The 144,179-nt window shown below is 39.5% G+C and overlaps 4 protein-coding genes and 1 pseudogene across 5 annotated transcripts in view; 2 read left to right on the plus strand and 3 right to left on the minus strand.

Annotated features, from left to right (window-relative positions):
• Nucleotides 1-9,040: 9,040 nt before the first annotated feature.
• On the minus strand, nt 9,041-74,175 carry GAK (cyclin G associated kinase). Of its 2 annotated transcripts, none has more exons than XM_021550350.2 (28): nt 73,872-74,175; nt 67,298-67,359; nt 66,000-66,059; nt 64,050-64,164; nt 63,486-63,628; nt 61,131-61,256; nt 59,968-60,057; nt 53,915-54,050; nt 53,153-53,265; nt 52,482-52,593; nt 50,158-50,281; nt 43,757-43,806; nt 43,522-43,670; nt 39,663-39,785; nt 37,767-37,900; nt 36,595-36,789; nt 35,915-36,032; nt 34,006-34,085; nt 33,475-33,668; nt 31,474-31,632; nt 30,232-30,699; nt 28,080-28,250; nt 21,607-21,738; nt 21,159-21,278; nt 18,416-18,628; nt 16,895-17,043; nt 15,750-15,926; nt 9,041-14,489 (listed from the first exon to the last, which is right to left on the minus strand). In XM_021550350.2, exons 1-28 carry the CDS (start codon nt 74,011-74,013, stop codon nt 14,388-14,390), a joined length of 3,957 nt encoding a protein of 1,318 aa, XP_021406025.2. In that variant the 5' UTR covers nt 74,014-74,175; the 3' UTR covers nt 9,041-14,387. The 2 variants fall into 2 exon arrangements, with proteins under 2 accessions (XP_021406025.2, XP_021406024.2); XM_021550349.3 differs by having other exon boundaries at nt 30,232-30,702.
• A 12,113-nt stretch (nt 74,176-86,288) lies between these two features.
• LOC144248237 (S-adenosylmethionine synthase-like) lies at nt 86,289-94,554 on the minus strand (annotated as a pseudogene).
• Nucleotides 94,555-108,438: 13,884 nt separating this feature from the next.
• Nucleotides 108,439-119,830, plus strand: TMEM175 (transmembrane protein 175). The gene is made up of 10 exons (XM_021550348.3): nt 108,439-108,571; nt 108,777-108,815; nt 109,867-109,964; nt 110,735-110,786; nt 111,646-111,681; nt 113,044-113,127; nt 113,797-113,961; nt 115,236-115,314; nt 116,994-117,135; nt 117,692-119,830. Exons 1-10 carry the CDS (start codon nt 108,452-108,454, stop codon nt 118,353-118,355), a joined length of 1,479 nt encoding a protein of 492 aa, XP_021406023.1. The 5' UTR covers nt 108,439-108,451; the 3' UTR covers nt 118,356-119,830.
• Nucleotides 119,831-121,944: 2,114 nt separating this feature from the next.
• On the plus strand, nt 121,945-124,123 carry ATP5ME (ATP synthase membrane subunit e). Its single transcript, XM_021547976.3, has 4 exons — nt 121,945-122,082; nt 122,223-122,277; nt 122,439-122,537; nt 123,984-124,123. Exons 1-4 carry the CDS (start codon nt 122,047-122,049, stop codon nt 124,007-124,009), a joined length of 216 nt encoding a protein of 71 aa, XP_021403651.1. The 5' UTR covers nt 121,945-122,046; the 3' UTR covers nt 124,010-124,123.
• A 6,815-nt stretch (nt 124,124-130,938) lies between these two features.
• PDE6B (phosphodiesterase 6B) overlaps nt 130,939-144,179 on the minus strand; it is a 20,017-nt gene continuing 6,776 nt past the window's right edge. The window contains exons 8-22 of the mRNA XM_021547978.3: nt 144,006-144,053; nt 143,651-143,800; nt 142,523-142,666; nt 141,927-141,992; nt 141,233-141,379; nt 139,358-139,465; nt 138,434-138,543; nt 137,378-137,465; nt 136,725-136,825; nt 135,214-135,321; nt 134,455-134,518; nt 133,592-133,666; nt 132,632-132,715; nt 132,214-132,370; nt 130,939-131,134 (exon numbers count right to left, since the gene is read on the minus strand). Of these exons, the coding sequence (XP_021403653.1) occupies nt 131,076-131,134; nt 132,214-132,370; nt 132,632-132,715; nt 133,592-133,666; nt 134,455-134,518; nt 135,214-135,321; nt 136,725-136,825; nt 137,378-137,465; nt 138,434-138,543; nt 139,358-139,465; nt 141,233-141,379; nt 141,927-141,992; nt 142,523-142,666; nt 143,651-143,800; nt 144,006-144,053 (1,509 nt within the window). The 3' untranslated portion in view covers nt 130,939-131,075. The remainder of the gene's footprint in view (nt 131,135-132,213; nt 132,371-132,631; nt 132,716-133,591; nt 133,667-134,454; nt 134,519-135,213; nt 135,322-136,724; nt 136,826-137,377; nt 137,466-138,433; nt 138,544-139,357; nt 139,466-141,232; nt 141,380-141,926; nt 141,993-142,522; nt 142,667-143,650; nt 143,801-144,005; nt 144,054-144,179) is intronic.

Here is a 144,179-nt window from a genome sequence, read left to right on the forward strand (position 1 = left end):
AGTGCAGGGAACAAGGGAGTACTCAGGACAGACAGAATAAGCATCCTCAGACTCATTCCAAACCTAATATCTTCCTAATACCAATAAGTCTCTTGGTGTTTTAGTCTTAAATTTCCATTTTCTTGTGTGGGCACATCTGCATGAGTGCACACAGGCTTTACACCTCCTCACAAACACATAATCCCTTGGCAGCTTCAAATGCATCTGCAGGGAAGAAGGGAGGCCTTTACAGTGTGAGACACTCTTTAGAGATCTCTGGTTAGATTGATTATGTCAAATGTTGTAACCATATAAAACCATGTAACTTCAAAGTGAAACTCTAATAACAGATTCAGACAAAAACAGTCACTGTTACCAAACTCGTCAGGAAGGCTGAAGCACAGACAGGAGAGATTTGCTTGCATTAACCAGGAGCAGAAAGAGCAGATGACCAAAAGGAGACCTGTATTCAAAACCAGTTGATGAGAGAGTGATTATAAAGTCTTTCCTGGCTCAGAATACAAGATGAAGCATTAGCAGCAGCAAGCACCTCTTTAAATCAGTATGAAATGTTCCTATTTTCATACACAATTAGCCTCATTAGAGCAGTAAGAGCTGCCTCAAGTCTCCTTAATGTATTCATTGCTTGTGGAAAATTTCCTCTTGCATCTTTGTTACAGTTTCTCCCACAACATATCTCTCTGAATAGGTGATCGTTTCAGTCAGAGTGTGAGGAAACATCTGGGCCCATCTGGCTCAATTAAAGTGCCTTGTTCGAAAAGCATAACCCATCATTTTCTGCTCATCTTGTTGTATTTTCACTTTTGTCTGAAATTAGGACACACTTGGAAACGCTAATTATTTCATGAATCATCTAACATCAGACTTGATACATCTTTTTTTTGTTGTTGTTGCTGTTATGCAGAGCTCTTACTTTCAGCTCTTTTGTCCACCGATACCAACATTACGCTGTCTGGCTTATCTCATTTCTCAGGCTCTAAATAAAGCCTTCCTGGCTCTGAAACTGGCCGTGGATGTGGCAACGTGCTCTGCATCCCCAAGGTGTCTGCTGGCGGCAGGCTGAGCCTGTGCCCTCGGGAGGAGGCAGATTGCAGGAGGGGGATGCTGTCAGCCTCTTCCCACTGGCAGGGTGCATCCAGCCGGGGCTCGGCATCGTTTGCAGCCCAACAAGCCTTCCACCAGACACGCACCAGGACTTCAAAGGACACACGTAAAACCTGCTCCGGGGCCAGAGCACAGTCAGTGCTCACTGCTAGGCACAAACCCTGCCACCTCAAGCCCAGTGTCAGGGCAGCTCCTCAGCAGAGGGTGAGAAGTGTGAGAGGAAAAGGAAAAACCAGAGAGAGCAGCAGGGCCTCTTGTGCTGTTGTATTGCTGCTGTGACAGGAGGAGTGGGGACAGGCCTCTCCAGGACATTTAGGAAGGATTTCCTGTCCAGGACAGGACAGGCAGGTCCCTCTGGCCTCCTGGCCAAGCATAAGGTATATCAGGGGGAAACAGCAGGACAGCATACAGGGCTGGTTGAAGGTACCCAATTCCTTTTATTCAGGTCATTGTCCCATGGTACAAAAGGGTTGTAAGCATGACACCAGTCCCTGGAGAAGGGCAGATCCCCTCTTAGATGCTGAACTATTAGACCTGCATTTTCATGGTCGGCCGTCCTGCTTCAGGCTCACAATATCACAGACACTGTATGAAGCTTTCCAGAAAACCCAGGATATGATAGCCCTGGAGCCAAAATAATAACTGTTCAGAGACTGACTTCCAGGGGTCCAGACCACACGAGGGAGGGTGGATCTATTTCAGGGTCTCTGAGGAAGCAGTGTGCAGATTCCCAGCTCTCGTGTGCCTTGCTTCCAAAAGGTTTGCTCTGAAGTCAGAGGTCCAAGACCACAGCAGGCACCCAGAACCCCAGAGCTGCCCTTCTTCCTGCAGCAGCCTCTGTTAGCCCTAGAGCAAGCTCCTGCAAACAGTTCCAGTTCCCCTGCAACGAGGCAGAGCCAGCTCCCTTGTCAGCTCCCGGTGTTGAGTCTGCAGCAGCAGGAGCAGAACCAGTTCTGCCCAGTGAGGTATTTCTGCCAGATGTCAGTCTCTGCTCTGTGTAGCTGCACTCTGCTCATACAGAGCCTCAGGGTTCAACTGGCCAGCAGTGGCTCCCACTGCTCCTGGACTGGTGACTATGCAAACTATGATATTATAAGTAGAGGGGCAGGAAACAGCTTGTGGCATCTCGTCCTCCATGTCCCCAGGGCTGAAATGTCCATATTAAAAGCAAGAAAGATTCTAACTGCATGTGTTATTTGCTAGAGATCAATTACAGATCAGTGTAAACAGCTGATCTCCTACTGAATTCACTTCTTTATCGTACAATTTATTAGAGGATTATTCAGACAGCTCAGCTGGACCTTACCAGCACATCAATATTTATTCTGCCCTTTAGCAAGAAGCAGAAGCGGAAAGAATTTTCTTGCTAAACTCTCCTGTTGAGAAGGCTGCACCTTGCTAATGCCACAGAAATCCTCTCTGTCCTCAGTGAAGGCCCCGTGCAGACCCACTCCTGGGCCTGGCTCCAGGTGGCACAAACAACACGGTGTCCATGTGTCCCCAAAGAGACACCTCTGCCCAAACCAGGGAGCCCACAGCACTGGCTACTCACTGCTGACTGGAAACCTGAGTTGAAGCTAAAAGGATAAGTGGAGGCACGACTGCAGCAGTACTTAATGCCAGGGGAACACCTTCAGAATTCAAAAAATTCCATAGCAAGAAAAATAGAAAAATCACCAGTATTTCAGATGACTCTGACATTGGAGTTGCAGAGATAGATAAGCAGATAATTCTGCAAAAGCCACATACCTGAAAACAAGGCTCTGCCTCGGCACATATTTGCCCAGAGTGCCAGGCTGCTTTCTTGTTTATGCTCACTGCTCCAAAAATAAATTGCTTCAGCATCGATAACTGGGTGATAAAAACAAGGGCAAACATTACTTCAAACACAGTCAAATATCAGGAAATATGAAATACATAGGCCTATAATGAATGTACTAAAGGCACTAAAATCTAAAAACCTGAGATATTTTAGAAGCTGCCTAAATTGCCAGAAGTATTGACCTCCCATTGCAAAGTCCACAGTACCACAGGCTGTTTCAAGGACTTAACTCCTCATAACTCTTGGAAATTCCTTACAGAATAAAGTGTATGTTTGCTCTCCACAAACATATCACTGAAAACAGAATTTCTGACATTTCATGTCTTTCATATCAAAGAGGTCTTGGATTTGCCCTTTCTAACCTAGAAATTGTAACCTCGTAGCTCAGCCATATTAACAACAGATCTTGAGCTTCAAAACATTGCTTTACTAGACCTCAAGTTGTCAGGCCTTAAATCTATCTTTGCTTGATTTTGGCCAAAATGTATGTTAAGATGCATCACTTGCAATTTATCTTAGTTTGTCTGAGCTGCAACAGCAAAATTGTCTGATGGTCAGTGCTTGCTCTTGTCCTGTGGCTCAGAGCTTTTTTTTTTTTTTTTGAGATATTGCCTCAAATGTCTTTTAGTGTAAGTTTTGGTTAGCTTGTGCTAATTGTGTTGTTATTCCTTTCTGAGAAATTGTGCCTTATACAAAGGAACAGCAAACCTGAATAATCATGTATAATTAACCCTCTGCACCCACAGGAAACAAGAAAGTATAAACTACCACTATGAGCAAGGTTGATACATACAAAAATCTCTCTAAACATACCCAAGAACAAGAAGAAAAATAGTAACCATTTTCCACAAAGCATTTTCCAGGAAAAATGCTGTGAAATGCCAATGAACAATGTACAGGAAGGGATAAGGCGAGATATTGATGAAGTAACCAGTGTTACAAGCAAAGCATTGTACCTTTTAGGACAAACTCTTTGCTCTTTTTCTGATGTTGGAGAAGCCAGGTCAGGAATGATGCTGTGCCCAAGATGAAGCTAGGACATGTCCAGGCTCTTCAGCTCCAATAAAACTCCTGTCCCTTGCCCTGTCACGATTATTCCCTTTCCAAAAACCCCTCTCTCTCCTTTTTATAAGCCCCCTTTAGGTGCTGGAAGACCACAATGAGGTCACCTCAGAGACATCTCTTTCCATGCTGAACAATCCCAGTTCTTCAGAGGAGAGCTGCTTCAGTCCTCTGATCATCCCTGTGGCCTCCTTGGAGCTCCCACAGGTCCCTGCCCTTATGCTGAGGGCTGCAGAGATGGACTCAGTCCTACAGGTGGCATCTCATGAGAGCAACGCAGAGGGAAAACTCAAGCCATTTCTAAGAGAAAGGTAAGGAAAAAATACTTGGTTTTCTTTGCCTTGAACTCGAGTGACTTCCTGGAAGAAAATGCAGGGGTGGGTCTGGCAGGAGGACAGAGTTGGCACAGTAGGTAGGTGTGATATGTGGATGAAAAATTAGTTTTATAATTTTAATAAAGATTTGTAAGGAATGGTAATTTTTATTTTTCAGCGCTGGATTTTTTTTATTTTTCAGCATATTGGGATTTTTTCTGTAGTAGGGATTTTCTTTGAAAAGGCATGTGCACTCCTTGGGGATTTTTGATTTTTTTTATTATATTACACTAATTTACATAGACATAGAATTTTACAATAGGTTTATATATATTTATTTTGTTAATTTTGAGTTACAATTTATAGTTAGCCTTTTATACAGAAAACTCTAATTTCTTTGTCTTTTTTTGCTGAATTTTTGTTTTCTTAGTTTTAGAGTTTAAGGGGCCCCTCTTATCTTTTTACCTTAAAGATTACATTCTTTTCTTTTTAGTTGAGACAGTTCTACAAGCATAGCAGAGTTAGTAGACTAAACAGCATATTTTACTTACGTTAATAAGCTACTACATAGTACACTTCACCTAAATCTAAATAGATTTTTTACTCTATTAAATTCTACTTTGTTTCAGGTGTGTGTTTTCTCCTGTGCATTAAAACTGATTAAAAATTTTTCCTGTTGAGGGATACAGAGGTACACCACTGCTCTGCAGAACTGGAGCTTCATTTCACAATTCTGGATAAGAGCATCTCCTTCTTTGGATGCTTCTGCAAAAATTGCAAATACTGCCAGGAAAAATGTCTTTGGGAAATGTATTTGCATTTCTGCCTATCTATGGAAAAGGATATGAAGTATTAAATGCCACCATGAATCACAGCAACAGGAATTCCAGTCTATGCTAAAGATCTGCTGAAAAATTCAGCAGATTCTGTTCTTCCAGCATCTGGAGTAATCTTCTAATGCTATTTGCATAGCACTGAAATTAAAGAAGAGCCTTTATCATTTCTCATTTGAAGCAGACACATTACACTTCACAGCAATGAAATTAAAGTTGAAGCTCATCTGATTTTATTTACCTTACACAAGATGCTTGATCATATTAAAGATGCAGTTTCCAGCCATTCATCCAAGTAAAACTCAAACTTTGTTTTTGAGGTCTTGTTGGTATTAAATCCTTTTGATTAGCTGCCATTTGGGCTGAGTTTTATACTATCCTGCACAGGGATTAATAAATGCACATAAGTTTTCCTTTGAAGCTGTGAACATTTTTTTTTTTTTTGGACAGGAAACATTCCAGGAGAGAGCTTGGTTCAGAAGCCGAGTTTGAGTATTCAAGATGCTGACCAGATGAATTTTGTGGCACTCATGGTGGGGCCCAGGAACTCTGGTGATTGTTCTGTTCTTCCTCCTCCCACTGCAGCTGTCTGAGCACCTGCATTCCCAACACTGGGTCTCTGTGCTGAGGTCACACCTGCTCACCACGGGCTGAGCACACGCAGGGCACAGCCCTGGGACCCACCTGGATCTTCCTGCCCAGCCCCTTGCTCTCCTACACTGTTTCCAGTCTCTGTGTCCATCCCTACCTGAAGTTCCAAGACTCCTGTGATGCATGTCTCCTCTTCCTCATTCTCCAGCATCGGTTACTTGCTTCTGTCCACTTAGTGGAGCATCTGTTCTCGTGTGAGTTCTGCCCCCGGCCTTTGAATTTAGATATCCAAAAGCAGCCCTTTTTTGCAATATGCATATACAAACTACACAAACACATTCAGAATGCTTAGCATTTAAAAAAACCTATGTGGCATGAGTGTGAAATGGTGATGAACACATCATTCTGCCAGCAGATGGCAATCAAAATAAAGAAACATTATTACTGATGATAAATAATTCCACATAAAATCAGGTGCATTTTACTCAGGGGAGTAATGCAGTTGCCACCCACCACGAGGGGGTACCTGGCAGAGAATGTTGTCCCTTCTGCCTCTCCCCCTTGCATTAATTCCAATAAAGATTTTATAAGAAACCTACAATCCTTTTATACATCTGGAGATGGTAAAAAATTGCAGTTCAACCCTCCATAGGAGATGTGATTCTCATGATGTCCCACAAGGAAAAAGAAATTAAGAGGTCTGACAGAGGCTCATACCTTGCACATGTGGGGCAGCAGCTGCAGTGCATACACAGAAGCAGATGAGGAATTTCCAGGTCTAATAGGTGTTAGGCACATGGTGGTAGGAGCAGCAGAAAAGCCTAGTGAGGAGAAGTGAGTGAGGAATGAGAAAGGGAAGGCAGCTCCCATAGTGAAGATAGCTGAAAGAAAAAAACCCATGACTAATAAAATGAAAATTTTAAAACCCCCTGCATTCAATCTTGTTTTCATGATAGGTCAATAAAGGCATGAGAGGCAAATTTAGCCACAGTATATAAAAACATCTCAATGTGAAATGAAATAGAAAATAATCTGGGTTCAACAGTTTTAATTCAATCCATTGAAAAGAACATACCGGAGTCAGTTCTTGTGGTAAATACATCCCTAGAACAGAACCTGGCACCTTATTTGCCTCTACGGTGAGCCACGGCTAGGATGTGGACAGAGCAGGTGTACAGCAAGAAAGGAAGAGCTGAGAGCCATCACAGCAGCTAACTGTGGTAAGTCAAGAATTCCTGGTTCTGCTTTGCTGGAGGTCAGTTTCCACGTGAAATCCAGTGAAGTCTAGTCCATTGCTTTAGAAACTCCAGAAAACCAGAGAAAGATGAAATCTTGGAACTGATGACAAGAGGGAAGTCTTTGAGTCAAACACTCCTCCAACACCTTCTAGGAATGCTGTCAGCAGCATTTTTGTACTTCATAATGAGACTGACAGTATTAGGCTAGCAGGGATCAGGAGAGGAGCAGACCCAGCAGTTTGGAGTAGCAAACTCAACCATTATGGAACATACCTTCAATGGCAAACCAAGGCTTGTAATTTAAATCAGCTTCCTGGGCAAGCTGCATGAGCTGTTCCTTCACATTTCTTCTGGCAGGTTAGAAGTGTGCTGGATGCGCTGCATGTGCTCAGGGCTGCAGTCCACCAATGATCCTGTCTCCTGCAGAGGAGCTGTGGTGTCCTGCTCCTCGCCAGAGCCATGCACAAAGAAACAAGCATTGCAGATCACCAGTTAATAATGTCTGAGTCTGCCAACACCATTATACACCTGAAAACTTCACAGACATTAATTTGTGTGTGCCCAGAGCTTTGACTAGGAGATGAAGCCACGCCAGGAGAACAGCCAGCAGCTTTACAGATTAAAGAGATGAGGAATTCCTTGTACTAAAAGGGATCCTTCTAGGTCAAGTCTTCACCTACCTATGTGCTCCATTTCCCCTTCTTCAGTGCTTTTTCCCAAAAATCTACCAGAAGTTCTTCTCTTACCTCATAAGAGAGGCAGCACTGAGGCAGGGCAAATCATATCCAACATTACAGTTAGCAGGTCAGGTGTCTACAATTACAGACTTGGAAGGCTTTGATTGCTAAAGGCTGCTCTGCACACCACAGTACAGAGTGTTTCTGCTGCCTTTGTTTAATCCCCCATTCACTCTGTTTTGTGTGCTTTGCTTGATATTGAATTTATGGCCATGCTATCTCTTTGTAACGCATTCTGGTGTAATTACTGATGCTTGCTAGGTTGACTCTTCAGGATTTCTATTTGCTGTGTTCTCCCAACTCAAGTGTCTCAAAACTCATGTCAGAGTAGCCAGAAGCCTTTCATACAGCGAAGGAAGATGCACTTGGTAACATTATCCTCCTTTGCTGCAGTGGTGAAGGACCAGAAGTACATATCAATAAATTTTTCAGCATCTTTGCATGTTAGGAATAAACTGATTAGCAGCAAAAGTAGTAGCATGTTCTGTACACAATACAAGGAGAAAGGTCTTTTAGCATCTTGGCACTGAGTAATCAATCATAAATTCTTGTAAACCCATCAGATTATTCAAAGTAGTAAGCAGAATATGAAAAACATTAATGGCCTCTGCTTAAGAGGCCATTGCTACTGGATAATTTGATCATGCCTGTCCATTTGGTCATGACTGTCCATTCTCTTATTTCCTCCCAGTTTTTACCCTTCTCCTTGGGTAGCCCCAGTGGTAATCCTATACTTTTGTATAGGAATTTAACTTTTAAGGAAACTTTCTCAATGTCACCGAGTAGCTTGTTCCCACCTATGAAAGATCCTGCTTGCCCATTCTTGTTGCAGAGTATGGAGTCACGATGCTTCCAGGCACGTTGTCGGTACACTCCCAGCAGAAGCTCACCCTCTGCCATGCCACATTCCCTCAGATTCCTGCCATCTGCGCTCCTTCATCACTGGATGTGTCCCCCACTATCCCTGCAGGCTGCTCATATTCCTTTCTCCTGCCTCAGCCACATCCATGTGCTCCTGTTCTCTTCCCTTTGATCACTGCTACACACTTAAGCCAGAGCTTCCCTTGGAAAAGCTCTGCAGCAGATCCTGTGCAAGAACCCCCTCAGCCCAACACAGGCACTTGGAAAATGCAGCTGCCAAATCCCAGGGCACACTGCAGCGACCCTCTCCAACAGAGGAGACATTTCTCAACAGGTTCACTTCTTCCTAACAGGTTCAGTCAACCTGAGATAACGACAACCCCTTCTCTAACATTTGCAGACTGTTCTGGAAGACACAGTGGAAATACTTCAGGTGTTCAAGGCATTTCTGTCTTGGGAAAGAAGGAAATAGACAAAGTTATTTTGTTTGTTTTAATTGATCACTGATTAAATTGTAATACATTTCAAAGCAAAATATTCTGTTCAAGGACATTGTACCAAACATTAAATCTACTTTTAAACAAGGCTTAATTTGACTATTTAACCTTATATACATACAGGTATAAGTTCATTTTACTAGTAGCAAAATTACACAGTACATCACATTTCCTGAAAGATGGCAAAAACAGGAATTGAGTGTCTGTTCTGTCCTTCCACACACTCCAAATCAGAAAAAAACCACAGGTACTGAAAGTACAATCACAACTACAGGTAAATACAATAAGGACCTCAGAGCAAGCGAAGACCTTATGAGAGATGACAATCACTTCTAGAAATCTACATTGCAAATATACAGTACATTCCACTAGAGTTTTGGGAGTTCCCACAATGCCTCTTAATCCCCTTTTGGTAATAAAAGCTTCTATGACAACACGTATCCTTCATAAAAAGTACTGAAATAGTATTCTTGGAGCATAGGTTGCAAGCTTAATGCAGTCTAGGCTGCAGTCCACAATAAGCTCACCCAAAGAGAGAGTAAGCAAGCACTGCAAGATTCATCAAGTTCAGAACCAGAGCTCAGCTCCTCGTCATTGAGCTTCTGAGTGCAAGAGCTGCTCTGCACCAGGGACAGGCTCAAAGGGTGGGAAACGTTACATTCCTTTTACAGCTTTTGCAGGTCAATCACCTGCAAGTTCTTGACAGAGAATGTCAACTGAGTCGTATAAGATTAATTTGAATTTATTTAAAAAGCAGCCATTACATTGCAATTGTTAGACAATTAAGGACACAGCTAAGGAGCAACAAGGTTTCCACATTTTTGCTAGTCCTGAAAACACTTACACTTCTGTGAGCAGCAGTGAGTATGCAAAGACACTGCCACTGCTGGGGAAGCTGCAGTCTGGCCTCAGGAAGTGGAATGGTGCACAGAACACAGCAGCCCCAAAGGCCTGATGAGATTTCTGTTATGCTCAAACTCCGCTTTGGTTTGTGCAAAAAAATGACCTTGTGCACGTAGCTTTCACAAACTAACTATTGCTCTGTGCTTGGCAAGATAAAATGGGAGGAATTGTCTAGAATTACCAAGAACATGGAGGTAAACAAGGCATTTTTCTTGAGCACTAGTTACCCTCACAAATACAATACCAAGGACTCTGCCACTGTTCCAAGGAAATGTACTTCATCAGCACTTTTGGAGGTTTTCTGTTCTGTACTTGCTGAAGAAGCTACCACTGATTAGCAAAATAGCTGAACTTGACGCAATCAACAATGCCGAGGACCTTCTCCTCCCAGGCTTTATGTCTAACTAACCACTAGCACTCTTTGCTGCTCCTAAGGAACTCAGACAGCACTAGGAAACACCAAAAAGGCATGCCCGAGGTTGAAGAGACCAACTGATTTCCACTGGTTAAAATACATCGCTTGTTTCCATTAGGCAGACTCCAGCCACACTCTTAACACCAATTATTTTTCACAGATCTCTGCTTTGAATGTTATTTTGCTGGACTCTCCAGATCTAACAGCAATGTAACAAAGTAATTTGTAGTTAAAGAAAGAACTAGTGGAAACCTGCCCAAATATTTTTTAAACCTGCTTTATATAAACTTTGGGGAGAGGGAAAAAATAGGGACTTGGTACTCCCACTTGTTATAGTCAGTCAGCAGTGTTCTAAAAGGGATGGAAAGCAGGCTGCAAACCAGGTTCTGTCTACTAGTCTAAACCTGGTTTTAGCAGAGGTAGGTAGCAATAGATCAGTGGAGAGAGAATTAGAAAACAGCATTTCAGATGTACTTTAGAGCCCTGGTGTTTTTCTCTGCTCCTCATTTAATCTGTCTTGTGCTCTTTTCCTTTTTTCTTGCACTAAACATCTCATATTTGGACAGTGAGCCCTGGTAGGCTGCAAACAATTATATGACATTAGTCAGGTGCTGTTGCCAGACAGAGGAACAACCAAGGTGGGCCAGCAGGCACCACGACTTGCTGCCAGAGTCAAGGAGGGGCTTCATAAGAGAACCTCAAGTGCCTCAAGCAAATCCTTGGTGCACATGCATGCAGTGTCAGCCTGCAGGCAACACACGGTGACCTCACCTTCAAGCTTCACAGCCGGCAGAAGCAGAAGATACAAAGTTCAGCTTTCAGGTTGTGGCTTCAACACTTCAAAACTTAACTGTGTACTGAACAGCTAACATGAATGGAAAATAAACATTTTAAGCAAAGAGAATCCAGCCAAGCCTCTGATTTTTTTTTTTTTTTTTTTTTTTTTGAGGCCTGCTCTAAAAACTGTGAAATATGTGTGATACCATTTGAGTGCACTTCTACTTCATAACAGCAGACAGACAATTAACTACCAAGTGCAAAGCAAAAGGTTGAAAAGCCCTCATTCCTAGATTGTCTACCATTTTTTTTATTACTGTTGTAAGATGAATTCATAAAACTGCTGTACTTTTTTCTTCCAAATGATCATCTCCCATAAAAGCAACATTAAGACTCAGTATACATTTATATGAAATATACTTTAACTTCCCTCTTCCCAGGTTCTTGTACTTAATATATAAGCCTTGCACTAAGAAACAACTTTGGTGGTCCTCATGCTGCTTTGTGTTTCACAGAAAACAAAAATTCCATTTATTATGTTCATATTCACCACTTGAAATTTTTTTAATTTCCAAATTATAGTTTGCTTACAGAACCTTAATGAAATCCCCATTGTTTGCACATTCTTGTATGTAACACAGAGAAATGGCACAGTTACAAAATCAAAACACCCTACCCAAAATAGTTTCATTGTCAAGATTTATCAGTTTACCAAACCAAGCTTCTCCCAGATTCTTAGCAGCAAAATTCAATTATGTAGAAAGGAGAAGGACAGAGAAATCAGCCAGTTCCCCCACTGAGAACCAGAGCTGACTAAGCCATAAAATAAGCTGAGTGGCTCTGTCAACCTGACTGAAGTTTCAGTAATTATGTAATGGCTCCTGGAAGAATCCATAGCCAAACTTCTTGAATTTCCATGATTTTTAAAAGAGAGAGGTAATTTCAAGAGATCTTCAGTTCCAGGTAAAATACTTGCATTCATGTTTTCCCTGCTAACTTAAAATCACATTTAAGTTTCTTCTCTGATGTTTCAAGAAAATTTTGCAATCAAGAGTAGAGAAATTTAAAAAAGCTTAATGTAGACATCATCCAGAAAACACTACCAAATATACAAAGCAGAGGAAGATACTATCCTCCTGATTTCCATGTTTTAATTATTTAAACACATATTTCGAGAAAAGAGCAATCAAAAATGTGTGCCCCAAAATTAAGTTGCCTGTATGCACTGAATGAACATGGGATTTTAAAGCAGTCCTTCCTTATTCTATGCAGCCCCTTTAGAAATGCTTTATCTCTCAACTGTATATAGCACTACAGTCAAATTCATTATATATATCTATGTCTTTTTAAATCTATTACTAGATAGCATTTGCCCCAGAACTGTAAAAAGGTTTCCCACAAACCTATCCTACCAGAAGCCTTTAATTTCCATGGTTGCAGGTCACATACACAAAGAATTCATGAAGTGTCCAAAGAAAAAAATATTAGCTCTTACTTTAAATCAGACAGCAAGTTACACACATTTATAAAGAAATCTACTGAGATTTAAGAATGCTTCAAAGCAGTAGCTGAAATACAACAGCAGCTGTGAATAATAGATCACCTTCTTGATTCATAATTGATCCTAGCTTCACCTTAAAAAAAAAAAATCACAGCAGCTGAATATACACAAACAAAACTTTTGATCAGAGGTTAATAAGTAATTGTGTTATAATATCAGAGCTGGAGACTAGACATTGCAAGTGTTCTGCAGTCTCTAACACACCAGCTCTCAGGCTGGTGCAGCAGTGGAAAATCTCATCCAACACACCTTTCAGGTGGGATTAGAATCTCGTATTTCCTGTTCAGAAGTTGTTCAGCTGAACAGTTACCTCTGCTAATAATACAGCTTCCCTCTCAGTTAAGCATGCAAATTGTATAAAAAGGCAAGTGATCAAAATATCCCCTTGAATGCCCAACTGTCCGGTATCAAGAGACTGCTGCTGAAGATTTAATAGCTCAGCACTAATTTGCAACATTTTAAAACTTGATATGAAAATTGCATTTTGTTATTACACAGAGTATAACAGTCATTGGTCATTTGCATCATCCACACCAGCACTAGTGAAAAAGTGCCTTCTGAACAGGGATGAGAAAACATGGCAAGTTTTGTTACCAAGTTGTGTCTCTACTCATCTTGCACTAAGCAGTGCATGGAAATAGGTGAGCAGAAATTCAACAGTATACCAAGACACGCCATGTTTTCACATGCACTGATTCCATGCGTATCTCAAAAAAAGTTCAAACATGCAGCAAAATGTTTGTTAAAGCACTTTAAATGCTCACCAGATGATAATGAGTGATTTAATACTCAGACAAATCAAAGCACAGTAAAAGTTTTGTGCTTACACTTCAAGTTTCAGAGTAAAATTGTTTCTATCAGAGTATTTGAAGTGCAATGAAAGGAACATTCCACTGAATTCAGAAACAAAAGACACCATTTAACGAACTAGGAAAATAAGCACAGGTCAGAGTACTGCAATAAATAAACAAAACAGCAGGAACATGCAGACCTCAGAGTCAAAATTTCTTTTTAGACTCATGATATGTAAAAAAAAAGAAAACTTAAAAAAAAAAAAAATCAAGAACAACTCTGTCTGACTTTCCCACATGTGGTGTCTTTTTGGCTAAACAAACTGTTAGTCTACTGTAAAGAACACAGATATTACCAGAAAACATTATTTACAGAAAGATTATCAGATGGATTATATAAAATACAGATGAAAATATACACCCTTAGGTTTGAGATAAGCCAAGCAAATTCACTGCTGCTAACTAAAGCACTTTGAAAAAGGCGACAGGCACCAAATATCAAAGTTGAATCACAAAACTACTTGCAGTAACAGACAAATTTGGGACGGTAGAGGAACAGCAAAGATCAATTAAGTCGGAATGATTTATAACTAATACTAGCCTATCACTTATTACTTAGTTTCATTCAAATTCTATTTTTCTTATACAAAACTGAAGAGAAACCTTTACTCCCAGACTGTGATTTCTTCAGCAGCTTTTTTCTTAATGCATCTATGTAATGCTTTGAACTCTACATCTTACAAAATACATCCCCACATTTAAGTGCATGACTAGAAACTGTGCTGAAATCGTGGAAAAGCGCTTCACAGATCTCAGGTGCAATAAAGTCATAACAATGATCAGCTCCAGTTTCTGGAAGCAGTTCTGTGAAAGGTGAAGCTTCAGAAAAGGGACTTTGATCCCTGGTTTTCGAATTCTGACCATGCATCATTCAATTCCATGAAGATCATTTTGGCATATTGCTCATAGGGTTGTCCTGTGGCCTGGAAACAAAGAAAATGTACCATAAGCAAAAAAAATTAGAAATTAGGTCCTTAGAAAATATCCCATCCCTTTTACATTTGCTGTCTTACTCAACAGCTATAGACTGCTCTGTGAATACAATTTTACAGATAAGAGAACTCTCTCCAAAATTATCCAAAGCTTGCAATGAGTATTTTTTAAACAAATCCAAATCCTTCGTTTCCTTATGTTACTTTCAAGCTTTCAGTACAATTCATAAGTAATTTAAATTTAGTTAAAAACAATTTTCAAAGCTGTTCTTTTCATAAATAGTTGCAGTTACTATTACTTACTAATCAAACTAAGTCATTTTTTTAATTGCTTCCTAAAAGATCTTGCAGTGGTGTACAAGGATAAAATCTGAGTCCTCTTTAAGATAACTTTTTTTGAATGAAATTCTCTAGAGAAAAATGTGTTGCTGATTGTGACTGCTGCTAGGACTCAACATGACTGACATAGCACTTCCAGTGTGTTTGCTTCCATACTCAAAAATAGTACACTCCTGATCCCCTGCCTGTTTCACAGATGCCTGACCCGGGGGCAACACAATCTAACCCTTGTGGTTAATAAGCATCCAGTCCCAAAATATGGCTCTCTCCAATAGAAAAGGGAAGTCCCAGAGCCTCCTCTGGTATCCTTCCTCTTCTCCTGCTGCTTAGCTTTTGCCATCTGCAGTACTTTATCAACACATAACAGGTAAGTGGCAGAATAAAAGAACAAGGAAGACAAATATGCCTTAAACAGAGCTGTGTTCTGACTGATGAATTAAGGGCCTTTCAGAAAACACCTATAAAACTACCACAAAGGTGGAAGAAATCACATACCAAGAAGACTGAAGGAGAGGGGGATCTAAAAAACCAAAAAATATCATGTTTGTTATGGACACAAGACAGCATAGGATTTAGACTACTGCTCACTAAAGCACCAGTGAATGCAAACCTGAAAATCCAAACCAGTTATATCCAATGCTCCTCTTTCTATCTAATGCAAGAGCACAGAACAAGAAGCTGCCTCGATACTTTGGGATGCATTAAGTATTTTTATAAGACATCTGATAACTTGTTTATTCTAGTCTAGTTCTTCTAGATGTTCTTGCTTCTAGATGCCTTCTAGTTTTAGATGCCTTGCTTCTCAATCAGAAGGACAACTTCTGATTGAGAAGCAAGGCATTTGCCAGTAACCAGTATGTAAAAGCGTTTGTAATCCTCCTATAATAAAGAAGATCAGAGGAAAACACTCACCTTATCAGGATGAACCACAAGCACTGCTTTCCTGTAGTACTTCTTTACTTGTTCAGGAGTTACTAAATCTGCCATGCTGACTGGCTTCCACTTGTTTTCCCCTTCCCAAAGCACTGTATGTAGAGTGGATATTAATGCTCTGATATTTCTCTCCTTTCCTTCAATCCATTCAAGAATCTGGGAAAATCAGAACATACAGAACTGAATGCAGCACTGTAAGCATTCTCAGCCTCTACAGGCATAATCTTCACTCTCTGCAAAACTGTATGATCACAACTCACATACAGTTACATGTTACAAACATCTGTATAATTAATGGCAAGAAAAATGACAGGAGTAATTAAAAACATCTGTTACAATTTGATATTAGATTCATCTTGTCCCTGTCAGGGCACACATACAAATTATTACTTGATTTGTACAAAAGCATAAATATATTTTAAAACTTCTGTTGTACAAGCTTTGTACAAAAAATCATGTCTAGTAATAATTCATGTTTACTTAGGCAACCTGCAGAGGTGCACAGTCAGTTAATGTTGCTCAGACTTTAACAGCAATATTCAAGCCATAACATAGAGATACAATGTTTTTATCATACACTTATTATCACCAATGAGGATGATAACTAAATATCTGTACTAATTTCCATTTGTGGTGATTCGTGTTAAAAGGTAGGCATGCAAACTACCTACTCGCTCTTCAAGAAAGGACACCTTGTGAAAACAAATTTCAGCGTTCCTTTAAAGTTCATTTACAAACTTTTCTGAAGCACCATGAAGACTAAAAAACTGTAAGTGTATTAATATGTGAAGTCATCAATGACTAACTGGTCAAAAAAATCTGAACAGCAAGGAACACATCCCAAACTAGTTATATAGCCTGTCTCTAGAATTGCACCTTCTAGTAATTTCTTAGGACAGCAGCAGCACTTCTTAACCAGAAAATGAAAGTACATTATCACCCTAAAGACAGCTATTCTCACATCCTTCATTTTTAAAGTGTATTTTTGTGTTATCACCGAAATCCATCTTTTCTAAACCATGAGCCTTTAGTTTCTCTGTTGGTCATTGTATCCTGCGCTGTTACTAGCAGTTCTAACCATAAGATCAGATTTTTACTTGAATCAAAATCACTGTTAAACAAACCTTGAGTTTCAAGGGGTCCATATCTTTAGACATCTCTTGTTTTCTCATCTCAGCAATTGTCTTTGGTCCCTTTTTATCAGATTTCGCTGAAAATCCTTGATTAGATAAGAGATCCTCAAAGTCATTTTCTGAAACTTTTGGCTTTTGACCTATGAAAAGAGAAAAAACATTAAATGAAAAGTTTCACTGGAGAATACATTAACAGGAGCAATATATTGCCCTTAGATACACCTGGATGGCATTTATCACTGCCATGATAAATATCCTTCAGTGATGCCAAAAGCCACAAAATTGAGAAGGATAAAAATAAAAGGTATCGTTAACAAACTTTCAGTCCAGCAGAGCAGACAACCTAACTTGCTAACCTCTGACTAAATACTTGCATGTCCTCCTTTTGTTAAAAAATGGAGTAGATTTGAAGGAGCACACTTCTGTCCACTAATTTGGAAACTGCTCTGTTTTTCCACTCTAAGTTAGTTTCAAATGCTATGCAGCAGTTTCCCAAGTAACCACATACTCAATACTATAATTGAAAGCATGTAGTCAACACCTAAGTATGTTAAAACTTATCCAGAATATTGAACGGATAAAATACCAACAAGAATATTCATTACAGAACCGACAAATTTCAGAGAACTGTAGAATAACTGAACTCTGAAGAGTCTTCTGGATGTTGTCTAGTCCAATCCCCACTCAAAGCAGGGACAACCAGGTACATTTGTTAGGTCCTTGTCCACCTGAAGTCCAAGTTTTTAAGGAAGAGGAATTGCAACAACCTCTTTCAGCACTTCATCACACCAATTGATTTTTTTTGCCTTGTTCTACAGACTTTGCTGTGCTGCAACCTATGCTCACTGCCTCTGCATCCTGACACCTTTTTGCAGATATGGACAAAAAGAATAATTCCAACTTAAAGAAGTACCTGCTGTTCACTTATAGGTCAGTTTAATGGAAGCACAATCCTAATACCAACACAACAGAAAATGAAAATTTCCAAGAAAGTTCATACAGAAGAGGCCAAGCCTAACTCTACAACTCCAGGTTTGTCTACTCAGCTGTAACATGTTAAAGGACTGTATGATTCCACCTGGTCCTGTTCCCATGTCTCTTTCAAACACAAGAATTTTCAGTAATTTTAACCTCAATCTTTCTCAAGACAAGCTACTCTTCTTCAGCCAGGTTAACCAGTGTATCCCTTTACCTTTGTATCACACACTAACATGAAGCAACATTATCAACCATCTCTCTCCAGATGGATCAAATTTACCTTTCTGAACTCACTGATACAAAACCAGTTCCCATGTTGGTGAGTTATTATAGCCTTGAGACTTTATGCCCAAACTCACATATACCTGTGCTTTGGAAAGGCAGGATACCACCAGGTTTGCCAAATGTTGTTCTGTTTTGTAGTAGACACAAATGTAAATAAAAACATGAAGGTAGAAAAGCTTCTGCAGGTAACAGCACACCCAACTGATTTCACATGGGACATTATTAGTAATACACATTGAAAAAACTTACCAAAGCTTGGAGCTCTGACTCCTCTTTCTTCTCGTCCTCCAATTACACTGAAGTTTACAGTGTAGTTGGGCTTAGCTGCAGTGCTGGACTTAGTCTGGGACTGCCATGAAGTACTTTGTGGTTTGGAGGATTTCTGCCACTGATTTCCCAGCTTCTGAGATGGAGCAGTCTTCTGACTAAATCCACTACCCAAGAGTCCACCAGTGGATGAACCTAACAAAAAATACTAAGTTAGTTGTTCAGTTTAATGCCTGTCACCTGTTCAATACAAGTAAGACAGTTTGGTCTTGACATATAACCACATAGCTCACAGTAATATAACAGGAAAGTGTGGGTAATGAAGTTTAGGAGTCTCATTAAGAAGTAACTTGGATAGCAGGACCTGGAGGCTTTACTGAAAGTCTTCTCTTACAACTCAAGGTTTCAAATGTCAGTTTTAGCAAAGACATGCACCCTTATCTGAAGGGTCAGGCACATGTCAGGCTAGGAGATAATGTGGCTGTGGCAATAGTTCTGCCTTCCACTTCTGCTAATATGCAGTGCATAATAAATATATATATTACAAAAATTGGTAACAGACTGAGAAGATTTTCAAATTAATGCTTTCAAAGTCTCTAGTGATTCCTTGCGCTACTGTTTAAGGAAGATGAGAACATTATTCTGTAGCAGCAATCACAGGGAATATACTGTATGTGAGTAAGAAAAGCACTGCAGCCTGCAGGAGGTACTGTAATCACTCTCCTGTGACAAGGTCAAGCCTGTCTGGGTACACACAGCAATGCAAACTTGTTTCGCTCTTTCAAAAATGGCTTCAGCTCTCCTGATGCCTCCCTTTTGAAGTGGCTGCCCATACCTCTAATTTGCACAAGAGGATGTCTCCCCAGGGCCATGTACAAGATACCATACTGTATCTTGAAATATCATACCTGATAAAACACAGTATTGCAATACAACAACACCCAGTGAAATCTAGGAATGCACTACTTTTTCATTAAATCACTCAACTGCATCAACTCAGTTTTCAGTCATTGACAACTTGTGAAATTTACAGAAAAAAAATTTGCTACTTGTCAGTAAATAACACTGCATACCGAAAATTTCTCTCTTTCACCTATTCTTTCTACATTCACTATTGCAGTTTTCAAGCCAACAAATTCTTCCTGTAGGACATGTCAATGCCTCACTGTTCACACAAACTTTTCAACACCACACTCTTAATTTCTGGTGTAAGACCACTCCTAAAGAAGAGTGTGACAACACCAATCAACACAGAACACTATTGGTATCCTACCAGTATGCTAATACACCAGTATTAACTACTTTTAGCTGCTATTTCTTTTGGTTTTATATCGTATTCATATTTAAGCAGCTTGCACTCTCATAAATTTTCTTCCAGAACAGCGTCTTGTATATGGAAGCCAAAAAACTGCTATGAAAAATACAACAGAGTGTGGTATTCCAGTCGTATTCAAAAACTGGATTCCAGTTCTTGAGATGCCTTGAAAGTTCATTTCAAGCCTGAGAATATTCACTAGGACAGTGAAATCTGGCTACTTCTTAATGCAGTCATTTTTCCTATTGAAAGCTAACTGAAAAAGTAATGAATTGACCTAGGTTCTGCTAAAATTAGTTTGATTTCTTTAATCTGATTCAGTGTGGGCTATACCTACATCTTCAAGTCAAGAATAAATTTACTTTTTTTACTGTCACACTATCTCTGCATTTAACAACCTGTGTTAACCTGAATTATTAAACTAGATTTTTTTTTTTTTTTTTACTGCAAAACAGCCTTATTGGTACTGCTTCAACACCAGAATTTTGCAGTGCTTATGCCCAAGCAACATCAAGAAGTCAAACACTGCATGCTGCCTAGTGTTTTTACAAGAATTCCACCCAATTCAACACACAGTGCTAACTGCCAAGGCAACAGGGTAAAACCTCCATCAGCTCCAAGCTAAGGGAAAAGCAGGTTTTCTTGATTCATCAACACTAGGCTGTTCTGAATCATTCTGTGTACTCTGGGCAGCTGGTCACTTTTGTTATGGCACTGTGGGTTCTGAAATGCAAGGACTTCAGCTCTTTTGTGAGTGCTACAGGACTAAGTTCCTGAGTTTCACGCTATAAAACACCCTGGAACAAGAGTTACTCCACAATGTCTTTTATCTTCCAGAACTCCTTGTACCCTTCACTGCAAACTGACAGATATTCATAATGCTTTTGGTACTGGTGTGCAGTGCTGTGAAAGTCTACTGAATTCAAAAGAAAGTAGTGAATTAACTGTTACTTTGGAACTAAAATTTTAACTATAGTATTAATCAATGCTAGGTAAGAACCTCATGCTCAGTTACTGAGTCAGCAAAGTCCTGGTTTCTCTTACCATCTCAACTCAATTCACAAGCATTAATTATTTTTACTGTTCTTATAACACAGCTGTAGTTATCTTCTGAAATATTATTCTGGATGTTTAAAAAAATATCTGGAAGATTCAATCTTTTATTGTTACTCATCAGCTCTCAGCAAATATCTCAAGCTGGACATTGGCAATTAAAAGGAAACACTTTCATTTATAGGCTGGGAAACTATATAATGGCAAATTATTTAGTGGGGAAACTATGGGCACTACATAGTGCCTTTAAGGCACTTCCCTTATAGCCTATATAGGCTGTCAGTAACATTTATTGGTACACAAAACAAATCAAACAGCAGAGGCACTAAATATAGTGTATCAAAAGTAACATATTACCTGGAAGACCAGATCCCAGATTGGCAAGATCAGCAAAAGGATCAAAGTTCTGAGCTTTTGCCTGGCTAAGAGACGAACCTGAAGACACACTGGACTGGCTTCCAGTGGTAAAAGCTTGGCCTGTATAAAAAGAAGACACATCACATACCTAGTCTGTTTGAAATCAAGAGAAAGAATAAAAATAGTATCTACACAACACCTCATGCAAACCTCTCGAATATTCTACTTCACAGCATCTTTTCCCATTACAAGAATCACCATTACTATAGAGAATTGAAACAATTTAAGTCCTGTGTCTTGAACTTTAATCTGAAAAACTACACAAGTGCCTTACTAAAGGAGCATTTAAGCAGCAAAGCAAAAATGCATGAAGATATGTTCAGTAGTTTCAGGTGATTAAACTGACCCAGTCTAGTTCCTCTAATGGAAAAATTTAATTTCATAATACCTTCACAAACAGGCTTCAGCTGTGGTGCTGCTACATTGCTGGTTGAGGAATCTGCCCAAGAATCCCATCCACTTAAGAGGTCTGGGTGGCTTGTAGATGATGATATTTTAGGTGGCTCTGGTGTCAAATTGCCTACAGAAGAAAATAGAAATGTTTTCATGTTTAATAAAACCATTTCAATAGTATATGTATTTGTCAATACCAACAGAATGTGTACCACATTGTCAACTACACAGCTTGCTTGAATCTCTCAGTAACAGTTGTGCAGTCTTAAACAGGACTCAGAAGGGTTGTACAACTGGAATTCCTACATTTCTATTTTAAAACATCCCACGCACTTCACAGATAAGGTATTTCCATGTACAGACAATGCTATGAATTTAACAGCTTAGGCCTCCTGACCAAAAGGACTAGCTCAGGTACAAATCTAGGGCATGCTGCTGTTCCTGACAACACGGCTGGTAAATCTAAAGCAGCAGAGTTCCATGAATGGTGCTCTTTATCACTCAGTAGTCTGGGTGTTACACAGGTGAAGCAAGGTCACTTCAAAATGCAGGTTTGCCTAACATAGGCTGCTTGTGACAAAGGGGCCTCTTGGCCAACTAATACACTCTGAGGTGTAACACGCGAATGAATGCACACAATTGAAGAGCAGGATACAGGAAGAATGATTTTTTTTCTGGCAAAGGTAAAGAATCCCTAGCTGCATGGATAAAAACCACTTTTCTGTACCCCATGACAATCTAAATGAAATAGTCATATTTAAAAGCATGCAAGGGTGCTGCTATTATCATCTGGAAAATGTCATCTCCCATCTAAAGGCATTATAACTGCCATCCCTGACACTTCCAAATGATTCCCCACTGATTCAATTCAAATGATTGTGCACTCACACAAACTATGAGGTGAGTTATCCTCAGAATGAGATATGCTATGTATGGAACACTCAAAACTGCATGCCAGCTCTGAGCATTCTCCTTGAGCAGAGCTTGTGGGGCCTCACAGTGAAGGAGGACACCTTTTGAATGTAACCCTTATTTTAATGCTGTAACAACTGTCAGTGCTACAGGGAGAGGGAATATTTCAATAAAGCACATTTAGTGGTGGTGTAAGACATTTCATAGACACAGGGTTAACCCAGCCATCCTTAACAAAAGCAGTAACATTCTGAGGCTTTGAAAGTCTCAACTACTACTACTGCCTTTCACTTATCTCAGCATCTCAGCTTTACATTCTAAATATTAATATCAAATCCTCTTAATTAAAGAAATAATTAGAAGCAAATTAAATACCCCTATAGTACCTCAATCTACTAATACCATTTATAATTAGATCTTACAGCTGCAAAGTGAGCACATCCAATACTGCTGAAAAAGTGCAACAAATATCTGCTGAAAGCCTGTATTTCAGCAGTATTCTCCATTTCCAGCCCCTTCTCCAGACCCAAGCTTCATCTCCCTGCCTCTAAAACCATGGGAGAAACCATATATATTGGCCTCAATACTCAGGATCCCAGCTATCTGCTAAACCACAGTGTCACTGGCTATAAATCAGCATCTATTCATCAGCTTAGAATTTTATTGTATCATATTCCACTCCCAAAAGTTAAGCAGGCCTTGAATTACTACTAATATTGATTTTTAGGCTAGAAATTATTTTGTTCTACAATCTCTGCTATTAAGTCTTTTTACAGGAGCAAAAGAAAATTAACACCATCATATGAAATTAACTACTATGAAAACAAATTGAGAGAAACAAGAACAAATTAAATTACAGGCAAATGCATTTGACGGATTGAGAACATGCTATGGAAATGAGCTGTTTTGTAACACTTGGCTTAAGAGAAGTCAAGTTCATTGCCTCCCCCACCCTGAACTAAGCAGGAAGTAGCCTATGCTATGTACAGCAGTAAATTTGCTATTAATAGTAAAAGCTCATATACAACCACTACATTTATCTGAAAAATCTGAAACAATGCAATGTACAATATACAGAACAGATAATTCATTCTTCCTGAAACTGTTCTTATGCTATCTTCTTTTTAGTTCTACAATGTGGACATTATGTCAGACTTTAACATAAAGAGAAAGTGTTATCAACTTTGACTTCTACATATTCTGAGGAGGTATGATGAGACCATACTGAATCCTTCTTTTTATAGCTGACACACTGCAGTTCATACAGACATATTAAGATAAAGGAGCAGAATTCCTAAAGAAATGTTAAAACATGAACTATAGCTTGATATTCCAAGAATGGAAGCAATTAAAATCATGAACATGCAGATCCAAACCTGGTTGTCTCAGGTTTTTTATGTTTCAATATGCATATTGATAATCCTTAGCCATACAGTGTTTACTAACACTGCTCAAAACAAGCAAAGATGCAAAAATAAGGTGGTGGTAATCAGATCACACTTTTTAGCTTCCCAAAATAAGGGCCCTGCATTTTACTACACACAACTTCACGTAAGGTTTTCTTTATTTAACTTGCCGTGACTACAGGAAATCCTTTAATCACAGACAACAGGATTTTCTGTGAACCAAGAGGCTGGTTTAGTACAAAGCAAGGTTTTTTTAACCTTATCTAAAGCCTGTCTGAGAACTCAAGTTCACAGAAACTAACTTCTCCTCAGAAGAAAACTACACTGATCACTCAGGTTTCTTGATTTTAAAACTGTGTTTTTTCATTTTAAGCCAACATCTGAGAAATACAAGGTTAAAGTTCTATGTCTTGAACTTATGTCCACTGAAACATCTTTTCTCCTGGTATCTGTAGCAGTTTAGTAACCATTTACTAACAAACAAAGCTTATCCATCTCTAAAATTTGATTCTAGCCACTTACAACTGCTCCAACAGTAGAGTCATAAAATCTCACTACTGCAGCTTATTTTGAATGGTCACTGCCATTACTACTAATTTATTTTTAGTTTAATTTTTTTTTTCCTTTTAATGATCTTCTGTTTGCATTGTCTTCTGCTCACTTAACACAGTTCTTCTGAATACATCATTTGAAAACATGTTCTTATTTTTCCTTTCTTCTCCAGTTACTAGTTATCCTGTCCTTTTAGGACTCAAAAAATCACATTAAGTGCAATATAATCATTAATATGCCTTACTTATTTGATAAAATTGTTACCTGTAACAGGATAGAATACTAAAGGCTCAAATACATACATCATTTCAGCTAAACACATATATGAGTTCTCATTTGACAGACAAATGTAAAGGAATATTAAATGTTACCCCAGTTCCTCCACTTCATACAGTTTTTAAAGACTGCATTGCAATAGAGAAATATTGGGAAATCAATGTAAAACAGTCGCCTGAGGAGAAAATGGGTACATTTTAAATATATGTTGACAGAAAGCTCCAGAAATTACATTAAAATAGCAGGTATCCTAATACACTTACCAGGTTGCAAGCTATCAAATAAAATCAGGAGTAAACACAAAACAATAAACATTGAAGTCAGATGTAAAAATATTCCTTTTTTTTTCTCTACTTGCTCATATGTTATTAACAGCTGGCTATTGATGGTAATCTCCTTAAGATCACAGATAAACACTTAGAAATCCATATTTCATTTTTTCCACTTTAATTTAATAAATAAAATGTTTTTCTGTCGCCTCTGTGATATGAGGATTCTGGTATTATTAAACTTGGAGAAAAGAACTGGGAACATTCCTATAAATGTGTAAAAATATTTTATGTGAAGAAACAAAAGAAAGACTTACACAGACACTTCTCTGTGTTGCTCACTGGAAGGACAAGAGGCAATAGGGCACAGACTTAAACACAGGGAACTCCACTAAAAAATGCATTATTTCCTCTAAGATCTCTCCAACACTGGCATAAGTTGCCCAGATGTAGAGTCTATAGTGCTGGAAATGCTAAAAACCAGAAAGGACACAGTCCTGAACAGCCCACTCTACGTGACTCTGCTTTGAGCACATCAGCTAGAGAATTTCCTCTTGAGAGGTTCTGCCTCTCCAGTGAGTTAGATTTTGTCTGAGATCATAAAATATGCTGAGTTACAAGGGAACCACAAGGATCACAGAGTCTAGCTTCTGGCTCTACACGAGACAGCCCCAAGAATCACATCACGTGCCTGAGAGTGTTTTCCAAACACTTCTGGAACTCTTGTCAGGCTGGTGCTGTGAACACTTCCCACTGTTCCAGTGTCCAACCAGCCTCTGGGAGAAAAACCTTTTCCTGATATCCAACCTAAACACAAACTACAGGCCATTCCCTTGGGTCCTGCCACTGGTCACCACAGAGATCAGATCAATGTAGGCCCCTCCTCTTCCCCTCACAAGGAAATTGATGACTGCAATGAGGTCTTCCCTCAGTTTTCTCTTCTTCAGGAGGAAGAGACCAAGTGAGCTCAGCTGCTCCTCATACAGCTTCCCCTTAAGCTCTTCAACATACTCACAGCCTTCTTTGAACACTCTCTAATGGCTTAATGTCTATTTTTATATTGGGGCACCCAAAATTGCCCCTAACACTTGAGGTGAGGCTGCCCCAGAGCAGAGCAGAGCAGGACAGAGTAGAACAATCCCCTCCCTTGTCCAGCTGGTGATGCTGTGCCTGATGCACCTCAGGACAGAGCTGGCCCTCCTGGCTGACAGGGCACTGCTGGCTCATTCAGGCTGCCATCGACCAGGACTGCCAGCATTCCACTCCCCAGTCTGTCTGCATCCAGGTTGCCCCATCCCAAGTGCAGAATCTGGTGAAAAGAATGCTCCACAGATCAGTATTGATACATTCAGCAAAATATTTATGTTTGGTAACCTCACACAGGGACAGCAGTAGTGGCATAAAGCTGGCAACTAGACAAGTACACAACTGAAACATATGGCTCTTACTATCTAGAGGAAAGAACAAAAACATTGCAAAGGAGGCAGCAAGTGGAATCTTCTCGGCAGAATCAACCACAACTGGAATATAATGATTAATAACATAATAGAGAGAGGAATCAGCTGGGTAGCCTTCAATTTCAAAGAAGAAGCCCTTCTCTCAGTCAGACAAATAATGCATTTTTTTTGTCTCCCGTTTATGTGTATCTAACACTCAGACTGCATCACTCAGACCCAGGGTCAACCAGAGTAACTGCTAAACAAAGAGGGGCAAGTCAAAGCTGCATGCAATAAGACCTGGGAAGAAGTCACTGGATTCAGGAAAAGGTGTGTGATACCACCATTCCTAGCTATTGCACATTGTTAAGTAGATGTCTGGATGAGAAGAGGCATGGGCTTCTCTGTCGGACACAGCCAGCTCCAACAGACTTGCCACAAGCCACAGCTGAGCTTTCCAAACCAGATGTCTTTGGGAAACATGTTTTCCCAAAAAATGCTGCACAGCAGCTCTTAGAGAAGGGACAGGTGTGACAGAAACAGCAAACAGTAAGGTTGGTGGAGAAGGAAAAGGAGGAGGTGGTCCAGATACCACAGCAGAGATTGCTCCCCAACATGTGTAAAAGACCACAGTAGAACAAATATTCACACTGCAGCCTGTGGAGGACCATACACAGGTGGACATGTTCTCAATGAAGCCACAGCCCAGGGAGAGCAGCCCACACAGCAGCAGGTTCCTGGTAGGACCTGCAATGCCTGGGAAAACCACATCCCTACAGCAATCTCTTCCTAAAGGACTGCACCCTACACAGACCTGTGTTCTTAAAAGATTGTATTCTGTGGGAAGTGCCTATACAGAAAGAGGGGACTGAGAAAGTAGCACAGAAGAGCCCTCACAGACTGATCACAACCCATATCCCTATGAAAAGAACCCATACTTTTCTTTCAAAGTCAGATTTTAAAAAGCTTTAATACTAGTAGCTGTACCACTCCACCACTTATGCAAATGTCTGTTTCTCCTTAAAGAATGATGGGAAGACTGAACCTATCACAAAGATTTTTGTTTAAAGATTAATACATTTTAAAATAAAAGCATGAGGAAAAGGCTTCGCCAAGAATATATCAGAGAAATGAAACAAATAAGATTAGAGTATTACATAATGTACTTTGTAAGTATATTACCAGAATACATTCAGGTCAGGAAGGTGCAAGCTAGCCTCAGCCTGCACTTTAAGAACTGGCTACATTATAACTTGACTTGCTCATTTGTCTTCCAGGGTTTCCAGAAAACCTTTAAAATCTGAATACAGTCAATGTAGCACACTATCATCTACAAGATATGTTTCCAGATGTTTGGGTACCCTCAGTTATTAGATCATTGAGAGGAAACTCCAATTAGCAACACTAGAAATCCTGTCACATCATAAATAACAGCATCACATTATACAGGAAACACTTGCTTTTGGTGCATTTGCATCTGTACTTCCAGAGTACAAAGCTAATTAAAACAGCAATCACTACAAGTGGATCTATTAAGACAATAATCCACTAAGCTGAAAGACAAATGCACAGAAGAGAAGAAACTGTTGAGAAACAGAACACCAGAAGCACACTTACCTAAATTTAAGAAATCTGAGCTGGAAGAAGGTGGAAGTGAACTTTGTGTGGAAGGAACTGTATTAACTGTAGATGTTGAGGTTGGATTAAGGAAGTCCCCAAAGAGGTCTGGACCAGACAGGGCTTGATTCTCTGAGCTTGATGACATTGTGAATGGGTCAAATGGATCGGCTAGAAAAGAAGCAGGAAACAAAATTATCTCAGGATTAATTGTAGAATAAATGAAGTTGAAAAAGCCTTACTCCACCGAGGGCACAGACACAAAAGCAAAGCTCACACTAGTAACTGCAGCAGCCTTCTGTGAACTTCGTGTGGCAAACAGTAACCATCTATTCCTTCCTCTAGACAAATGAACTTTCACGTGTTACAAAAAGGGTCTCAGCCATACATAATATGAAAAGCTATGTCTTCTAACAAAAGCAGCAAGACTGCATACAATTCAACAGCATTGTTAATTTCATCCATTTAAAACACATCTTAAGTTTACATGATCATCTGACACACAGAACAATTATATTTGTTAAATACTCTATAATGCCAAATCAGCAACAGATTTGAAGAAAATGGACTATCATACTATTAAAAAGAATATGAAGTAAAACATTCATACTACCATTCAGACTTGAAGGCATTGGCGATTCTGGGGCAGAAAACACGTCAACCCAAGAATGAAAACCAATAGAAGTAAGACTTCAGCAGGTCTCTAGTGATGCCAATGAAGAAAAAAAACTAACTGGAAGAGTATTTATAGTCAGCATGGAGTAACATGTGACAGTCAGCTGGAATCAGGGCTTTAGATATTCCTGTTTCTGCTGCCCTCTAGGGTCAAAACCCCTCAAGAGCCCAGGGAGTCCTGCCAGATTCACTCAGAAGCTGAAGAGAAGGAATAATCCTGCTGTAATACCCCAGCACATCCTCGGGTAATGACCACATAGTACAGGACTCAACATTTCAAGCGTATTTACTATAGCATCACACATAAACGAAGCCTCAAGTATTAGTTTGTTGTGCAAGCCAAAAATACAACAGTGGCCAATTATTCTCACTTCTGCAACTATCTCTCTTAGTACAATTCAATGAAATACACTGAATGAGAATGACTATAAGAATGAGATATATACATGAATACTAATCAGATGTTTCATGCAATAGACATGGCTAAAGAAAGATAATGTAATGAAGGTTTCCTTTTATAGAATTCTACCTATGTAAAAATGGTAAATGAAAATTATTCTTCCCTGACCACAGTAATAAAGCTTAATAGTGAATTGCCTCAAAATGAGAAAACATCTTAAACCACCTAAATGCTCTGTAAAACATACTTCTTGTTGTCTAGAGATGAAAGCTTTTAGTACCTATGAATTATCTTTGTGCAAACAAAACCTTGTAATGGTTTCCTTGTAATAATAATAATAACCTTGTAATATTCCCAGAAATCTTACTTTTAGATTTAATTAACTTTAGGCAGAGAATTGTTATTCCCAAAAAGTGACAGAGATGAGTGAGTATCCACTGGTAAGAGGAACAGAATCTCTGAACTAAAACACCTTGCTTAAATACCAAATAGACAGCACTACATAGCATTCTCCTTAAGGATAATGACTTGCCAACATCAGTAAAACCAGCAAGAAAACATCTTTTAGCAGTATCATCTTCCTACTGGTTTGAATAATAATCTACAGGATTTCCAGCTGCTCAGCAGTCTTATGTGATTAACACTTAAAAATCCCATGCAGACATTTGACCCAAGCAACACAGCTCTGTACATCTAATGCCGTTGCTTTATGTAAAGTTCAAGTTATAACAAGTCTATGCCTTAACAAGGAAAATTATGGATTTAGAAAAGGATCTAGCATGCAACATTCATATAGGAAAGCGAAGAATTCCTTCAGATACTGAATTCCCTTGAAATTTAAAATTTGATACTTTTCTATTTACAAGAGTTTAAAGCTAATAGGATACTGGTAACATAACAGAATATATGGGTAACATATAGGAACTTCAATCAGAAGTAACACCTTTTCTACTCAGTGTTGCTACAGACTGACATGCCTTCACCATTCAACATCTTGAAACACGGTACTTATTTTCTAAGCACAACACAAGCAGCAGTTTTCATGTGTTGATAAGTACTGACGTTAAACTCACATACCTGAAGACACAGCTGCTGCTGAAGATGAACCCTGAGTAGCAGCTGGATGCTGACTGCTGAAAAAGAAATCTGTTCCTTGTCCAAGAAGATCTCCAGTGGACTCGTTTGAAACCTGTGACACACTACTCACAAACAGATTGTTCAACAAGTCAGCATTACTTGATGAAGAGTTTATTTCTGAGATAGGTTGTTTCTGTTCTACTGAAATATCAGAGTCTAGTCCCAGCAAGTCCACATTCTCTTCAGGGAGAGATTTTTGTAATGGTGCAGATGGAGCTTCAAAACTGGCTTCAAAAAGCAACTCTCCTTCTGGAGTAGAGTCTTTCTCATCAACAATTACTGCACTTCCTTCATCTGGAAATGTCTGGAACTCCTCATCTGAAGGATCACTCTCTTCCCTGTCATCAGACACCTGAACACAATCATTTTTAGATGAACCATCCTCTATTCCACTTTCTGGAGTTTTTCCTTCTTGAATAGAAAAAAAAAAATAAAATAACATCTTTAAATAACCAGCATTATTCTTCTAACTAGGGTAAGAGAAACTTTCATGGTGACAGCATATGAAGTTAAATCCTAACTAACCAAAACTCACATAAAAATTGATGAAAAGGAACTACATGCTGCCTGCCAGCTCTTTGTACAGGGCAGAAAAAGCAGCAGTTGACTACCATATATGCCACTCCAGAAGGCAGGCATTATGAATTTTTTCAAAATGAGACTGACTTGGACATTCACCTCAGAGCACTGTGTTTCTTAGAGCTTACAAGATTCCTCAGTAACTGCTGCACTCAATAGAAGTATAAGCAGCTGCTGACATTTTTAACAACAAAGCAGGAACCAGAAAAGGGAGTTACCCATGTGCTATAAAAGTACATTTTCTTTGTCCTACTTACTGATCTGGACCCCACTGGCTAGTCTACTTTGTTTCCTCTGTTCCTCAGTCAAGTGGGGCTGTGGGAGTGAAAAGCTTCCTTGCAGATCTTTAAGGTTAAGATCTTTACAGAAAAGGAAAAATTTAGCTCAGCATTTAAGTTATACTCAACACCAAACCCCCTTACTTGGTGTTTATCCAAATGAAGCAGAATAACTGCTTGTTACTCTGCAGAACTCACTCTTTAAACAGCTTTTCTTCATGGCTAGTGAATTAGAGACTTTTGCTACTTAAGAAGACTTAAGCATTCACTGGAAGGCATACAAGACAAACATAAATGACACAGTACTTCAGAGGAAAACCTGTACCTTTCCAGTCCAGAGACTGAAAGAAGTTGTTTGCATCAGTACTGCCACTGTGTGGGGATTCTGTATCAGTAGGTGCACTTTCTGAAGACTGCTCCAACTGGGATGCCTCTGCCTCGTATTGTGCAGTCGAACCCGGCTGTCTAGGCAACTCTGGTTTTCCTATAAAAAAGAATTTAAGCCAGAGCTCTTAGAGATAAAATTCCCAATCCTCCACATGGCAGCTGGTACTTGTCTTTCAAGCTGACTGCTGTAGCAAGACAATCGTCTCCAATCCATTGCTCTGCAAATGCAAATTCCTGCCCCCACCATCTTTGAAATTAGCATTAGCTTCTTTTCAACTGTAAAAACTGGTAAAACCCAGTTTTGAACTAGGACATTAAATCAGAATCATAAAGTAACACTCAAGAATTCTATTTACATTTGTAGGAAAGTGTAATTAACACCTCACTTGCACCAACCATCCTCTAAGACACGCAAGAGCTATGAACAGTATCTGTAATAAGAGACAGAAAAACAGAAAAAAGCAAATACAGCTGTAGAAAAACACAGAATATGCAAAGCCAGTGAAGAACATGGAGAGGTTAAAAATGGGGTGGTACACTGTATGATGCTATCAACTGCTTCTTATATTTCTTATTTTACTGAAATCAGGTATTAAGTGATTCTTGTGTAAGATTCAGTTGTGCTGTTGTATCACTTCTCAAAACCCAAGTTTCCTCAAGACAAATGAAGAAGACTTCCCAAATTAGTCAATATTCATCCACTGTTTGAAAAAAATAATATGGATGCCTGGGAGAAATCTATTTGTCTTAATTTAAATACACAACTGGTAGAGCACTTTTTCACTCTCCTTCCACATTCTCAGTTGTAACTTAGAGATGCTTAAAAAATAGTCTGTCTCAGAAAACATACATGAAATATCATAATTAATGAGAGAGTAAATTCAAGTTTAATGACAAGGGTTTTTTTTAAATCAGTTCACAGTACTTATTTTTGTCCTATTTCCCCCTTCCCACCAATCTTAAGAAATACTTTCAGTGTAATTTGAAATCTTTACATTTCCTGTACCAATCAGAAAATGGAAGTGACTTAAGAAAATAAGAGTATCTTTTAGAGCCCCATCATCAATGATGATGCAAAGCTAAACACCTTAGCTTTAGAGAGCTGATAGTTGTGTTCACAGCTAAATAAAATAGAAAATGGCCTCAAACATAATACAAACAACACATATCCAGCTTAAAAGCAAAAAGGCCAGCAGCAACTATCTTGTATGAAAGGAAATGTACTTGAGATGACCATATTAACAGCACAGGGTGAGACCTCATGTATCACTAAAATCACCATAGTAATCTTCATCAAACTTCTTTATCCTTGAAACACAGAGAAGGCTTAAGAGCCTGAATGAAAATGGAAAAGCTAATCACTGATACCAGGAGAAGAAGAAGGATACCGAACAGTATTAACTTCAACTAATGCAGGCATCTACAGACAAAGCACTGAATATGTAGAATTAATAAAACAGTGTCTGCTGGAACATATTAGGAAAAGTTCAGGCAATTAATGACAACATTACATGGCTATGCATAAGAATGTTGATAAAAACAGTCTTACCTAAAAACATTTGTGAGGAATGCCCATATAATTCAAAGTGAAATTATATTGGTGCCAGTTTAGCCAAATAAATCCCATTCAGGACACTGCCTACAAATAATGACTGTTACAATTCCATTTGCTAGAAGTCCCTCCCTGCAAATGGCCTACAGAGCTATGAAACCAAGCACATGTAAGCAGAGTAGAAGTAAGACAGGTATAATTATAATCCTCATTACTGGAGGATAACTTAAGCTCCTCCAAATAATGCATATTTTTATCTGATATTTACAAAAAAAACTTTTCCTACTTCTTTTAATTAACAGAACATCAAAAATTAAACAAAAGCCTCAAACACTAAGCACATTGAAAACTTTTTCACATTTTCTAGTTTTTCAATGGATTCATTACCAAATTTTGATAAAATCTCTTGCTGTTCCTCTCGGGTGGAGAAGAGGATCTTGGGATTCAGGCCTTTTATATTCATGTTATCCCAAGGTGGCTGCTCACAGCTGGGCCTATCTCTGGGCTCCACCTCTACTTCCAGATTGACTTGAAATAAATCAGGGTATTTCTCTTGTATGTCACAGGCATCCAGATCATATCTGTAAAGACACAGACAAGAACTTTATTGATAATGATAGCTAACAGGATTAGATCTACTGCAGTCCAAAACAAAACTCCAAAGCAACTAGTACAAGACATTAAAAATGCTGTGTTTGTTTAACTATTTTAAACAGGTGGTATTTTTGTATATTGTTTGTATAATGAACAAAACATTTAGCTTCCTTAAGGTGAGTAAACAAAAGACTCTTGCTGCAATCAGAGTCATCTATTTCCTGCACTGATATATTTCCTCTCCCTGGTATATGTTGATGTTTGGCAAGTTATGCAGTTTCAAAGACAACTTCTTCCAGTCTCATACAATAAGGTGCAACATACTTGGCAAATTTCACCGTAGTAGCATTTCGGGGCACAAAGCCTGTATGGAACTGAATCTGAAACATCTTCATTGAAGCCATCTGTTGAAAACAAGAAACAGGAAACTGTATAAATCCACCTGAACAGTATGTACAATGTTCTGCCTTTAACATAATGCAAAGTATCAGTATTAAAATATTTTGAAGTACTTGCTCTGCTACAAAAATTTCAATTTAATTACAAGTATACTTTATCTTGAAAGATTTAAATGCAGTGAAACACAAAATAAATAGATCTATTACTAGCACTAACAACCCAAAAGACCTTCAGTCAGATATCTCATCATTAACCTAAAAACAGACTATCAGTCTAAAGTATTTCCAGATCCTATTCTGGAAGTTAAAACTGTATGACCCTTGATCCTTTTCTGAATAGCATATGCTCAGAAAAATCCACTTTGCAATAAAATAAAACCAAGAAATATATATTTATGTCACATATAAAGGAATAGACTTAAAGCAGTTTTAAATATACCACACTTAAAAGGAGAGAGCTTCTCTGATTCTTCCATCCCTACCATCACTTTCCTAGAAGATAAACTGAACTCTCCCTCTACTTAGCTGTGAGAAAGTGGAAGACATTCGTAACACCCAGCTCTAAACACAGGAGAAATCTTGAAATGTGGTGGTTAATCTCTGTAAGAGATCTGCAGAGAACTTTAGGGGTCAATTTACAGCAGATAAAACTAAGGATACATTGAATATTGTTCCATCAAACCTTCAAACCCAGATCATCACACACACTGTTGAGGTATCATGTGTTATAGCTGACAGCTGAGAAAATTCTAGTCTTTTATATCAGTGAATAAATGCCAGAGAAACCATATCAAAGAAACTCTCCTGGTCTACCATGAATAAAAGTGAGATGGTGCAAGAAGTATAACCTAACCTTGGCTAAATTTTGTCAGTTTTATGCCTTTCTCCTGATGACCTTTAATCATACAGTAGTTATTTTTGCTCATTAAGGCATCATTTCACTGAGTTTTTAGTTTTAAGGTATTCTGGAAGGCCTTGTTGAACATGACAATATTTGATACATTCCTACTCATAAGGCAGAAAAAAAACAGGGAGAAAACAATTTCAGTAAACACTAACTATGTATGAATACATATGCATGTCCCACATGCACCGAAACTGGTTGAAAAAGTGTCTTATCAATTTCCACAAACCTCCAAGCTCTAAACTTTGGGCTATCCATTCTTATCTTTTATATAGATTTCCAAGTTTAATTGGGTTACTTATTTGGAGAAAAAAAGAGCATGCCTCTTCTTTAAAAAAATTTGAAGACAGGCTTCATTAACAAGTTTTTTGTGATCTTGCAACACATTCGCATCCATAGTTGAATTAAAAAAGGAAATACGCATTCTCTCTAGTAGAACAAAAACAACTAAAAAAATCTACAAAAATTGAACCTGACTTTAGAAATAGGCTCTAAAAACACATGGATTTTTCTAGCCTGTTTTGTACAGGCAGTCTCTGGAATCCCACTTTTCTGCTGAGTGGTATTTTTCCTTTGTTTGCAGTTTGTGTGCACAGAATTAAAAAGTTCCAGCTTGTTGTGCAACTTAACAGGTAATAATTGCTGCCTTGAAAAAAATGGCTAGGGGCTTTCCCTATAAATATAACAATTATCAGTACTGAAGTACTTTCCAGAAATGCTTACAAAAGCATCTACATGTACAGCATTAGGAGTGGACATACTCAGAAGGCTTGAAAAGGTTGAATTCACATGTTAATGAAAACCTCAAACATTTCTCTGAATAAGTAATAGTAAATAAAGCAAAGTACTCAGTAGATAACTAGTAGGATACTAAATTGCAACTAAAAATAAAAAGCAAATCTTCCATTCAGACTGTTAAATTTATCATTACCTTGGCTTGTAGTCGTCCTCCTAGAGTCGACCTGGCATGATAGATCACAATGAGAACATCCCCTTGGACTGTTATACCCAATGGGATTACTGCTTTCCCATCTTCAATTTTAAACTCCCTAAAGGGAAAAAAAAAACATTACCACAGTCAAGTTAGTTTAGAAAGAAATTAAATATTGTATTACTTTAGATTTAGCCTGCTTTCTCCAAGGCTTTCAGTAGCTAAAACGCTAGAAGGGCTTTAGTATTCTCTCATTTTTCTTGTCCATCATTACCCACATCTAGCAGTGTTACTACCATTTGCAGTTGTGCAGACATTAGAGCTGTACAGGGGCTAATACGCAGTCACCTTGCAGCTGCCATGCCTGGGGGATCCTTACGGTTTCCACGACTGAGACATGATGAGCTCAGCACAAGTACATCAGGGATCAATGTTCCCAGTCTTACATCACATGGAGTGAGAAGAGGGTCGTGCTCACTGCCTCGCAGTGTCCAGTGTGTAACTCACCACCACCCCCACTGTTCTGCAAGACCAGCTGCTGTAACAGCCACATTCACGATTCACCTTTTGAGACCAGCTAAAAGGGGACAGAGGAATCTGTCCCTTTTGAAAACATGTAAATGCTAGAGTCTAGAAAAACATAATTTGCTGTTTCAGAGCAAGTCATAATCTGTACTTACTTCATTTTGTCATATTCCTGGGAGGTAGTAGTTACTCTCTCATCTCCCACATAAATCTCACAAAAAGGCCTGCAGCCATTACGCTGCTTACTGAAAAGCGGAACGGGAGTCATGACAATCGATCTGACCAGGATGGGCTTGCTGTGAGGGATAATGGGTTCTTCAGCCATCATATCACACATGTACTCAATGTATCTGCCAAAAACAGATGGTACTCATTTAGTCAGAGCACAAAATTCTAAGAAACGGGTGAACACATAAGCAAGTTACATCTTACCCAGTCACTAAGCATTAACAGTGAAACAGTGGGAACATTTACCACCACCTCCAGCAAACAGATTTTCAAATCTCATAAAATGACACAAAAGGGTCTGTAGCTTTACATATAATGACTTGTAAAATAAACCAGTCACTATTTCAAAAGGTCTTAAAACACTAATCTAGGAGAACTATTTATTTTGTATCTTACACATAATGGATCACTCAAATCTTCCTAAAGGCTTTAAATTTGTCCTGATTATTATATATTATTTTGTGGAGAACCTCTTAAGTATGCATGAAGTAAATGTGTACAAAAACATAATCTGTCATTTATACTGAATTAATATTTTATTTCCCATCCTTCAAAATCTAATCATTTTTTAGGAAACACCCTTAATACCAGTGTCACTTGTTATTCGCACTTTACAGTTATAAGATCTATTAAATTAAGTCAAATAAACATTTTAAAACATTTGTCAAAGTATATGCAAGTCACCTCTGCATGCACTCCAAAAAAAAAGCACTAGGTGTTTCTACCCAGTTGACAAAAATAATTTCTGGTATTCCCTCAGAGCTTGCAGTGTTCTGACATAATAAAACATATTGTAATAAACGAGGAAACATGAAATAAATCTTACCTATGTGGAAGAGGATTTTATAATTAAGAAAGCATTCAAAAGCTTGGCATACCCTTGTCTTCACTCCTAACACTTCTTCACCACTTGACCCATTTCTGATGGGTATTTACAGGCTCAGAAAGTTCAGAACTATCTTTAATTCACGATATAGCAAAGTACTTGGAAAAACAGATGTTTGAACACAGACATTATTGAAAGAATTTATCTTTCTAAACACATCCTATACCATATCAGAACTGAATAACTACTTGCCTCAACAGTACCTTACAGTACCTTTTATGAGAAGGCCAAATGCCAGGTGGACAGCGTTTCATACTGAACATATAAACAGCAGCTTCAGCAGTAGTGAAGAGACGACAAAAACACAGAAAAGAACAGACTACAACAGCAGATGCTGCTCTTCCATCCTAGTTAAAAAAACATGTAGCTTTGTTAGTAAATCTAGTGGAAGAAGTATTATCCAAGTTACTGAAGAACATCCCATTCTGTATCCTATAAGCTATCATTATTTAATGTCATGATGTCCAAAGTCTAGTGTTTTTATTTGATTTGAACTTTGTAGCTGAGTGTGAAAGCTTTTCATTCAACTTCCAAACCATAGAAAAGATATTACATATTACTTTCTTGTTCAAATGTGAATAACTACTTTAGCTTACCACTATTTGAAATTTTCAATTTATGTTCTTTACCTTACTGTTACTAATACCCATTTTTAAGGTTTGTTTCCTGGCTGCTAACTGAAACCCCAGAACACTGCTATTTTTGACTGATAGCCATGGATTTCTGCTGCAAGAAAAGTACAAAGACTCAGAAGAACTACACCACATTAAACTCTTTAGACTTCTGTCTAAAACTGTTAATAGCATGCCATGAAACAAAGAGAAAGAGATTAAAACTGAGCTTCTTTCTGCAGGAATGTATCTGCTACACAGATACATCCCTGTATTATAAAAGGCAGAAGATTCAAAAGAGATAATGGTTGACAGAACAGGACTTCTCCAGGTTTGCTAGCTGGAAACATGGAACAGAATTTTTATCATTCATTTCTTAAAGTTCTGGTGTACACTTTACGTAACATCTGGCACAAAGCCATGTATATACAAAAGTTTGCCTCACATGGGAAAAAAAAAAATTAGTTAGGCACCTTGAACAAAACACTTCAAGGGAAAGATGTTTAAAAACTGTTGCAAATTCAGCACATCTGCTTCTTACCTACTTGACCAGCAATCACTTGACACTGAAGTAGTAGAAGTATTGCATTGATATAGAATTAGATGCCTAACCTCACAGCAGCACCAAAAATTATACTGGCTTTCAGGAGCTGACATGAAATGGCTTTTCACTTGCAAAACACTACATAACTCAGAAATATGGTTTGTCAGATTAACAAATTCTGGTTTTGACTCTGATAGTGATACTCCCTATTGATGGCTATACCATATCACCAGACAGGTTTTGAATGCTTTCCAGCAGCATTGCAAGTATTGTCACATAGTCAGTCACGTTTCACTTTTTACTCTGCAGCAAAATAAGAATGTCAAAATTTCACATACAATTCTCTTAAATAAATATAAGAGTGACCTAATTTTCAAATTCTGAGCAAAGTATTCTTTAAATTCATTCCTCCCACCATGTTTGACATGAGGTGGCTCTATAGACAGTTTTCTTGCTTTTTTTGGTTATATCAAAGTTAATACTTTAGTGAATAGTGAAATCTACAGATCAATCTGCTGCCAGCAAAATCAGGTAAATCAGAAGTCTTAAAGTCAGTTTCTGAAATTCTGTGGCCACAGATTACATTCTATATGGACAGCAATGGGATATGCAGTGTAAACGCATATGGGTGTACAGAAAACAAAAACTGGAGCAAATACTGGAAGAGTAGAGCAGATTTTTTCTTTCTTCAAAAGGATACTTTCCCTTAATACTGCCTGTATACTGCCTTCCATTCTAAATGCAAGCAAGCAACGGCTATATTACCATACCAATTTCCCTAAGGAGAAAATTGATGCAAGTAACTTCCCTACAAACACAGCAGGAAGGAATTGACCCTGGGGCATCCAGTAAAGAAAGCCAGTAACAATTGCAAACTGAATGGATATGAGCACTCTTCTTCACAATTTAAAGCTCTATTGAATAAAGCATTTCAGACTTAAACAAATTTCTTACAAGGCAATGCACAATGCAAACATTTTTCTGGTCTTGTTTCAGCCATAAATGCATGTTCTTGCATATGCTATAGAGATTCTGAAGATTTGGTGCTCGTCTTGCTGGCCAGCCACATTCAGAAACCTGCAATGAGAGAGACAAGAGACAGACATGAGAAACAGGATAATATAGTCACGTATCCACAGCTTAGGTTATGCAAATGTCTACAGGGCAATTTTATATTTGAATGCCATCTTCATGTTGAAATTAAGAAATACACTCAAGAAAAGCAGTGCTACACAGTGTAAATACCATTTTTTAGGATGAAGTGCAATAAAACTTCAGTTCTGTCTAGAAATCTGCAGCACAAGCATCAAGTACTCAGATTACTACCTGAATTATTCTTAGAACAAGAAGTAAAATAAAACAACTTCCAACTTAATTTGTGCACATATACTTAAGCAAAACAAAACAAAACAAAAAAAAAAACACCAAAAAACCCAACAACAGAAAGATAAGGCTTCTTTGAATATTTGTTCTTTGTTCAAAAAGCTTGAATGGTTCAGTAATAGTCCATTTACAATTTCTGTTTCAAAACACTAACAAAAAAATCAGCTTCACTGCTAAGAATCCATATCCTTAGAATCAACTGTCCATTTGTAGGATGTAGGATATGAAACTTGATTCTTGGGTCACTTGAAACATCTAAAGAATAGATATATTAAGGATTGAGGAAGCAAGTTACAAATTAAGATTTTGTTTGTATTTGAAGCTTTTTTTGTATTTGTTTTTAGTCTCAACTGCAATTGCCAGATATTGAAGACCAAGTATTCCTATCAGCAACATGTCTTCCTATCTAGATAAAGAGTTCAAGGATTACTCTGAGATAAATTACCTGAACTGATCATCACAAAAAACTGTGTTTGTGCCAAGCACAGGAAAAAAGACTGAAATAAACAGTCTAAGTCTACTACAACTTTTCATTGTACTCTAATATTTTCATTTAAAAATAAGGCCATTTCAGAAAGCATCACTTTGCAATAGATTTAAATTGCACATTTCTTTGTTAGTGCAAGCTTATGTAAAGGCACCAGGAAACAAAGAAAAGCTAGGTCAAAAAAATATTTTATATCCCTGTTTACCAAAGGATTCAATGTGGGCTTCAGTACATCTCAAATATTACAACAGCAGTGTGTGCTGGTTTCAGCTGGAGTAATTTTCTCTGTAGTAATTAAATGAGGCTCTGTTTTGTATTTGTGAGGGAACCAGTGTCAATAACACATTGGCTTTTTTATTGGTAAGCACAGCTTAGACAGAGTTAAAGTCTTTTCTGGCTCTCACATCACCTCACCAGCAAGCAGGCTCGGAGTGCACAAGAAGCTGGGAGGGGACATAGCCAGGACAAGTGACCCCAGCTAACCAAAGGAATATTCCATAACAAAGGACATCATGCTCAACCCATAAATCTGTGGAAAAAAGAATGGAAGGGGAAACATTTAGAGCAATGGCATTTGTCTCCCAAAGGAATCATAATGCATGATGGAGCCCTGCCTTCCTGTATACCGGCCCACCCATGGGAAAAGGTGGATAAATTCCTTGTTTTGCTTTGCTTGTACCTGTGGTTTTTGCTTTACCTATTAAACTGCTTTTATTTCAACCCACGAGTCCTCACTTTCACCTTGTGATTCCCTCCCCATTTCTACCAGGGAGAAATAAGCAAGTGGCTTGGTTGCTGGCTGAAGTTAAATGACAGTACTGCAGAAGAATCATACTGAAGCATTGCAGCTTCAGACCAGAACACAGCCTAAAAAAAGTGTATTCAAAAAAGCAAAAAGTACTGACTTTTTTTCTTTAATTTACCATTCACTTCCCACTCAAACACTAGGTTTCCTACAAGACGGAACAAAAGCAACATTACTTTCTGTTTCTTTAGCTGTTTTTTAAGCTCTAAGTATACTGACAATTAGCAGAATTATGGATAGCACCCAAATTCTCAGAACAACCAATTCCAAAAATTACTCAAAACTAGCAGAGAAGTTAGTTTCAAAACCTCCATTAAATTTAATCAAGATTAAAGAAATTTGTAGAATATCCATACAGATAGCAAGCAGCAAGAAACTAATAATATGCAATTTCATAAGCACCTTCTAAGCAAAGTGTCAGAATTAAGAATTTTAGAAGCTGCTCTCCTCTGATCATGTTTAAAGGCTTAGCATAATCATCTTTTGCCAGCATTAAAGTAAACCTAAGCTTCTTTAGGTTCCTACATGGCTGCTCTCATCCAGCACTGAAGAATGAATTAGTCAGTATTGCTAAACATCTGAATTTCAAGATTAGGCAGGTGAGAGTTCCAAATACAATTAGAGTTTGTTTCCAAGTAAAATAACTGCGTTCCTAAATATTCCTAGACAATACAGTGGTCATGAACCTGTAATGTTTCAACTAATTATGACCTACAATGACTTCTGAACAAAACCAAGATTATATTATCATTCTTAGTACCAACACATCAGAAATACCAGGTGTATAGACACCTCAGACTTGTATAACAAAAAAAAAATCCATTGGTAAGCAAATTCCCTGTCACAGAACTTATTCTTCTATAAATGGATCACTTTGCAGGATGTGGAATAAATCAGTTCACCACATCAGTCTCAGACTTTCCAGCAATCTAGTGCTAAAAAGAATTGCTGAACATTTTGCTTTGAGGTACCTGCTACAAATAATCACACAGTAGATTTCCTGCGTAATCAAGTTTTTTGCCTTCCATCTTGAATAACCTCTGCCTGGACCTCATATCGAACCAGATACACATAAAGAAGCTGATTGCATTTAACCAAAGAGGCAGCAGTGCTTTCTTCCAGGTGTGACAATACTTCATCTTGTTTACAAGGAAACTAAAGGAAGTGATAGCACTAGAAAGAATACATTAAATATACCTCACCCCAACATTTTAAGTAAACTCTGATAACTGAAATAATGCTAAGGATGGCTCTGTATAATAAGGCCAAGGCTTTATCATTCTGTAACTAATAATGGTTCTAGACTCTTGGCACAAAGTATTGCGTGGAAGGGGCATGATCACTACAGACTGTTAAGGTGCTGGACACCTCACAACACAGTAACAGTACCAACTGTTGAGCCAGGACAAAAGCAAACACTGAAGTCCATATCTTGGCATCTAACAGGATGTTCTCAATACCTGGTTGCTGAATTAGGCAAATGCTTTCATATCAGTATCAGAGAAATTGCCAGGAAGGATAATGGAGGCTCAGCTAAGCCACAACCATACTGAAGATGGTGGGAACAATCAGTCAGCTATGGCTGTGTTATAGGGAGTCAAATGGTGTGTAATGGGACAAGGAGAAACTCCAGTGAACAGGTTATGCAAATCAGTCACCATGTCCTCGATACCGGAAAATGGTATAATATAGGAGAGATTGACATTTTAGTAAGACTTTCATTACTTTAAGTATTCTCCACTTAAATTTGAAACACATAAGGTAAATTAGCATGTTTTCAAAGATATTACTATCCTAGAAAAAAAACAATTTTAGTCTGTTTAGTAAGACTTTTTAAGATTAAAGTTTAGTCTGCTACCCGTCAAGTTTGGTTTTAAAGCAAAAACAAGGAAAATATAGGTACCTCTTTGACCTTGTGTTTACACTTACTCTTTTTGATTAACCTGCTTTAACCTATTCTACAATAAAAAGCTGAAGGTATAATGAAAACTTATTATACATTATGTAGTATATAGTATATAAATATTGTATATTATATATATTATATATTATATATAATTAAAACTTATTATATATTATATATAATGAAAAATTATGTTTCAAGGCCTTTCAGAGCAATACACAAAAACTATACACACCCTGTTATGGAATCTTGAAGGTCTATATGTTCTTGGAGAGAGATTGTACACAGCATAATGGCCAGGATGTTTAGAGTCCAGACACAACCGCACATCTTCTATGTTATTTTTGATGGCAGATTCCACACCTTCAGCTGGAAAGGACATCACTGAAGACAGAACAAACAACAAGTGAATTTTTTCATGTATTAAGAGCAAGCAGAAATTATGTTTAACAAATATATAGATATCATACCAGCAATTCTGGAAGTGATGTATGATATATCCAAGTCTCCTTTTGCATAACTGAAAGAGAACATATTGGTTTTAATACTGGGACACATAACCATTCAAGCCATAAGTCTAAAAGCCAGATCTCTCAGGTGGCACCCACCACCATGAATAGTGTTTAATTTCTTCCATCTGAGGCTTGTTACATTCACATTTCCAGAGTTTCAAAACAGAGCTTTCAGAACAGATATCATGTTTAAGCAGTTACGCATTTAAATTAGTGGCACCAAAATCATCTGTGGGATTTTATACAAATACCTTTAATCTTTAACTCACTCCTCTAGCCCCTGCTCTTACTGATAAAACACACTGAAGGGTGTCAGTTTGAAAGCCTAATGATGATACATTAATATCTTTAATGAACAGAACATCAAAGTTTAAATTACATAACTATGTAATTTAGCATGTTACTATCTATCATAGATGGCCATGCTGCCCAATATCCAAATTCCATATGCACAGAGTTAAGAACACTTCCCTGTCTAGCCATTCAGGAAGGACTCTGGCAGCATACTTGAACCACCACCAGACCTGTCACTGCCAGGACTGAAGACCCCTTGACCCCCTACACATCCTGCACTCACACAGTCAGAGCTGGTTTCCTTACCAGTTGGACTCCAGGCTTCCCATAGCAGAGTCCCAGAACTGAGTTCGGTTTTAGTTATTTAATCCTCCTGCAGCAACCAAGTAACAGCTGGAGCTGCTGCCTCCCAGGAGGGACTCCCAAGAAAGGAAACAGAGAGCTTTTATGCTCTCACAGTTTATGGGTGCCAAGGTCTGGGGTCTTCCTGCTGAGTGCCTCAGTGTCCTGGCTGGTCACAGGTCCTGTGCCCTTTGCTGTGCTAAACATTGGCAATTCCAGACCTCTTGTCTCAGGCTCACAGCCAGAGCTCAACCTGCAGCTCCCACTGCAGCTGCAACCCCAGCTACCTGCACTCAACACAGAGAGTACCTCAATCTCTTCCCTCGTTTAAATAATTACAAAAAATTCATTTCCAGAACTCCCATAAGTGAGCAAGGCATTAGTCATTACTCATCTCTCTCTTATACAACTGTGCACAGTTTAAAAGTGCAGCCTTTTCAGAAAATCTCCCAGTGATCCTTAGGTCAATTGCCTGCACCTTAACCTAATCATCCCCATTATGTCACCAATTAACTAATTTGAGACCACTAATACTTTTTTGTTTCTATGGTATCTGCTATGTAGCAGAATGAAAAAGCAAGAGAATAAAACTGAAGAGAACCAGTGCAGGCCAACGGGCTTGAGTATAACTACACTGGTCTGCACTCCTGGATTGCCAAAATAAAAACAAAACTCACCAACAGATTTTGATTTAGACTAATGGGTGAATTCGAGTTACACTAAATTAAATATCTCAGTAGCCTATTAACTCCAGAATATCAAAATGTCCTTACAACATGATGCATATTTCATTAATTCAGAGGCAAAACTCTAGATCACTACTAACAAAACTTCTATATCACAATAAAATTTCAAGACACTGCTTAGAAAGGCAGACCTAGGATACTACACTCAAATTTTGAAACACCAAGAAAGAACGCTAAGTTTTGATTCTTTACTGTTTGCTAGTAATGATGGAGGTTAGCATGACTGATCAAAAATATACATTATATATGTATAATAGAAGAAAAGCATGCAAACATAGACCTATATGGAGTGTTTTCAGTCTGTGGCGCAACATGGGAAACTCTGTGTGTTTTTAAGGTTCTAATTAAGCTCAAAAAAAAAAAAAAAAGGTATGATATGACACCAACATTTAATTCTCTGATGATACCAGACTTTTTCGAAAAAGGGACTACTTCACTGTGGGACAGGACTAGACTAGTCTAGTCTCTGTATGGAGACAGGGGATTATTTCCTTACAATATCTAATGGGGGCCTACAAGAAAGCTGGAAAGGGACTTCTAGCAAGGGCATGTAATGACAGGATATGAAGAAATGGCTTTAAACTGAAAGAGAGCAGATGGATATTAGCCTGGTCTAGTTGAAGGTGTCCCTACCCACAGCTCAGGGGTTAGAATTAGATGCTGCTTCCAATCAAAACTACTGCTTGATTCTATGAAATGAAGCAAGTAAGACAGGAATTCTGATTTTGCAGAATAAATATCAAAGCAAAAGTAAGAGGTTCTAACTACATGTTAAAAACTTCTCACTGTGTAAATGGTTGGCATTATCATGCACCTGAAGACCACAAGTAATATTAAACAACAGACAATTCCAGCAAATTAAAAACAATGGAACTAAAATTAGCAACTAAACTCACAAAATAAACTAGATAACACACATTACAAAATTCTACAACACTATCATCTGTTTACTAACAACTGAAGATGATAAAGAACAAAGAATAACAGACTAACCAGCACAGCTACAATGTGAGCTTTTAAACCATTAATTTAAATACTGCCCTAACACTAAGCAATCTTCCTCCAGACATCTCTACACTTACAAGATTAGAAAAAAAATCTATCCATCTTTTTTTCAGTTTATTTTTTAAAATCCAGGAAGAAAAACAGCACTAAAATTTACATCAATCTGTTCCCACTTGATTTTGTTTCATGAAACTGAATTAATCATGCAACTACCTGGTGCAATGAAAAGATCCATTAAATAAAATACTAAACAAGAAATAAAATTACCTTAAAATCCAAGAAAGCAAGCATAAAAGGTAGGTAATTGTTCCTAGATTACTACATTATAATTTTTTCATCAAAAGAGATTGTTCTGACAAAGCAAAGGAAGACTGATCACAAGTTTTACCTGCTGCTTTGATCCTATCCTTAAAACATTTAGCTATGTTTTTTAGCTATGTTTTTTTGGCAGGGCATTTGTAACCCATTTGTATGGAGGCAGGCCTCAATAAGCATAAAAACTGGCGCCCAAAAAAAGGGCACAGAAGCTCAACAAGCAAGAAAAAAAAAATTCTCTGAGCTTAACAGAGAAATGCTGTGGCTGCACAGCTGCAGGCTGAGCTTTCAGGCACATATGGGCACATCTGCTGGATCGAGGCTCCTGTCTGTGCAGATGGTGCCACTTCACAAAGCAATGCATATCTTCTCCATCTCCACACTGATCCTTGCTTTTAAGGCAGTTCGTAACAAGGGGGCTGAACCTCTGTTGCACTTTGTTCTCTCCATGTTACTAACAGCTGCTGTATCTGCCTGACCAGAACCTGCATCAGAAGTTATGACATCTGCAATTGAGCTAGTCTGGGGGACAATGAAGATGGTCCTCATTTACTCTCCTACTCTGAGCAGACTGTAATGTGTGTTTCAGTTTTCAGATCTTATAATTTATTAGGAATAATAAGAGACCAAATTCAGAATCAAGCTAAAGGCAGCTACAGAAGAGAAAAAATTAAGCTCTTTTTATCACAACAACAAAATACTTAAATCATACACTGTAGTTTGGATTTGTCAAGATAGAAGTCTGTCTGCAGACAAAGGAACTAACCCTTGTAATTCAATAAAGCAATGATAAGTAGGAAAGAGAGAGCCTACCGTATGAAATTATAGACTCCATAAGTGCTTAAGTGGGGTGAGGAAAATGCATGACAAAGAAAAGACATTGTAATTTTTCCGGAATGTCTGCTTCTTATGTTGGTTGAAGAGTTTTGGAAAGGCAGTCAAAGATGTAACAGCAGAATAGGTATTCTCACATTGCCGATTGTATCAGCTATATCCACAACACAAATTTGTGAAGGCAGAGAATGAATATGACAGAAACAGACATGCCCTGTAGCAGATGCAAACAAAGAATTAACAATTCAGCTTGATTAAGACACAGATTAAGAACGCACGAGCCCAGTGGTGGAACTCTCAGGAGAATAGTGAATGTTAAATGCTAACAATGTTAAAATCCTAAAGGACATTAGCCTACCTTAGGCCCTCCAGAGCAATAACTATTAGTCATGTTAATTCATGTTTTGCCATTTCACTGTTAAATACAGTAAGGATTCAAAATATAAGGCAATACAAAGAAGGAAAACTACACAACTCATGGCTGCTAAATAATATTGGTAAATTACAAGTGGAGAGAGTTTATCTTTCAGTCACTGGAAAATGAAGTATTAAAGTAACTGATTCTCACTAGCAGAATTAAATGCTTGGAGCACTTCCTCCTTTTTTCCACACTCCTCTGTCCAATGATTAAATCCACTCAGATGATACAAGAAAAGAAAAACTCATTTGTATAGAGACAGAGGGTGCTCCACAAAATCAAGATTTGCTTATGATAGTGCAGAACTTAAACACAAGTTTGATAGCTTAACATATTATGTCAAAGGTGATGGTCAAGAGTCACATAAACAAAATCTTTATTCATCCAACTGAGTCCAAAACATCTGAGAAGGATTGATCTCCTCATGGTCAATCTTGGGACATAGCATACACTGTCTGACAAGCCTCTGTCAATTCACCACAGTCCATACAAATGTGTATGCCTCAGTAGCTTTAAAAGGTCTCTAGCTAATTGATTCTTATTTGGATATGACAGCATACCCTCCCATTAAAAGCTACAAACTAGTATGAGGTCAAACAATTACATTTTCAAGATATTCACTTCTAGTAAACATCCATATGTGACTTACTGTAATTCAAACAAATGATGTAAAAGTAGTAAGTTTTCCTTTGACTAATATTTACTAAGTTCAACAAGCCATGCACTAAGCTGTTGTGTTCAGCCACAGAACACTAACTAGAGACTAAGAAAAGGCATACTAAGTCTCAACAATAAGACAAACTGTTTAGATTATGGTGGCTGCCCAAAATAAGTCTTTGCTTAGATGAGAACTGAACAGAATCTGTTCAGACAGCCAGTACTCACTGTCCAGTACTTCAGAAGTTGCTAGATGAGCTCTGCAGATGTGGCTGAATGTACAGTTACTGTTTTATTCCTTGCCCACTACACTTACTAGGAAAGCAAAGGAAACCACACAAAGCAAAAAGTTACACACACTGTAAGGTAAGAGAAATAAAACTAAGGTGTAACCACAACACAAGCCATTCCATATTAAAAATTTAATTTTAGATAGTCCTAACCCAATGCTAGAAAAGGGAAAAACTGCACAAGATGAAATTCAAAAAAAGTGATTAAACTTCCAGTAGCCTTTAATGAAGAAACCACTTGCAAGAGCAGGAAGAGAAAACTGCTTCAAACATAACTAAGTGATGAAGGTGCACCCAGAAAGCCATGTGGAGTCAAGAGAATAATAAAATGAAGTGTAGGAGTACTTCAGATGCATGTAGCGCACAACAAAAACACAGTAAGATCTAATAGACAGCCATGGGAAAGTAGGGCTTATAACTTAGTCAGAAATGCTTTTCATCACTCAACAGTTTGCTCCCCTTGTACATCTCCCTGCCCTGTGTCCATGTGCTTTTCACAGGAAGAAAAGTTAAATGCCACTGCCCAGTTACATCTATAGAAAGCTTAAGGACAAACCAAAGCAGTGCAGCTTTTGCAACTTTTAAAAAATACGACGACCTGGCCTTTCTAAGCCATATTTAGAAGTTTTAACATACTAAGTGTAAGAGCCAACAGCTAAAAACACACTTGAAGTAGATATAGAATTGCAGTATCTACAAATCTTACTTACCTGATCATTATAAATACTTTAAAAGCAGTACTATGCACAAGTAACACCCAAATTCTGAAAAAAACCTACATATGAGAAATATATTTTATTATGAGCTAAAAATGTATAAATTGTACAGACTAATTAATATTGATCATAAGGAAGTATTAGAAATATTTGAAATGGGACTGATAACCTGATTAGAAAAGAGAATAATCACACAATATGAATCTGAAAACATACACATCTAAACTTGAGAGTATTCGTACATGCAATACAGGGCACAGGAGACAAAGAGTGCCTCTCACACTGTCTAGAAGGCATAGGATTCCACCTGGAAACTAAACTGAAGAGCTTATTTCCCTGCAGGTATTTTCCCCTCCTCACATCCATTCCCTTGATTTGTACATTTCACCACTTCATCTTTTTAATTCCTCTTATATTCATGAAGGCCTTAAATAATAATTCAATTCTGCATGTTGCTCAGCCCCACCTCCTCATGTCTCAAAAGTTTTCAGTATTTGAAGCACAGCAGGGTAAGTAGTACCTACAGACAGGCTCTAACTGCAACATTCTCAATTCTGGTACATGACTGTTGAAATGACTTTTGTATAAATATCATACATAAAATCTCAGGGGTAGCTATCAGCTATTACAGCTCAAACTTGGACAAATATGCTGAATTTACCATTTCTGGAGTAAACTCCTGTGCCTTCATTTAGAACTCTTATCAGCACAATTTTTTATTTTTTGGGGTTTTTTTACTCACTTGGCCACAGACTGGATAACTTTAGAAGATGTATCCTTAATATTAGTGAAAAATCGCTCTGTTCCACCCCTCAGAATATCAAAGAACCCTCCATAAGTCTGGTCGCATTCCGCAACGGTCAGGCCTAGAGTAGTTGAATAAAAATAATTGTACTTTATTATGGAGCCCATTCCAGGATATGACTTAAAGTATGTTGCCTATAAAGCTGGAATACAGTGAATGCACACTCAGGCTATACCTTGCTGTAAGGTTCACAGTTCCAAATTTCTCCTTATATGACCTCCACAAAAAAATAGTACTTCCAGCAGTCAGGAAGTACCAGTAATATACCTAACACATTGTTTAATTTGCTGTCTGTATTTATGAGAAAACAAGATAGAAAATTCTGGAAGTAAGGCATATGTTTCATAGTGTCAATGCAAACATTGCCTTTCTTTAGTACCAGTTTCTAAAGTGCAGCTTACCATAACCAGATCTACTAAATCATATCCAGTAGACACATTTTAATGTAGGGCTTCATAAGCAGCTGGCATAATTAAGCTCAAGTTTTAAGCACAACATCCCAGATAGCACAACATCACAGCACAATATACCTATTAATATCATTGTATACAACAAATAGTAGGCATTCTTGCACAAAACAGATGACCAGACAGACTTTTGATTATAATTGCATTAGGATGCTGTATTCTTCCACAGAAATTGATATACACATATTAGTGCAATAAATGTTACCCAATTTTAACATTTCCCCATGAAAATTAATATCCCTTGTCTCATTGAAGGTTCATCATAATTAATATCAAGCAAGAAATATCAAGCTGGAAGGAAAACTGAATACAATATGAAATAGTCCCTTGATATCTTCTACACTAATTTAAGTGCTCCATATTCAGATATAATAGTTAATATGGGTGCAGAAAGAATAGTAAAAAACTAGATGTAAATAAGCCTATCAAGCTTGTTTTCTTTACTATATTAAGTATTTTTAACTGAATGTACTCTGGATTATCTCTTTCTACAGACTAAGTACGTCAGCTTTTAATTGTGTCATTTTGGAGACATGTTTTAGTTGATTCCATTTAGTTCTGATAATCCAACAACTGTTTTTCTCAAGTGGAACTCCAGCTCCTTCTCCTCACCACTGACATCCTACAGTGCAAGCCTCTCCTGAAGTCCAGACTGGACAATGCTCCTATAACTAGCTGGATTCAAGGCAGTACCAGCTACAGCTGTTCCTGAAAGTGCTGACTGGATAGCCACAAGACCAAATTTAGACTGCTGCCTTTTCCCTTTGGGGCTGTCGAATATGGATCTTTTGGGAATGAAAGTCTAACTTTAGACTACTATCACTGTCAGATGCACTTGCAAAGTATCATGGGGAGATCCAAAGTCTTTTTGGGCAGGAGAAAAAATGAGGGAGAGGTGGACCCAGGTGCTTACAGAAGTATTTCTTCCTCATACAGACTTTTTGCAGTATAAAATAAACACATATAAGGTCAGTAATTTCCAGGCATTACTGAACTACTATGGTCCATAGCCACAATCCCTACAATTTCTTCTGCATTTATTAAGTACTCTGTATTTAGTCAGACATGAAGCCTATTTTAACACAAAGTGGTAACACACCACAAATAGCTGCTATCTTTTTATGTTGTTAACACATCTGTTGTTAAATAGCTCCTCTTGAAAAGCGAAGGCAACTGTTGCTTTTTTTACCTTGCAAAAATTGAACACAAACTCGGGCTATGTCCTGATTTCAGTACCTTCTGCCACAAGGTAACAACCTTTCAATTAAACTGCAGAACCTGAGGATTTTTAACAGTTTAAATGCAAAGTACTATTCAATGCTGCCCTTTAGACAATGCACTTTTAAATATTATTGCCTCATTGAATAAAAATAATTCAGGGTTTAAAATACGCTATTTCCACCTGTTTGTCATAACCTGAAGACTCTTCCTCTACAGCTTTTATTTGTTAGACCATTATTGCTTCTTAAAACCACACCACTTTTTAGTTCACTTATGTCAACACTCCTGCCTCTACTGGTCAATAGTGCACTTTAAATTATTTTCCATAGGAAACATAACATTTATCTTGCACAGCAATGAACCTGATAAATTCATATTTGCATATCAACAAAAAATCAAACCTTGCAAAAAAAACCCCAAAAAATAAACAACAAACAAGGCTAGAAGCAATGGTATGAATAACAAAGAGCTGGTAGTAGTGCAAAATATCTAAAATCCCCAAATTACTTTTTTCCCCCCATGGAAGATATGCAATTGTCTTTATACTATAATGACATCTGTTTTTGAACATACCTGCATTGTACAAATTGTTGAGCTGCCCTGCAGGCTTGGAGCTCTGTGAAACAGATGTCACAGATGTCCGAGGCTGAGCATTGTTTCCATAGCCTCCATTTTGCTCCAGGAGCTGAGGAGAATAATACTCCAAATGAGAATTTCCTTGCTAATTTAGCCACCTTGCTATGCTTGGCAAATTACTGCTCTTTGGTGAGAACAATCAAACTAAACCTCAGGACAAAGCCAGAAAGTTAAGATACACTAATTTACTCACCTGAAGTATAGTGCGTATTAAGCATTGAACAGGAGATGCCCAAGTGGGTTTCAAGTTAGTGTAAGCAGAGCCTTCATATACAAAATTTTTCTGAGCAAGTTAATTATGATAGAACACAGCACGTCAAACAGAGTGCTAGCATACTAAAGAACAAAGCAAGAGGATGAAAAGGTTTTCAAAAAGCAGTAAGAAATACTATATTTTTTTTAAGGTCTCTGTGCTTTAATGGGCATATCTTCAAAGATCCTATAAGTGATACTGATCAATTCAACTGAACTTTAAAATAAAACAGTGCAAAATTTTCAAAATACAAAGGATCAGGGGACCTGTTCTGAAATCTTTTCCTAAATGCACATACACTGCAGAGGACAGAAAGGAGGCCTAATCAATTATACTTCTTATGAGACATTTTTACCTCTGTGATAGGGGATTTAGGATTGACATTCCTTGCTGCTGCAATCTCCTGCAGTTGGTTCACAAGTTCAGTGATTGACAGTCTCTCCTCTGGGTTCACTTTCAAAGTGGAGCCTAAAAAAAGAAGGTCCAGACAATGTAACAAACCCTTCAAAGCTTTTCTCCCAACTGATAATAATTTTTTTAATACATTCCAGGGCAATAAGTATCCAGGGCAATAAGTAAACACATGAACAGAGTGGAGAAACTACTAAATCAATATCCAAATGAAAGTCTCATAATAGTATCCGTAAGAAAAAAACAACACTCCATAGGATCAATAATATTTCCAAGATTACACCTGGGGATCAGTTAATAAAGAACATCAGAGGTAACTTTGTGTTTAATAATACTGCAGTCTCATATAGTTCTGGAACAGTAATTAACAGTTCCAGTAACCTATCTGAAACCTAAAGCAAACAATTTTTTAAGCAAGTTCAAAGAAACCAAATTAAAACACCGGTTGTTCCAATGGACTAATTCAGATACTGTGCAAGACGCTTAAAAGAAACTAAAAAAGCAAGTTTCACATAAAATTTCATAATTTTTCTATAATGTATAATTTTTAATAATTTTCTATAATGTATTAAGATTACCAATAAAATAAGAAGTTGCTGAAGTTTATCACCTCCACATGTCAATAACATTTAACTATCAGTAAAACAATTGTTAATAAGAACATGTATCCACAAAGACACCAAATAAAACAACACTATAAACTTACGAATGAGATCATGAAACACAGAGTAGCGAGTGTCATTTTGTGGGATAACATATTTTCCATTGACTATGCGAAGTTTAGCTCCATCTTCAAATGGGTGTTGCCTAAAGCACAGCAAGTACAGGATACAGCCCAGAGCCTACAGAGGTAAACAGAAATACTGCATAGGATCATGGGGACTTCAGGCTGGAAAAGACCTTTATGATCCTCAAGTTCAAATGTTAACTCAGCACTGCCAAATCCACCACTAAACCGTGTCCCTCAATACCATATCTACACATCTTTTAAATGCCTCCATGGATGGTAACTCTACCACTGCCCTGGACAGTCTCTTCCAGTGCCTAATAACCCTTAGAGTGAAGAAATCTTTTCTATACTACCTAACATCCAACCTAAACATCCCCTTGCGTAACTTAAGGCCATTTCCTCTTGTCCTATCACTTGTCATTTGGAAAAACTATTCCTGTCTTTTTTTTCTTAAATCATTTATAAGTCATTACAAGAAATTTTCATTTTATGAATTTCAAAGCATATAGAAATGACTAGTCTTGCCAATCTGAACATGTTCAAAAGCAGGATTATTCTTTCAAAAAAAGTTCAGAAGTTTTGTTTTATGTCTCCATCCTGTGCTGCAAGGAGACACATTTTATTTGTCAAGACAGAATTTAGTCTAACTCAGATCCATTGTTACGCAATACAAAAGCTAGTTGATTATGTAAGCATTAAGCAAATTGCTTAAAATTGTAGGGAGACACACAACACTCTCTAAAAAGCATCTTCTGATAAAGGTTTGAGGAAAATAAGCCCAAAATGACACTCCCTTTATTCTCTACAGTCAGATGGCTATTCAACCCTTGGGACAAATAAAATTTAAGACTATTTTCAGACAAGTTCATTCAAGCCTCAAAAATCACAGACTCTGGACTACTACATCCTGGGAACTTCCAAGTTCCTTCCTGTGTCCATTTTGAAATTTTTATAAAGTGAGAAGGCAACAACTAACAAAGACAGAATTTAGTTCTGAATTCTAATCTCTGAATAATCCAGGTGTTAAGAATTAGCTGGGATAACTGAATATGTTACTGAAGTAAATGTAAACTGATATATATTTTTTCAAATATATTAAGATATGAAATATGCAGAGTTAGAATATTGGAACTGAAACATGTTCCATTTCACCTATAAAAGTTTGATAATAAAGCACCCAATGCCGCCACATAACTGTTGACACAGTGAGTTGGAAAATTCCTCCTCTAAGGTTCTTATGAACCCCAGTATGTATAGTTATATAAGCATTTGGGCCTTTATAGCCCTCACAAATGAAGCAATCCATTGAAGATGGTACATAAGAAAACTGCTCACTGTCTCCAGACCTCTGTGTGCACCATCTCCAACTGCCCTTGGTTATCAATTTATCCCAAGAACAGCTTATAAGGTCTGAAAGTTATTGCAGTCCCTGAGGTGTAGGGATTTAGTTACTCCAAAATACTTTGTGAGTCTCTCAGTCCAGTACCAGAAATAGAGCATATATGCTAATTCTGTATATTCTTGCAAATTTTTGTCAGGCTGTGGAAAAAAACCACTCTGTAACCTGTATGTGGAAGCATCATACAGTCCACACTAACTAATACAGCAGGGCAGTACAGAAAATACTCGTCTACTCTTCCACTAAATGCTTGCTCATAAAGCAGATCATCATTTAGTCAGAAGAATGAAACTACTCCCTGTGCAGTCCAAGACACTCTGCACATCAGGAGAAAGCACCCACAGCCACACAGGAGAGAAAAGCACCAAGCTGAACACACAGGAAATTGAGAGGCCACTCAGATTTGATTTTTGCTTCAATTGCTGGAGAATGTTTTTAATTTCCTCCGTTTTATCTGTAACTTAGGATTGTAACTGTGATAAATTCTGGCTGTTTTAAACACCGTCATTCAATTTGGTTAGAAGGCAATTTCAGTTGCAGGGAGGCAACTCCTCAAACCTAACACCATCCACAAAACCTCAGCACTGCTGAGAAGAGCCCATTCTCAAGATGTTGTCCCAAAGCTGCACAGTCCTTCTACAGACGTTATCCAGATCCATCTGAGAACTCTCATGACAGAAGGTAAAAAAGCAGAACCACAAAGTAGGAGTAACTTTTTGACCTGCTATAGGGCCTTTACCAGCAACTAATTTAAAACCTCCTTAAGGTGACAGTGGAGTTTCTGGAGGGTTCAGATAGCATTTCGGGACTGAGGAGATAAGGAAGGGGTGGGATTGTGTGGAACAAATAAAAATATTGTTCTTTTTCCCCTGACTAGCTTCAGGAAGCAAGCTGCATACTGTTCTACAGTACAGCTGCAGGATGCCACAGATATTAGACCCAAGTAAAATTAAGTCAAATTAAACTACATGAAACGTGAAGACATTGTTTAGCTCACATTGAATTAAAATCTGCAGGATGTCTTGCACAGACCATTACATTTTTTTCATTAGATATTGGTAAGGAGAACCCAGCTTTGAAATTTTGCTCCTTAAACATTTCCAAAGTCAACTCCTTTGCTTTTTCAGAAATCTTTGAGAATGAGAGGGTATGAAGGGCCTTTCAAACATGGAGAAAAATCACTTGATAAGGCCTGTCACTAGTTGAATTTGAGTTCAGGAATTCACATTAATTTTGAAAACAAGTAACTAAAACATTTGGATTTAGTGTTTATTTTCTGATCTTTAGACTTAGGTAGGAAATGTACAGAAAGCAGTCAGCCAAGTTTAAAAAACTTTGGACTTTTAAGGACACCTAACCACATTCCCAGTGTGGAATCAATGTGGTTGATAATTAACCTTTCATCTATGCTGCTGTTCTAAGACTTACTTTAAGCTCACACAGACAAATACACAGACTCAAAAGTGTTAATGACTCTACCTTTTTCCTTTGAAATTTTTTTTTATCCTACAAACTACAATCATTTATGATTCCATACATAGGGCCATACTCCACTGCCAAATACTTTTATAGTTTTATTGAACCCAAAGAACAAAGAAAGAATACAGAATAATATGTTCCAACTCAGGTATGGTAAATGAAATACATCTTCCCAAAACATCATGTTAACACTAACATATACAGAGTTGTTTTAAACAAAAAATAAACTGCAACTGCCCTTTTGAGTGAGGTTTTTATTAAACACATTTCTAGTTTTGTTTTTGACTGGACGTTAACAAGGCAAATCTGGATGGGCAACAAGGTTTCGAAGGAACTTAGGAATAAAAAGAGGATGTATCATCTCTGGAAGGAGGGTCAGGTATCTCAGAAAGTATTTTAGGGGGTTGCTAGGGCACGTAGGATAAAAGTTAGGGAGGCCAAAGCTCAGTTTGAACTTAATTTGGCAACTTTTTTGAAGGACAATAAAAATGTTTTTATAAATATATTAATGGCAAAAGGAAGGTTATGACCAGCTTTTGTTCTCTACTGGGTGTGGGAGGGAACTCAGCAACAGCAGATGAGGAGAAGGCAGAGATGCTTAACGCCTTCTTTGCCTCAGTCTTCAGTGGGAAGCTTGTCCTCAGCACAAGTGTCCTCCTGGGTTGGCAGATGGTGTCAAAGAGCAGAATGGTCCCCTGTTATCCAGGAGGAAGCCATCAGAGAACTGCTGAGCTGCTGGATGTTCATAAATCCATGGGCCCAGATGGGATCTATCCCAGGGTGATGAAGGAGCTGGCAGATGAGCTTGCAAAGCCACTCTCCATCATTTACCAGCAGTCCTGGCTCACTGGGAGGTTCCAGATCACTGGAAGCTGGCCAGTGTGACAGCCATTCACAAAAACGGTAGGAAGGAGGATCCTGGTAATTACAGACCAGTCAGCCTGATCTCAGCATCCAGCAAGTAATGAAACAGTTTATACTGAGTATCATCGTGCAGCATCTACAGGATGGCCAGGGTGTCAGCCAGCAGGGGTTTAGGAGGGACAGGTCCCACCTGACCAACCTGATCTCCTTTTATGACCAAGTGACCGGCCTGGTGGATGCAGGAAAGGCTGTGGATGTTGTATATTTGGACTTCAGCAAGGCCTTTGACTCTTCCATAGCACACTCCTGGAAAAGCTGGCAGCTCATGGCTGGGACAGGAGCACTCAGTGCTGGGTTCAGAACTGGCTGCATGGCCGGGCCAGAGAGTGCTGGTGAGCAGTGCTGCATCCAGCTGGGGCCAGGCACCAGTGGTGTCCCTCAGGGCTCTGTGCTGGGCCAGCTCTGTTCAGTATTTTTACTGACAACATGGATGAGGGTGTTGAGTCTTTCATTGTAAATTTGCAGATGACAGTAAGCTGGGATCATGTGTCAATCTGTTGGGGAGGGTAGGACAGCTCTGCAGAGAGACCTGGAACAGTTGGATGGATGGGCAGAGTCTAACAAGATGAAGTTTAATAGGTCCGAGTGCCGAGTCCTGCATTTTGGCCACAATAACCCCTGCATTGCTGTAGGCTGGGTACGCTGTGGCTGGACAGTGCCCAGGCAGAAAGGGACCTGGGGCAGTGGCTGCCAGCCGGCTGAGCATGAGCCAGCAGTGTGCCCTGGGGGCCAAGAAGGCCAATGGCTCCTGGCCTGGATCAGGAATGGTGTGGCCAGCAGGACCAAGGCAGTGATTCTTCCCCTATACTCAGCATAGGTGAGGCCACATCCTTGAGTGCTGTGTCCAGTTCTGTGCCCCTCAGTTTGGGAAGGATGTTGAGATGCTGGAGTGTGACCAGAGGGCAACAAGACTGGTGAGGGGCTTGGAATACAAAGCCTGTGGGGAATGGCTGAGGGAGCTGGGGTTATTTAGTCTGGAGAAAGGAGACTCAGAGGTAACCTTACAACTTCTCTACAACTTCCTTAAAGGTGGTTGTAGTCAGGTGGGGGGTCAGTCTCTTTCTCTAGGCAGCAACTGAGAGAGCCCGAGAACATAGTCTCAAGCTGCACCAAGAAAAATATATAGGTTAGATATCAGGAAAAGGTTTTTATGGAAAGAGTGATAAAGTGCTGAAATTGTCTGCCTGGGGAGGTGGTGGAGTCACCATCCCTGGATGTCTTTAAAAAAGGATTGGATGTAGCACTCGGTGACATGGTTTAGTTGAGGTGTTAGGGCATGGGCTGGTCTCAGCCATCTTGAAGGTCTCTTCCAACCTCTGAAATCCTGGCTCAGACTTGACAGTATTTAATGCACATGAAGAGACCAAATAGTCAGAAAAAATGTGTTTTACTTGGTGTTTCTTCACATGCCACAAGGATGTCACCAACAGCTGTAGAAACGGAACAAGAGTTTCCACAATATCTTGCAACTAATTTAATAAACTGAATGAAGTTCTAAGATTCCATAAAAAATATTTTAAAGCACCAGCATTACATTTCCTCCATTTGGCTTGTGATACACTAATAATACAGGTAAGAACTGAAGAGCTTGACACCTGCCTCTGTAAAAAACATGCCATAAACTAAGTCACTAAGTGCTACACTACTGGTGAGTACCTCAGCATTATGTAGCTGGAAAAGGTACAGCTGAGGATTTAATATTTACCTTTGATTCTCGCTACAGATTTTTTAGTGAACATGAACATTCATCCTTTCTACACAAAGCATGATCTCTGCATTGTTCTCATTCATAGTATCTGTCAGTATTTTAGCTGCATTCCCTACTTGGACATAACCATTTTGAACTCAGCAATAGGCTGTCCCAGGATTACATATGCATGGCAGAGCATGAAAAGCAAGAACTTGAATCTAAGGACTCTTAAGTATTCTGGATTTATGGTGGCAGGCTCCAACTAGGCAACAGTTCTACCAAATGTTAGAGAAGTTCAGCATTGCCTCTCAAATAGAAGTCAAATTTGATCCAGGAAAAAAACCTTGCACAATACATCTTATTCTTTTAACATTTAGATACAGAATCCATACTACTTAAGTTTATTTTGGTCTAAGACAGCATCCTACATTTATTTTGGTGCTTTAATTATTTATCAACAAACTAACACAAAGCCTGCAAAACCAGTTTCACTATAACATAAGCAACTATGATGCAGCAAGAAAAGAGACTTCTTACCCAAATGTCCTGCTTTTCACCAATTGGGAAATTTGAATACAAGTCTATCATTTCTGGTGTCCTGTACATTGGTGTTGTATTCCTTGTGATCTGGAGAAGACAATTTGTTGAAACAGTCTTGAACAATGAGCTTTAACAGCATTAAACCAAGGAAACAGCTCTCCATGTAGAATGGATAGTACTCTCATTTTTTAAATTAATTTCAGAAACACTTGTCAAGGAAAAAGCTATCAACTGATCCTGCAATAGTCACAACAGCTTTGACATAAGGTCACATGAAGACAGTAGGACTCAAATAACATTGTGATCGTCAAGAGTCCACAAAGCATGTAAAGTGACTGTTATACATGAAGCAAAAATAGACATGAATACTAATACCAAAAATCAGCAATAAGCGAATTCACACTCCAGTGCATCTCTCTCCCTTTCTCAGCACACTTAATGACAATGCAGACACATCCAAAGAGAAACTCTGGTCACAAGAATACCTGGAATGATCTTTTCTACCATCTTTTTGCACAGACTATACAAGAGAATGGTACGACATCATCATTTCATCAGTGCAATGGTTTCCAAGAATATCAGATAGCAAAACAGGGGCTTGTAGTGATGTCAGAAGTTGTACACATGGACTTAAGCGTATTTCTCCCACTGATGTACTAGACCAGATTTACTAGCACTACTCTCAACTCTAAGAACAAATTCACTTTGCAGAAGTACACTGCATGCTAGATTTGGCTACTGTAGTCCAAGGCACTGCAATACTGTTCATTCCTATTATGCTGAGCAGACCTGCCTCTCATTCAACTGATGAAAAAGAGATCAGAAGATGGACATGACTGTGGCACAACCAATTTCTTGTCCAGAGCAATTAGAAGAAGCGCTAGCAACCACTTTTATTTTCACAGCTGACTGCAGAATGGACACTCACCATGCTGAAGTAGTGTTTCTACATGTAGCTACAGAACACAAACTATGAGTGTAACTGCAGACAGCTTTTGAACTCAAGCAAAACGAATACAGAATCAAAATTTTATAAATAACACTCTAACTGAAAGACTCTTCAGTTGTCTTAGATATCTCATAAATTAATACGATTAATAATAACAGTTAAAATAATCCACTGTTGATATTAGAATTAAATCACATTAAAATAGTCTCACCTCTTCTTCAACCACTGCTCTCTTCTGTGCAGACCAGTTGTAGTCAGGATAGTAAGCTATAGTTGTAGCACTACCGAAGTCACAAAGTTTAATTGTCCCCTGATTACTAATAAGCAAATTTTCCACCTTCAAAAAAATGTAAACAGATTTAAAGAACATGTCTTTTTTGCCCTAACACAAATGCTTTTATACATATCATCTTACTTGTGCATACAAATAAAAACTAATCACTTCAGCCAAAAATATTGTTTAGAGGAAAACAAAGATTTCAGATATTACTGTAGTTTTATATGGTAGCAACCTAGCCAAGTTTTGAAAGGAAGCACCAAGCACACCATGAACAGGAAACATTCCAGAGAGCAGAAACATTCCAGAGAGCAAGAAATAAACCTCAGGGGAAATAAAAATTAATTTCATCAGAGCCTAAAAAAAGGCCAGTTTTTCACATGAGAACTTGTAGAAGCATCCAAATGTTTTCAGGCATAAAACTGAACACTGTTAGCTCAGTTGCAGTGGGATGAAGGTTAGGACTGCTATAGGCAAAAACCAGGAAGGTACTAGTAGAGAAGCAGGCTGCTAGGAGACACCCAAAAAGAAGCACCTGTGACCCTGTGCAGAGACAGAAACAGCTATTTCAGAACCACATGATGCCTGGATAGCTCATCCATTATCCCTGCCTTTTTCTACTTCATAAATTCCAACCATCCTGTATTGTTAATTGAAATGTGGAAGGAACTTAAGGAAAAAGTAAAAGTATTGGGCAGATGTACTTGGAGTCATAATCACAAAAGGATTGAAAAATAAAATTTGTACCTCTGGATAAAGTTAGGAAAAGGTGTAAAAGTCAATTGGCTCAAAACTCTGACTTACAGTTTTCTATGCTGCTGACTTTAGTTTAGACTGCTAAAAAGGGTAGCACAGTTAAATGGTCCCTATTTGGCTCCTGGCTGTAGTAAAGCCTCTGCTTCTTGCAGCACAACAATCATTTAATCTTGTTTTGCAGCCTCTGCAACATGAGACCTGCACAAAACCAAATTCCTGTCTTTTCCCATGTTTCAACTCTGTCAGGAAGGTATATTCCTTGAGAAGAAAAAACAGTTCTGAATTACAGCACTAGCTCAATGTCTATGCAGCTGGCTATGAAAGAAATTGTGTATTAATTTGTAAAGAGGTTTTTTTACTTTTTTTTTTTTTTTCAGAAGAGAGATGCACCTTTTCTACAAAAGCATATAGAAACTTCAGTGAAAATGCTCAACATGTCTTTGACACAACCTCACAACCTAAAAGCCTGTTCAATGGTACCAGGCAAAAAACCCAGGAAAGGAGCGCTCTGTCACCAAAGCTAGGTTTATATTTATGGGGTATAATAACAGCTAACATCAAAGCTTTCATCGAGAGTGTTGAAAATAACTAACACACTTACTTCTAGAAGAGTGGTCTTATTTTCTTTTCCCCAAAGTAATTTAGTACATGCTTACTTAAGGAGGAAAAAATTTTCCTATTTTTATATTAAATGAAATCACATCAGGCTGGATAGACATGTGTGAAATGTAGACACTATTCCAAGAATAAGAATCTCCTTTGTCTTATTTTTTTATGCTAAGGAAAATTCAAATATATTCAGAGTACAGCAGAATCTCACTGATAATGAGGGCTTCTTCATCTAAAGCATGTTGACTAGGTAAAGATGAACCCCTGTCTTCAAAATACAAAATTCAAACCCAGATAAGTCGTTTCAAATCTCCAAAGGTCCTAAAGGTAGAACACTTTCTACAGAATAAGCCTATAGATTCCAGGTAAAGGCAAATTAAAAAACAAAACAAAACAAGCAACAAAAAACCCCTAAGAAACAAAATCTAACCTGAATTATGTCTCTCAAATTTTACAATCCAAATTAAAAAGAAGCACTGAAGTACAGTGCAAGTTACCAGCTCTAAAACTAACAGCTTACTACACGTTCTCAATGGCAATGTAATCTATCACAGATAATTCAACATTTTTCTCTTTCAAAGCTTTACCTCTCTTATTAAGACACCTACAAAATCCCAGAACTGCACTTCACTAGTAACTGAGTATTTTATCAAAAACAAAATACTGAGGCTAACTCAATCAGCAAAACATGATGCACTACTTTTCTGACAGCTTGTTTCATAGGGTACAAGCAGTTCTTAAACAGCAAGCACAAGGAGAAGTTGTTTGAAGAGATGAAAGTATTTCAGTGATGATCTTCACACTCAATAGTTATGGCAAGGCACTAGATCTAAGCACTTTGCTCAAGAATTGTTTTTAACACTGATCCAGCCCAACGGGCTCCTTTGCTCTTCAGAAGTTCAGCCTTTAAATATTGTAACATACCTTTAAGTCTCTATGAATAATAGGAGGCTTCTGCTTATGCATATGCTGCACTGCTCTGCATGTCTGATAAAAGATTTTCAAAACTGTGTCACAAGAGATAGGTCCTTTGGATTCTACTTTCTTTAAGAATTCCACAAGCTGTCCTGCAGGAAGTGAGAGAAATTTACATAAGCACACAGAAAACACTGCAAATTCTGGAAGCTTGACACAAATAGACCCTTCTCAAGAAAGGCTTACAATCTTGAGTTGTATTAAATACATTTTCTGAAAAGGACAAGTCCACACTGACTACAATGACAAAAGAAAGGGCACTCTAAGGAACTACTCCTACTATTCCTTTCTCTGACTAGTCCCAAACAAAAACCTTAATGATTACCTCATATTTAAGACAAGGTTAAACTGTAGTCTAAAAAACCATGATCTTTATCCTATAAAAGATAAGTTTGAACTCTAGATCCACTGAACCATGCTATCTTCTACAGTCATTCAAGCTTTTAAGTTAACAAGCAACCTGTGCAGAACAGCTGTCAGAAGAAGTGTGCTGGGAAAAGAAGTAAAGTTTACCTTTACACAGCTCTGTAAGCAGAAGAAACTCTCCCTGCCCCGTGTCTGATTCTTCTTTTCCTATAGATGCTGCAGAGCAAAACTGGACAATGTTGGGATGACCTGAAAGTTTTTTCTGGAGATAACAGGTTCAAGGAAGATGACTCCCAAGTTCATTGATACTATTGCATCCAGTAGTTCATTTGAAATGTTAGCTTAAAACCACAGAAAGCATAGTAGCTGCAATCAATAGCCTAAGCAAAATAGCGAAATACATGCCTCAGCTATAAGAAATCTGAGAAAGGAATCTAAGGTAGCGTAATAAAAAGTAAAAAAAAATTTTAAATCCTTATGATTACAGCTCAGAAGCAACTGGATTCAGTAACAGGGCTAGTTCTTTTTGTCTTTTTGTCTTTTGACAATGACTGCCTAGCAGAAGTAGCAGGGACATCTTCTAATTATCAGCTGCTTCTCTAGATGGCTGATCAAGAAAGGGCCATTGTATCCTCACCTATCTTTCCCAAAGAAGTATTAAGTATGCCATGCTTCAATTTTAAGGAATTAAAACAGAGTTCAAAACAATTAGAGACCTAAAAGGGCAAGGAATTTATCCTTCCATCATTAGTAATATTTTTTCCTGCTAAAACCTTTATCAGTTCAAAAACTTGAGGCATCATTTTTGAGCTATGTAAAGGGGAGTACAGTATAAGTGATCTCAGCTCCTGCCAGTGGAAGTTATGTTGCATTATGCCTGTCTGTGTATACACTGAGACTTGTGCCTGTGAGACAAACACAATCTATTTACAGGATGCATTCACCAAGTCTGAAAAGCGAAAAACAAAGACTTCGTAAGTAGAAAAAAGCTATTAAAAAGGGCAAGTTGGATCCATACAATTCACATTAATCTGATCTTACGCATCTCTCTACAACCCTCTATTCAGAGCTGCAGGAATTTATTGCATTTCACAGTCTTAGCTCAAAGTTAGCAACAATTAACCCTTCATCATGTGTACAACACATCATGATCTGCTTTAGTGGCTCCCAGCTGTGAAAAACATCAAAAGAGCATTGAATTCTTTACTCTTGGCAAGATAATGTCAGAGTAGACAGAAAATGTATAGTGCTATGGTATTCTGTCTTGGAAGAGTACTTCTCAAAAGTGGTGTTTAGGCTAAGATTTTGCCAGACATATCAGCAATCATAAAACAAAATGTTTGCGTTGCTTAAATTAGGATCAGTGGGTTTGCCTGCTAATTCAAAATTAAGCTGAACACTCAGAAGGGAACACATCAGTATACCACAGCTGAATAACTGACTCTTGAAACACACTGAGGGTCCAAGAGGAGCCAGGTTGTAGAATTGTGTTTGGGTTATGGAGAAAATATTGAATTTACTAAAATCAAGGATTTAAAATACACTTACATGACATTATACCCTACTACCTGACATCACTGAAAATAAAGAGGACATTGAGATAAAGGACCCTGAGAAACATATGCTTATTTTCAATGCATGTAGACTACTGAAATTTCTTCCTTAATAACTAGCACTACTTCTTAAAGCCAGATGTATCCAAAGGAGAAATCAATAAATATTGAGAGTAAAAGCAAAGAGCAATAAATCCAAAGCACGTGAGGGAATTCTATTTAAGATCTAACTATCATGTGAAGTCAAAGGGTCTCGACAACATTCACAGGGCTGCAAGAATGCCCAAATAAGAATTTCACTTCTTGCCAGAAGTACATGGCATAGTCTACGCTAGCTACAAAAATTTGCACACACTGTATTTCTCCGATTTTTGAAGAAGTGAACTTTCTGGATGTTGATTCATTATAGCAGATTCATGACAAATCATGAACCCAGACCTGCAGAACGTCAGTCCTCTTAGGCATGAAGAAAAACAGAATCTGTACAGCAATCTTTTGTTACCCAGAAATCTCAGGCAGTTAAATATGGCACAGAAAAGGATACCATAAAACAAACTTCCTGGATGATGGCTTTGTTCTTTTCCTCTTCATTAGACAACAATCGCTGTCAAAAAACCAATATAATTGAGAAGATACAGTTAGTGAAACTTACAGAATAATAATGTATAGATTTTGGCAGAATATGAAGGATAAACTAGAGTCAAAAACCCAAGGAACTGTAATGGGGCAGGAAACAAAGCCGGCTTATTCTATGTTTCAACATTCTATCATAAATAATACCCAGTTTTCCAGTTACCTGGACTATTCAGGTTTAGTGATAATTGAGCACCTGTAATTTTTGACACTCTTTAAAGTAACTGTTCAGATAGCTCTGATATATAAAGCACTAAAGTCTCCTGGCTGCAGCACTGTGGCCTAACAAGGAAAGATTCACCTTCTGTCTGAAATTTTCAGCAACAACCTTCAACTCATTCTAGACTAAACTCCTCCAGATTATGTAGCCATGCTTTTTCAATGATATTTTTGTAATCAATAGCAAAATTAAGAATTACTATTTCTAGAATTAGAATTTCTGGATTTGCAGTCAACATTTGACTACAAACAGCCTGAGCATTCTCTTGCAAAAGTATTGGTTTTACAGAACAGAGGAAGTATAGTAATGGTTCACTTTTTACCTGTTATTTTTTATATGGGGCTACTTCTAGAGGACCTTTTGAACAGTTATAGTATGTGGCTTTGGTCACATATTTTGTTACTGGAGGATGTGGAATGAAATTGAAAAAGTCAAATTTATTACTGGTGGTGTAATGCCAACTTACCTCTCCCACCCCTCATACAAATACCCTGTTTACAGCTGATTACCAGAAGCCTCTAGAAACCAAGAATCCAGAAAAGTGTCTCTAAAAATACCAGGCCAAATATTTAAACAATGAGTCAAATTATTTTTAATACTATGGAAATTTACTCTTTAAGTAAGAAGGTAGGCTAAATCTGCTTCTGATGAGTGAAAAAGATTCTTGTGCTTCACTTCAGGTAACCATGAAATATTCTTTTTACTTGTGCAACAAAATGTTTTGGACTGGATCATGACTTTCTACACCAAATAAAAAAATAAAGACTAGCAACACCTAAAAGACCAATTCCCTGGTTTGTCACCGAAGTATGAAGTGTAGGGTTCTAACTGGAATAAACATTCTAAATAGTGGGCTACAAACACCACTAATACACTGCATTTTTCCAAGTTACTTGCTCAGTGGCATACATCAAGGAATAATTGTCATGCTAAAATATCAAGCTACAAGACAGATCTTACAAACCTATAGTGAAGTAAATTAATATTACCTTCAAAGCATAATCTTTGCCACTTCCAAGATCTTGAGCTTCATAGACAAAAGCAAAACCCCCTACAAGAAGAAGGCAAATTAAATTAGTTTTCATTTCAATATTCAGGTACATCATTCTTTTTAGTCTAACAGAATCAATACATGAATTTAGATACATTTCTAAATGTACCAAGCACACATTTTTCAGCATCTGTTCAAGACTGCTGATATTCAGCAAGAGTTCCTTTCTTGTACATATGCAAAGAGCACACTGACTTTGTTACTTTCCTGCATTTTGTTAAGTCTGCATATGCAGATTTCTTATGAAGCCATTTTTTTAAAGGTCCTTATAAAATCAAAATTCAGTACAGCAAATACAAACACCTAATAATTTCAATTAAAATTTTTGGTATTACATTGCTAACACTTTGTATAAAAACCAGCAATAACTAAGGAAGATAAGTGCTAAACATACACCTCCTGTTTTTAAGGTAAGTATATTGTCAGAAAGCATTTTCAAGCACTGAAGCACACATTACAATAAGGGTAATGTTATTACCAAACTGCAACACGTTATTTCATAAAATATTTCCCTTCCAACTCTTTTTATCAAACTATCTATTTTCTCAAACACTTCCTTTTGCTCAAGAGCACTGTGCAAACCTCATTGAGATAGCAGAAGTTGGAGAGTATGTAACTAGCTTAAAATATGCATTTCTACTTCAGTGATTGCACTTTATTATCAAGTGCTGAAATGCTAAACAGAATGGAGTTCCAGATCTTCAGAGAAAAGCCAATGGTATCATGCCTGGTTAATTCCTGCTTCATTGCACCTGCCTTATAGAGAATCCAACTGCTGTGGCCTACAAGCTCACCTTTTACAACTATGCTCCTCTCAAAACATCAGCTTCAAGTTTCGCATTCTTTCATTTTCACTCTTTCACCTGAACGAAATTCAGCTCCATACAACTCAGCTCATTACATGTAGTGCTTGGTTTACTACTACTGCAGCACTACAGCAGAAACCAAATTTAATTCCATGGATTTTCTGGGATACCAAAGAAGTTAGAGCATGTTGTAAAGGTACTTTAACTTTTTTTGTTGTTGTTGTTGTTAGTGAAAACAGTTCTTAAATAAAAAGTAAAATTAGTCCTACTGCTTCATTTGTAAAAGCAGTTTCATTTACAGTTTGATGCTGGCTCCCTTGAAGAAGTAGTCTATTAAAGCAGTCTTAATATACCCTCCATAGGGACCAGTTTACTGGCAAAACTTCTCCTCTACCATAACAGTTTACTCCAAGCTCCCTGACAAATATATTTTGCAAACATTCAGAAAAAATAATTTAAAAAGCACTTTCAACAAACACCTGTACAGCAGACCTAACTGAGGTAAATGGTAAAATGGAAGTTAAAAGAAGAACAACTTCTAGGGGTGTCTAAAGAATATATTTACATTAGGGTGTTTTCACTCATTTTTTCATCTCATGTAAATGTTTGTAGATGGTTTTAAGACAGTTTCCTGAGGATATCTGTATCAGCAGAATCACCTTAGAATTCTCCCATACAGATCACCAGTGTAGAGATATGTGCACACCCACCCAGCTATTGCCCAGGGAGACAGGTTTTGCATTGCTGAGGCATTTCAGAGCCCCATCTCAGAAGAAAGCCCAAGCCCTCCAAGGTCATCTCAGATAGTATTTGCTAGTTCAGAAATTACAGCAGAAGAAAGCTGGGTTTATTTCTTTTCTGTAGACACAAGCTTTCACACATCAAGGCTCACTACAGAGCACCACACCATCTCATTAAAGTCAGGCACCAACTCTACCTCATTTGCTTTATTTATTAGCAAGCACTCTAAACTTATCCTTGCACCACCACAGGCCTCAGGCAGTGGTCCTTGAGTACTTCATCATTCTCTTACAGAGATTTGAAGACTCTTGCTTTTCCAACCAAGAGATTTGGGTTCTCCCTCTAGTCAAACCTAGGTGTCACATAATACTGAATAACTTCACTGTATTCACACATCAAGTTGGATTTTAAACTGCTCTTTTTTTATCATGTTCCTGTTTTACTTATCTTCACAAATCCTTTTTTTCAGATAACCAGCTTCAGTAAAATGACAGCTAGAGACACATCAAAATAGGGACATGTAACAGTGCTTGTTACTGTTCACTCACTGTTTCATTACACACTTAACTAGACATGAGAAAGCAAGGGTGTGAGTAGCTTCCTGTTTGTAACTATTTGTCTACTCCCCTCCTAAATACTGACCAAATTTGTTTTCACATCAACTTTCAGTGGTTTACATTTCAACTTTATTGAAACACTGTAATTCTAGCCCAGAATGTAAGTTATAGTGTATTTTAATGGAAAGATTTTCTATCGGAGCATCAAAACAGAAAAGATGTTCTGTTACTGTTGCCAAGCATTGATTCAAAAGTTTTTGGGGTTTTTTTGGGTTTTTTTTGTTGTTTTTTTTTTTAAGTCCAGTCATGTATTTGTGTCCACTGCAAGTCCTAGTAACATGATGAAACTGCCTCAAGAATGAAGGATGGCCCAAACTTAAAGATCTGTACATTTTCCCACACCCTTGGGAAGCAGAGGTAGAGTATCTTCAAACTTTGAGAGCTCCTCTGCAAGCAGGAATTGCTACAGCCAAGAAACAACAGCTTTAAAAAATGGAACTGTTCTGTGCCATGTTGAAAACATTGTCTACATTTCCAGCAAAGAAAATGGAAGCTGGACAGCTGCTAGGTCAGGTGCTTTAGTTGTTCCTTAGGAATCATCTTTTTTTTCCCCTATCTGCAAGCAAACAAAACTAACAATGTTCACAGAAACTTGGCATTAAGCATTCAGTGTGCTTCTGCTGGTAGAGGTTTACAAAATAAATCCACCACAAAACATGGACTTAATTAGGTTATCTTTATCTTATTAATCCAGTAGTTGCAGAAACCATAGAATTGTTCCTATAAGCTTGGCAACCTGTAATGCTGTCTGTTCACACTCAACATATTGAGGAAGCCCTGAAGTAAACAAGTCACCTACCTATGCAGCTTCAAGGTATGACATCTATTTTTAAACTTAAAAAAAAAAAAAAATTAAAGTCTGCACCCAGACTTTAAGGCTGTAGCCTATTGCTCTATTTCTGACTAAGGAATTATTTTTTTCATTATGGTAAAAGCTTTAGACTCATATCAAACAGATTGAATAATGCATTCTTTTTCTCATCATGTTTCTCTTCTTGTGTGCTTTTTGGACACTGTTTGTTACTCAAACAAAGCATAAGATTTCACAACACGTGAAGAATAGTTGCTAAACGTGCTACAGAACTTGCTTGTTCCCCGTTTTTCACACAATCTGGTATATTCTAAATTGTTCAGTCTCATATAAAAAAGTATTCACCAATTAGGCAGGAAATCCGTGACTATTTTACTGAAGTAACACTGTGGGGGGGGGGGGGGGGTCCGTGCACTTAACAGGAAGATCCAAGAGAGCCATGACACCTGAATGTGAATTAATGACACCTTGCCAAGAGCAAGAAGGGATTATATGTAAAGGCCTCCACCAAGGTCCTCTAAAATCTTATCTGCAGTGAGCGACTGAAATGTCCAAGCAAGAAAAAAAATAAGTTACCATAGTCTGGAAGTGCTCAATCCAATCTGTGACACACTTGGTCTGTTCTTGCATTCAGAGGTAGTATCAGCAAAAGAGAACATCACCAGCTCATCCCCCACAGGTTGCTGTCAGCCTCCTGCAGCAGCACACTGTATTTTCAATCAGCCCAGTCCTACCCCAGCACAACACCTCTGTGAAACAACCAAGAAAACGCATCCAAGCGACCTGTGCAACACATCTCAGCCTAGAGCACAGCCAAACATGGATTTGGTGCACACTACAGAGCTAGAATGAGCTGTGGGCTACAGGAACAACTGAACCTGTGCCACCACACAATACCGTGCAGCACTAAACCACAGGCACTGTTCACACCAGCTACAAAGCTGAGCGTACGAGCCTACAGAAAAGTCTGCGTTGGCAGATGACACACAGTTCACCACAGATTTGAAATCCAGATTCAGAAAGCAGCACTTGACTTTCCAGAAGGGAATCTGGCATGAAAGAACTGATCTAGAAGATAAACAGATCCCATATTTGTAACCATAGGAAGGAATACATGTAAGCCACAGTTGTGGATCAATGTATCAGAAGGTACCACAACATGTCCAGAGTTGAAAGATAAATGCAAATTGAGCAATAAAATAAACTATATGCTACAGACAAATACAAGTCTGAAGATCACAGGAGAGGCTGGGATTTTTATATTTTACACCTATTTTAACTTTATACTCAGCATACTGCAAGGGCTCTTTTAGACTGGCTACATTGGCTAGAAAATTATATTTCCAGAAAAAGCAAGCAGTTAGCCCAACTTCAGCTAGCAAAATGAACATCAAAATAACATAAAACGATAACACTGCAACTAACATGGAACACAAAGCAGTGATTACAGAGAAATTGTAAAGAGCTGTAGAGTTAAAGTATGTCTCCATTTGCTTTAAGTCATCTAACCTGGCATCTTTCCCCTGACATTTTACAATGCCTGTGCCATATTCTGGGAAACAGTAGGCTGCTGTCAAAGTGAAGTGTTAAAATACCTGCTCCAAAGCCAAGAACTAAACAGTATATATGCCTCAAAAATACCTTCCTGCCCTAACTTTCCTTTGTCCTTCAGTAACTGCTGTGGTCACTGCCAGCAAGAATTTTACAGTATCAGCAGCACAGACAGTTCTTTTAGCATTCACATTCTACTCAGTGCTTACATTTCAGTCACAACTCTGGCTGTAAAGAAGCTGTAAGTAAAGGCTGAAAGCAGAACAGGAGGATATGACATCTAGTACTATTTAAAATGCAACTTACTACATAAGAAACTGACAGGTTTTCTCTAAGATCATATGCCAAAAGTGCTTGAGCATTCAAGGAACAAATTATTGCCCTTAAGAAGATACAGCAGTGGTGAAGACCTAGTTGTTGTTGTTTTACAGCTCAAAAATTTTATATGTAGCTTGCAAATGGTTTGAACTAGCTAATTTTAACCAAGATTTTCTTCTATGCTTATCACCAAGATTTCAACAGAAAACTACTTAGTATGAGATAATTAGAAGAAGAAACTCCAACATCCAAAAGGAGCTCTAAGCAGAGTTTTGAGGTATTCAACCTAAATAACATCAACCACTTCTACAAAGTTAATGAAATATTTAACTGCAATAGTATAGAAAAGTCTGCATTTTAGTCTTCTGAAAGTAGCCTTCAATGGTTCTTCTGCTAGAGGAAATAAAGTATTTTCTCTGATCACAAGCATTAAGATGATCCAAATTTTTTATAATATCTAAGTAATTAGCATCTATCAAACATATCATCTTTTCTAAAACAGATTAACAAGCAGTGTGCCAGGCTACCTACCCAAAGCTTCACCAAAACTGGAAATTGCCTGGATATTTAACACTCTGTACTCTAGCAAAGTCTATGTTCACAGTAAAACCAGCCTCCTGACACACGTGTTCAAAGCAAACACATTTCCTGCATTCCGTAGTTTTTCCAAAAAGCCCCAAACAACAGAGGCAACCTTGCGTGTTTGGCAGAATAGTATATATACATTGTGATTAAAAATAAATTTTAAAAAATAATAAAAATAAAAAAAAACCACCACGCAATCCAGATTTTTCATGAGGGTCCTTGGTAGGTTATAAAGACCATCACAGACTACCAACACCTCTGAGTTCTGTTATGTGATGAAGGCATTTTAAAAAATAATAAAAATAAAAAAAAAAAACCACCACGCAATCCAGATTTTTCATGAGGGTCCTTGGTAGGTTATAAAGACCATCACAGACTACCAGCTCCTCTGAGTTCTGTTATGTGATGAAGGCATTTTAAAACACGAAGAAAGCGAAGAAGCCACACAACACAGCGGCTCTCGGTGGCTATTCCTGAGGCGAGAATTAACACCGAGCACTGCTGCGACCCCCGGGACAGGAGACACCGAACCCCCCCGGGACAGGAGACACCGAACCCCCCCCGGGACAGGAGACACCGAACCCCCCCCGGGACAGGAGACACCGAACCCCCCCCGGGACAGGAGACACCGAACCTCCCCCGGGACAGGAGACACCGAACCCCCCCCTGGGACAGGAGACACCGAACCACCCCCGGGACAGGAGACACCGAACCCCCCCTGGGACTCGGGAGACACCGAACCCCCCCCGGGACAGGAGACACCGAACCTCCCCCGGGACCCGGGAGACACCGAACCTCCCCTGGGCCTGGGGACACCGAACCTCCCCCGGGACCCGGGGACACCGAACCCCCCCCGGACGTGGGGACACCGAACCCCCTCGGACGTGGGGACATTGTCCCGGCACGGCCACAGGGAGCCCTTCCCGAGGCCGGAGCTGCCGCCCCGGCCCGCCCCAGCCGGGCGCGGCCTGCCGAGGAGGAAACCCTCCCGCTCTGGGAAGGGAGACGGGGAAAAGGGAGCAGGAGGCCCGCGGGGAAGCCCATCCCAGCCCCGCACGGCCCGGCCCCGCCGCCCGCTCTTACCCTCGGCGATGACCCGCTTGATGCGCAGCTTCATGTCGCCCATCTCCACCGTCTGCCCCACGAAATCGTTCTGGTCACGGCTGGCGGCTCCCAAGGAGCCGGGGCCCGCCAGGAAGTCCAGGGCGGACTGGAACAGCGACATGGCCCCCGGCAGGCAATGGAACTGAACGGGACGGGAAGGGATGGAAGCAGAGCGGGATGGGGTTGGAGGGCTCCGCCGAGCCACCGACAGCCGCGGCGAGAGCCCGTCCGCCCGCCGCTCCCACCGTCCCCCAGCTCCGGCGGCTTCCGGGAGCGCTGCGTCACTTACGCGCTCCCGGCCCGCGGCCCGCCCGCCGCGGGAGGAGCTCCGGCTGCCGCCCGGCTCCGCCCGCCGCGGGAGGAGCTCCGGCTGCCGCCCGGCTCCGCCCGCCGCGGGAGGAGCTCCGGCTGCCGCCCGGCTCCGCCCGCCCGCGTCCTCCCACCGGCTCCTGCTCCTGCCTCCGCTCCTGCAGCGTCCCCTCACCGGCTCCTGCTCCTGCCTCCGCCCGCCCGCGTCCCCCCACCGGCTCCTGCTCCTGGCTCCGCTCCTGCACCATCCCCTCCTCTTTGGCTCCGCTCCTGCACCATCCCCTCCTCTTTGGCTCCGCTTCTGCACCATCTCCTCACCGGCTCCTGCTCCTCCTTGGCTCCGCTCCTGCACCATCCCCTCACCGGGTCCTGCTCCTCCCTGGCTCTGCTCCTGCACCATCCTCTCACCGGCTCCTGCACCATCCCCTCCTCCCTGGCTCCGCTCCTGCACCATCCCCTCCTCTTTGGCTCCGCTCCTGCACCATCCCCTCCTCTTTGGCTTCGCTTCTGCACCATCCCCTCACCGGCTCCTGCTCCTCCTTGGCTCCGCTCCTGCACCATCCCCTCACCGGGTCCTGCTCCTCCCTGGCTCTGCTCCTGCACCATCCTCTCACCGGCTCCTGCACCATCCCCTCCTCCCTGGCTCCGCTCCTGCACCATCCCCTCCTCTTTGGCTCCGCTCCTGCACCATCCCCTCCTCTTTGGCTTCGCTTCTGCACCATCCCCTCACCGGCTCCTGCTCCTCCCTGGCTCCGCTCCTGCACCATCCCCTCACCGGCTCCTGCTCCTCCCTGGCTCTGCTCCTGCACCATCCCCTCACCGGCTCCTGCTCCTGCTCCTCCTTGGCTCCGCTCCTGCACCATCCCCTCCTCCTTGGCTCCGCTCCTGCAGCGTCCCCTCACCGGCTCTCGCTTCCCCCGGCCGCGGGGGATGCGCGAATTTCGCCTTCCCGCCCTGCCCGAGACGCTTTCTCCATGGAAGGGTCTCCCTTCCCCAGGCAGCGCTGTGCTTCCGCAGTTTAACACTTAGGTTGGCGGCCGGCGAGAGATAAAGTTTCATCCTGTTCTCCTGCACCTCTTGGCGCTTGGGCAGCACCTGCGCTTTTCCCGCAGAGCATTACTGCCGTCCTTTCCCTGTTCGTCTTCCTTCACCTGTTCTTCCCACACCTGTCGCTCTTCCCCGCTGCCCTCCCCACATCCCCGCTGCCAGCCGGGACGCGCGGTGCGGGAGCGCTCTGCGTGTGTCACTGTCGTGGTTTGACACTGCGGGTGCAAAGTGCCAGGCACCAAAGAGAGCCGCTCACTCACCCTCCTCTTCTACAGCTGGGCAGAGGACAGAAAAATTTAACGGAGTCGTGAGTTAAAGCAAAGACCGGGAGAAAACACTCCAAGGACAAAACAGGCTCATCTTAGAGATAAAAAGTAAGTTTATTACTAACAAAATCCGAGGATAATGAGAAGTAAAATAAGCTATTAAAAACACCTTTTCTTCCACCAACCCCACCCTCCCCTCCACCGACAGTGCATGGAGACAGGGCGTGTGGATTTTGGCCAGTTCATCACCCGAGGTTTTCTGTGACCCGTGGGGTCCCTTCCCACAGGACACAGTTCTCTGTGAACTTCTCCAGCGTGGCTCCAAATCTCAGGAGCAGCAGTCCTCCCAAAGCTGCTGCAATGCAGGTCCCTCCCAGGGGCACACAGTCCTCCCAAAACTGCTGTGCCGTGGGTCACTCTTCCACAGGTGCAGCCCTCCAAGGACAGGCTGCTCCAGCCTGGCAGCAAGGCTCCCTCTTCCATCAGGTCTCCCACTGGATCACAGCTCCTCCAGGCATCCACCCGCTCCAGCACCGGCGTCTCCCCATGGGCTGCGGGTGGATCTCCCTGGATCCCCGTGGGCTGCAGGGGCAGAGCTGCTTCTCCATTTCTCACTACAGCCTGCAAGGGAATCTCAGCTCCGGTGCCTGGAGCAGCTCCTCCCCCTCCTTCTTCACTGACCTTGGTGCCTCACATGTTCTCACCTCCTCCTCTTCTCTGGCTGGAATTAAAGCTGCACCCCTACTTTTGTTTTAATGTCTTCTTAAATATGTTATCACAGAGGCATTGCCATCATCTCTAGCTGGCTCAGCCTTGGCCAGCAGCATGTCCATCTTCAGAGCCATCAGGGATTGGCTCTACCAGTGGAAGAGTTCTAGAAGCTTCTCACAGAAGCCGTCTCCATGCCCCTGCTGCTACGAAAGACCAGGCTGCACAAAACCAACACACACACGAATGTTGGGAATAGCCATATCCACAGACAGTGTCAGCCCGAGCTTTTATAGGCAAGGCTGACTCCTCTCTGTATGTTTGGCAGATCCCAAACTGGTCAGTCCATTTCCAGAATATGGCTGTATGACCTGAGATAGCAGATCACTAGAAGAAAGGTTTGCCTCCAAACCTTTTGTTTTAGAAATAACAAAAAATAGTCAAAATTCTCTTTCAGAAGTTTAGTCCGTACTGTCTCCACCTTGCCAGCAGCCATCCCTTTGAGACAATCTCAGACATCCCCAAATTCTGTAAGATTTCAGGTGGCCATGGCTACTTTCTCCTGCACAGATGACTGGTTACATTTTTTGAAGTTGTATTTCTCAATCAACATCCATAAAGTAAGAACTTGCGTATTTCCATAAACTAAGAACTTGCTCTTCTCCGTGCACTGTGTAAATTACAGGGCATGGCCTCTTGTGATTCTCATGCTGTTCTGTAATACTTGATCAGTCAAGAAGCGCAGTCTTAAAGGCAAGTACAGTTATATGAAATCCCATGTTTTCATACCTTTAATTAAAAAAATTATCAAATATTATAATAGAGAACTTCCTTCTATCTGCAGCAGAGGTCAGCTGGTAATTTTCTCTTTCAATTCTCCCTGTAAGAAAACTTCTTTTGTTACAATAAATCACACTACCATTACTTCTTTGCAGGAAATCCTACCTGCAGAAGGATCTTGCCTTCAGTCCTGCTTTGATTTCTGACTTTCCTGATTATTCTTGTTCAGGAAAATGCTGTAATTATTTTTTTACAGACAAACACTGCTATTTAGGCTTGTTACACCATATTGTTCCACTCACCGTCCCTTGTATCATTCACCTGCACCTTCCCCTTCAAAGACTCATTCATAAAAGGCCACTGAAAAAAAGGACAGGAATTCCTAAAATGACCCACAGAAACAATCTTTCTGGTTTTGAAGGTCTAGGTTTTATTTTAGTAGCTTTCTTGTTCCTAAATGGAAGACTCTGTCACAGACGGAAATGAGGCAACTACTTCATATTTGTTCAGCTTAAATAAAGACTGAGGTTTTTGATGTAACTGCAGTAGTAGACTGAGTGTCCTGGGCTGAAATAACCTCTTTTGCATGTTTGGATTTTTGCGGGTTTTGTTTTGCTAACCAGCTGTAACACCTTGCTGAAATTCCCTGACTTTTTCACTGCTAAGCCTGACATTTATCTCAGCTCAGAAGAGATGTCCCAAAGTCAGAAGAAAAAGCTGAGGCTGTTTCTTTATAAAGGCAGCCTCAGGCAGCAGGACAAGACAGCAGGACTTTGTCTCAGCAGCAGAATGCCTGATTGAAATGCCTTTAAATGTGTTGTCTGAGAATCTTGTTTCTGTATCAATGTGTACCTTTTTAATGTATAAAAATTAGTAAATAAAATTTAATCTATGAAAACTGATTACATTTAAAACTTTATGGGTTTACTGTTTATGTTGAAAAAGGCTCTTGACACAAATATTCAAAATTCCAGTCAAAAAATTATATGCAGGTAGGCACCAAGTGTGAGGTTTGACAATAAAAGCTCAACCAATTGATGCTTGAAATTGCTCAGATAGGTCAGTCATAGCTTACAGTGGGAAATTGTTCTCAGAAAGATTGCATGAAGACTAATTATGTTACACATGAAGGAAGTATAACAAAAGATGTAGGATAGCCAGCAGAAACATTACACTTGAAAAAAACAGGATGGATTTGGCACTGCAACTGCTGCAGATAAAGTGGGAAAGCCTTGATATGATTGCAGCTTTTCTGGATTAAAAAAATTTAAAAGATTACCCGGGCAATATTTTTCTGCCTATGGTTTTAAATATCCAGGATAATACAGGAGAGGTCAAGCAGGTCATTCAGTGAGTCCAGAAGGCTCTGCAGTGGTGGGGACTGGCTCCATTTTCATTTATTGCTGAGGCAAAAGTGTGATAAAATGCTACAGTTTTTAAGAATACATGGTCAGAAAAAAAATATGCTTTTTATTTATGCAGCTTGAGAAGCTTGGGGGGGTTTTTTAATTGCTAAAGGTGGCAAGGCTTATCCATTTATATGCTGGCACAGTTGCTGTTGAAAAGCAGAAGAAAACAATGTTGTGCTATCAGTTGCTAGTTTGCATCCCAGTTCTGACAACCACTGTACTCCAGTGGGATGCCTGAGCTCCTGATTAAAATGCTCTGTTTCAGCCTTCCTCTTGTAACTCTCACATAGTCTTCTTTCTTCTACAGCATCACCCAGAATGTTCCACAAATCATTCTGGCCAAAAAAACCTTGGGTGGAGAAGTGGTAAAGAAGGATTTCCTCTGGTGTCTTAAGGTCAAGGCAGGGCAGAACCATAAACTCGGGAATTATTAAATGAAAAGTTCCTTTTTTCTATTAGCATGTAGTAAAGATAGCACTTTAATTTTCATTCCAGTAATTGCTTTCAGCTTCTCAGGGATCAAATTAATTAAACAGCAATGAATTATCATTCTACTTTGCATTTCTCTGTATAACCTTTAATCAAAATATAACTAGAAAATGGCACACATAATAATGTCTCTGTAGATCTAGATAGGGTTCATTAGGTTCAGCACAGCTGAAAATCTATTTTAGAAGTACATCTCAGAATAAAGATTAAATACTTCTCAATGTTTGTACTTTTTATTTCAATTGTTCTTGTGATGTAGTCCAAAAGAATGAGTCATAAGGCTAATCCTCACACAAAGCAAACAAAACAGGCTTGACCATTCTTAATTTAATATCTTTGATTTGAATATAGAGACCCTCCATTTAGTCTCAGATCACAAATATACCAAAGGCACACTTAGAGCCAAGCTGGCACTTCCGTCCAGTCATTTTCTTTCCTAATTGGCCAGCCTAGGTTTAAGTGAAACTGCACCCATTTGAAATATTTAGGCTTATTTCTGCCTCACACAATCCACCAAGAATCAGCAGATTTGGGAAGTGAAAAGTCAGTAGCACCTGTGTGTTACACCCAGGTAATTTTGTGCAGCACACATTTTTTGTTCATGTTACTTTTTGTATTTGTTGCAATGCAAATAAGTTGCTGTGTTCTTCTGATGTATTTTTTTTTTCTTTATGCAGATGTACTTTTTCATACCTGCTGTTGGGAGATTTTTATAATATGCTCTAGCTGGATATTTCAAATAACAGCCTGTTCATTTGATATTAAAATATTGAGGTTAATAAAGCAGTATTTGAAGCAATTGGAATTAAATACATTTCAATTTATCTTTATGTATGAATGGTACATTCTAATTTCACTAAATAACTTCATTTATTGATTTGGGAACCCTTTCTTTACAGCTGAGTTTCCAGTTTAAATTATTCTTTTCTGATAATATGCCAATAATTAAAGAAAAATGACTTCAATGGTTCTGTGGAGCAATAGTTTTGTCTCTAACTTTGGATTAGACGTATTAAGCAGATACATCTTCTCTCTGTTTGCTTCAAACAAAGAATCTTTTTTATCTTTTTGCTCTTCTTTAGGAAAATTATTTATAGGGCAAATTAGCTACCCTGTATAAATAAAATTAATTTACTGGTTTTTAGAAAACTCACTGAAATTTGTAGATAGGGTCTCTGGAGATTGAATGTACACTATACCTGTTCCAGTCTGCAGTTAGGGATTTCTTCTGCAGCTGGTGCTGACTTCCTTGAAACATCACATTATGACAAAGGAAAGAAGGATTTGGAGTCCATCCAATTCCTTGAAGAAGGTCTTTAACTTTGAAGTCAGAAAGGAAAGTGAAAGAAGTGTTTCAGGTATGTTTTGTTACTGTCTGAAATACACTGTGGGGTTTTTTGGGTGGTGTTGTTTTACTTGTTTGTTGATAAGCCATGATTAACAGACACCTCAACTGAACAAATAATTTCTTTATTAAATTTAACATAAGACTTTTTCTCAAAATGGTCTTATTCTATGAGAACCAAAGCATCACTGTTTCACTTTGGAAAAGTGATGTATTATGACAGTTGAATTGATACTAGCTGTAATTGAGACAGCTGTAAAATTGAGATTATATGCCCATTTACTGAAGTCTCTTTCTAAAGGCCATTATAGTCATTTTACTATGTGGTCATCTCTGCAATCCCTTGCCATTTAAACATTGTACCTCTACGTTACTAAAAGTGGAAGTTACTCTGACATTTCAAAATTAGCAAGCTACATTACCATTTCTTAGGTAATACCAATTTGAACAAATTTTAATAAAGGTTAATGATCGATTTTATGCCAACATGGCCATATACAAACTAAACTGGATTATGTTCAGGCAATGAAAGGTCCTGTGATAAAAACCAAACTTGTCATTAAATAAAATAAAAATGCAAAATTGCTCACAAAAGACTTGCAGAAATTAGTTTTGTGGAACTAAAAAATGTGCCTCATGTAGAGGTCACAAGGAGTGACTGCAGCACTCCTATGCTAGATCCAGTTAACTCTGCCAGGACAGGTAAGGTGCAGGTACAGATGTACATTGACCTCACTCCAGCTCCAGTCTATCAACAGAGCAGTGGATTGATCAGTTTTTGTAAAGGAAGAAGCTTTTAAAAACTTGCTTGAGACTAAGGGTATAATCAGCTATTTTGCATTTGGTTAGACGTATCACTGGAGCCTTTATCCTTTTGTTAACAGGGGTGAGGTAGCCATACATCTTAGTTGTTTATTAAAATTTCCTGGTATTACAGCAGCCATAGCATTCCAACATTGTGTCTTAGTTACCAATTAAATGACAAATTTTGCCAGAATTGTTATTTTTGATATTCAAGCATTTTCATTCTCTCTAGTTCTTAAAGATAAGCTAAATGGTTTTGAATTCCCTCTCTGCATTTTAAGCATTCAGCCAGAAAAGTAAAAGGAAAATCATGTCCTCTGATTGTTTTTTACATTTTATTACATTTCAGAAGTGGTCAAAATAAACTTAAATGAAAATTTATACAACCAATTCCAATACATGGAAAATTCAAGTTTGAGAGAATGACTATAAATTAATAAAATGATCACAACATAAGAGTTCATCAATTTTCACAGATGCAACTACAAAATTATAATGTTCAAAGCAAACAAATAACACTACATAAGAGCTAAGTATATGTAGGATTACAATGACTAATGTTCAGAAATGGATATTGCTACTGATTTGTTTAAATGTAACTGAAGCACCTTAACTAAAGCTGTAGTCATGGAAGTTCTGACTGAAATAATTACAGCAATTTGTGCTATTTCTGCTGTCCTCTCACAGGGAGCTCCTAAAGTTACTTCACCCACTTCATCCACTTCAGTACAAAGTTAATTGAGTAAGCAATAGCAGACTTCCCTGGCAGAACAGAAATGGCATCAATATCCACAACCATTTTAATGTCTGATCACGTCAAGGCCTAAATTATTCATGTTACCCAAAGATGATTTAATTGTGAATATCTCCTAGATAGAGCTGCGTACATTAAAACTTTAAAAAGACTGTGAAAGTTAGAAATCAAATACAAGTAATTTTCACAATGTGGTTGCTCCTGTAAAAGTGGAAAGAGATACTGTTTCTCTCCATTAGTTGAGTATTTCAAAAAATGTCTAAGAGGTCCAGGACTATCAGGTTTGGTGAAAACCAGCAAAGAGATTAGGAAGTTCCTCAGGACTGAAAAGATGTGGGTTCAGGAAGCCATACTACACAAAGGCAAGAAGTTCTGTTACCTTGAAGTTTACATAAAAAATCATAAGAGTTAGTCACAAATGAGAGAAAAATAGTAAAAAATTCTAGGGTCAAATTACAGCTCAGTGGACTGTAGGTTGGTAACTGCTGATAAGGCAAGGTACTGATCTGCTCATCTTGTCCAGTCCTTTCTTCTCTCAAAGAAAAGAGTAAATCCCATGCTACTTTAAATGTAAGGATTGTATTTTTCTAAAAGACCTGCTATTTCAGCCCAGAAATATTCCAGAAATGGTGGGCTGCAAAAGGCAGTGTTAATAGGTTTGGGATTGCATGTCCTGTCTGGTTGTATGGTAGCCTCAGTGACACTTCTGATCACAAGTGAATTTTACCTTCAAGAACATTCATTTCATGGCTGTCCTTGTTCTGGTTTTTAAATTTATACAGTTGTTCAATTACAATGGTTTCATTACAGTGGTTCAGATCTGAGCATTTAAGAAACATGGATTCCTTCTTAGTTAAGTTTTGCTGTATCCAAACTGTGACATGAAGCACCAAAGCCTTTCAGCTGTCTCACAAGTTGTTTCCACCTGAATATCAAAGGCACAGAGCCCAACATTTCTTTCATGAATTGAAACAAACGTTTCAGATTTTCAAAAATTTCAAAAATTTTCATTGAAAGAGCCAAAGTTTCTGTTGCACTTCACATAAGGCAGAGACTTGGAGCCTTACATACCCTGTAAACAGACTGGAAAACCTGACTGTCTAATGTTAAACTTTAATTCTGCTTCACCAGGCATACTACCACTGGCTAATGAAGTGCAACACAGCTCACTACCAGAGTTACTGGTAGGTGTACACGGTGTAATTTAGGCTGGTCTTAGTGCACTTTATCAATTGGTTCTTGTATGTTGTACTGGGTGCATGGGTGCATGGATAAGGAAAGAGCAGAAATTATATCAATTAGAGATTTATTATGGAGGTGACTTTCTTGAGATTATAAGTCAGATAATTAAACTGTAACAGAGATCATTAAAAATTATTCCATACAGTAAATACTAGCATTACACAAACATTATAATAACTCCAAGGCATAGATCAAAGTTTTTATGGACAATTTCAAGCAGTTCTTCAGATCTATCTGATGTTCCATACTGGAACACAGAGATGGCAAGAGGGTGTGAGATGGATAGCATATGATAGCTGTAGAACACAAGCATACAACCCAAATACAATTAACATAGTCCTTCCTGCTTTTTGCTTAAGTGAAAGGAAAGGCTTATTATATGTATCAGGGTAGAGTTTACTAACATCCTGTTGCCATAAGGAAAGTTAGGAAATATCTTTTTGCTATTTGTCTTTCATGTTAAAAAATTATGTTTTCCTCAGAGCCTGGTCAAATATCAGTCATAGCTGACAGTCCTTTAAAACAGAAGAGGTACTTTCTGTCATCCTCAGCTACTGACATTCTTCATCCTTCAGTTTCAGGTAGATACAAGGATTTCATGCCTTAAAGATTGGAGATTCTAAATGCTACAAATATTTATGGCTTGGTTTTGGCTTTTTCCTTTTGTTTTGTTTTATTTTTTTTTAGAAACTGTTTTAATTGTGACTACCTTCCCCTTAACTAATTATGAGATAATGACATCCATTTGCCATTAACCAATAAGCTGACAATTCTTTGTAACACTAAATAATATTGTGTTAATATACATCTAATTAGACTGCAGTTACCTCTATTATCCACTTTTTTCTTTTGTTGTGAGGGATGTTTACCATGAAAATAACTTCCATAGGACAGCCATAGCTGTCAGCCTCAGTGAAGGCTGGCAAGGTTTCAGTGTAGCACACAGAAGCAGGCTGAAGTCAATTTTACATTTCCATTTCACATATTATTCCTTTTGTTAATCTTTAATCCAGCCTTTGAAAACTTCAAAAGACATTGACTTTTTTGGTCTCCTGTCTTCCCATTTTATCAGCATTGCTAGCATCTGATATCTCCATAATTTGCTGTTAAAATTTTTGCTGTTAAAAAGATTACTCTTTCTTTGTCTAGAGACAGGTTCAGGTATTTAAGGAGAGACTTTGAGAATTACTAGAATAACAACATTCCCACCTAACTCAAAAATATGTGATATACATGTTCAAAAATGACTCTTATAATGTGTATACAAAGATATCAGAAGTTTGTATTCTCTCCTTTGGGAAAAAAAAATTGTCAACAATTTGGTAACCAAAACTTATTTGTGCTTGGTTTATTCCAAATCTACACTTTTATTGACTAATTGCAAACTATCAGGTGTCAAACACATGCACAACATCTGAAGCAAGAAACCTTGTTGCTAATTGGAATGTTTGGATGCTACATTGTGGATCATAATCACATGCAGTGGGCTTCTCCTCTGCTCCATAGAGAAAGAAAAAAGATTTAAACACCCACTGCAGCAAAACATTGGCTAGATTGCTGCTACATTTTACTTACTTAGGACACAGCAGCTACTCAGAACAAGTATATATATAAACTAGTATTGCAAATTGTCTAGGCAAATGTCACTTTAATAGTCACATTGTGTTCGTGTGAAAGTGTCAAGTTGTCAGTGAAATATCTCTTTCTACTTCTTTGACTGTTATCAAAAAATTCATGCACAAGGAAGTGCATTGTTTTTTGTCTGAGCATATAAGTCTAATGGAAGTTGTTCTTGCCTTAAACTCTAAAACAGTTGAATTTTGTTTTAACCACACCCTATACCAGAGGAGAATACTAGGAACAAATTAAGGCAATTGCAAGTGCAGCTTAAAACAGACTAGTTACATCCAATACGACTGTACTGCAAGTTGCAAGTTGAACAGCTACGTCTAGGAAGTGCTCCTGTGACTGTAAGGTGCTGTGCAGCCCAGGCTGGGGTGCTGGGCACGCAGGTGTGTGCAGAACAACTAAAATGCAACGATGATGCAAAGAAGTACCTAGACCTGGGATGACAAAGGAGTTGGGAAAAGAACATTACTGAGAACGTAGTCTTTGTTTTAGGACCATCCTGACCCCTGTCTTTGGCTTCCCTCATAAGGCTCCTAAAAAATTTCAGGAGCTAAATTTTACTATGAGAAAACCTCTTCTGAAACTGGAGAGAGGCTGTGGTGGTGGTATGTCCTCTGAAACAGAATTTGGGTTTCAGAATTTGGCGTATTACTTTTACAGTTGGTCTTATCTGGGTTAATACTCTTCTACAGAGACCAGCTTTCTTGAGAGATTTTGCAATCTGATGGGCTACATATGCTGCAGAACTATCAACTTGGGAGGGATCTTTTCCAGAGAATGCACCTCCACCATGGACTCCTCAGCATCTGTACTTATCAAGAATGACCTTCTGGCCAGTCAGTCCAGCATCAGCCTGAAGGACAAATAACTAAATTTATTCACAAGATACAATAGCTCATCCAATACCATATTAGGTTATTGAGTACAGCTTTCTTTTCTATTTGTCATGTATATGACTTTTTTCACAATGTTCACATTCCCAGGCAACTGTTTAATGAAAGAATTCACTAGATGGCTGGAGTACTCTTCAGAAATATACTAAGCCATCTGTGCTGCAGTCACTTTTGAAAACCTTTAACAATGCAGCACAACTGTAAAAATGACAATCCATGTTGTGTTGCTCCCTTCAAATCATCAATGATGAAATGCTGTCTCTGGGTTACTGGTCAAAATCTTCACTCAGCAACACTTTGATGAAGACCAAGAACTTAGCGAGACAAAAACAGATCATATACAATCTAAAAGGTTAACAAGGTTCAGCTAGATACACATACTAAATGGAAAGCAGGGGCTTAATGAAACTGCAGCTCAATGTTTTCAGCACAAGAGTACTGAGAAATTCTAGCTCAGTTCTCATTAATGGCTCAGTGGTGACACAACTGATACTACACTTCTTTCTTCTTTCTTCCTTCCTGTGCCCCTGACAATGGTCCCAAATTCTTGCACAGATTTTGCCTGCCTCCTACAACTTTATGAGTTGATCTAACTCAACCAAGACAGATACACTGCCTCTCTGTCAGATTAGTAAAGCTGGCAAATCATGCTGATAAATGAACTCCGGAGAGATGAGAAATTCCATCCTGAAAGAGGATAAATGGCATTAATCCACTATTTTTAAATCTGTATTTGCTGTAGCAGTATGTCCAGTGCATAATTTACTGAAATCACAAGTGTGTGCACTCAGATGGGCTCCAGTACACTGTTATATTCCTTGTATTCCATCGGGACCTAGTGAGGAAAAAAAAATGGACGATGAACACACTCAGGGCCAAAATAAACACTCACAGCCAAAAGCACTTGTCTGAAAGCTGGAAATAAACCTCACAGCTTTTCTGCAGCTAAAGATAAACAGATGAAAAGAAATGAGATGAAAAATGATGAATTGTTGTCAATGCTTAATGCAGGAAAATAAAAACACTACCAAAAGGGTTAACTATGGGATATTGCATGCATTGCCACAGAAAAGTAAAATAAACACAAAAGCCACACAATCCCATGATTTTAGCAGCTGATGCTAATCAATCTGCTTTGCCATGTTAACATAACTTCAAATTGTGTATTAGCAATAAATTTTGGAGAGCTGTGCTAAAATGAACAACTGTAAATAATATGATAGGCTGTATCCTTTACCCCCTTTTACACAGTTTTTTTGCAAGTATAAACTGGTATTGCTCCATCCTTAGTACCCATTTTCTTACAGACCAAAGTGGTCTCTCTACTTTTCTACTCTTCAACATAATTGAATAGATACATCATATATCAATCAGCCTGTTTACATGTTCTGTACTCTCCTAAGAAGAGGCAGGGACACAATCCATGTTGTATTGCAGCAACAGTAGCAATATATTAAGTGCACTCAGTGCACTTTATCCACACTAAATAACAGAAATTGAGAGTAGAACACTTTGCTGTATTGGAAACACCACATGTATGCTTTGCCTTTCCTGTCCTGCAGGTTTCACACCTGCAGAACTTACTGTCTTTGAAACAGCCAAAGTGCATCACTCTTGCAGTAGGCTCAGTGACTAATCCACTAAGCAGAGTAACACAGCTGTCAGCAGCTTGTAATTATTTAGAAAAAAACCCAAACCTCATTGTTGGTAATTTGTTAATGCTCCTTATTTCCAGGGGAAACAAGGAAAATAGGAGTATTGTTTTGAAGAGACCTGCTCAGACAGTGATAGAATAAACAAACGTGTTATATGCAAACATACCTTATGAAACTCACATCACCTTGGAACACAAGAATGACTGCACCATTTTTGACAAACATAAATTTTAATATAGTAGCAGACAGGGTAAATGATTTCTGGTGCTTCTCACCCTTACAGTGTGAGTTGTAACATGCATCTGGTAGAAACCTATGTTTTCCCATCTGGTCTGACCCAGGGCCATGTTCCATTCCATTCCAGCCCTTATGCTTACAATCAGTTTGTGTGCCAGAAGGACTGCTAAGGGCATACATTCCTCAGTTTCATCAGTGGCATAGCCTAAAATCAAACCCTGCATTAATAATAGGGAAATTGCATTGAAAAATGGGGAAATAAGCCACCTATTTCCACGTTCTCTTTCTATTCTGCACCTTAGTCTCATAGTACTTCAGAATCACCCAAGCTTAGCAAGAGACAGCAGTAATATGCAGAATTAATACCCTTCACATACAACTAGCCTGAAATAACATTTATGTGCAAAAATTACAGCCACACAGGGACTGGTTCCCCAGAATGGCTCTGCCTCACACATCCATAAGAATCCACTACAAAGGCTTCATTAACAAAAAGTTCATCAAGACTGCTCAGTCTTCTCCCCACAAATGACACAAAAATGTTTGCCAGGCTAAAGGACTTGAAAGATCAGAAGCTGACAAAAACCTTAATTGTAGCTGTTAAGGCCACTGAATATGGGGAAAGCCACTTGCCTTGAAACTGGTGAAGGCTGTGTTCATACAGATTATACAGGTGATTAAGGGAGTGCACAGTGCTCAACTGCTAATTCTTGCAATTTTCACAACAGTTTTTAAGGAAAGGTTCCAGTCCATTGTAATTGTAACTGCTTGTGCTTAAACTAGATATGAGTAAGTGCCTGGAATTTCCTGATCCCCTGCTCCAATGTCATCATCAGTCTTGCCATGGGATACAGCTTGCTTGATTTCTTTACATTGTTGTTCTAGGGCCACTAAAACTGTGCAAGTCTTATAGTCCAGTCTTATGTAAAGTTAGCTCATACATTCCCGAGAGTTCACAAATTGCCAGAGAAGATTTTAAGGATTATCTAGTTGTCTTGGCTAAAACTTTTTAAATTATATGCATGTGAGCTTCCTGTACTACATTTTTTATTGTTAACAGAAGCAGACAATCAGCACACTTATTTACCAGTTTCAGGATGTGGGTAGGTTAATGCTATTAAGCCAAGCTTGAATTTTTGAAACTGATAGGATGCATGTAATCCTACAAGCCACCCTGCCAAAGCACTTATTATGCTATTGTTTGTTATGGCATTGCTTTTTTTGACTAGGATTCAAACCATTTGGGTATTAAACCTGGGAGAAGAGTTTGAAAACTGGTACCAGAAACTGGTATTACATTTTTCTTGTAGTTTGTTCTAGGATTCAATTGAATTAAAGGAAAAAGTACACATCATACGTGAATAGGGAAGACTGAAGGGGAGTAGTGATGTAAATAGTTCAACTGCTGGAAGGAAACTCCTTCAGGATGCATATAAAGAAAACATGAAGAATTCTTTTGGTGTGAACTTCCAATGTCAAAGGCTTGTACACCCCAAGGACAAGGAACATCAGTGTTAAAGCTTTCATTGTACAAAGCTACATATGTAGCCACTTCTGACATTTGTCCAAATGCATCAGAATGCCAATGTCCAAATGCTCTTCTGCATCAGAAAAGCAAGAATGTCACACTATGACACAAATAACTCACAGACACCTCTTACATAAAGAGGGAAGAAAAAGAACCAAAAGAGTAAACTTTATTTTCTGATTTCACTATATACAGAATAGCAAAAGTGACAGTGGATTGCAGGGTGAAATTGCCACCTCTCCAATCACATGGGTCAAACCAACAGTCTATCAATTCTCTCCTCCCACAAAGAAGAATGCAAAACAACCATTGTTTATATGAACAGTGTGTGAGAACAGCAGTATAAATATGTAAACATAAGAAAGCATTGAAAACTTTTAGAACTTTAAAACTCTCAAAAGAACAGGGTGACACAAGAGATACCTGACACTTTCAAGGCTAAGTCTTCTACAAATATGCCACCTTAAAATAACTCCTTCAATACCATCAGTGAGAAATACATATCAACAACAGTTGTGAGTCTTCTCCAAGGCCTGGATACACACTTCATTTTATTCTTCAGAAGACCATAAAAACATTACTTTCGCCACGTGAGCAGACCCATGAATGAACACATGTAGGATCTCATTGTGGAATCACAGAGAATACAAAATATTCTGAGTTGGAAGTGACCCACAATGATCATCAAGTCCAATTCTTAAGTGAATGGCCCATACATCATTTCAACATGCAAATAGCATTATCAGCACCATGCATCTTGCTCACTTTTGGAAGAGTCATCATATGCTATCGTCTTAAGGGTCCTTCTTAAAATTTGTTTATAATGTACTATAGCCTGAGATGTGATCTCTCCACAAAGCAAAATCATTCCAGCTTTTGCCACACACTCTGGAGAAAATAAAAATCAGTAAAAATCAGTAAAAATCAGTCAGTAAAATCTCAGAATTTTACTTATGCTGTTATACAGAGAGATCCTGAGGATTATTCTGTGAACAAAGTATTAATCACAGGGGAAACTCAGTGTAAAGCCTCAGCACAGTTATGGGTCTTTGTGCAATGACTGTTCTCTTCAGCTGATATGAACATTTAAAAGCCCGCATGCATTTGGGGCCCATCATAGCCAATTATCCTATCTTTATATTGTCTAGAAGCAAATGTCTGTAAGAGCAGATCAAGTACATAAGGCTGTTTCTCCAAATACAAGAATTTCAACTCAGTGTTTTTCTGAAGCCAAAGTAACCTAATTTATTAACAGGTGGTATTACCAGTCCTTGTTGTCCATGGAAACCACAAAAACTTCTGGATTCAACAAGATCCTGGAGCAAGATGCTATGCAACTTCTTTAGAGATTTTGTACAGAATTGTTTAATATTTTATTTTGTTGTTTGTTTCAAAAGTCCATCTGGTCTGCAAACTTCTCTGTTTTATGTAAAAACATATAGCATACAATCACAAAAAAATTTAGTACAACAATATGATCTACTAGGTCTATGTAATCATGTCACACCTGTTTCTCACATCTTACACACATTTTCTCTTGACATTTTTGCAGCATTCCTCTGTTGCCATCTTCTACTTTTCAGCAGTTTTAGAAGCATGACTGCCTGAAGTATTGAAATACAAGCTTCGTCAAGTCTAACACATATGCTAAACCCTCCCCTCACATCTCACTGCTCACATCTGGGCACCAAGGATCACATGTGATGTTTCGGATGAAAAATTTTAGATCATTGTGTTTGAGATTGAGCTAGTCCTCTGTGCTGTAATTATGGCCTTGATGGCTTGTTCTAGAAATAAAATCACTGTATTTGGAAAGCTTTTTAGGTACATTCCCTTTCTGTGTCCATTTTTCTGTGGCAGTCCAGCTCATTCCAATTTGGTAACATGTTCATAGCCTCTATTGCAAGTAACAAATCCGTGCATAGTCTTAATGGAAAGTCACACAAAATAGCAAGCCACTTTGATCAGAATCACATTCAAATGACCTTATCCTTCTGTGAACAAAAGGCATTGACCTAATTACTTTGTGAAGACATGGACTTTGACATATATCTTTCCACACTTCAATTTTTCCCTGATTTTATTAGATTCCTCAGTAACATCCACCCTGACAAACCTACTTTTCCATGATACCACCACTTACTACATTTCTTAATTTTTCATTTGCACTGGAGTACTATGTCTTTCCTTTATTCTGTACATTTTTTCAGCTTCTTCCCTCCTTTTCCTTCTCTTCTGAATCAGAGTGCCACAGCTGAGCTCTTTACTGACTGTGAAAGTCTTGACTGGTAGCCAGCTATTGGAGGAATTCTGGAACAAAAGACATTATATCTACATTGATTACATGTTGTATTTCATTAATCTGTTTTTCTATCTGTATTGTACTTATCACAGGTAACCTTGGCATCTGACTCAATTCTGAGATGAACATCTAGAACAGCATCCGTTATCTGATCACATAGCTTATCTAGAAGATAAAAATAAGACAGGTATCACATTTCTTTCTTGTGATTAAAAAAAAAATTGATTTCTTAATAAAATGTAATTTCCAGTGGTTTAGAGACTTCTGGTTTTTGGGCATCTGTCAAGAAGTAATTTTATTAACTTACAACCTGAAAGGTATGTCTTACCCTGTTGTCACTTATCGCCTCAAGTCAGTTCTGACATTTTACTATCACCTGCACAGGCCAGCAGCCTACTTGGTGAAGGGACAATGAAGAATGCCTGCAAAGGCATCTCAAATAATCCAGATAATTTCAGGAGAATTAAATACTCTGCAGCAATTTTGGAAGAAGTATTTAAGCCAAGACCTTTCTTTTGCAATTTTGCATCCTTCTCCTCTTTTGTTTTAAACTTTGTGTTGCATTTTCTGTGTGTATTACCTGTTTTGATCTGTATTTTATAACTGTCAAAGGTCTGCACCTCTGTACCTGCAGTGTAGACCTCTGAAATATCGTGTGTCAGTTTTTGTGGATGACAAAAGGAATTGTTATCCTTACAAAAGGTACATTATATTGAAGTCTGCTCCTGCAATTATGCACTGTTATCTGGCCCATTCACGTTCAGAAAAGCTACTGCAAACATTTTCTCAGGGTCAAGCATTGGCCTCTCACCATTTTTTACAGTTACATTTCTGAAGTGATGGTCTTCCTGTTTTGGGAAAGAAGCGCTGGAGAAAAAAGATTTTTCCTGTACTGTCTTTAGCACCTATGATCTATTTTCCACATGAGACCTGAGTATATCAAAGGCATTTGGTTTGTTAAAAGTTAATGAACAAGTTAGGGGACAAACTGGGATTGTCTCATCAGGATAACTGAACCAGTGCAAGCAATCTCTGTTATTACTTCAAAAATACAAGCTGAGAGAGGTAGCATATCTATAAAACCAGCTGAGGTATATGAATTAATTTTCACCCATCATCATTACAAAAAAAAAAAAAAAAAGCCATCCAAAATACACTCAGCCACACAGGTACACAGCTGGATTTACAAGATCATCTGTATTAGTGAGCCAGACATCCACACAGTTTGTAACAGTCTATATAATTATACATGTCATTGCCAATTGAAAATAGCATCTCTTGAGGGCCCACAGAGAAAATTAATGGAGAGGCATAACTGAATATCCACCTTAAACTACTTATTTACTTCTACAGATAATCTGGTCAGGAAGCACACAAACATGCCACCTTAAATTGGATGAAATTATAAGTCAAGAGTAAAGATACTCTGTATTCTAAAAGATCTGTAATTCAATGCAGAGTTTAAGTATAAACAGAATTTTAGTATGAGAACTGTAATTATCTCTCATCACAATCCTAAAAGCAAAGAAAATGGAGAAATGCTATCAGGTAGTTTTGATGAACCATTATGCCATCCATACCACCACACTCAAATACAAATTATAACCAAAAGCAAAGCATGAACACTAAAAATACATGAAGCCCTTTTATTCACATAGGTTACAGTGGTCTCAATGTCCTCATGAGATTTTCTTATGGAAATACACAGGTTGCTTCTTCACTGACATAATTTTCACAACATGAATCAACAATTTCTGTACTTTTTACATTTTATTTCAAGCATTTTTCCCAAACAAGCTAAAAGTAAACATTTAACTGCGTTTCTTAATAATTTGCAAAGTAAGTCCAGCAATTTAGAGTATTGGAAAAAAGCCAACATCACCATCTTGATAGCTGTAAATCCTGTCTTCAGCTCTTTGTGTTGCATTATTTCCCACCTTAATCATTATCCTTCTGGAATTTATTGCTACTCAAAGACTAACAATTATATCAGGTCCATCAGTTATATTTCACCTTCACTGATAAAAACAGACCACTGCTTGAAGACACAAGGACATAAGATGAAAGGCAGAAACAACATGTGGTCATAATTTCAGACCCAGAAGTCATTTGAGAAAGCAAGCACAAAATTAGAAATGCCATGTCACCTGGCCAGTTTGAGACCCTGAGGTAAACTGAGTTCTGAAGACTGAGAAACTCATTCCCTGCATGGCTCAAGCAGGAATGGCATAACCTTTAACCACTGGTAAGTTTTATTGCCTAAGCGCACCATTACAACATGCAGTGCTCTGTTTTACAGCAGAAAAGTGGTAGTATAACTGGTCTCACACTGCACCATTCCCCTCTAATGAGTAAGAATATAGATACACAAGAAAAAGTCACCACAAACTTTAGTGTTTGACACCACCCTCTATCACTTCTTCACTTCTTTTTTTTTCTTTTTTTGGTCTTTTCTTCTACTATGGAAAAGGTAAGAGGCAATGTTTTACTCTTGACATTAAATGCTCCATTTCAAAGCACTACCTTTTCTAAATTTGAGTCATTACCATGTGTCTTGGAGGTTCGAACTTCCTCCAGTGACTCAGTTCTAAATAAAGACTATTCAAAAGTAGCTTCTAGAAAAATACTATTCAAAAAAAGCTGTATGGCAGATAGCTTAATTTAGTGAGCAATTAGAGCTGAAGCATTGTCTTGCAGTTCAAGACCTGGAAAATACAATGGTTTTCTACATCCTAAGCTTGTAAACGTGTGCTAGTAAAGATGTGACAAATAGACATATGCAGTATTACAGCAGTATCTGGAAAGCAGCTCTGATGTAAATTAATGCTTACTATTCCAAACATGCCAGAGAATCAAAGTTTAAAGATCACCTATAATATATTTGTGCATAAAGTATTACTTTTTTCATTACAGAATAAAAAAAATGAAATTGTAACACTAGTACACATGGCAACTCCACTTCTACCTGTAGACTGATCCATGCTGTTCTCAAGCAAAAGTTTAAAGTTACCTATGTCAGATTATATTGCATGCTAAACAAATAAGACAAATACTAGTCAAGCAAAGACATTAATCCAAAATCTATTCAAAATAATTATTCTTTTTTTTTTTCCTCCATTGGAGATCTCACTGAACATCCATCTGATAGCATTCTTCTCTGTGAGTATCAATAAAAGCAAAAATACAATCCACGTTTTTACTTACCAGAATGTTCTTCAGCAACAGATTCTTAGGTAAAAATAAATAGTTTTTCTTTTTCTGACATGTTTTGATATCTTTAGCAGGCCTGCAACTGGACTACAGAAGAAACACAAGCAGAAGGTGAAGTGGAAAGGTTAATGTCTTAATGCCAATTGCTGATGTCATTGCTCCTCCTGTTTGTTCCCCAAAGGTTCAGTAGGTAAGATTGATCTTGATGGCTTTTACAATGCACTGCTACAGACACTTCTTTCCTAAGACTTCAGTGTGGGTAACCTCCTAAACTGTACAGAAGTGGTGTATCATGATGAAAGAAATGTGGACATAAGTAATCCAAAGTTCACTGCTCTTGGCAGAATTCGTTGATTCTCCATTATTACTCTTTATTCTAAGTGCTAACTAAAGAGCATTTTAAGATATTAACACAGACCACAGATTTTATTTGAATTTGTAGGGCTAAATGATGTTTTCAACTAGGTGTAATATCCATACTTTTTACTCAGCTGCAGTAGTGAACTGTGCAGAAATGAATCTCTCTTTATGTGAAAACAAATGTTCAATACAGATCCATTTTGAAGAACTGCTCTGTCCTTCCACAATATTGTGGCTAAGTCAGGAGCCGTAGAACAACAAAAGAGCACGCTCTGTAGAAATAGGGATGAAGTCAGTGGGTTCATTACAAGTTCATTACCTTGAATTCTGAAACTGAAAGCTATACCCTAGCTCAATAAATTTTTGATTCATTAATGGTCAGGCTCTCACAATTCATTTTAAAGACTTTTTGTCTCAATGGACAGGCACTGGTAGAAAGCAGATAGACTCAAGTATCCAAACTAAGCAAAGAAGGCCTGCCCATTTGGAAGCACTGTTTCCCTTTGGCTAGTTTCAGAACACAGGGCAACAACACACCAGAGCACCTGAATATAGCAGTGTCAAAAAGCTGCTTAGGAATAACAATAGTTGTGTCTGAGCAGCTCTACACTGCTGTTATACATTATGGCAAACTCAGCTTCTCTTAATCATTCATCATTTCCAAAAATGATGCACCAAAACCTAAGCATGTTAAACAGCAGCAAGAATGGTACTGAAACGCAGGTACAACTTTGCTGACAAGAGAAGGATTTACAACTGTCCATTATGAGCAAACTACGTTTCTTACCACGCCACCAGTGAACATCTCACAAGAGATATGTGCTCATTCTGAGGATTTCAATGCTAGGAAGGGGCACAACTTCACTTCAGGAAACTTCCCAATAGTGAGGTACATGAGGTAATAAAATCAGTAATGAAGGCAGATCACTTAAACAAATGTAACAAAGTCAACCCTCAAAAAAATAAAGCAAAATGATATCTCAGCTGCAAGAAGGTAGAATGTACGGCCTGTGGCAACATAAGCAGGAGCTAGTGTGCTGCAAGAGGCCAGTCACTGAAAGTAAAAATCACCCCTTTGGAAAGTGATATGTGAAGAGGACTTAGTTGAAGGAAAAGACCATCTTCACCTTTTTTGGTTTTGTCTTGCCTGTTTTTTTCCTTTAATCCTCGAAACAAAAGTTTTCAGCATGGTACACCAAGAAACACCAGTTCTCCAGAGAACAATGATTGCTTAAGTTTTTGTGGAGAAGTTCAATAAACAGGAAGACTTTATGCCATGTTAATAATTATCACAAATGTCCTGTGAAATCCACCAGCTATTTCATTGCCTTTCTTTAGTTTCAGAATTTATTATGATACAGTAGAAAATTATCCTAGCTATGCAGAGGTTTGTGTGCCTGGAAATACTTCAATTATGTGTAATAAATGCACGTTGAGCTCACTTTACATCTGACATAAAACACTTCATACAAAGAATGGGAAAGCATTCAAATTAATAATTTCAATCCTCTCCATCAAGAATTCATGTTACACTGCATTCTAAAATGCTTGTGCTTTTTGTTCCATGTGAAAAGGTGATGGAATGGCTCATCTTGAAGGATACCTCTATCCAAGTGGATGACAAGAAGATGATCAGGAGTAGTCAGCATGGACTCACTAAAGGAAAATCATGCTTGACCAACCTGATTGCCACCTACAATGGGACAACTACCTGGATGGTTGAGAGCAGTGGATATTTTCTACTGTGACTTCAGCAAAGACTTCAACGCTCTCTCTGATGTGCTCATACGTAAGCCTAGGAAATGGAACCTGGATGAATGGATGGTGAAGTGGATGGAGATCTTGGCTGAATGCCAGATCACAGATGGCTTTCAATTGGTGGCATGGGGTCTGGTTAGAAGCCTGTCAGTGGTGGTGGCCCCTAAGGCTCTATGCTGTGCCCAGTGCTTCTTAGCTTGTTCACTTGGATGAAAGGGCAAATGCCTCCTTAGCAAGTTCACTGATGATATAAAGTTCAGAGGAGTGGCCAAAATCCCAGAGACCTGTGCAGCCCTTCAGAAGGACCTTGACAAGCTGGAGGAATGATCAGAGAGAAAGTGACTGAAGTTCAACAAAAGCAGATGCAGGAGTCCTGCACCTGCAGAGGAACAACCCCAGGCACCAGCACAGGCTGAGGATGACCTGCTGGGAAGCAGCTCTGTGGAGAAGGACCTGGAGGATCCTGGTGGACAACAAGCTGTCCATGAGCCAGCAGTGCGTCCTGGGGGCCAAGAGGGCCAATGGGATCCTGGAGTGCATTAGGAAGAACACTGCCTGCAGGTCAAGAAAGGTGATCCTGACCCTCTGCTCAGCCCTGGTGAGGCACAACTGGAGTTCTGTGTCCAGTTCTGGGCTCCTCAGGACAAGAGACACATGGAGCTCCTGCAGCAGGTTGAGTGGAGGGTGACAGAGATGATGAGAGGGCTGGAGTATCTCTCTTAAAAGGAACTGTTGAGCCTGTTCAGCCTGGAGAAGTGAAGATTGAGAGGGGATCTTACCATTGCATAGAGATATCTGAAGGGACAGTGTCAGAGGATGGAACCAAGCTCTTCTCAGGGTTGAGCAATAGGATATGATACAATGGGCAGATACAGATGCAAAGGAAGTTCCACTTGAACATGAGAAAGAACTTTCCTGTTGTGCAAGTAACTGCACTGGAACAGGTTGTCCAGAGAAATTGTGGAGTCTCATTCTCTTAAGATATTCATAAGCCATATGGACACAATTCTGATTAATGTACTCTAGGGGACCCTGCTGGAGCAGAGAGGTTGGACTAGGTATCCTCCAGTGATCCCTTCCAACCTTACCTATTCTGTGATTGTATCTTACAAAATATTCTCATTCAGCAAATACTCCTTAGTAGGGTATGCTCCAGTTACAACCTTGCAGATAAAAGGAAAAAAATGCATACAATGAAAAGTCAATTTTTCTGTATGTATTGATATTGTAGAAATATGGCAGAAAATTAACCCTCTGGCATTCCAACTAGTCCTGGGAGATCAGAGGGGCTGGGTGCATTTCTGGTCGTAATTTCTGATTGTAAACAACAATGCAGTGTAACTCTGGTCATGTTCAGTGAGATCCCAGGTGCAGAGATAGCATGGGCTACACCAGAAATCCGGCCACATTAGCGATGCCAGAGTCACAATCTGGTTCATTAATTCAGTGCTGGAAGTTTGGTTGAGCTCAAAAACAATTTTCACAAACACAGATGAACCAATCATGTGGTTTATAGAAACAATGGTGTCCTGGTTCCAGCCCGCATCAGCAGGAGGGGGCATGGCCAAGAATTGTGTTATTTGGTACCACCTTAAGTCATTGCCTGCAGTGGGGAAAAGGGACTTTCTCCCTTCCAGGAAGAAGGGTATCTGTTTTTGGTGGAACAAAAAGTGTGCTGGTGTGTGGAACCTGTCATGCATTGTTCATTCTCCCAAACCAAGATGAGCACGTTTGCATGCAAATTACCCTCTTTTCTTTATACTTTTGTTTTTACTATTGTTGTTGTGAGTGTTCATTATCATACCTTATCTCATTGCTGTTTCCAGCAAGTTTGTCTTGTCTCAATACAATTTTCACCTTTTGTGCCTTCAGCTCTCAACTCCATTCCCAGAGGGGTAAAAGGGAGGGGAAGCCAAGCCAACTGCATGTGATTTGGAAGAGTCTGGGTAGGGGAACTGAGTTGGGGAGTACCATTTCTAGACCACAACAAACAGGTTGTAGATTCCTGTTAGATTTCTGGTGACAGAGGCAGTAGACCTAGGAAATATAAGTCTATAGAGTATGTAAAAGTGTTCCAGGTGCCCCTGGATACATGCTCTGATGAAGCTGGAGGTAGATATCTTACTAAAGAGGTGTCTTCTTGGGGAGAAGAGCCAACCCATAAACTGGTCTGTGAGGCAGTGGGTTTCAAATCCCCATTTCTAGTTTTGGAAGAAGTGGGGTTGAGACTGTAGTCAAGTATCCCGTTACTTTTGTTTTAAACAGTGGAGGAGAGCAGACACTTTATATATAAATGAGGGATATTGAGAAGTACAAAGAGAAAAATTGCGGAGTTTAAGAAAAATGGAACAGAAACACTAGTGTCACTCCTTCTTCCAATGCTGATTGCAGTGTAATGGTTATCCAGCAATAAGAGTGGTCCAGTCTCTGCCTGGTGACCTATTGCTCCCATCAGGTGGCTATCACACCCACAAAATCCTTTCACTGAATATCTCCCAGCATATCTCATGGTTTTAGGTCTCATTCCTACATTATTTGCATCATGGCTACAGCTGCACCTTAAACTCAGAGCCTCCATCACACCTGCACATAATCAATTTTTTGGGGTATCCCAGTAGGGCAATTCCTTATCTGTCTCCTGAACACCTTCCATTTTCATCCATACAGATGTTATGTGTAGCTGATAGATCATTACACATGCTTTTACATACCTGACTATTATTAAAGTATTCAATATTAAAAGAACAACAGGGTGAAACAGTCTACTGAAAATTTCCACAGCAGTGAGCGACCATCTGAAAAGGGTGTCCCACCACTGATGCTCTCCATCCTTCTTCACCCATTCTAAGACATTATTAATTTAACATGTATTATGACAGACAGTGATCAGAGCCTTTTATCCATTTCCCATGGGTCTGTTTTAACAGTTGTTGTAAATCATCATGTCATAACAACTGTAACATGAGACAGGACCTGGATAATTATGGACACAATTCTAACAAAAATACAAGCACAAATATTCAAGTGACTACTTTTACCTCTGTTAATATTATCTACAAATACACGATCACAAAGGGTTCACATAGAAATACATCCTTTTCCAATATGTCCAAATACAGTATCAGAGGTTGTCACGGATGTCCATCAGGACTGAGCCATTGATCATCCAGAAGGTAGTGATCAATGGCTCAGAGTCCTGATGGACATCAGTAAAAAGAGGTGTCCCTCAGGGGTCCATACTGGGACCAGTGTTATCCAATATCTTCATAAGTGATATAGGTGAAGGGATTGTGTGCACTCTCAGCAAATTTGCAGGTCACACCCAGCTGAGTGATGTGGTTGACATACCTGAAGGACTGAAAATCTTCCAGAGGGACCTGGATAGGCTGGAGAAGTGGGCCCATGGGAATCTTGTAAGGTTTTACAATACCAAGTTCAAGGTGCTGCACCTGGACCAGGACAATTACAATGGATGAGAAGCTTGACATGACCCAGTCATGAGAACTCCCAGCCCAGAAAGCCAAATGTGTCCTGGGCTGCATCCAAAGCAGTGTGGGCAGCAGGGGAGGGAGGAGATTCTGCCGCTCTGCTCTGCTCTGCTCTGCTCTGCTCTGCTCTGCTCTGCTCTGGTGAGAGCCCACCTGGAACCCTGCATCCAGCTCTGGGGTCCTCAGCACTGGAATGGCATGGACCTGTTGAACTAAGTCCAAAGAAGGGCCACCAAGATGATTAGAGAGATGAAGCACCTCTCCTATGGGGAAAGGCTGAGAAAATTGGAATGGTTCAGCCTGGAAAAGAGATGGAAGCATTGAGTACCTAAAGGCAGACTACAAGAAAGATGGAGACTTTGGGCAAGAGCATGCAGTCACATGTCAAGAGCAAATGGCTCTAAACCAAAGTGGGGGTTCAGGTTAAGTATGAAGAAGAAGTTCTTTACTATAAAGGTGGTGAGGCACTGGAACAGGTTGCCCAGAGAAGCTGCTGATGCTCCATCCCTGAAGTGTTCAAGGCCAGGTTGGATGGGATTTGAGCAATTGTCTAGTGAAAGGTGTCCCTGCCCACTGCAGGGGGGTTGAAACAGTCAGTCTTTAATGTCCCTTCAACCCAAGCCACTGGGTGCAAATGCTTTGCACAAGTCCATGTAGATAATGTCAGCTCTCCCCACAACGATCACCTGTATAACCCCACTGCAGAAGGCCACCAAACTCAACAGGCATGATTTGCTTTTAATGAAGCCACACTGGCTGTCACTAACCACCTCCTTATTTTCCATATGCTTTACCACAGTTTTCATGGGGATTTCAGCAGGCAAAGAGGTGAGACTGACTGGCCTGTAGTTCCACAGGTCTTTATTTCACAAGATCACAGAATCACAAAATGCCTAAGGTTGGAAGGAATCTCAGCAGGTCATTTGGTCCAACTTCCCTGCTCAAGCAGGGTTATTCTAGACCCCATGGCACAAGATTGCATCCAGATGGTTCTTGAGTATCTTCACTGAGGGACACCTAACAATCTTTCTGGGCACACTGTTCCTGTTTGTAATCACCCACACAATAAAGATGTTCTTCCTCATACTCAGGTGCCACTTTTCTGCTTGCTGGCTCTCATCTTACTGCTTGGCACCACAGAGAAGAGCCTATATCCATCATCTTGGCATCAACCTATGAAAAACGCCAATCACTTGGTTTTTAAAATTTTTAGAAGTTTAATAACAATGAAATTATTATAAAAATAGTAATACAATTAGAGTAATAAAAATTAGAGTTAGGACAATTACAAGATAATAAAAAGCAAATAATTATGGATGTCCAGATGCTCTCAGACACTAAGTCACAAAAAAAGCATGCCTTGTGAGCAAAGGACTAACCTTAAAAGTAATAGCCTGTTGCATATTCATATATCTCATGCATGATGCATAAATTCCTTGCAAATTAAGAACTTTTCTGGTTTTTGTCAACCTCTTCTCCTTAATCTTAGTAGTTCCATAAAGACAGAGAGAAGGTGGAAGAATGTTTGTCTTTTCTGATAAGGAGGCTGTAACTCTTTATGGGCGCCCTTCACTGACATCTCTGTGTGAAGAGTTTCTTGATTATCTCATCTTCCTGCTTGAGCTTGTAACAAATTCTATATCACAGAGTTTCTATTTTAACATTATGTCGTAACCTAAAACTACATTTATTACACTACTTAAGAGAATTAATACAGCATAACTTTCTAACATCACACATATAATATTCATTGTAACATTTGCGATAGCCAATCATAAAATACGCATTTTTCACAAACCCATTAGATATTTATAGACATTCCTGAGGTTCCCCTCTCAGTCACTTTTTCTCAAGGCTGAACATCATCTCTGTCACCCTCCCCTGGACCTGCTGCAGGAGCTCCATGTCTCTCTTGTACTGAGCTCAGATTTGGACACAGCATTCCAGATGCGCCTCACCAGGGTTGAACAGAGTGGCAGGATCACCTCCCTCAACTGCTGACGTGCTCTTCCCATTTTGTTAGCGTTCAGGAACACACATAATCACAGGATATGATTATATGCAGGTGCTTTTATTAAGAGCTCTGGGAATCAGGGGTCCAGACCCAAATCTGACTCCAACATGGCTTTCGAGCTGAACGTATTTTATATTCTATCATTATATAACTCACATATTAATTATTAAACTTATATTGTTCTATTGTATACATGGACATGAGTTTCTCGTGATGTTTCTTAGGTCCCTGACCACAGTTTCCCATGATTATTCTTATGACTAAACAGTAATTATATTTAATTACTAAACAATCATCACATCTAACAATTATATCATTTATCACGTACTAGCTACACAGGTGCAGTTCTAGAAAGTACAAGTTCTTCATGCTTAGGGTGTTTATTTTTCCAGGGCCTACTAAGTTTACTTTTCCTTTTAACCCTAAATCCCCGTGATTTTTAAAACCCTTTGACTATCAATTTCAAAAAGGGAATTTGTTTGAGGGATATCAATTGCTTCTGTAAGAGTGAGGCTTTCCTTTGCCTCTCTCCTGATGTTTCCTGACCCGTCCTGTGCAGAACATGCCGTCAGCCTCATTGCATTCAGGAAAGGAAATTATTATGGAGAACGGAAATTGTTACGGGAAAACGGAGAGGCGAACTGGAAGGCCTTTTAAAGAGGAAATTATTATGGAGAACGGAAATTGTTATGGGAAAACAGAGAGGTGAACTGGAAGGCCTTTTAAAGAGGAAATTATTATGGAGAACGGAAATTGTTATGGGAGAGGTGAACTGGAAGGCCTTTTAAAGAGGAAATTATTATGGAAAACGGAAATTGTTATGGGAGAAGTGAACTGGAAGGCCTTTTAAAGAGGAAAGTATTATGGAGAACGGAAATTGTTATGGGAGAGGTGAACTGGAAGGCCTTTTAAAGAGGAAATTATTATGGAAAACGGAAATTGTTATGGGAAAACGGAGAGGTGAACTGGAAGGCCTTTTAAAGAGGAAAGTATTATGGAGAATGGATGGGAAAACGGAGAGGTGAACAGGAAGGCCTTTTAAAGAGGAAATTATTATGGAGAATGGATGGGAAAACGGAGAGGTGAACGGGAAGGCCTTTTAAAGAGGAAAGTATTATTGAGAATGGAAATTGTTATGGGAAAACAGAGAGGTGAACGGGAAGGCCTTTTAAAGAGGAAATTATTATGGAGAACGGAAATTGTTACGGGAAAACGGAGAGGCGAACTGGAAGGCCTTTTAAAGAGGAAATTATTATGGAGAACGGAAATTGTTATGGGAAAACAGAGAGGTGAACTGGAAGGCCTTTTAAAGAGGAAATTATTATGGAGAACGGAAATTGTTATGGGAGAGGTGAACTGGAAGGCCTTTTAAAGAGGAAATTATTATGGAAAACGGAAATTGTTATGGGAGAAGTGAACTGGAAGGCCTTTTAAAGAGGAAAGTATTATGGAGAACGGAAATTGTTATGGGAGAGGTGAACTGGAAGGCCTTTTAAAGAGGAAATTATTATGGAAAACGGAAATTGTTATGGGAAAACGGAGAGGTGAACTGGAAGGCCTTTTAAAGAGGAAAGTATTATGGAGAATGGATGGGAAAACGGAGAGGTGAACAGGAAGGCCTTTTAAAGAGGAAATTATTATGGAGAATGGATGGGAAAACGGAGAGGTGAACGGGAAGGCCTTTTAAAGAGGAAAGTATTATTGAGAATGGAAATTGTTATGGGAAAACAGAGAGGTGAACGGGAAGGCCTTTTAAAGAGGAAATTATTATGGAGAACGGAAATTGTTATGGGAGAAGTGAACTGGAAGGCCTTTTAAAGAGGAAAGTAGTATGGAGAACGGAAATTGTTATGGGAAAACGGAGAGGTGAACTGGAAGGCCTTTTAAAGAGGAAATTATTATTGAGAATGGAAATTGTTATGGGAAAACAGAGAGGTGAACGGGAAGGCCTTTTAAAGAGGAAATTATTATGGAGAATGGAAATTGTTATGGGAGAGGTGAACTGGAAGGCCTTTTAAAGAGGAAAGTATTATGGAGAACGGAAATTGTTATGGGAAAACAGAGAGGTGAACTGGAAGGCCTTTTAAAGAGGAAAGTATTATGGAGAACGGATGGGAAAACGGAGAGGTGAACAGGAAGGCCTTTTAAAGAGGAAAGTATTATGGAAAACGGAAATTGTTACGGGAAAACAGAGAGGTGAACTGGAAGGCCTTTTAAAGAGGAAATTATTATGGAAAACGGAAATTGTTATGGGAAAATGGAGAGGCGAACTGGAAGGCCTTTTAAAGAGGAAATTATTACGGAGAATGGGTGGGAAAATGGAGAGGTGAACGGGAAGGCCTTTTAAAGAGGAAATTATTATGGAGAACGGAAATTGTTATGGGAAAATGGAGAGGCGAACTGGAAGGCCTTTTAAAGAGGAAATTATTATGGAAAACGGAAATTGTTATGGGAAAACGGAGAGGTGAAATGGAAGGCCTTTTAAAGAGGAAATTATTATGGAGAATGGAAATTGTTATGGGAAAACGGAGAGGCGAACTGGAAGGCCTTTTAAAGAGGAAATTATTACGGAGAACGGAAATTGTTATGGGAGAGGTGAACTGGAAGGCCTTTTAAAGAGGAAAGTATTATGGAGAACGGAAATTGTTATGGGAAAACAGAGAGGTGAACTGGAAGGCCTTTTAAAGAGGAAAGTATTATGGAGAACGGGTGGGAAAACGGAGAGGTGAACGGGAAGGCCTTTTAAAGAGGAAATTATTAGGGAGAACGGAAATTGTTACGGGAGAGGTGAACTGGAAGGCCTTTTAAAGAGGAAATTATTATGGAGAATGGAAATTGTTATGGGAAAACGGAGAGGCGAACTGGAAGGCCTTTTAAAGAGGAAATTATTACGGAGAACGGAAATTGTTATGGGAGAGGTGAACTGGAAGGCCTTTTAAAGAGGAAAGTATCATGGAGAACGGAAATTGTTATGGGAAAACAGAGAGGTGAACTGGAAGGCCTTTTAAAGAGGAAAGTATTATGGAGAACGGGTGGGAAAACGGAGAGGTGAATGGGAAGGCCTTTTAAAGAGGAAATTATTAGGGAGAACGGAAATTGTTACGGGAGAGGTGAACTGGAAGGCCTTTTAAAGAGGAAAGTATTATGGAGAACGGAAATTGTTATGGGAAAACAGAGAGGTGAACTGGAAGGCCTTTTAAAGAGGAAAGTATTATGGAGAACGGATGGGAAAACGGAGAGGTGAACAGGAAGGCCTTTTAAAGAGGAAATTATTACGGAGAACGAAAATTGTTATGGGAAAACGGAGAGGTGAACTGGAAGGCCTTTTAAAGAGGAAATTATTATGGAAAACGGAAATTGTTATGGGAAAATGGAGAGGCGAACTGGAAGGCTTTTAAAGAGGAAATTATTATGGAGAACGGGTGGGAAAATGGAGAGGTGAACTGGAAGGCCTTTTAAAGAGGAAATTATTATGGAGAACGGAAATTGTTATGGGAAAACGGAGAGGTGAACTGGAAGGCCTTTTAAAGAGGAAAGTATTATGGAGAACGGAAATTGTTATGGGAAAACGGAGAGGTGAACTGGAAGGCCTTTTAAATAGGAAATTATTATTGAGAATGGAAATTGTTATGGGAAAACAGAGAGGTGAACTGGAAGGCCTTTTAAAGAGGAAATTATTATGGAGAATGGAAATTGTTATGGGAGAGGTGAACTGGAAGGCCTTTTAAAGAGGAAATTATTATGGAGAACGGAAATTGTTATGGGAAAACAGAGAGGTGAACGGGAAGGCCTTTTAAAGAGGAAAGTATTATGGAGAACGGAAATTGTTATGGGAGAGGTGAACTGGAAGGCCTTTTAAAGAGGAAAGTATTATGGAGAACGGAAATTGTTATGGGAAAACAGAGAGGTGAACTGGAAGGCCTTTTAAAGAGGAAAGTATTATGGAGAACGGATGGGAAAACAGAGAGGTGAACTGGAAGGCCTTTTAAAGAGGAAATTATTACAGAGAACGGAAATTGTTATGGGAGAGGTGAACTGGAAGGCCTTTTAAAGAGTAAAGTATTATGGAGAACGGATGGGAAAATGGAGAGGTGAACTGGAAGGCCTTTTAAAGAGGAAATTATTATGGAGAACGGAAATTGTTATGGGAGAGGTGAACTGGAAGGCCTTTTAAAGAGGAAATTATTATGGAGAACGGAAATTGCTATGGGAGAGGTGAACTGGAAGGCCTTTTAAAGAGGAAATTATTAGGGAGAACGGAAATTGTTATGGGAGAGGTGAACGGGAAGGCCTTTTAAAGAGTAAAGTATTATGGAGAACGGATGGGAAAATGGAGAGGTGAACTGGAAGGCCTTTTAAAGAGGAAATTATTATGGAGAATGGGTGGGAAAATGGAGAGGTGAACGGGAAGGCCTTTTAAAGAGGAAATTATTAGGGAGAACGGAAATTGTTATGGGAGAGGTGAACTGGAAGGCCTTTTAAAGAGGAAATTATTATGGAGAACGGAAATTGCTATGGGAGAGGTGAACTGGAAGGCCTTTTAAAGAGGAAATTATTAGGGAGAACGGAAATTGTTATGGGAGAGGTGAACGGGAAGGCCTTTTAAAGAGTAAAGTATTATGGAGAACGGATGGGAAAATGGAGAGGTGAACTGGAAGGCCTTTTAAAGAGGAAATTATTATGGAGAATGGGTGGGAAAATGGAGAGGTGAACGGGAAGGCCTTGTAAAGAGGAAATTATTATGGAGAACGGAAATTGTTATGGGAGAAGTGAACTGGAAGGCCTTTTAAAGAGGAAAGTATTATGGAGAACGGAAATTGTTATGGGAAAACGGAGAGGTGAACTGGAAGGCCTTTTAAAGAGGAAATTATTATTGAGAATGGAAATTGTTATGGGAAAACAGAGAGGTGAACGGGAAGGCCTTTTAAAGAGGAAATTATTATGGAGAATGGAAATTGTTATGGGAGAGGTGAACTGGAAGGCCTTTTAAAGAGGAAAGTATTATGGAGAACGGAAATTGTTATGGGAAAACAGAGAGGTGAACTGGAAGGCCTTTTAAAGAGGAAAGTATTATGGAGAACGGAAATTGTTATGGGAAAACAGAGAGGTGAACGGGAAGGCCTTTTAAAGAGGAAATTATTATGGAGAACGGAAATTGTTATGGGAGAGGTGAACTGGATGGCCTTTTAAAGAGGAAATTATTATGGAGAACGGATGGGAAAATGGAGAGGTGAACTGGAAGGCCTTTTAAAGAGGAAATTATTATGGAGAATGGGTGGGAAAATGGAGAGGTGAACGGGAAGGCCTTTTAAAGAGGAAATTATTAGGGAGAACGGAAATTGTTATGGGAGAGGTGAACGGGAAGGCCTTTTAAAGAGTAAAGTATTATGGAGAACGGATGGGAAAATGGAGAGGTGAACTGGAAGGCCTTTTAAAGAGGAAATTATTATGGAGAATGGGTGGGAAAATGGAGAGGTGAACGGGAAGGCCTTTTAAAGAGGAAATTATTAGGGAGAACGGAAATTGTTATGGGAGAGGTGAACTGGAAGGCCTTTTAAAGAGGAAATTATTATGGAGAACGGAAATTGCTATGGGAGAGGTGAACTGGAAGGCCTTTTAAAGAGGAAATTATTAGGGAGAACGGAAATTGTTATGGGAGAGGTGAACAGGAAGGCCTTTTAAAGAGTAAAGTATTATGGAGAACGGATGGGAAAATGGAGAGGTGAACTGGAAGGCCTTTTAAAGAGGAAATTATTATGGAGAATGGGTGGGAAAATGGAGAGGTGAACGGGAAGGCCTTGTAAAGAGGAAATTATTATGGAGAACGGAAATTGTTATGGGAGAGGTGAACTGGAAGGCCTTTTAAAGAGGAAATTATTATGGAGAACGGAAATTGCTATGGGAGAGGTGAACTGGAAGGCCTTTTAAAGAGGAAATTATTAGGGAGAACGGAAATTGTTATGGGAGAGGTGAACAGGAAGGCCTTTTAAAGAGTAAAGTATTATGGAGAACGGATGGGAAAATGGAGAGGTGAACTGGAAGGCCTTTTAAAGAGGAAATTATTATGGAGAATGGGTGGGAAAATGGAGAGGTGAACGGGAAGGCCTTTTAAAGAGGAAATTATTATGGAGAACGGAAATTGTTATGGGAGAGGTGAACGGGAAGGCCTTTTAAAGAGGAAATTATTATGGAGAACGGAAATCGCTATGGGAGAGGTGAACGGGAAGGCGTTCTCAGGGCGCGGTCGGTGTTCCAAGCCCCCGCGGGCCCGCAGCGCGCCGCTCCCGCCCTCCGCGGGGCGGGGACGCGCCGCCGCCGAGCGCAGCGGGGCCATGGCGGCTCCGCGGGAGCGCGGCGCGGGCCCGGCGCTGGAGCCGGGCGGCAGCACGCAGACATCGCACCGGCTGCTGGCCTACAGCGACGCGCTGCTCTCCATCATCGCCACCGTGATGGTGAGCGCCCGGGAGGGAGGGACAGAGCGCGATGGCGGAGGAGCTGCCGGCTGCCCGGGTCGCGCCCTCACGGGGCCGGTGCCGTCCGCGCCCGCCCTCATGTCGCGACATGTCGGGGCGGTGCCGGCCACCCGAGAGCGGCTGAGGGTTGTGTGGTGCTGTTGAAACGCTCGACACGCGCTAATGAAACGTTTTGTTGTTTCAGATTTTGCCGGTGGCCCACACGAAAATACATCCTGACCAGGTATCGCGCGGCGTTCGCTGCTCCTCGTGTCCTCGCGAGTAGATGTGACAGCCTCGTTTAGCACGCCCCGCTTTAATTTCGAGTTGCAGGCTTTCAAAAGCAGCGACATAAAACCCAACAGAAATTTCACGTAGAGCGAGGAGATGGTGAACTTTGGGCGTAAAACTTTTAGATTAAGATTTGTGCTATGTGCAAGTGTTGTGACATACAGCCTGAATGAGCTATGTTTGTAGGCCATCGATTATAACTAGTTACTTTTCTATGAGAGATGAACTGCCCATCTGACCAAAACATTTCAGAAAGCATCTGGTCTTCTTGGTAATACACCATCACTGAGAGAAGCCACTTATACAGCACAATCTGTATGCTTGTTTTAAAGTCTGTTCATAATAAATGTAATTAGAATAAATTATAGTGGAAAAAGAAGACTACAGAAAATAAATTAATTCTGATAATACCCAGGAATTTTAGGAAACATTAATAATTTGAGAAAGTTTACAGGTTTTCTCTTTTATATAGACCTAAGTCTTAGTTTAAGAAGCTCAGATAATATTGGTAATGCAGCAAATATACAGTGTGAGTCTGTTTAAGGCATTGTGGTGGTATTTTCAAAATTTGCTGAGGTCAGGCCCTCTCCTTTCTCTTTTTTAACAATTGTCACATGAAACCTCTGCGATGCTTCTACTGTGGAAGTCAGTGCTGTGAAAGTAAAAGAGGCATATTGTGTCCAGTCCTCTGGACAGTGCATTGTTATAGTAACAGTGATGAGAGACTGCATAAATGAGTAACAAGGTGAATAGAGCATTGGGAAGCCCTTTTACAGATTGATGAGATGTGTTGATACATCAAATGCCATATTTCAACCTACTTAACAAGTTCCTCATAAACTGATTTCTCTGCAATATACTAGAGAGATTGTTGTATGGGAACTGCATTGTTGGGATGCATTTTCCAAAAATACATTACAGTATATCTATTTTTCAGATGTTGGTAATAATTTTGTTATATAACATTTATATTTTGTTTCCTTGGGTGTCACTTTCTGTTTCAGAAATTAGGTGAAAGTGTTCAGCAACTTCTTCTAGCAAAAATTGCAGTCTACTTGATGACCTTTTTAATAGTCACAGTGGCATGGGCAGCTCATGTAAGGTAGGAACATGGTGTTTAAATTTAAAGTCAAAAGCTAAAAAGTGCAGGAGATAACCATGTCTCTGAGGTATTTCTGTCTTGCTGACAGACCTCTGAATTGTCTTTTGTTGAGTAATATTAGGAAATCATTGTAAAGAAATGCTACCTTTAGCAGTAAAAAGCTACTCTTACACCACTGCCATCGTCTTACAGAGAAAAATAAGCATTATAAATCTTTTAGAGTTTTCATCTTACCTCGAAGGCTAGATTGAATAAGACTTCTAATTCTGCTGAAAAAAAAAACCAAAACATTAATTTGTAACTTGCATGTTCCATAACAAAGGAACTGACATAGTACAGCTGGCCTAAAACTTATCTCTCTGTCTTCAGCAGTAGTTGTCACAAAGTCAGTTGTTGCAGATTCTGTACTTTATAGAGCTGTGGACAGTCCCACCTGTCATGTCTTGGTGGTTAAAAAGAAATTGTCATGCAGGCATCATACTGAAACCAGGGCAGAAAATACTCTGCCATTCAAATAGAAATCAGGTTCTTAATAAGTGTCCCATGATTGAACTTGATTGTATCTCGCTTTTAAGATTTTTCTAACAAATTACTTTCATATTTGACCTATATGAGTTTTGGTGGTACCTGGAATACTTGTATTAATTCTGTGGCAAAAGACATTGGGTTCCCCCATACTATCATAAATATACAATTTATATGTAATGTTGTAAAATATATTTTGTGAGTTGTCTTATTCATGATAACCTTACCTTGCCTTGCCTTGACAGGTTGTTTCAGGTGATAGAACATATAGATGATGTTCTGGCTCTTCTAAATCTGGTGAGTCTTGTCAGACAAGCTGAATGGTTAGCAAGCAGTTACAGGCCACTTAAGTGTGTCTGTGAATATCCAAAAGTTTCTACACTAAATATTGTAACTCTGACATATTTCCAAGTCAGGAACATACAAAAATCTTTAGTTTCACTGTGACTGATTGATAAATAACTTGCTTTTAACTTGCAAATGTTTTACTGTAAACCAAAAGAAGCTCTGCAGCAGGTTAGTCTGAAGTTCATCTGAAGGAACTGAGTATTTTGCATTGTTGTTTTAAACTCTGTTCTCTGAAAGTATGCAACCAAATAGTTATTCTAATTTGGTTAATAAAAGCAATGTTGGAACTCCATGAGATAAAACTAGAGGAAATTACTTTAGAAGAATAGCCTAAGACATCTGATTCTTACCTAATGTAGATTTCAAAGCAATGTGTTTCTTTATGCTTTTGTTTGTTGGATTGAGTTTTTTAATTTTGCTTTTTTAGATGTGAAATACTTAGAATCAGCTATTAATGTTCTTGACAAATCAGAAAAACCTGTTTGGAAATATACCTGTGGTATATTTAGCACTGCTACTTTAGAAAGAAGTCTCTTAAAAATCATAGCAAAACTTTTACCTGGGGTATTGGTAGACACAGAAAATAGTAGTGTTTTCTACAATAAGCTTGTACAATTTGCATAGAGAACATGGAAGATGTGTATAAAGAACATGGAAGATGTAGTCAAAACTCAGCAACTTTAGAAATGTGGGTATTTTTAATTATGCAGCACAAGCATTTGATCTCCTTGTAAAATACAAAAGCAAACACATTGAAGATGTGTTCAGAAAATACATAGCGGTTCAAAATGCTTTTTTTCTGTTTTAGGCTTGTATGATGATCATAACCTTCTTGCCATATACAGTAAGTAGTTTTCTAAAATCTGACATTTATTTAAATTACATTGTTTGTTTCTTCCTTTATTTGGAAAGATTTTACCAAAGTATTCAGAAACCCAGGAAAGTGTTGTTATAGTATAAACACTGAATCCATTGTCATACTTAAGTGTTGCTTCTTTAAAATTCATTAAGCTATTTTAGAACTTTTAAATACTTCATGTTTTAGACCTGGCAGAAAATGGGCATTCTAAAAACAAAAATTACAGTTATGGAAAGTCACGGTATCATAGAATAGTTTGGGTTGGAAGGTGCCATTAAAGGTCATATAGTCCAACCCCTGCAAAGATCAGGAACATCTTCAGCTAGATGAAATTTCTCAAAGCCCCATCCATCTCCCATTGTATGTCTCGAGGGACTGGGCAACTATGCCACTGTGCCAACATTTTACCACCCTCAGGGTAAAAAATTTCCCATGATTTCTTTTAAAAAAGCAACTGTATTGAAGAAGGTCCAGGTTATCTGATAACAATTTTGGTAAAATAAATAAAACTCCTGTGTGTTTGTGTTTCAAACTCCTCCTTATATTTCCTTTTGTAATTTAGCCCTAGTTTGTGCTGTCACTTCTGATTTGCTCTGCAAGGTTGATTCTGGCAGTTGAGGGCTTGTGTTTAAAATCTGCATAATTTTTGGTCATATGACTTCAAAAGAATATTTGCAAATGAATACCTTATTAACAGAACAAAACAGTTGCTTCTTGACTGTTGTATGTGTAAGACAGGCACCTGTTTCTCTGTCGATATGTGTCTTATATTTACTTGCAAAATAAGGCTGTGGTCAGTAAGACAATCTTTATCAGCAAGAAAACATGCTTTTCATTTTGCCTTGAAGCTGAAATTATTTTTGGAAAGCTGTCCATGTTACCTTAACAACCCTGCTTTGCTTTTTTTTCCCCCTTTTTTATCCTCCCCTAAAGAAGCTGCAGAAATTAATACAACAGGGAGCCATGGAAGTAGACAAAATAAAAGATTCAAAAAGCTTTCCTAATATCAAGGATTTTCACACGTATGGCATCATGTCAACCAAAACCAGTTAAGCTTTATGCTCAGGTACAAGCCACTCTCTAATTATTATGGAGGCACAGTGCCAAAGTGGCTAAGGTTTAGCACTGTCAATGGCAGAGAAAAACCATCTCTCCAGATGCCTTTGGTTGGGATGCATGCATGTATTTGTGGCTAGAAATAGCATTTAATGCCATTATGATGAATTGGAAATTAGTATGTTGATTTATGAATATTTTCAATATTGAATGAAGAGTGCTTCTATTTCTCTACTGTTATTCCTGCATTGCTTCTTAATTAAATATATGATCTTGTTGATATTTTTACAGTTTTCCTTAATGGCCTCCTTCCCAGGGGTACCTTTTGGCATCTTCCTGTTCAGTGTCTGTGCTGTTGTCATTGGCCTTATACAGGTATTGGAGCTATCCATTTACATGTTCACTTTTACATAGACTCTCTTTTGTAGTACTTAAATTAAGCTTCTTAGTGACTGGCATAAATTGCTAAATATGTTATTTATATAGCATTCTGTTTCAAAGTTATGCCCATTGATGATAATACAGTACCTGTATGTAAGCTTCACTGTCCCATGAAGCTGTTTTATACAAGTAAATCATCTGGTCGCAATGTTCACAGAATTCCTTTCCCACTCTTTTTGAAAATGCCTTGGGGAAAGAACAATTGAGTTTTGCTGCTGATGTTTTTGTGAGCCATGCAGCAGTGGGTGAGGGAACACAGGCTTTCAGTCTCAAGTCCAGCAGTACTTTCCTCCTGTTGTTGCTTTCAGTTGCTCACTATAGAGGTCTTCATTCCTCTTCATCAAGGATCAAATGTCATGACAGACTCTGCAGAGGAGACTAAAATCTTCACATGCAGTGTGTTGTCAAATCTCAGAGTTTCTAGGACCAACTTTCCATATGGGAGTGAAGAGTAAGCTTGAAAGTGTTTTGGAATGTGTTGATTTATAATTCTATGTCTTACGTTTGAAATTTATACATATAATAAGTTATATATATTTATATTTATATATAATAAGTTTATATTTATATATAATAAGTTCAGTAATGCTCTTTTCCTTGCAGGCTGTGATAGTAGCATATGGATTCTATCACCCACACTTACTGAATCAACAGATACAGGAGTCTGAAAATCAGAATTTCTATAAACGTCATATCTTAAAGATTATTCTAAGAGGACCAATTTTATGCTTTTTAGCAGCCATCTTTTCTTTTTTCTTTATTCCTTTGGTAAGTTCTCTTGGTTAACAGAAAACTTTGATGCGACAGTTTGTATTAGCTGTCTTTAGGACTGTGTATGAAAATAGTAATGTCTATATTAATTATGCACACTTTCTCAATTGTGAGTTCTAGAGTGTTATTTTTTGCACTGAATGTATTTAAGCATATGTATCAACCTGTAACTTGATCCATGAGTTTGTATAGTGTAAAAAGAATATTCTGCTAAAATGTTACTTGCTATGCCTGCTTGTTTTTTTTTTTGTTTTAAGCAGGTCTTCTAAACTCTGTGTTAGGGTCTTATGAATCAGAGGTAGTTGAGGTAATATGGAGAATTGGAATGTGAAATGGAACACATGTTGAACAAACTGAAGAAAAGTGAATGCAATTGCTGCACTAACTTAGGGTGTAAGAGCAAATAGAGAAGGGAGATGCTCACCTGCATCTCAAAACAAATAGTTTTGGCTAAGGACTGCTTTTACATAGCCTCTTCTGTCTTTATTTGATGTCAATGAGTTGTTCTTACTTTATTAATAGCTTTAACTCTTTTCTAGAGCCCCTACTCAGAACTAGTTTTTGAATGTATCCTGAGCTTCCATTCCTTTTGTTCTTTAGGAAAAGATGGATTTAATTGAAGGATTTTGAGAAGGATTCCACAGGAATTGTCAGTATTTAAATAATCCTCAAGTTTTAAATAATCCTCAAGTGAATAATCAGGTTGCTCTTGATGAAAGGAGCAGTTATGAATCTAAACATGAAAAGATGTAGTTTTATGTGAAAATATGTTTTCCTTTCCTTCCTCACGCTGTTCACTGTTTGTTTTTAATATCAACAATGGTGAAATAAGTCTCCAAGTTGCTCCTATGCTTAGACCTGTGCAAAGCCTGTGAACCACTTAGGACCCACCAATGTATTTTTGTGACACAAATAGTAGAATCTTAGAATATTGTTAATTGGAAGAACCTGAAAGGATTATGTGGAATAATTCTTCAACTTCCAAAGCAGTTATTCCTGCACTTTTTGTCAGCAGAATTATTTCCCTACTTGTTTTAGTTTGCTTTATTGGTGGTACTAAATTAACTAGGAAAAAGCAGTATTTGATTCCACATGCAATATTTAGGAAGTTCATGAGCATTTCTACTGAGCCTTGTTCTCTTTGAAAGTCAAGATTTCTTTTTCTCAATGTTATTAGTTCTAAGATTGAGAGTTATAGTTTCATATTAAATCTGGTAGGTGATTTATATTTTGGTAACTATATTTAAACTGTTCATCTTCTTCTCCAACAGTCTTACGTACTTCTTGGACTTGTAATCGTTTTTCCGCATCTCTCTCGGTTAATTACATGGTGTAAAACCAAAATTCTTGGTGAGTAACAAAATTCTTAGGCATATGTTCAGATTAGGTTGTCAACATGTTATGCAAACAGCCCAGAACGAAGTAATTTCAGTTCTGCTTTCATTTTTGGTCTTGGAGTATAGTGATTTTAGGATTTATTTATGTGCTTCTAAACAGTTTCTCCCTTGCTTCCTAATTTCCCATAATTGCAATGAGATTTGTGTAAGGCACAACACATTTAAAGTGCAAAACCTTTCTGATTTGTTCTGATAATGTGAGTGCATGCAAACACACCTTGGTATATGAATGACAGCTGCAGGCCATCTATCCCGTTTCCCTCCTCAAGAGGGGGCGTGGAGATGGAAGAAAATAAGGAAGCAAGCTCTATGCTTTTATCACTTCCTTCCTCACAATGCTGAATAGTCACACCTTTTCAAACAGGCAAGCACTGCATCTGTAAATCAAACTTTCTCACAACAGTTGACTGTTCAGGGTATTACATCTCATTAATCTAACTGCTATCAACCAAAGAGGTGGCTTCACACATGTCTTAAGCTAGCCTAAACACATGGTTCCTTCCCTTATGTGCTTTCTGCCCTCCTTGTGTCAGGAGTAAGTTGCACAACCATAGCAAGCTGAGCTGCTCTTAAATCCTGCTGAGAAAGAGGTTGCTGTTGATAAAATAAAAGGAGCAGGGGATATCATGCAACCTATTGGCTGGAAAGGTGCAGTGGCCCTCTGAGAGGGACTACAAAACCACTGAACAGATAATGTCTTTGGAACAGATGTTCCCAAACTGGGTCAGAAGAATAACAGCTTTGTACTTCTACTGCTGCTATTCAGACTAGTACAAGTCTGTACAAGTCCAGTGCAAATATGAGCATACTTTTTAACTCCCCCATGTGGCACGAATAACAGGGAGGCAGAAGTGCTCTGAAAGGATGAAGCCAGACTCTCAGAGCCTGAGAATAAACACATACAAATATTGTCCATGTTTATTGTGATGTGGCCGCTGTGGTTTGTAGTCAGGTCATGTCTCTACCTCTCACCCTGTCAGATGGCTGAAATACTACTTTATTGAATTTCTTGTGATTACACCTGCTCTGCATTCCCATGGAACCTTAACCTTTTTCTTTGTCCAGTCTATATACCTGAAGCAGTGTATTTTGGCTAGCTAGGCAGTTCTGAGTTCACTCTTTAGAGAGGTGTCCAACATTTCCTATTAAAGCTACACCTTTTGACAAAAGGCTTCAGTATTTTAAGTGAGGTTATTCGATATCCCAGTTCAGCCCCCATGGTTTTTTTCAAGACAGGTTTAATTGCCATGTAGTCTAAGTTCTCCAAGTTGTCATAGAGGCCCTACTAGTTAGTAGGGCCTCTATGTTAGGGCTTCCTGAGATGCTGATTTGTTTTGTTCAATTACAGCTTTGAGTCATTATTCACTTAGTGGAAATAGTTTGCTGTATAGTTTAAAGGAAAGAGCTTTTGTTTTTTTTGTTGTTCCTAAAGCACTTGTCTTGAATGAAACATAAATTTCAGAGAGAGGCACATATGCCAAAAAAAGTGGAGTGACTGACGTGTGGATGACTGGCATCCTTTTGTCTAAAGAAAAGTTTAGGCAGATGGGGAAAAAAGGAGGTCACAGTAGGTTGTTGAACTACCTTATTTTACACTTCTTTTCATGATTAAGCCTCTGGATTTGTTTCCAGGTCAGAGAGGTGAAGAGGAAGAACATCATAGCTTAGAAACCTTCACTTTTTACCTCAGTGAGCCTCTGAGTAAGGAACGAGTAGAAGCATTCAGTGATGGGGTCTATGCCATTGTAGCAACCCTGCTCATTTTGGATATATGGTAAGACTTTGTACTGGTTCTTACACTTCGTCTTGTTAAATATATGAAATTTTGTTTGTATGTAATATTTGAGGAAATAAAATTAATCAGACATTGTGTTTGACTTCCAAAATCTGCAGTGGTTACCTTAAAATACGATTTTCTGGAAGGACACAGAGCACAAACCAAAGATACTTCTAAGAACACATACATTCCAGCAGTAATGATCATCAGTGTGTGTAATACGTGTTGGGGTGTAGAGTCTTGAAGAACAAAGCTTCCTTTTTTGTTTAGTTATGTTTTCAGATGAAAGCTCTTTATCAGTAAAAGCTGTTTAGTCAGTGTAGCAATTTTATTAACCCAAAGGAGTGCCAACCTGCATTAAGATTTCCTTTTATATGTAATTTCTTTGCAGAGCTGTTATTTGAACACTGTTTCTAAATAATAAATTAGAGAAGTACAGAGTAGATTCCTGATTTTCACTACTTTCTCAAAGTAAAGCAGCATAATTGAGCCTTGCTTCAAATGTGTTTTTATAACAGTAATATGCAAAGTAAAGTAATTTTTCTCTCCACAGTGAAGACAATGTTCCAGATCCCAGAGAAGTTGAGGAGAAGTTCCATGGCAGTCTTCTTGAAGCTTTAAGTGAATATGGGCCAAACTACCTTGCTTACTTCGGCTCATTTGTTACAATTGGTCTCCTGTGGTTTGTCCATCACTCTCTTTTCCTTTATGTAACAAAAGCTACCCGATTAATGGGACTGCTCAACATACTTTCATTGGCTTTCATTGGTGGGCTTCCACTAGCTTACCAGCTGACCAGTGAATTTGCAGAAAAGTCTCATAATGAAATAGAAGCCATTCAGGTCAGCTGCGTTATCACTTTCTTTGCCAGCATATTTCAGTTTGCAATATGGACTACAGCCCTTCTCAATGAAGAGGAAACTTTGCATGCCTTTGCTAGATATGGTGGCAAGGAGCACGCCTTCATGTTTGCCAAGCTGGCTCTGTACCCTTGCGTAAGCCTGGGGGCCTTCTTCCTAACTTGCTTGTTAAGTGAATTTAGCACAGCAATTTTCCATCTTATGCAGATCGTAATCCCGTTTGCTTTCCTTGCCTTGCGCATTTTTGTTAGGATTTCTTTAACTGCCATAAAGTCTGTGATGTCTCTCTCCAGACGGAAGATTGTATTGTTAGAAGAAGAGGAGGCATGTTTGTCTCCAAATGAAACACTGTCCTAAATTTCCGCACAATGCATGTGAAGTTACGAGATCAATTTCAGCTTCTCTGACTCGCATTATATTTGTGTGTGGATTATATTGATGTAAACCAAAGCCTGTATTGACCATAACTGGAGCATATTTTTGTTTAAGCTGGCCATGCTTGAGACCCTTTTTCCAAAATCTGCTATTGAAAACACTGGTTAAAGAGGGAGTGCAAAGAAAAGCATATTCCCCTTCTTTTAGGATTGCCTTACAGGAAAAAATGCTGCTTGACATGTAATTGCAGCAACGATGGATTAAGAAGTGCACAGATACCCAGCAAAATGGCAGCCAAACACAGAAGTTGGTTAAGCCTCTATGTAAGAGAAAGTGAGGCATGGAAACATCTGGATTTCTGGGTGGTACATCATAGTACAACATATGTTCATACAAGTCACTGGTTTCCTTTTTTTTTATTTTAAGTTTTTTCAATGTTAAATTTTTAATTTTTTTTTTCAATGGTCTGTTGTGCATAGTCACAAACAGGGAATAACAGTTGGAAATCTGTGTTTGACTGCGAGTTTAGGTGGGAGTTGCAATTGTGATAGCAGTCTTCCAAGCCATCTGAACACAAGTTCTTTGGCCATATCTATTCTTTTTTTTAAAAGGATGTAACAAATGAGGATTCATGTGGCTTTGCATCCAAGTTTCAACTAGCTCTGATGTTTTCTGAGGGAAAAGAGCTCTGTGATTAGACATAAGGGTTTTTCTGCTCTGCAGAAGCTTCTTGCCTGAAGTTTTAATTTCTCAGGCTTTTTGAGTCTGGCTTTTGTCTGTCAGTGGAACATCCTTCTGTTATTTGGAAGGCACTGTATCATATTGAAGGAACTCTCCTTGAAGACTGCAATGAGACTGCAATGTGTGAGAGTTCCACATCAGGTAAGGGAGTTGAGCTTTCTCCTGAGTTGTGGACAACTAAGGGATCCCACAGATTTCTGAGTCTCAGGAAGAAAGCAGAGTAAACTAACCCCTAGATATTCCTGTCCACGATAATGTTGAATATTTTTGTTTACACTTACATGAAGCTGGATAAGTATTGTGTTTTTCAAATCATCTAAGCTTTGGCTGCCCTAGAAGCCATTACATTTCCTTTTGGCAGAGCAATTAATTTGTATCTTGAATTATCTTAGTGCCTGACAACTTTAATGCCATAATTAAAGGCATTTGGGGAATTTTGTTGTTCATCATTAAAAAAAAACGTGGCAAAATATGCCTAAAGAAATTATACGTGAAAAACAAATAATCTTGTTTCAGTTGAGATCAGCCTTGAAAGCACTTGTGCTTTTGTTTTGAAGCACCTTGATACCGAATATGTCATTGTGAATATTTCATACTTCTTGTGAAGAGTATGTTCAGCTATACAAGGGGATTTATACCTAGTTATGGTTAAATTACTTCCATTGTGTTGTGTATAGCAGTTTTTCTGATACTAATAAAAGCACTTTTGTTCTGTATGGTTTTGTTTCTAATGTGCAGCAGACACATAGTAAGTAGTGAATATGTGTATTTGTAATAAATTGCAATCAGTGAAGAAACAAAACTTCAAGCCATTTATTTCTTCTCTGTGGGTGAACTTTATGGTTGATGTCTATGATTAAAATTATGTTAGATGGGTTTTTCCTACAAGATCACCAAGGCCCCTTCCAACCTCAGCAGTTTTGAGATTTTTTTACAAAACACTAAAATGTTTTTAATGTGATGTAAAGAAATGTTGATTCTACTTTTCATGGTACCTGAAGAGAATGAAACCCAAAAACAGAATCTAGCCAAGGAGTTTCATTTTGGTGTTTATAAGGATGCTCTGTATAAAGCAATGTATAAATACTACAAGCCACTGTGTTGGCTCAGAAATTCAGAAATGCTTTTTATTTTTTTTTGCTTTGGTGTGTGTGTTGTTGGTTGGTTGGTTTAGTTTTTCTGGGTTGGTTTGTTTGTGGTTTTTTTTGCTTACCCCACTTACAAATAAGTAATTTGTTCTGCAGCAAGAAAATTTTTTTTTTTTTTTTGCTTGTCATCAAGATAGCATTATTCAACACAAATTTGGTAGTATCTCAGAACCTAAACCTGAGGACAAACATGATATGAGACTTTGTATAAACAGCTCATTCATTTAGCATCATTATAAGTTCTTGAGAAACAGACTTCATTAATTTGATTTGTGTCATTCTCAAGTAGGAATATAATTCTCAACTGTAACTAATTGTTCTTGATAGAATTACTAATGACCACAGGGTTTTGTATCTATGAAAATTGAAGTACAATAATTACAATCCCAGAATCACAGGTGTCATTAGAAGGGGCCTCTGAAGACTATCTACTCCAACCCTCCAATTTAAAGTAGGGTCGGGTAGACGGGTTGGTTGCAGAGGTCTGTGTCCAGTCAGACCGAGCATCTGCACAGAGACCACAACCACTTAATGACAGATTAGTTCAGGTTGTAAGAGACCTTTAAGATCATGCAGTCCAGCCATTCACCCAGCAGTGCCACCAAACCACATCACCTGCACCAGATCCTCATGCCTCTTGTGCACCTCCAGAGATGGTGACTCCACCACTCCCTGGCCAACCTATACCAGTACCTGACCACCCTGACACTTTTCAAAGGGCTCAACAGGTTTTAATGTCCAATTATCCTTACTGTGAAAAATGCATATGTTACAATTGGCTTTTCGCAAATATTACAATGAATATTACATGTGTAATGTTAGAAAGTTATGCTCTATTCTCTTAAGTAGTGTATTAAATATAGTTTTAGGTTTCAATATAATGTTAAAGTAGAAACTATGTATGTGGGGGGAGGTTGGGTTTTTTTTGCTTCAAGAAACACCTGAATCTTCCAAAGTAGAGGAATTTATGGCTTCTTATCAAAAGAAACTAATTTCTTCAGGCCTTACTCGGACTTGACAATGCCATGGGGATTAAAGGAAACAGTTAACATACAACAACGTTTCTTGTTTTAAATAGAATATATGCATAACCATAAATAATATATGAATAAACCCTTACTCGGACTTGACAATGCCATGGGGATTAAAGGAAACAGTTAACATACAACAAAGTTTCTTGTTTTAAATAGAATATATGCATAACCATAAATAATATATGAATAAACAACAAGTGTATTATTTTAAAGGTGATTCCTTTGTTCACAAAACATGCTTTTCATGACGTAGCGTCCGAGAGCATCCAGATGTCCGTAATTCTTTGCTTTTTATTATCTTGTAATTGTCCTCTAAACTTTATTACTCTAAATTCGGTCTAAACTTTATTACTGTAATTATATTGCTTTTTTATAACCGTTTTATTATTATTAAACTTTTAAAATTTTAAAAAAGCAAATAATTGGCGTTTTTTACCCTTACGAGTTAAAAAATAAAAATAAAAATAAAAATAAAAAGAAAAATAAAATAAAAATAATAATAATAATAATAATAATAAAAGGGTGGTTATCTTTTGTTCCGTTTGGAAGGGATATCGTGCACTTTGGGCTGTGTGCATTCATCACGGCCGGACGGGGGCTGCACAGCGCAGCGCGCTCGGCCGCTCCGTGCGCCGCCGCATCTCCCGAGGGGCGGGCTGGCGAGGCTCGGGAAGCAGATCAGCATTTGGCTTCCAGGTCACGGCAGCTCCCCGCCCTTCCTGCCGCCGCTCGGTTCCGCCTGCCGCCAGGATGATCCCGCCGGTGCAGGTGTCCCCGCTGATCAAGGTGAGGGCCGCGGGGGATCCCGGGGCCGAACCGGCGGGGCGAGGGCGGAGGGCGGCGGGCGGGTCGGGGCTGCGGTGCGGCGGGCGCGGCCGTGCCGCTGCGCTGCGCTGAGGGCGCGTCCTTGTCGGTGTCCTCCGCAGTTCACCCGCTACTCGGCGCTGCTGGTGGGGATGATCTACGGCAAGAAGCGATACGGTGAGTGCGGGGGCCGGGCCGCTGCCCGCGCCGGCCCTCAAGGGCACCTTGAGGTGTCCCGGCCGCCATTTCGCCCGGCCCGGCCGGCGTGAGGCCGCCAGCTCTGAAATGTGCTCGTCTGCCGCGGGAGCTGTGCTTTAAAGGGCTTGTGTTGGTGGCAGACTACCTGAAGCCCATTGCTGAAGAAGAGAGGAGGATAGAGGCGGAGGAGAAGAAGAAACGTGAAGAGCTGGAGCGAATTGCAAAGGAGATAGCGGAAGGTAGTTGCTCCGTTTAGTGTGTTCATCCCTCCCCGTCCTGCAGCTGGGCCATGGAGGCGGGGGTAGGGCCATGTGAGGAGTAAACAGTACTGCGGTTTAATTATGCCCGCGTTTTGAAAACCTTGCCACAGCAGCACTTAACGCTTTTGCGACAGTCAGGACTTGTTAAATGGATGACTTTCCACCGAGGAAACAAGCTGCTAAAAGATAGTGGTTATCCTGTGAGGAAAATACTGAATCTGTGTATCAGCTCTGGCAGCATGTCCCTTTTTCATCTGGTTGTGCGAGCCCTTCGCTCCATGCAGTGCCAGAACGTCACAAATATGACTGAATATAGGGCATAGGCAATGATACGTAATTGCAACTTGAGACTTTTAAGTGGTGTCACACACTAATTCTAAGAGGTCAGCTTGGTCTTTTTGTATTTTGCAGTGTTAGAGCTGCATTTGTTGTATCTTTGCCATAGAGGGTGTGCTGAAGGGCACCACTTGCAACTAATACTGCTGCTTTTGTTGTCATTCTCTTCCACCTGTAATGTTTCTGCTGCAGCACTGTTTCCCTTGTCCTTAGGATTATTTCTTGTGTTCCCTGTACAAGTCTAACAGAGAATTCCTTTCCCACTGCCATACAGAGCAGTATACTCTCTAGCTTTATTTCAGGGTTTTTAGGTAGACTTAAAACTAAGAAGAACTTTAAGAAAATTGATTAATAACTCAGGCTGTTCTTGGTGCAGATACATTCTCAGTAATGCTTTCCTAGTGAAAGAGTGACATTTGCATTGTTCTAAACAAAACTACTGTTGAACAAAACACTATAATTAAACTACACTTAGAGAAATTAAAATATGTTTTGTCTATGACTTACTGGAGATAAAGTATTTTGCCTTCTTGAATACATCATCTCTATTGGTCCTGGCCTAAATGGATCTTTTAGATGTTCTCTAGTTAGATGAAACTTTATTTTTGGAGGTGAAGGCTGTGTTGTAAAGTTGCTAGGGCACCTGGTAAGGAAATTTTTTTTTTATTATTGCTTTAGAATGTTTAATCTGTTTAAAACTGGCACAAAGGTGACAGGTCTGTTGTTCCCAACAATGGGTTTGGTCTGTTTATTTTCAGAAAAGCAGTTGTTAAACTCATTATGTGCAGTGCCGTTCCTGAAGATTGTTCCCTAAAGATGGACATACCTGTAGTGGTAGCTTTTTCTGGGCTCATTTGACTTGTCAATTCAGAAAACTGTCTTTTACTACTGAGTAGATATAAAAGTTTTGCCACCACCCCAGAGCTGTGAATTCCAATTCTGTTGCATAAACAGAAGGGGGAATAATATATATTAGCCAGAAGGAAATTACATAAAGATAGGCTTTGATTCCACTATGATTTGCATGTTTTAGTTCTTCATGGAAGTGGCTAATAGTTCTAACCATGTTTGTGTTTTCCTTCCTTTTAGCAAGCGAAGAGTCCATACTGAAATAAACAACAGATTTCATCTGAATTTTGCACATGGAAATACATGGCTAAGCCCTGAGCTGTCCAGTGGTTTTTGACCTCTGTGTGATACTCTATCAATAAAGTACTTAATACACTTCAGTTGGTATTTTTTGAGTGAATTTCACAGAACAGTAGCAAAAATAGGGACAGAATGTGACAGGAAGCAACTGTCACAATCTAGCTATTGTTGCAACTGAAATACTCCCTTGTATTCCCCTAGCAATAACCAGTTGCTACCCCCATTGTGATCAGAAATTACATACAATTTTTTATGTATTGGCATGTGGGGGAGACTGGCAAGTCACTGACTGCCTGAATCTGTTACTTAAATGGCTTGACTGGGGAGTTCATAGAGTCATAGAATGTCAAGGGTTGGAAGGGACCTTCAGGATCATCTAGTCCCACCCCACTGCCATGGGCAGAGACACCTCTCACTACATCAGGTTGCTCAAGGCCTTGTCCAACCTGGCTTTGAACAGTGCCAGGGTTGGGGCACCCACAGCTCCCTGGGCAGCCTGTTCCAGAGTCTCACCACCTTCCCTGGAAAGAATTCCTTCCCAATATTCAATATAAATTTCCCTTCTTTCAGTTTGTACGTGTTACACCTTGTCCTATCACTGCAACAGCTTCCCTGTAGGACCCTTCAGATCCTGCAGGGTTGCTAGGAGGTCTCCACACTCTTTTCCAGGCTGGACAGCCCCGGCTCTCCCAGCCTGTCTGGGGGAGGTGCTCCAGCCTCTTACCAATGTCGTGGCCTCCTCTGCGCTTGCTCCAGCAGTTCCATGTCCTATTTCTGTTTGGGGCTCTGGAACTGTTCACAGTATTCCAGGTGGGCTCCAGCAGAGCAGAGCAGAGGGGCAGAATCCCCTCCCTCCCCTGCTGCCCACGCTGCTCTGGATTCAGCCCAGGATCCCGTTGCCTTTCTGGGCTGGGAGTGCTCATGGCTGGGTCATGTTAAATTTTTCATCAGCCATCACCCCCGAGTCCTCCTCAGGGCTGCTGTCAGTCTCCACTCAGCCTGTAGCTGTGTCTGGGATTGCCACAACCCAGGCACAAGACCCTGCAGTTTCCCTTGTTGAACTCCATGGGGTTTGCACCCCCCCACTTAAGAACAGACAGACAACTCTTCAACTAACTAAAGTTGAAAAAAGGGTGCATTTATTACCGCGCTGGACACATGGGGAATAATTTCCAAAGGCATGTGTAAAAAAGTCACAAGCTCCTCTCTATCCAAAAAAATTTTACATTTCAAATAGTTTCCAGGACAGTCTCTATGTTGCTTATTACATAAACATGAGCCCTCACCTAGTACTATAATTACTGAGTATCTGTTATGGCTGCACAATTGTCCTCTTTAATTGGGTTGGTAATCTTCTGGGGAGGAAGTAAGACGTCTTCCTCAAGGTGAACTCTTCATCTGTCAAGTTGGCAGGGCTTCTTGGCCTGCTGGTCACAGTCCAAACCTCTTATTCTTAGAAGTCAGTGGTATTTATGACTCCTGCACTCTTAAAATATTTCATATATCACCTGTCCTTCCCAACCTTGTTTCAGTTATCCCCACCTGGTATCGATTAATTTCCTTGTTCTTTGCTAACTACATTTCTAACTTAACCCTTTGATTCACCACTCCTCCAGCCTGTCCAGGGCCCTCTGGATGGCATTGCTGCCTGCCAGCGTGTTGGCTGCTCCACAGAGCTTGATGTTGGTGCCAAGCTTGCAGAGGGTGCCCTTGATCCTGCTGTACGTGCTGCTGACAGAAGAGTATTAGCCCCAGTACTGACCCAGAGGGACTGCACCTGTCACTGGTCTGCATGGACTATGAGCTGTTGATCACAATTCTGCGTTTCTGTCATCTTTCTTTCAGCTTTGTTATCACGGTGGATTATTGCTCATTTCTTTCATGTGGCACTATCAGTCGGTTTTGATTCTGGCTTGTCAAGCTATGTTGTGATCTGAGGAATTGGTGCTGACTCATTAGTGAGATGTTCTAAACATTACAGGTGTTGGGCAGATGTTCCTCAAAACTAAGTTACAGATGAATTGTAGTGTGTCTTTTTCATAAGGAGTGACCTGCTACGTATCCTGATTATGGAGGAGAGATCAGCCACGCTTTCCATACAGTCATCAAAAACTGGCTTCAGGAAGGAAAGCTATCCTTGTAATACTTCTTAGATAAGGAAGAATTCCTAAGTAGGGTGGGAAAGGTGTCATGTATCTCTTTACAGCAATCCCACAGGGACCAAATTAGTTCTCTGCCACCCCATTCTGGCCAGATAATTGATGATAATCTTGCTAGGTTCCAGGGGAAAAAAAAAAGGAAAAAAACAAATGCAAGAAAAGGAAAGAAGCAATGAAAAGAATTCTTTCCTCTCAAAGGGTTTGAGAGGGAAGACCCCTCATGTTTGTTCTGTATTCTGGAAAACATTGCACCCACCTGTTCTGCTGGAACTACGTTTGTGTGACTCCTGAGTACTCTGCTGCTTTGTGAAAAGGAGTTTAATGGTTTTCTACTGAATCTAATGAATGTTTTTTCTAATCCTATAGTTTTGTGGAAGGAGTAGAGGATGAGGCACAGAGGAAGAAGATCTTCCTCTTGCAAGTTTTATGATAGATGATGCAAACAACACTCAGCCTAGACTGAGTGGATCTAAAATCTTGGATCTAGTACTCTCTGAGCATTTATGGAGGTTTCCGTGTACAGGATCTGGATATGCAAGTGGGACAAAGCCCCTTTACCGAGCGCCAATACATGCAATCCATCTGCCTGAAAAGCGGATCTGGGATCCATACCCTCCCTCTGGTGTTCAGTGCTATCTCTGAAGAACTGATTGAATGTTGAGTTGTTCCTGTTCTTCCTGCCTGGAAGAAGAGGAGCACTTCCCAGGCTTAGTTCAAGTCAGCCTGTGGCCACGTCAGAAAAGCCGACAGTAAGCATTTCTCTCAGATATACAAGAGGTGGCTGAAAACTAGATTGTCCAATCTCCCTGTCAGTTTTTCCCTCCCTTTCTGCCAGAACTGCCTCTTTCACAGCTCTGCCAGCAGCAGAGGCCTTGTACGTGCTCCCCCATCTGTGACTCTTCCAGGTCAGGCATCTCCACTCACAGCCCCGCAGCAGTCTAGGCTCTAGCAGAAGGGCATACACATGCTCTTTTTCAGTAGCAGACAGGTCCTGTCTTTTGTCAGCTTGTCCATCAGGAAGAGCAGATGATGGCCAGGATGCAGGATTAAAAATCCCTTGCCAGTTTCTTACTCAGGCAAGCCTCTTCTCCTGCATGGATGGGAAATTTACATTCCAGCACAGAGCATCTCTCTCAGAACCTCACCTGCTAGTCTCACAGGGATATTAATTTTCCCACCCCCTCAACCACCACTTTCATAACCAAGAATGGAAGTCTGTATGCATTACCTGCTTCAGTGAGGCACTGACAAAACAGATCCCCTGTGGTCTCCTGCTGCACTTGAGAGCTGTATCAAGCCAAAGGTGAAAACACCTAACTGGATTGTAGGCAAATATGCTGTGAGCAGATCTGAGTTCTCTACAGCCCTCAACCAACCTTTCCTGGAACTGTGTTGAAATTACATCTTTTTTCAGGCCTGCTGTTCTGACCTGCCTTTGAAGCATGGTAACTGTGTTCTTGTTAATAGATCACTTGGGCGGATTAGAGCGAAACAATGTTGAATGACTAGTATGTATACCTGAGGCAGGTTTATTTTTAAACAATTTGGTTGCAGTGGAAAGGAGGTATGTAGCTGTATTGGTTCTTTCCCATTAAAAAATGTGAAAACACCACAAGGAAAATACATAAGGAAAAGAACAAAACAGAAGAAAAGGACAAGAGTGGCTAGTGGAAAGATCCAGTGACAAGACTTGATTGTTTCAATTTTGATTCCACAGTCATCACTCTGATGGTCACTCAGTCTAGATCTGTTGGGGGTGGAGGCCCATGCAGCAAAGAGTTAGATGGGTTATTGTATGTTCAAGCCTACCTGGGGACACCCCGACAGCTCTCCTGGAGAGGGCTTTATATTATCTGAGACAACACTGTGGAAATGAGTCAGGGTGGCTCTTCAGGGATCTTTGATGGCTTATGTTGCCTTCTAATAGCACAACTGCTGTTTGACCCTGCTTTTGACAGCTGCATAGTTTTGCTAGTTGTGCCCTATCAGAAAGAAGGAACACCCTCAGGCCTAGGTGTGAACACCCCCATGCCTCCTGTCCTGGGATGAGTTTATGATGCTTGTACCCCCATTCATCTATTTAGCCCAGAAATAAGTTTTACACCTTTAAGACTGGTTCCGAGAGCAAAGCTGGGGAGAGAAGAAGTGTGGAGTTTGTTATCAGAAACTGCACTTGCTCCCCTGCATCCTTCTCCTGGACTGTGTTTACTGCAGCACAGACAGCGAGACAGAGCTCTCCTTTGATTTTTAGTTAGTTTTTAGCTAGCTGAGGCAGAGAATTTCCTTGGAATGTGGTTTCTCTTTTTATTGGAACTGTTTAAACCCGCTCTGGACTGAACACCCAGAAGAGCACCAGCAGCTCACACCTGTGACCCACTGGGTCGGGCCAGGTCTGCAGCATTTCCAGCACTGGAGGGACTGATAACAGACTGGGTGAGCTGAGCTGCAGCCCACCAAAGAGACTTTTGGAGTTTGTCATCTCTTCAGATTGGCAAGAGGTTTTATTATTTAATATTCTTAATTTTTTTTGTTTTCTGTGCTGGTGAATACTTTGCCTGTGAAATAAACAGGTTTTTTTCACTTTTCTCCAAGGAAATATTTTCCCAAACCAATCTGGGGAGGGGCCACATGAATCTGCTTTCTAGAGGAACCCCTTTAGAGATTTCCTCCCATATTTGCCCTGGAAGGAAGAGTTTTGCATTGCTAGATGCAGTTGTGCTTCACCAAAGGGAGATTGGCATGATAAAAAGCATTACCCTACCTCTGCAGGATCTGCTTCTGATGTGCCTTTTTCCCTATCTGATGTGAAAACACTTTGCTTAAGACATCAGTCCCAGGTTGTCATGGAAACTGGCTCAACCAACCCACCCAAGCCAAGCTCAGTCCATCACACCTGGTAAAACAGTGAACAAATCTGTTTCTTGGCCCTTTTCTTTCTCCATGTCTAACATATCCAAGCAGCCGGCTCCCAACTGTAAAGGGAGACCACTGCAGGAGGAACTACGGCAAATTTCACTTGCATCTAAATGACCAATACCTTCAGTGAGAATCACTCACTGCTCCCATGGAAAGGGTCCGCCCCTGAGAAACAGCCTCCTCCTCTGGCACCCCACGCCTGAGTGTCCATGGACACCCCTGCATCCCTTTAGAAATTCCTAGCAGCATCCTCACAGGCTGTGATGGGCAGGCACACCATGCTCCTCGAGTGAGCAGCCCTGCTGGAGCACCCTGCAGTGCTCTGAGTGCTTCATGCTGGTTACAGGAGCAAGAAGGTCAGCCTCCAGGTTTTATTTCCCAGAAAACATTTGAGAATATAGGGAGCTTTTTGCACTATTTAAGCATCTGGTGTCTTGTGGTGATCATCAAAATCCCACTGCCTATCACTGTGCCATACAATAACCTTGTGGCATTTTTCCAAATGGTCCTCTGCTCTGGTGAGACAAGTTTCTGTATTTTCCTGACAGACACATTGCTTCTTATGGAATTGCTGCATATAGATTGAGGATTACATCTTGCTTACTACACTGAGACAGGTAAATGATCACCAGGTACCACCACAGCTCTAGTTTTCCTTTTACTTAAATATTTTTGTAATGTGAAACAATATACTGAAGAGTAAGAATCCTGAAGGTAACAGGAGTAATAGAAGAAGAAAATCCCCAGCAAAACAGATCTCCAAACAATTTTAAAAAAGAAAGGGGGGGAAGAGAGGGAATAGGGCATGAGGGTGTGTCTACTACTACAAGAGTGTAATTGAATGTTCTATTTTTACATGAATAAACATGAAAAGTAACTTTCATTTGAAATAAGAGTCATGAGTAAGGAGTATGATCTAAAAACCAGACATCTCAGAGCAGGAAGAGGAAAGAAAGGACAGTTAGTTCTGATCAGTTATGTTAAATAACTGGAATTATGAGGCAAAACAGCACAAATTTATGAGATCTCGCAACTCAGGTTGCTTGGTTAATTGTAAGAGGAACTGTAATGGGTAAATGATGACACTGACTTTTTTAAATTGTGCATTAAAGAATGAAACTTCAATTACTACACAGTGTGGATCCTGCTCCTGGAGAAGGCAGCTACTGTGTGTTGCATTAATAGCTCCATATATGAATATATATGAATATATATTAATAGCTATCCATTTGGGATAGCAACCTATCCAGATTCTTGAAGTGAATGCAGATGTCTTATCTGTCAGAGTGTTTCTTGAATTTAAATGGAATCATAATCTTTTAGAGCAGTTCAAAGATTTACTATGGTCAGTTTTCATGCTTTATCCTTACCCTCAGGTTTCCTTCTGATATCCTGACAGATACAGACTTAGATATGATAACTTTATTTCTTCTTTTTCTCCCACTGTGCAGGCTATGGTTGCAGTCACTGTCAGTCTCATGAGGTTGTAAGGAGCAGCACTATCCCCATCAGCTTTAGGATAAGAAGCGTTTCAGTGCAGGAAAAATACTCTTCCATAATCTTGCAACCTGATTTATTGGGCCAAATGTTGTTCTGACTTGTCACGTGCCATCTGACATCAGGTGCATTAAATGGAGGACAGGAGACAGGACAGAACTGGCTCCCTACCATCAGGAAGAGATGCAATTAAGGCAAACAAGATCTAGCCCTTCCCTGGTTGGTCACAAGCCTAATAAATTATCAGAAGAGTCCAATCAGGAATGTATTTGTACACCATTATGAATTTTTTTTTTTTTTAGTTTTTTTTTTAGTTTTTTTGTTTGTGTGTTTTGGGGGGGAAGTTGTTTGTTTGTTTAGGGTATGTTTTTGTTTGAGTTTTTGTTTGTTGTTATTGTTGTTTGTTGTTTTTATGTGGGTATTCTCATTTTGTGTGGCATATATTTCAGTGAGAATAGGTTTAAAGTATGCTACAGGTTCTGGAAGCTGGAGCTGTTCCTCCATTACAGGTTATTTCACCTGTCATGTAAAAAGAAACATAGAATTAGACACACAGTCATAAATTTCCTTCTCAGTCATTGCAGGAGTTTTTTAGAACTTTTATCCAATGATCAGCTTAGGTCATACCTATAGCACCCTATATAAAGCTGTCTGCTGTGCAAAGTAATTGTACTTGTAAGGCTGCTTGGAAAGAGTATTGTAGATTTAGTGGAAATTTTCCTTGCTTGAGTATCAGTTACTTATTCAGTAAATAATTTTTTAGAGATTTTCTAGATCATAGTTCAAACACTTGCTTTTGATATTTTATGTTAACTACTGTGAATCAAACTGAGATAAAACATTTAGACAGCTCTAATAATTTCTAAACTGTGTCATTTGAGCAATGTCCACGCCATGGGCTGTTGGAATTTTGGTCCAGTTTAGAACAAAAGAAGAGTTCAGATACAGTCTCTGTGGAGTGCAGGCACACAGTCATGGCAAGTATTTGATCAGATATTTAGGAGAGGCCAGGAGAAACTTCTGCCCTTTTGAGAGTCAACAAAATCCTCAGGCTATCAGAAAAATTTTCAAACAGTACCCACTACTGCTGATGGTTTTCAATATTACCCAGGCTGGGCCCATGGAAGAAGAAAACAGTATTTAACCAAAATAAATTGCTACTGGTTATTGCCACTACTGCATACTTATAGGTAGTACCTAAATGCAATGAACCATTATTTCTTAAATGTTCTCCTAGGACTTTGGGACCTTGCTTTAACTTAGCTTCTGCTTCATGACCTGTGAGACAGCAGATCAGCCAAAGTGTTGTTTACCTGCTGTTTTCCAGGGACAGCACATGACATTCTGCTTTCCCCAGCTGCATGGCAATTCATGCTGAACGTGTTCTCACTAGTTTCTCAGATAATAGTGTTTGGGATTTTAAATTGGTGGCCTTCTGGACAACCTATCGTGATGTAATGTTTGAAGGCAAGGTGCCTTCAGCCTTGCCAGTGGAGCCAATCTTACTCTGCTGTGTCAGAAAACCTTGCTGTAATCTGTGAGGGTGTCCATAAGCACATTTTTCAGTTAGGAAAGAAAAGCTAATTACTTTTTCTGACCTCTTTTTGCAGCCATTCTCTCTTCCTCTTTTTTCTTCTCTTCCTCCAGAGCTTTAATTTTTGCATCATACTCATCAGCACGGGTCTTCCACTCATTTCTGTTGTTCAGCAGCCCATCAAGCATAGGCTGAATTTCCTCATGGAAGCGGGAAAATTCCTAATCAAAACACACCTCTTAGTACAATGCAGTGCAGAGGGAATGCTTGTACATCATACCCCAGGACAGACCCTTTCTGCTTTGCAGAAGTCATCAATGGCAGAAAGAGGCAACTTGTTGCAATGCCCCAGAAAAGGGCAGATTTTCATTTGTCTACCTGTCCCTCTCCCCAGGAGTGGTGCTGCTACACCAGGACTCAGTCATCTGGGATTTGAACCCCTGTTGATAAGGGTGGGGTGTGTTAGGGTGCACTTTGCTTACCTTATAGACAAATGTACACACAAAGTCAATGAAACCCACTTGAAGCTTTGGAAGCTCAGCAGCTTTCCTTCTGTCCATCATCGGCTGTGGGAGGACACAAATTCACCATGATTTGTGAGAACACTTAATTGAAAAACACGCCTCTGTTTTCTCCCCAAAACTTCCTTGTTGTGTCAGTTCTGTCATGCTGTCCTAAAGACTGTCCATCACAGCCCTCTTCCTCAGCTTCATAGGAGTGAAGAGGGTTCATTTCCATTGCCATTTTAGCAGAAATTCTAGACAGTATTTCAAGTGTCCATATGTGGGGAGGAGAAGAAGTTTTTCCCTTGTGCCTCTCAGACATCTACTAGGAAAGGTTCATGGTGTAAATTGTTGAAGAGGTTTTACATTGTCTAAAACATGACTGAAGAAAAGATAATATTTTTACAAGATCTTGTTGATTACTATATAATTTGTAGTGACACTGTGGGTAGAGGGAGTGCATGATAGTCTACTTTAAAAATCTCCAAACTACACAGGTGGAGGACACTTAAAGGAATTACTCTTGCCTCTTTCAATGTCAAATTTATCTATTAAAAAAATGTTAGAAATGCCCTTCCATTTACCGATAATTTCTTGACTCTGTGAAGTCTATGTTTGCAGTTTTTCTCTTTATTAGAAGCTCCTCTTTCTTCTGTGATTTATCTATTTAGTTTTTCATTTTTTTCTGTAAGGGACCTGCACAAAATCTCCAGGGTGAATCACCCCTTGATGGTTCACAGCCACTGAACCCATCTAACTATATGGACAGCTGGACAAGAGGCAGGGATGCTCTTCACTATCTCAGAACTTATTTTTCTAAAGGATTTTGGCAAGCACTGTGATTTTAGGCAGACACAGAGCACTCAGGGCAGCACTGCTGGTAGTCTCTGCTGAGACTTCTGTCTGAACTGAACTGCCTGGTTCTTGCATGATGCTTACAATGGGCTGCTGCTGAAGGACGCTTATTTCCAAATCTCCTTGCTCCCAGAACTCAGCTGCTACCAGTAGAGCTACCTACATTGACACAGAGGGAAAAAGAGAAGTTAGCACCAACTTTAGCCCCATAACTTGATGCGCTTCACGTCTCCATTCTGAAGCAAATCTCACAATTCTTATCCTTCTGTTTCTTTTGCCCAACCATAGCCTCACTTCTCCTGGGAGGGGCAGCTGTGGCAGTAGGATTTCAGCTGTCTAATGACAGCTCAACAGTTGTATTTCACTGGATCTTATTTGGCCACTGCTCATCTATTGAGAAATATTCCAGTCTATTCCCCTTGAGAATTTGCCTACTGGTCACCTTTTGGGTGTCTATTTTATGTTGTTTTTTTTTTTTTCTGTTGTCCTTGCTTCATGCTGAACAGGAAGGTAGATTTTATTTTACTCTTCTTTAAATTTGATAATTTATTATTTAGCAATTGCTCAAGTACAGTTCAGGAAAACTGTACTTACAGGAAAACTTTCCCTTTACTGTTTCAGTAAAGGAAATAAAACAACTGAGCAAACTGCAGGAAGGTATTGCTATAATAAAGCCAATGCATACATTACATGTAAAAAATCTCACAGTGACCTAAACATCTATGTAACTGAGGGGTTTGTTTTGTTCAGTGTTTTTTTGTTGTTGTTGGTTTTTTGTTGTTGTTGTTGTTTTGTTTGGGTTTTTTTGTTGTGTTTTTGTTTTTGTTTTTGTTTTTGTTTTTGTTTTTGTTTTTGTTTTTTTTGTAGACATGAATTTTGTATAGAGCTCACAATTACAACTTTGAAGTATAAGCTACAGAAATCCATCAGGATATCAAGCACCTGACCTTACTCTGGACTTCCCAAGGCTTTGTGATAGCTGACAAGTCACAGGCAGTCATCATCATGGCCCTAAAAACAGGAAAGAAATTAAATTTTTTCCCTATTTTTTCTGTCTCAGGACCCTCATACCCCAGTACTGTGTCAGTATCCCATGGCCCCTTCTGAATTGAGAGATGTGTTGCTGTAACAGCCTTGGGACTTGCAACTGAGACACAGACTAAAGGCTGCTCTGTGGATTAAAATGGAATTATGATGGGGAAATACTTGCTTCTGGTACTAAGATGTTTGCTGCTTTACTGATTGCTGGGCTGAACTCCTTGACTTTGGAGTAACACCTTTGGCTCCCCCACAGGTGTGTAGCAGAGCAGTCTGCAGTGAGGTGGGGAGAGCACTTCATCACCAGCACAGGGCATCCTGCAAAGTTTCTCTCTGGCCACAGCAGCATCATTGTGCAACTCAGGTTGGTTGCCACTGGGAACAACAGCTAATGGATTGGATGTCCCTGCTTGTGGCCTACAGGGTGATCTGGTAGGAGCATATGACAGAAGGTATCCTGCTTCTCCTTGGGAGTACATGATTAACAGGACACTTACTTGGATGAAGAAGCACTTTTTTTACCCTGAGTTTTTTTTTTCCCTGATTCCCTGAAGATCAAATCTTGTGGCCAGTAATGTATCATTTGCTGACTTTGCAGCACAAAGCACATCCTGGAGCTCTCACAAGGTGAGCACATCACTAACCTCTCCCCAGAGCCAATTACTCACATGACAACCTCTTTTTTTGTTGTCTCCAGAGACAGGTACTCAGTCCAGGCAGTCGCACTGTCGTATGTCTTAGACTCATCAACGATCTTTTGAAACATTGTTCGCTTCCTTTGGGGGGCGGTGAAAAAAAAAAAGGTTAAAAAAAGAAAAAAATCTATGAAACAAGGAAACAAATATGTCAAAAACAGCTGGACAACCTTGGTATTGGTAACTCTGCCAGAATGGTTTCCAGTAGTTGCAGTCCTGACACTGGTGTTCCAACAAAACCAAGCACCATGATCTGCTTCCCCAACTATTGTAAATGCATCAAGAATTAGTACAGTGGTGAGATGTGAGCAGGTCCTTGAAAGCACAAGCTACTGCAGCTTATGTCAGCTGAGAAATGCTTACACCTCTGTATGCAGTTCAAGAAATATTTTTTCCTTAAATGTTAAGCAAACTGCAGAAACCTAGAGCTAGCTAGAGTATTTTTAAAGCTACCTGGCTTTATATACTTAGTCAGGTATTTTTAATCTTATTTATATAATCTAAATGTATATTGGGAATTCTGGTGAATGGTTTATACACGATACACCGTTGTTTGAAGTGGCATGAGATCTGGAGAAATCTGAGGTTTCAGTATTAGCAGAGAGAAGAGTTAGGCCATATCACAGTGACTTGTGTATGTGTTCTATCATCAATAATCCTGTGTCTTAGCTCAGCCAAGCCTTTGTTTGCAGTTCATGGACCAAGGAGGGCAAGGACCAGTTTGTTCCCAACTGGTGAGGAAGTGGTGGTATATAGATAGATGGTGCCATATAGATATTGTATCTCCAGAGTGTTCTGGGTATTCCAACCTCCCTCAAATTCCTCTTTTTTGGACTGTTTAAAGTTTTTATAATTATACTGCAGTGCAAAACACAGAAGCAGTCTCTGGTCTTGACGCAGTATTTTGGAGGCATATTTTGAAAGCTCCTTGCTAATTAGGAAGTTATATGTCATTGAGTTTCAGCCTCATGTCCCAGAAAGCAGGTGCTGCTGCAAGATTTTGGCTTTTTTGGCCCTTGTGTGTGGAACAGACTATGAGTTGAACATTCACCTACAATGAACTACTTGTCTCTTGTGTCATTGTGCTCTCACAGAGAAGTTAATATAGTCCTGGCCAGTCCACTTGCCTTTTACGAATATTTTCAGATCTAAAATGCTAGGTAAATAAAACCAAACCAAACCAAACCAAATCCTGACATTTCTTCCCACAGTGGTTCACATAGCCCTGCCTTGTTGGCAATAGAGGGTTAAAAAGTAATGCATATTATTAAATTGAGTGGAAGTTCAAAATAATTTTGAATTATTTGAATTCTCGCACCAAGTCTGAGCTAAGTATTAAAGGCAGCCTCCTAGAGCCAGTGTCTGTGAAGAGAACTGCTGCCCTGGTGGGGGCTTTCAGAGCAAAACATCACACTTGGCCTTTTGTAAAAGCATCACACGTGGCCTTTCCTGCCTTTCACACACGGTGTGCATGACTGACTTACTTGAAGTAGAGTGCCAGGTCTGTTGCTATAATGGCAATTTCCATCAGGTGAATCACATGCTCATGCTGCCTGCGGTTGAGGTTCTGACATATATTCAGTGACTGAAAAACAAAGGACAGGGCATTGAAAAAATCCAAGCTCTTTGTGCTGTCATGAGTTCCTGACCACCTCCCTTTCCCAAATGTGCTCACTTTTTTCTTTCAATAGCTCAGCTTGCTCCTCTCATGTGCAAGGGGCATGAGCCCATGTGTCACTACGTGCCATTTCCCCCTTAATTCACTGAACAGGGGAAGGTTGTTACACAGTGCCCACCCAAACCCTGTCTCCTGACTGCAGGGCAAATTTACCTGAAATAAAAAGTTTGCTCTGGGAATATGTCAGCCTTGGCCCTATCAGAGGGGCTACAGGAGAACAACTCTGTATTTAACATATTCCTACAAGGATAAAAATGTGGCTTCTGAAGAAACCAATACATGCATTTAGGAAGCTTATGTGACTTGGTCCTGGGTGAGCACAGAGTCCTTTGGAAATGAGGCAGCTGCAGTTCTTGCATCCAAGCCAGAGAAAAGTCTTGTGCTGACAACCGTGTTTTTAATGAAGAACTTCCCTGAAAGGAAATTATTCATGCTTCTATACTACAGTTTGTTACCAACCTCCTCAGAGAGCAAGAATTTTCCAAATTCCAGGTGATGTCTTTCTAAAATAGAGGATCCATGAAGTTTAGCTAAAGGATTTTGAGATCTGTTTGTATAAAGGAAAAATTGAAGACATTAGCACAGCACTTAAAAATTACAAGAAGTGTCTAATTTTGTATTTCATTTCTGTCACACGTATAAATTCCAGTTTTTGAAAAAGGCTTATGAGTAAAACTTTTTAATAAGTAATGATTTCAGTCTAATAAAAGGCTCTTGTGACATTGCTTATAACTCTTTAGACAGTGTGTAAAATAGTCTTCCAACTACAAATTTCACTCCAAATACTGTTTATGACTGCATTGTAATTACTCAACTTAGTAAGTTTGTTTAATTGCTGAATAACTACATGTTGATATCTAGTAATTGGAACAAAAAACCTGCAATCCTTGGACACGTTACTGAAAACCAAGGCCCACAAGCCAACTTTATTTAACATTTTTCCAAAGCTCCAGGATATATAAGAATTTATAGACAGCAAGCACTGCAGAAGAGCTGGGATCTGACTACTTTACATTTAAAGTAACAGAGCCTTGACTAGGCAATGAAATGATGCAATTGTTTATCTGTAGCTAATGACTACCAACTGAGAGCAACATCCTCATAGGTGCTTTGTTTCTGTAGGTAGTGAGGTCAATGCAAAGCATGGTGCTTTCTCCATAGGTGCAGCAAAAAATCATCATCCAATGTCCAGGATGATTCTGTAGACATCCTAAGTCTCCTGTGATGCTCAGATACTGAGTGCCTGCTCTGCACCTGTTTCACACTGTGATATGGACTTCTGCTTTAACTAAGGGAGGTTTGCTAGGAGGTAAAAAAAGCCCCAGAGAGCACAGCAAATTGTCCCCACTGGCCAAAGCATAAGACCAAACACTGCAGCAAGTTGAAAAGCAAGGCAACTTGTAAAAGAAGGTTGTCACCCTTGTGTGTTAAATATAGCTGTACTGGAGTTTGGTGTGATCACAACCTAATTCCACTCCAAGAGAAAATGGTTTGAAGTGGTAATAAAATGCTTACTTCATTTGGTAGAGGTTGTTGGTTCCCCTGTGGTCAATATCATGGCACAGAGCTGCAGTTACCATTGCAAGGGCTTCGAGGTCGGTGTAGTAACGCTTCAGTTTGCCAGTCTGGAGGGAAAGAATTTATATGCCATATGTTAACATTTCTGACAGGAAAAAGTACTGTGTGGTGACTGTTCTGTGCTGGGGATGTCCTGGGACAGTCCAGGAGACTGAAAATATATGTGAACTGAAATGCAGCACACAGTTGACTTAGGTTAAAACAGGGAATCAGCTAGGAACAAAATATTTCAGATCCAGACATGTGCATCTGTAGTATTTATATGTTTGATGCACACTTGCAGGGTTGGCTACCCACTGCTATAGAAGCCTCGGCCCTAGGATTCACCCAGGCTGTCATAAACAACCCTCACAGTCACTGGACACAAAATACTCTGTGAAAAGTCTCTGTGTCTTTCTGGGCAATGTGGTTGTCAAGCTGAATCACCCAAAAGATTGTCCACACCTGTGTCTGTTCTGGATGGAAATGGAAAGCACGGTTTTGTGTCCATCCCAGCCAGATGACTTCTGTCTGCCTCTTACTGTCAGAATCTACTGGAAGAACAGAAGTCCTGTAGCCTCTCTCCTCCACTTTGCAGAAGGATTTAATCTGGAATCTATTCAACACCATACACATCCGTCTCGATGAGAATTCATGCTCTCAATTTATTGGCCAGTATTGACCAAAGCTTTCTTCATGTGTAATTCAATGACTGTCCCTTCAGGCAAATGGAGATCTAGTTTTGCAGGACTTGTGCTAGGAGTTACAAAACCTTTTCCTACACCAGGGTTCAAAGGGAGCCCTCCATATTTCTCAGGTGTGACAGGAGACCTGCTGTAAAAAAGCTGTGCCACAGAATTAGCTGGGGTGGTGCTGCCTTACCATCAGCAGTGTGAACATGGTCTGTGCCACGTTGAAGCCGTGACGCCAGTTGTGGTAAGTTATCTTCCGGTATCCTTTGCTGACAGAGTACACAAACCTTACCAGGACCTGCCAGGGGGGAAGAGCATGTTACTGTGGTTGATGAAGCTGCTGCCGGTTCATCTTGCAATAAGGGTCATGTGCAGAAACCACGGATGAGGCTCAAACCAGCTCTGCAGAGACAGGCCCAGAAAGGGATTGGAATTTGCAATATCATCAGCTGCCCTGACAATGCTGATAGAGTAAAGCCTAGTAGAGAACAAAAGTGGATACTGAAATATAGCTTATAGCTGTTTTCTAACATAGCTCGCTCTCTCTCTCTCTCTCTCTCTTTCTTTTTTCCTTTTTTTTTTTTTTTTTTTTTTTTTGGGTAAAAAATACAAAATCACAGAGATGCCTCTAGACTAAACAAGAATCAGCAGTGTCTGAAGGAAAAGTGATTTCATCTTACTGTTCGTGAATTTATTGACTTTTTCTGCTCTGTTTATTTACGTTGTCACTTATAAGATCTATCCCTTTCTCTTGTGATTTATTAATACTCATGTCTCTCTACAAGAGATATGGATCCATAGATGTAGAGGTGAATGAAATTTATATCATCTAAAGAACTACAATATAGGGCATTAAATAGAAAACTGTTTTTTCCTCTGCAGTCTGCTTCTCCATGTATACTCCCACTTGTAGCTATGCAGTTTTCTCATTAAAGAGCCGATTATTTATTAATGAGTGTTCATTTCTCAAAATCTCAATTATAAGAATCACTGCTTTTGACAACTGTTCCAGGGGTTAGTTGTTCCGGAGTAGATATATTTAATATTTTTGATACTAACATTCTGCCTGTAAGAAGCACAAAGGTGTAAGAAGCACAAAGGTAATTCCCATTTAACTCCCTCCCAATTGCCATCCAGCCTTTCCAGGGTGGAAACTCTTCCTGCAGTCACCCCCAGATCCCACTAGATGGAAATCGACTTCACATGATGTGCAGAGAAATCCCTTTGGGAGCAGCAGAGCTGCTGAAACACCCATTTCCTATAAGGTTTTGAACTGCAAAAGGCATGAGTTCACAAGTCAGAGCTTGGGGTGTGAGCCCATGTGTCACTACGTGCCATTTGCCCCTTAATTCACTGAACAGGAGAAGGTTGTTACACAGTGCCTACCCAAACCCTGTCTCCTGACTGCAGGGCAAATTTACCTGAAATAAAAAGTTTGCTGTGGGAATATGTCAGCCTTGGCCCTATCAGAGGGGCTACAGGAGAACAAACCAGTATTTAACATATTCCTATAGGGGTAAAAATATGGTTCCTTGTCCCCACAGGGTCACACCATTCCTGTCAACAGGTTGGTGCCAGCTGTGCCAAATGAAGCCACGTGTGGGTTTGTATGGGGATAAAAACCAAAGGGGCTTGCCAGAGTGTGTTCCAGGATATCTTGGCTGAAAGATGCAGGTTATGTACAAAGCAAAAGAAACAGGCGGGCAGGTAGGCACTCCCTACCTGTGCTGTGTCTGGGAACTGTGTTTTTACACTGCAGCTGTGAGAGGCATTGGATACAGAACGTGCAAGAAACGTTTTGCAGAGTCCACCACTCATCCATACAGACCTCATGGCAAACCCACATGTGTGGCAGGCAGTGAGGAGCAGAAGACAGCAGAAATTATGCTCCAACCCCACACGAGAGACTGTTCCCTGCCCTCAGTGGGGCTCAGGACACACGACCCCCTCCCTGCAAGCCCCCGTGAGCTGTGCTGGGCACGCACAGGGACCTCAGTGCCAGCTGCAGTGTGGCGAGTCTGCTGTCCATCCAAGACAGGAGACCCTGGCTTTTGCCAGCTCATACCTCCTGTGGGATCTGGAACTTTTTCACCACGCCAAGCTCGTAGTACATCTGAATGCCACACTTCACCAGCTCTAGCTCAGTGCAGTCAAAATCAGAGAACCTGAACTCATAGATTTCAAACTTAGTGGGCCCCGGGAGTTCTTCTTTCTGTAAGAGAGGCGGGTAGGTTTATTGCTGTGCTGCTTTTGTCATTCCTGGGCTTTGCTGAATAAAAATTTATCAGTCTGATGCTGCTTTTCTTTTAGAATATAGCACATAAATAGACTGAAATGAAGCTTTTCATAATAATCTCATTAATGGAGGAACTGGGAGGCAGTTTTGTGCAGGAAATATTGTTTGTTTCCTGTTAAGCATTTGATTTTATATAGTTTGAAGGCTCAAAATGGGGGAAGACTTACAGTCCTCCTTAATTACTCTGAAAAAACAAGCCAAAGTGGCTGCTGTGTTTCCAGATGGACTTTGAAGCCCTTGAGATAAAAAGGCAGAGAGCAGAGACTCCCCAGGAGCCGTGGAAGGCACGTGTTGACACGTACTAATGATAGTCTCAAACTCAGGCAGCAGAGGAGGGCAGGGTATGCTTTGCTCCCACCCTCTCCAGGTTAACAGCATGCCAACACTGGGAACTCTTCCCTACATCTATGCAGGCAATATTTGCTTGCCAGGGCTGTTCTCTCCAGCAGTGCATTGTTCTTACTAGGATGCTTGCCAGCTCCTCTTCGTCACACTCACTTGGCTCCTTCCCCAGCTTTTCTCGTGTTGGCTGCAAAAAGCATGAATGTGTTAATGAGACACCTGAACCCCCCTGGAATTTTCACTGGGCTATTTTGGGGCAATCTAGAGCAGCTCTCATATGTAAATTGTGCTTCTTTCCTGGACCTTACTTCAATTTTTTGTCTTTCAACATATTTTTCCTGGCAGCACTCTCCCCCTCTTACATTTTGTTCTGTGCTTCCCTCACTTACAAATGTCCCCCTAGAGCCAGTGTCGCAGCTGGCTCCTCTAACTTGCCATCCTCAGCACAAAGGAAGTTTTGAGGAATAAATCAGTTTCTGTTCCACTCTTACAGCCCTGCCCTGAGTAGCATGTCCAAGGCTGGCTTTGTTGAGGAAGTTAGAAAGAACATAGTGGTGCAGTGTGCCAAGGGGGAGGGCAGATCACAGAACCAAAAGAAAGATTTGTCCTGCCCCTGTGCAGTTACTGGGGCCAGGTGCTGCCACCCCTCACGGTGAAATTGAGAGCTGTGTCTGTGCCATACGTCATGGGTGTGAGCTCCACATTGTCAGGCATTACCAGAATTTCCTGGATTTCATCCTTGTCACATTTCACGTGGTAGAGCACCATGTCCTGAGCAATGTCCTTACGGTTCTCCAACTTGTTCATCTTATCGTATGTGTCTGTGTTGAGCACAGACCAACCCAGGAACTGTGTCAAGGACTTGGTAAGGGGAAGAGAAGGAAACAGAGAAATAGCCATAACATCTGCTCCTCAAAGACACAGAAATATAACACTGTATGGTACATTTTTAAAGAAACACAAGCTCAACTTTGTCCAAAATTCTAGCAATGAGCAACCACATCTTTGCTCCCAACTGTGATTTGCTCCTCAGCAAAGCAGCTCCCCTGCTGCTGAATCTGCCCAGGCTTTGAGAGCACCAATTCTGTGGAGGTTGAAGCACCCTCTGTCCTGGTCAGAGTACAGAAAATTAATTCTGTGTTTCTGCAGGTGTCTCCACACCTGTGGAAAGCTTTCTGTCACAATGGTGACAGCAGATCAGGAGCTCTCACATCAAAGGAGAGCAGGGTGGTCTCATCACCTTTCACATGTATTTACTCACATCCTGTGCTTGCTTTCAGCTTGTTTGCTGTCCAGTGGCCAATTCAAACTGATTTTTTTATCTATGGTCTTTTTTGTTTGATAAGAAAAGTCTGATTCAGGAAGTGTCCGGATTGATAACAAGTGTCAAAAGCTAAATACTTACATTTCATTGAAACTAGCATAGGAACATTTCTAAGGAGCAAGGTCTTTAATCACAGCCACTGTTGGTGAATTTAATAGCTGGCCTCCGTTTTTATCCTAGCTACATAGATAATTTCTATGTCATTTTTTTGTGGGACTTGCTCAGCCAGTGAGAACCAGCTGGCAGGTATGTGAATACAGGTACAGTAGCTGCTCATGGCTAGCTGTACAGTCCAAGAATGCTGGAAAAAAAAATCACAAGAACATAGCTGGGTTTCTCATACCAAACTCCCTCAAGTATTCCAAACAGTTGCTTTCAAAATTTTCGAGCTGATGTATAACACCACTCTAAGCAGCAAAGATACCTACTTAGCTGCAAAATACTCGGGATGCTTTGCAAGTGTACATGGAACAATAGTGACCTCTTCAACTATATGAATTTCTTCCATCAAGAAACTATACCTCCATTAGGGTTTCATCCTGTTCATCAAATGGTTTCCCATCTTTTCTGTTATAAAATGTGACAACACCAACAATTTCTTCTCTTTTATTCACTATTGGCATGGAGAGAACATTTTTGATAGTCCATCCTGATTCATCTAGAGGACCTTCCTTGAAGCAACAGCAAGCAGAAAGACATCATGAACTTAGAATGTTTTAATATTATGGTCATGTAAATACATGAGCACTCTGGTTTTACCTTCAAACTACACACAAAAGAAGTATTTATATACATAATATTGACTCTACATTACATTTCTGAAAAAAAAAAAAAAAAAAGTTGCATCCTTGCTAGAATGGGAAGTTTTCACGATACCTGAAAGTTAAACATCTCATCTGCAGCAGCATTCATAATGTTGCAAATCTAGGGGATCACACAGAAGAAAAATTATTACAATATGGTCAATGAGAAGTTTAACTGCCAAAACAAAGGACTGAATTGCTGAGAAAGCAGAATTAGTATTATTTATCTCAGAAAGACTTGAGGAAC

This window comes from Lonchura striata, chromosome Z (genome assembly GCF_046129695.1).
Source record: "Lonchura striata isolate bLonStr1 chromosome Z, bLonStr1.mat, whole genome shotgun sequence".
In the NCBI taxonomy this organism is placed as follows: domain Eukaryota; kingdom Metazoa; phylum Chordata; class Aves; order Passeriformes; family Estrildidae; genus Lonchura; species Lonchura striata.

Excerpts from the sequence above, each read along its gene's own strand:
- GAK (XM_021550349.3), bottom strand. The coding sequence starts at position 74,013 with ATGTCGCTGTTCCAGTCCGCCCTGGACTTCCTGGCGGGCCCCGGCTCC. Across the intron at positions 18,629-21,158 it reads TCTGGGATCTGGTCTTCCAG|GTTCATCCACTGGTGGACTC; the intron begins GTAATATGTTAC and ends ATTTTTTGTTAG. Across the intron at positions 15,927-16,894 it reads TGGACCCCTTGAAACTCAAG|ATTCTTGAATGGATTGAAGG; the intron begins GTTTGTTTAACA and ends TGATTTTCCCAG.
- TMEM175 (XM_021550348.3), top strand. The coding sequence starts at position 108,452 with ATGGCGGCTCCGCGGGAGCGCGGCGCGGGCCCGGCGCTGGAGCCGGGC. Across the intron at positions 111,682-113,043 it reads TAACCTTCTTGCCATATACA|TTTTCCTTAATGGCCTCCTT; the intron begins GTAAGTAGTTTT and ends ATATTTTTACAG. Across the intron at positions 113,128-113,796 it reads TTGTCATTGGCCTTATACAG|GCTGTGATAGTAGCATATGG; the intron begins GTATTGGAGCTA and ends TTTTCCTTGCAG.
- ATP5ME (XM_021547976.3), top strand. The coding sequence starts at position 122,047 with ATGATCCCGCCGGTGCAGGTGTCCCCGCTGATCAAG. Across the intron at positions 122,278-122,438 it reads CTACGGCAAGAAGCGATACG|ACTACCTGAAGCCCATTGCT; the intron begins GTGAGTGCGGGG and ends TGTTGGTGGCAG. Across the intron at positions 122,538-123,983 it reads TGCAAAGGAGATAGCGGAAG|CAAGCGAAGAGTCCATACTG; the intron begins GTAGTTGCTCCG and ends CCTTCCTTTTAG.